The sequence below is a fragment of the Varroa destructor genome, unplaced genomic scaffold (assembly GCF_002443255.2).
Source record: "Varroa destructor unplaced genomic scaffold, Vdes_3.0 BEIS01000002.1, whole genome shotgun sequence".
Classification (NCBI taxonomy): Eukaryota; Metazoa; Arthropoda; class Arachnida; order Mesostigmata; family Varroidae; genus Varroa; species Varroa destructor.
The window spans coordinates 46,797,504-46,940,466 of record NW_019211455.1 but is presented as its reverse complement, the minus strand read 5'-3'; the positions used below and the strand labels follow the sequence as shown (position 1 = coordinate 46,940,466).

The 142,963-nt window shown below is 43.5% G+C and overlaps 2 protein-coding genes and 2 long non-coding RNA genes across 7 annotated transcripts in view; 2 read left to right on the top strand and 2 right to left on the bottom strand.

Annotated features, from left to right (window-relative positions):
- The window catches only part of LOC147757898 (uncharacterized), a 5,829-nt gene extending 4,544 nt beyond the window's left edge, over window positions 1–1,285 (top strand). The window contains exon 4 of the long non-coding RNA XR_015321538.1: window positions 225–1,285. This is a non-coding gene — a long non-coding RNA (uncharacterized LOC147757898). The remainder of the gene's footprint in view (window positions 1–224) is intronic.
- A 20,398-nt stretch (window positions 1,286–21,683) lies between these two features.
- On the top strand, window positions 21,684–63,491 carry LOC111244389 (sphingomyelin phosphodiesterase-like). Of its 4 annotated transcripts, none has more exons than XM_022791441.2 (10): window positions 21,684–21,826; window positions 52,418–52,797; window positions 58,113–58,294; window positions 58,553–58,737; window positions 59,098–59,257; window positions 59,450–59,684; window positions 59,938–60,128; window positions 60,426–60,703; window positions 62,372–62,748; window positions 63,175–63,491. In XM_022791441.2, exons 2-10 carry the CDS (start codon window positions 52,724–52,726, stop codon window positions 63,335–63,337), a joined length of 1,845 nt encoding a protein of 614 aa, XP_022647176.1. In that variant the 5' UTR covers window positions 21,684–21,826; window positions 52,418–52,723; the 3' UTR covers window positions 63,338–63,491. The 4 variants fall into 4 exon arrangements, with proteins under 4 accessions (XP_022647176.1, XP_022647175.1, XP_022647173.1 ...); XM_022791440.2 differs by lacking the exon at window positions 21,684–21,826 and adding an exon at window positions 21,913–22,317; XM_022791438.2 differs by lacking the exon at window positions 21,684–21,826 and adding an exon at window positions 42,878–43,288.
- On the bottom strand, window positions 35,703–48,418 carry LOC111244391 (uncharacterized). Its single transcript, XR_015321537.1, has 3 exons — window positions 48,242–48,418; window positions 45,798–45,955; window positions 35,703–40,962 (listed from the first exon to the last, which is right to left on the bottom strand). It is a non-coding gene; the product is annotated as an uncharacterized LOC111244391 (long non-coding RNA).
- Window positions 63,492–70,416: 6,925 nt separating the features above from the next.
- On the bottom strand, window positions 70,417–73,559 carry LOC111244581 (uncharacterized). Its single transcript, XM_022791826.2, has 2 exons — window positions 72,950–73,559; window positions 70,417–72,384 (listed from the first exon to the last, which is right to left on the bottom strand). Exons 1-2 carry the CDS (start codon window positions 73,230–73,232, stop codon window positions 72,083–72,085), a joined length of 585 nt encoding a protein of 194 aa, XP_022647561.1. The 5' UTR covers window positions 73,233–73,559; the 3' UTR covers window positions 70,417–72,082.
- Between the last annotated feature and the right edge of the window lie 69,404 nt (window positions 73,560–142,963).

Below are 142,963 nucleotides of genomic sequence, written 5' to 3'. Positions count from 1 at the left end.
ATTCGTGCAGTGGAGCGTATTTTATTTGGTAACCAAGAGCCATCGAGAAAGCTATACTTCAGGCTGCAGATCTCGAGATCTACATTAACATTAAGGATCTCTTACTGCGTTCCCATGGTAACTATCGAATTTAGCAAGTATGCTGCTACACTGATTAAAATCTCAGTTAGAGGTATTTTTATAAGTTCTATATCTGTTTGAATAACTGTCATGACGTTTTACAGGTTTGTTGGAGAAAGTCCAGATATGTCCGACAAAACGTACCTAGGAATTTAGGCAAACTCCTGACACGAAATGCTATAGGAAGAAGTGGTCCGAAGACCTATTCTTGTAAAGAAAATAGCTTGAAATGCTTATGAAAGATATCTCCGAAGTGTCTGGGCCATACTGTACGCAGAAATTTCACGTTTAAAAAGCCTCTGCCCGATCTAGCCGCATTGTCTGGCTAATGGTTCAATGCTTTCTAGCATAAACTCAGAGTGGGACGAGTGCTCTTCTTGTCCGCCGTCGTGTTGAATAACATCGAAGAGACAAATTCCCACAAACCGTCAGCCAACGCGCAGGCCCGACGCTTGAGGTTTGAAAGCAAGACCACGTCGAACAGCCCGCCAACAAAACTAGCAGAAAAGGGCTCGCTCGATTTCCCAAACTTTGGCCGATTACAACCCTAAGAAAACAGTTGTCTGTGAGCATCGTTTTGCTGGGGCTACGACAGTTATAGTCTCGTGTTGGCGTTATTAGCAGCAGTACCATTATCTAATTACGCATGCTCGTTTCATTCAAAGTGCTCATTCATATAAATATATATTTGGCTTCGGCTGTGAGGATCGCGAGCGCAGGATCGATATAGTGGAGCGATGTAAAGTGCTTTTCATGTTCGATAGACCGACCCACCGACCGACCGACCGACCGACCGGCCGGCCGGCCGCCCGCCCCCCCATGTGACTGTTGGCGTAATGCCTTTATGTATTAGCTTGAGCTTGTCTGCGTAAAGTCGAGTTTGGTGTCGCATAGTCTTCTATACGAGAGGTACTGGACGAATTTTACTCTCGAGGAACATGTTTCACCACGCGAGTTGGATAATGTCGACTAATAGGAATACTACGCAAGGGCTAGAGAAGGGAACGAAAATTGTTGTAGGTTTATAGACGATCATACAAGCAGGTCGTTTGGGAAAAATGCTTCTAGTGTGGCTTCGCTGTGATGATGTTAATTATATGCAAATGAATGAAGGTACTCTGATTTTGGCTGGTTAATAAAGCGTGTAGTAGTGCGTTTGCTGTAATAGCTGTTTATATGGCATTCGTTTTTCTTGTCTTGTTATAATGATCGCCTTTTCTGTAACTATATCTGCTTTTATGGAAGAAAACCCCCCCCCCCCCTAGGAACTTCATTTTTAATTGACCTCACGCACTCATAAATCTTATATTTTAGGCTAAGTGCTATTTTTTTACGGTCGCTCAAGTTTTTTTGTTATAGCAGCTTCAATATTTGACGTTACTAAGTGGGCGTGCTCTCACGATTACAAGTCACATCGATCGGCGGTACATTGAATCGGCTTATCATTTTTGCTTATGACATATTCTAATGAGGCCCTAAGAATCTTATGGTCTACCATGATGAACCTGGGTGAACGATGAGAGGCATTCCCTAGAACGGGATCAACCTTCGCCTTTTTAACAGCAAGTGATTGAGACCAATGCTGTAGGCCAACCTAATCAATAGATATCAGTTCCCTTTCGACCCGAAACTATTTAGTATCAGCGATGGCCGTTTGGGGAGCAAATATGAAAATAACAACTAACATTTGTGTCGGATCCCTGCGCTGCTGACGATCTACATTACTGATAAGCTTTCTTTCTGCTTTGCGGTTCAGCCCGTGGGGTAGACAGGTAACAGGGGCGCACATCTTGTTAGGCTTGATACGATTAGAGGGTTATCGGCTGATTTTCTATATAAATCGATTAGCTGGTTGCTACTGTATTGCTTAATGTGCGTCATCGCTACGGATAGCCGTTGTGCTATTATGTGCATATAGCCAAAGCTAGCTATCTGAAAAGCGGTGAGAACTGTAGCTAGCAGAAGGCAAGCATCGTTACAATCTGTTTAGCAGACGAAATCCGTCCATTCGGTGAATGCTCGGAGCGTTCAATAGGAAAACAACATAACTGTAGTTAGTTAGAAGGGTGCTATTTTACTACTGAAACTAAGTAGAAATGGTAAATGTATATATAAAAGCCAAAAATTTGATTCTCTCATATGCGTATGTTGGGACATCGTCTGATGGAAGCGTCTATTCAGACTGACAGGAGGCATAATGGATTCACTTTCTTGTCGCTCGCGATAGGGGGCCGGCAACTATGAATGAGTTTTATATGTTTAAATGTTTAATGAGTTTAATGAGATTATCGAGAGTAAAAAAAACAGATGTATATCATCATAATTAAAACAAACAAAGTATTATTGTCCGTTTTATTTGCACTGTACAATTGTAAGCTCGCTCCCGATAGGTTGTCGTTGCTAATGCAACCAATTTAAAAATGGAAAACAAAAAAACATCGAGAAAAATAGCTTATTTTAGCACGGAAAGTTTCACTACGTAATTGTTAGAGCAACTGTTATAGCAATCGTTCTCATTTGTCAGTGTATGTCAGGATACTCAGCGAGTTTACGCTACGATAACAAAACTAGATAAATAATACGTAAACGTGTGCTGGAGCTTTATAACGATACTGCAAGCGCTAGCAGGAAACAGAGAATTAGCACTTTGGTCATGGTCTAATTTTATTTTATTAGCTACATCCAAGCCAACATGACATTTCACAGAGTTCCTTAGATAGCCTTAGCAAATCGCAGAAGCCTACCGAGACAACGTCCGTTTCCCTTAGGGAGACATCCAATGAACGAGTCGCTCGTGAGAACGAAACAACCCGCACGTCCTCAAGCCTCGCCGATTCACTTTCGTCGGCCGCCACACGTTTCAAAGTCCACTAAGATTCCGCTTTTCACCATGTATATTGTCAAGCCCCCCGCAGACATCCTGAAGACCGAACCTTTACGGAGAACAAGTCAGAGCTACAGGGACGTACCAGCAGCCATCCTCAAGCAATGCGCATCCTCAAAATGCAAATCTCATCAGTGCTCAAAACAACCGATTCATGATTTACCACGGTCGCTGCAGCCAAGGGCTCAAATGAAGTTGAGTCGATCTGAATGATGCCCGCGCGATTCTTGGTACGGACCACGCGACCAGTCTAAATAAGTTGAATTTGAAACGCGGCACGGGCTCTGGTTGTCACTCAAAAAGCGTCGGAAGACATTATGAAATGAAAAGGCACCAGCAACCAGCTGAAGGAAGGCAAAATTAAAGGCTACCATACCGTATCTGTGTCCGTCTGTGAAGATACCTAATTCGAAGCACCGCTATTATTGTAGCATCGCTACGGCATAACAGCACAGCTAATATGACAGGCAATGCCCACAGGGTGTCCGCGTGCAGAGACGCAGCACACATCATTATTGAACCGGTATTAGAAGCAATGCTTTCACGCAGTCCTGCACAGGGCACGCGCAGGTCCAGAGCGGATGAAAGTCGAAAGGTTACTACCTCCCAGTCACCCCCTTAGATGCTCTGACACTTCTGGCCTCTCTGTGCGTTGCTCACCATTATCATTCATAGTATAATATATGCCACGTGGTTCACGCCCGAAACTGTTTGACTTTGTTTGATGAGCTGGATCAGCAGCCCATTGAATGCCACCAGCAACAGCAAAAACGGCAGCAGTGGCAACATCTGACCTGTACTAGATTACGGGCCACGAAGCCATTGAAAACGGGAAAGGTAACTTCAAATCAATATAGAATGATAAGATCTAGCCAGGACGAGACGAGTGACCGCACAGTTCGAGGACTGACGGTTCTTCTTCACTGCACTGCTGGTACGGACATGATTTTTGACTGATCACTTTGGATGACGAATTCAATGAATCTGTTGGAGTTCATTGTAGCTGCGAAGGCTGATAAAACTGGCACCACCAGCGAAAGCCGCTTGTCCTCTGTACTCATCACTGGTTGTAAACGCGAAGGATGAGCCGCTAGTGCAGGACCAGCGGCGTGTCTCACTGTGAAGCCACCCGGAAAGTGCTTGTGGTTCGTCAATAATAAGCTGGCAGTTCGACTACGAGCAAGCGCATCGAGGTCTTGTCAACTAGCCTTCGGTCGGTCTGTTTCTTGACTTCGGAACGATTTGGAGTGCGGAAAATCTGACTGATGTGTAGAGCAAAATTTCCCATAGACCTAGTCCTATCAAAAGCTATACGGCCTTTTTATATGTTTCTTCTGGTGCGTCTTTCCTTTGACAATCTAGTTGAATTCGAAGGGGTTTGACAGCCCCTCGATTTTTGTGGCGTGGCCTGGCCGCATAATCATCTGTCCTTTCCCTCTTTATCAGCTCAAGACATCTGTCAGAACCTTGTATCGTACAAACAACTTTGATATGATAAACCTTTATTAACTGCCTCTTCAATTTCAGAAAACATTTTCGAAACGTAACGTTTGATCGCATAAAGAATGTGCCTTAAATCAGCTTCGCTGCATCATTCGTGTCCGCTTTCCTGTTTTGTCCTAAATTAAAGATCTTCGAAAGTGAGACGGAACGATCTTCCAACACGTTTATGGTAACGTAATTTCTTTAACTTGTTGTCCCGCGGGCTCAAACCGCTTATGCCTGGCTCTGTTTAACGGGTCAAAATTATACGCGCGCACCTCCGAATCCATTGTAGAAATGTACAAAAAAGGATCGTAAGATGTCCGGAAGCTATGAGCCGCACTAGCTGCATAGTATACGATTCGAAGTGCTTGTATAGCAGGCGCTTTACCTGCTATATAAACACTTCGATATATATCTGACCCGTGTATTTCCTATTACCTGAATATCTCTATTTGATCAACATCAGAATTGCGAAACGCCTGGCCCGTGTGGCAAAAAAATCTTCATATGGTCAGTTGATTTTTTACAAAATGACCTTTTTTAAAAAACAAATCACCAAAAAGCTATCAGTGCATTTTCAGCGCATGCAACTGCAATTTTCACGATATTGAGCGACACAGCTTTTGACAATGCGGGTCCGACACGGACCGCAACCTAACAGAGCTGGGATGTAATCAACCTTCTGTCATTGCATGCTCCACCCGTATCCATGCATCTACATACATTTACTGCGATTTACGGTCCACCGGATTCGGTGGAACCAAGCTATCTCGCCTAGTCAACGAGTTGGTCACAATGGCGAAAATGAATGATACCGTATCAAGCCATGGATGACAAGCTTTGCTCATCCACCAGTAGAAACACATATCTTAAACATAGTCGTTGCTTGTAGTATTTGAGGTGCTGGCTGTGCAGGGTGCCTGCTGAGCGTCTTTGCTAACAGCAAACTTTGAACACTGGCGAGAGGCAGCGACAGGTCGCGACATCGCGAACAGAATATCAATCACTTACAATGCTATATATACTAATTCACTGATGAAGCAGTCATTATTTCGGTGATAGAGCGAGGCGTTCGCAACCTCGTCAGTTCGAGTGAGTAACAGAGGCAATAGATCTAAGAAAAGTAGAAGGCCTTTTATCGAATGAGACTCGGATAGCCCAATACTAAAGCATGAACCAAGTTTAGCAGCATGACGATCATGAATTTCTCTACCCTTAAACCTACCTCATTTCTAACCCCTGATATTCCTCTCCTGCTTTCCTTCCGCAAATTTCGGGGGTGGATGTATGCGTCAACAAGTACAGCACATCATTCACGTCGGAAAACTCTTTGTAGGATCATCGTCTTCTACGTCGCTTCGCCCGAACCCCACAAACCTGTGTCCTTTCTCGTCATCCTCAGCTACTAGGGGAAGGGGAGATCCGTAGTGTCTTAGATTTCGCTGGTGGAACCCCACGTGACACACGCTTGATACTCCCAACTTGTCGTAGAACTGCTGCTGCGTCTGTAACTGTCAATTTTAGCGGTAGGCATATTAGCAAGTTCAGTCGTTTAGGTCTGTCGCATGCTACGTCAAGATAAATGAACTCGCTCGCGGCAAAAACAAGGGGGTACAGGTGCAAGATCGCTTACTCCTGCGTCATTGGCGGTTCTGACAACTAGCCCCGACCTTACTATCTTCAACCTATTCGCGAAGCCACGTTGCTTCTACACTACATCGCACTTGGATTCATCCATCGTTATAACGCAAAAATAGCGAGAAGCTTGTACGCGAAGTCCTCCTCTACGCCCCTACGCAATGGAGGGGAGGGTCAAACTTGGGCGTGCGGAACTGGCACGAGTTGCTCATATTGATAATGGTCCAGGATTTGGACACCATTAATTTGGAGAAGTTTGAAGGTTCCCGCGTTACTTTTGCAAAAAAGAAAGAGCGAGCGACAGATAGAACCATGTTTGTGCTGCGCACCACGGGCAGTGTGGGACGCCCAGTCACAATGGAATACCGTGGGGGAGGATTCGTTTCCCCTTTTTCACTCTCCCTTTACTTGCGACTAAGGGATTCAGAAGGGTTTCTAAAGCGTTTTATTTTTGCTCAGCCTTTAAGGTGCGCTATAAGCAGTAGCTGCCACTCTGCTGAGAGTGAAATTGCTCGAGAGCCGACGAGAGGCTGGGTGGGGGCGTTCGTAGAGATGCCTAAAGGTGTTTTTCAAAATAGCGAGCGGGACCGAGCTGTGTCGGTTGTTGTCGTTTTCGCTTGAATTCTTCTGTCTGCAAACTTCAAGCGCTTCGGGATGGTGGGATTATCGTGTCATTCTGTCGTGATAAGACTCTATCTCAGTTGCGTATCGGTGTGGTATACGGGCAAAGTAGGCCATTTAGTTGAAAAATCCTTCTATTGCCAGTTTCGGCGTTCTCAACGTAATTTTGCTCAGAGTCTTAAAGGCCTTCAGGATGGTTTAGATCTCTCTCTCTCTCTCTCTCTCTCTCTATATATATATATATATATATATATATATATATATAAATGGTGCAGCGTAGCTCCTCAATCAGCTAGCATTACGTATGCACACTAGATTGTGCTTCTCCATAATGCAAGCTCATGGACAATGTTTTGCAGGATGGGCAAAAGGGGCCGTGCATGTCTCATCGGTGGATTTATTTGGGGTTATAAATTACCCTTCATGGGCTTCTTATCGGGATTACTATTAATAATTGTCATTATGAAAAATCATTATATGTAAAGGTCTGCCTTGTTTCGGGCAGATGACGGGTATTAGATGAAGTATTCATCAACGAATAGGTGTAGAAGTTGTGTATCAACTAAACGAAAATTGTAACTATATGCATTTGTTTTATACATGCACTTAGAGTGTTGATGGAACTACAGCGTTATTCGAACAATCGTTCTCAATGGGAGTTCTAATTGCCCAGTTAGTAACCCTGCCTTAGTTAGCCTTGTTCTTTGCCCATCTAAGCGAAGACTTCCGCCTGATCCTTGTCACGACTTCATTTGCATATCTACTGAAGCTACCCTGTAAATAGCAGTTATGCGTCTCCTACTGTTATTGTTGTTATCATTGTGACTGCTATCTTAAAAATGTTATCATTTTCTACAGAAATTCAACGTAGGTATTTGGGGAAAAAAATTGTCCTCGCAGCTGTCCTGCTTGTATCCGCTGGTGCCCGAGGGCACTTCACATTTCACATAGCGCTACCGCCCTTTCACTAAATTCTGCATTCTTTCTGCCCCCTTTAGCCTCGAGCAATGATATTATACCAGTATAGCAGTATAATAATCAATAGCGAGAATCAACAAGCCTGCTGAAAATCCGCCACAAATAGTGTGGTTTTGAGTATCTATAGATGTACTCTCATTACCAACGAAGTGTGGCTCGGTGCTAGGTTTATGTGCATGAGATACAGTTGTGGCACAAACGTGCAGCTTAAAGAACGCGGGTCGCGTACCACCTAGAGGCGCTTCACTGATACCCTCATTGTTGTGCTCACACGAAGCTTAATGAGGGCCAATTTGGTGGAATAATACTTTCTTTCATTGAAGAGAACCTATAAAGCATCGCGTGGAACATTTGCTATTGCAGATCGTTCTCTTAGGTGAAATATGCGCAGGTCTCGCCGCTGACCTGACGCCGTCTGCTATGTTGTCTGCTAGTATGAGAGGGCATTTACTGGTGCTGTATTATAGTATCAAATAGCATATAGCGGCAGAAAGTTGATAAGGAGAACGATTTGTAGGAAAGCAAAGCTTAGGCAATGTGCAATAATTAAGTGAGATCTGATATAGCTTGGAAACGTGCGCCACTGAGAGCATACATACTTGTATCTCCAATACGGAAAAAGGTATTAATCAATCTACTTTTAAATGAACTAGTTAGTAGATGTTCAACGAAGCCATTTGTGTCAATGGATCAACATGTGTTTGCCGGTGCTTCAAATATAGCTGAAACTATATTCTAGCCGAAACATTCTGCTTTACCCTTTCCGTGTTTATCGTTCTTTTGTAAATAACTACTTTAGTTAATTCAATTATGTCAAATAAGGGTTTAAACAGTTAGCTTATATATATATTCTGTATTCTTGCAAAGCAAAAGTCAATGCTCTAGCTCAGGTCGCAGAGCGCAATGATCCATGTTTATGAAAACTTACAACAATTATTTCGTGGAACCAAAGAAGCAACGGCTCATTAGAGATGAAAAAAAAAACTTAGAATTCGTGAAACCTGTTTGCGTTTTTATTAAACATAACAAGAATAGCAGGTGCTAACCTCAAAATACAGGTTAGCAAATTAGAAAAAAATGCAATAGAACATATACTCTGATGACAGTTATTACGGTCCCTAATTACAACCGTCACGCTGACGTAAGCATAAAGGTATTTTGATGCTAGACGAAATTGGGCCGTGATTCTTCACGTATATTACGTGGCAAGCTAAAATTTCTCTGATGCCTTGCTATAAAATCGTCACGAGCAATTTGCATAGATTCAAATGTAGATGTGTGTAATGAACACATATGTACCTGTGTGTAATTTACACATATGTACATGCGTATAATGTACGTATATCCTTGTATAAATGCACAGGTAGATTAACCTATATCTTTCATCGAAAAAATGTAAAAGCAACGCAAATGCAGTTTTTCCAACAAACCTCTCAGCCGCCTTCGGTGTGAAAGGCAACTACTATCAGTCTTTTCGTTCCTCATTCGCTTGCACACCTGCACACTCAATAGGAGGCTGGAAGGGGTGAACAAAAGTGAAACCTGCCTATTTTATTTCTCATCTCAATGTCGGTCCGCGTCACACAGTCGTCACGACACCACATTCTAGCACCAACATTTTGCCCCTTTTAGAAAGAAAGCTCGATCTCTCACACAGTTGCACTCATCCGGCGCGGTACACTCCGTTCAACATCAATTGCCCCACGGCCCTAATCAGCTATAGTGGTGTTGCCTTGGACTCCTTTGCCTCGACTAACCCCCACACATCCAGCGGATACATATGCATGTGCAGAACTCTTTGTGCTCTGTGTGCCAACCGTGTTACCTATTTAGCTGAAAAGTAGAACGGAGTAAAGATTGGACGTAGGTACATGCCCAAGCTCGCCTGGTAGATGTTCCCTCTGAGTGGGGTGACAGAGAATAGACCCAGAACCATACTCAGCAACACCGAAATGCAATGGCACCGCTGTAGGGCAGAAAGTAGTCAGTTAGGCAGACAGGCATGCATGCAGTGCAGTGGAGAAGTGGGCCCGTAACGTTCACTCAAAAAACTAGTTACACGGCTTTTAACTAATGAATTATTAAGCAGGTGGTTGGCTAGACGAATGTAGGGAACAGCTAGTCAATAGCTGGGAAAAGGAGGGTCGGCTTGTAGGGCAGGGCCGAAAACCGAAGGGCACCCACGCTGTTTTACAAGGAGACGTCGCCAGACGCAGGGGGCGTACAGCAAAAGCATAGATTCGCTTCTCTACGCATCTTGTTACAGCTGCTGTTGCTGCTGCCGCTGCTCGATTCGAAATAAGGAAGCATGTAGAGGGGGGATCAGAATCTAGGGGCACTTTGAGATGATACTTACCCAACTGATGCGATGAAGTGTCGTAGACGAAGGCCAGGACCCCGTGGGAGTCCATAGGCGAATGACATGTGTGAACGAGTCGCATAGAACTATATGTAGTTGTTGGAAACTGTAAACTTTTGCCAGAGGGCCGTGACTATGGGGGGAAAATAAAGCAATGGGACGTTTGAGCATTGACGAGATATTTAAGCAGAGAAAAGGCTGCGGGAGTAATATATGTAGGGAGATTGAGGCAAAAAACGACACCAGTGAGTGCGCGATTTCCCATCTACAGCCACACAGCGTGTCAATTCAGCTGAATAGAAAGTGAGCTACTATATTAATTAAATCACTAATTTTCCTTATTGACCAACAGGCATAACACTTTTACTTTCGGAGACTTTTTGAGCATCAGTGGTAACCGCTGTAGATAGTAGGTAACATTGACAATTCCATCACCGAAACAATGATTCGCGTAGAAACAGACATACATTAGCGTATGCGATGGAAGAAATAAAATTGGTTATGACTGAATATTAAAATACATTTAACGAATAAAAGAAAGAAAGAGCCTGGAACACCTCTAAGTACAAATATAAGATATACATCTTTTCCTTTTACTCGATTGGATCTGTATCTTGCTCGATTGCTTTATAACTTTATATCAGCGTAAGCACAATTGCTAAAAAAACGTCTATTTACTATTACGAAATTAGAAAAAAGTGAATACGTTTCTGAATGATATACGCGGAAAAAGCAAGCGTTATTAATAACTCTGCTACCATACCATGGTCGGTCGGTCGGTCGGGCGGTCGGTCGGTCGGGCGGTCGGGCGGTCGGTCGGTCGGTCGACTGCTGACCATGATCACTTGAGCTATTCGGATTTTAAAATAATTCGGCTATTATAAATACTCTATTTGGATGGAACCATTCTCTGGATCTACTAAATTTGATTATTAGGAAGTGTTTTCTCAACAACTGCATTAAAGCGATTCCAGTCGCCGACCATAGACCAGCAAATAGTGCCTAGTTCGTTCTCGGAAGGCATTCTAGGGATCGACCTCGACCGTGATCCTATTTGTAAGCTTACTGCAACTAGAAAAATCGTTCATAGACATACAGTTTTCACATATCTTCGAATATCGTCGAGGCGAGACAAGTCAACTCGACCCGACCAACAAAATGTCGATGATCCCTACTCTGGGACCAATGCAACTTAGGAACCAGTCAACCGGCGGGAGTCGGCTTCGGCTCGGCAAACTAAAATGGTGATTCAGGTATTTGCCATCTTGATTTCGTACAACATCTATAGTATTACCGCTGCTCCCGCCGCCATCGCCAGTTTCCGACACAAACTTCCGCTCTGATGAATTTCAACGGAAGCACGAAGCGTGGATTTCAATCTCGAATAAGTAGCAGCGCCCCATTGCTATCAAAGCGCAAGTCAGATTCGCATCATTCTCAATAACAACCGACGGTGCGCTGGTTCGGGGCGGGTGGCCATCTCCCGCTGATTAGCGGAGACGCCCCCCGTGCGGGACAGAACGTAGCGTCAGGTTGTGTTATACGCATCGAGATGTCGCCACTTTACCATCAAATAATAGAGCCTAGCCGTTAAATCTCAACTAGCTGTAAATGAAATGTTTGTGTTTAAATGACAGTGACAATTACAGTCATAGTAGTATGTTAGTGTTTCAACTTATTATATTATAGTATAATGTCATTATATTTCGGTTAATAGTCGGCGCCACAGGCCCAATACTAGAACTAACCGTTTGTTGTGCACTGACTCATTTATGCCATTGGAGACCTTAGTTAGCTAATGGCCCGCAGCTCCGTTGCTAATTCTGTAGCGTCATTATCCGAAACAATTTAGTTAATTGTAAGAAGAAAAATCACACCTTTAACAGCCGCTCATTGTGATACACAAATGACCACTGTACTTCTGGGTATTCGTTGGCCATCATAAACATTTGAGTCTTCTTTGAGCCAGTTTCAACGAACTGGTTTCCTGCCTACTTCTGAAACGTATGAAGCTATAATGGCTAGCAGATGCCTTTTAAACTTTTGGCATTTGCATGTCTTTCTAGTCGTGCGTCGCCTTACAAGCCTATTGAAAATTCGTCGAACCAGTAAGATCTCCCTTGCTTATTTCGCATAGCATTTTACTAAGCATTTCAACTACCATTCACTTTTGAGTCATTCTAATTTACACGGGAAAACAGGAATGTCTGGGAGACAAAGTTTCGACTCCAGCTTTATCCACTTGCTATCTTCTGATCGAGAAAGACTCGTAAAGTTAAGCTTATTTGGCCACTGTTTAACTGGGAAATCCCGAATTGTATATGGCGACACACTCACTCCGGGATAGGCAAACGGTATTTTGAGGAGTCGAGGCTATGCAGGGCCTGGGAGGTATCTAAGCTAGCATTAATGACCTCTATCTACTGCCAAGTCCATAGCTCTATGCGGCTTTCTACTAACTAGGGCATCTCTAGCTGTGGTGATAGGACGTCCCCCTAGCCAGCGTATTGGACATAAGCATGCGTTGAGTGGGGTTTTCAACAAGATGCCGGACCGACTAAGAGACTAGTGTGAGTGAACCGGTCTCAATAGCTTTGTAGAAACTTGACGACTTGCAACTCTTAATGATTTGAAAGACCGACTCGAAAGTCAAGTCAACCCCACCTCGCCCTGTTCCGTCCCATCTTACGTACAGTGTTTACTAGGGCTGAAGCCTGCCGCCAATTATTGGAAAATCCCCTTAACATGACAACATGGCCAAACTGTTAAGCCTGATGCTCTCGTATACGTCAAGGAATCGCGTAGCGGGGATGGGGGCATGTGAACGCTTGCCTTGTCCGACGGCGATCTTCTAGTGGGTGATATCGGTAAGGATTTTGCCTCGTATCCGATTTGATCTTGGCTTATTACTGGGGAGCAGAAAATCGAGTGGATTTCAGGGACACTTTCGTATAGTGAATTGTTGCTAAGGTTTGTTGAAGTCGAGTGGCCGAATGCCGTATTATTTGTAGTCTGAGGAAGGCTGGTATGTTCGGGAATAAAAATCTGTTTTTGTAAACCTGCAGATAAGAACACTGATTGGATCTTAACTTTGGCTCACGCTGTTTAGGCGTTGGGTATTTTTGCAGTTTATATTAGTGTATCAGTTGGATTGTAGCACAGCCACGTGAGGTAGCTCTGCAGTTAATTCATTGTTCTTGATACTACGCTTGGACAATGATTACCAGAAAATGAATTTTTCTAATTTTTTGTTACGAATTTTCGCCGAAAAGTATTTAAACGGCCATTTATTTTTTGAGTGAGTTTTGACGAAACTAAAAAATCTGTTTTTACAATAGATAACTAAACTCTACTTTCCCTCGTGAATATCTGGGAACAACGCCTATTCAAGCCAAGTAGGCTAATCTGAGTATAGTTTCTTCGATCCCTACCACAGATACATTGAACACTATATACTCCGAATGCATTAGATTTCCCAGAAGTATTTAAATGAGATACGAGCTGTTAAATGAACAGGTCAATCCAGCCTTTGTGTCCTCAACATGTGGAATGAGCCTAGGACACCCATTCTATTTCTACTTCGTGCCCAGTTTCGGCGTTCCTACGACCGCCTTTCGCTAAGCATATATTCGAGCTCTTCATCCATTATGTGAACCCTTTGAGATACAGAGTTGGACGAGCGACCACGCGGCGATAATCCAATTTATTTAGTCATTGTCTATTTATTCATTAATAGTTCTACCACAATTTGAGCAAGTAGTTTTTTCCCCCCCCCCCCCCCTCGGCTACCTATTCTTGGCCTCCGTTTCAGGGAAGCAATAGCCCCTACTAGTCAAATGGCGACTTGAAACGGATAACAGGCTTGCCAGGTCCTTTTCTCATCTTGATGAACATTTCATTCGGTCTGCCAGCACTTCGTCTAGGAGATATATGGACCTACCTATATGAATCTGTGCCTCTAATCACTACGACCGATGCACTTCATTGCTCTATGCTTAACACATTCTGCATATAAATACATCTACGGGAAGCGTTAGGTCGCACGTAAACAACTTGATTCATCTGATATTCAACAGACTAGTGTTTATCGTACCGATAGTAATTTAACAGAACATCCTTAAACGGCATGCGCTGATTTAGGCAAGTCTAAAGGAGCCTTTAAAAGGGGGTCTTTAAAATTGGTAGCACAATTACCAGAATCTATTGGTTTGCCAAGATCGCGTTGTATCAGACGGAGACGTACCGTTTATCGAGACACGTGTGTAGGAAAAACTCGGGGTGAATAAGAAGCAACCCGATTGTATCGCGCTACATCGCTCAAACTTGATTCGAATGAAATCTCTAGGTCCGATTCCGATTGGATCCTGACACCGAGTAAAGCCTATTGGTTCCCTTCAGACGCGGCACCGAACAGTAACAGACGCTAACGAGAGGAGATTCATCAATCTTTTGAACAATCTTAGACGAAGACTACCGTCAGGACAGACACACAGTCCGGGAAACAAGCGGCAGCACCTTTGTTGTCCATCCGGGGCATTTTTGAATGAGAGGCAAATCTCATATGCTCTCCCTGCCGGGCTATCTCTCTTCCTCCACGACGCTTATATGATACATGGACATACAACGACGTCGATGAGGTCTATCATAGTTGGTATTAGGGTCACGTGCTAACCATCGTTAGACGCACGCTCTCGAAATGATTCCTTAAAGTCGTTTCGAATCATACACGATAAAGCTGACATATGACTTTAATATACACACGCATGAACACGTACAAACATACAGTATTCCCCCGACGGTCGACATACGCTGTGTTTGATGGGACACCATTTCCACTGCGTAATCTATTAAAATAGTCGGTGAGGATTGACACAGGGAAGCTACAGTTAACTGGCCATCTCCGTAGACGACTTCTTCCGTGATGGAGTTCATTAGCAGAGGACGAGTGGTTTTGGGCGCTTCAGCATAGAGTGAAAAACCTGACAGACATCGTGAGTGAAAGCTCTTAGTCCTGTTCAGCCGCCTTGTTGGTACTGGCCTTCGGACATAATGGCAGCGGGGATCACGTAATTTAAGCATGTTTTAGAACTTCACAAATGATCTATCCATTGCCGCCATGTGGACCCACGCTTATGGCTATGCAGCGAGCAAGTCTATCGTAAAGCAGAGTGCCTGGAAGGACTCGAACACGCGTTTGCCACTCAAACTATTTTAAAGTGGTTTACGCAATGAATCGCGCGCGCCAGCCATACTTCGAACATCTACACGATTTCGAGGATTACCATTAACCTCATTATTAACAATACAATAGCCATTTAAAGGGCTGGCTGAAGTGCGGAGAAATGGTTGGCTATGACACAACAATACCTCGTCATAAACAAATGATGCGATCGTGAAGATAAGACTGCAGCGGTTACGGTGTGACACGAATATACAATATTACACGAACACGTTAAATAAAGCCCAGGTGCATTATCGCCGTTGTAAAAACAACGAACAACTTATGGTTATCTTGGATCTGTGTGCATGTGTTTATCAAAAAAAAAGGCTGTTAGTAACTATGAGAACGGGACAGGCGTTGCTATAACAATCGATAGGTAGAGCTAGTTTTTAGATTCGGGTAATACAGTTAACGGAAGGAAAAAATACTTTAACGGTCAGGGTTTCTTCTCACGTTGACGAGAATATTGTTATTACTGTATAATGATAACTATCATCATTAGTATATAGCAATTGATGACAGTAAGTGAAGAATAAAGTTATCAGCCAAAACTACAATTGTACCAGTTCTACCGTCCTGATGATAAGGCCAAGAGAGTCCATATATAGCAAGGCTAAATTCTAGTCGTCACTTTCCAAGAAAAAAATTGCTATAGTAACCAAGATGTATCTAGTATTTGCCTGTACGAAGCATAGTTAGGCTCGATCATAAGTTTTGAAACTTATCACCGAGCGTAACTTTGATCAAATAATACTTAGACAGCACTGTACATCTTTTCTAACTCGGTTTAACTTTGTTATACACAATATTAAAGCCGACCAATCACAATATTCCTTAATTTGTCCTAAACTTGTTAGGCACGTCCGACATGAAAAAGGAAAAGGTGTCATTTTAAGGCCAGCGAAATCAAGTAAAAAGGTTTCGCTGTCAAAACGACCTTCGGGAAGAAGCCTATAACTTACAAATAAGATGAAGTGTTATGCGACTCTTGATAAGAAGTGAGTGTGAGTCCGTCTGAATGTGTTGACTAAAGATGTTTTTGGTACCCAGAACCTATACGTTACGAATAAGCTCTGTGTTAAAAATTCGCTTAAATCATTATTTGGTGTTTTGGAAAGTTGTTTTGAGAAATATAGGAATACATTATATCCAGTTTACAAAGCTATAATTATTAAACCAGGCTAATTAAACAAAATTGCTGTTGGACGTGGATTAATATTAAGGTCTAGTACGGTTATCAATGATTTCGTTCTTAAAAAGCTTCAAGGCTGGTATATAAATACATTTCCCTTGGCAAATAAATTCTTTTAGGTGACCTGTGGATGAAGGGCACGATAACTGAGAGCGTTCGAATTGTCTACCGGTTGGCAATATAAGATTATACAATAGAAAAGTAGGACTTCAACTTCCCTACTCTAAAAGCTTGAATCGATGTAATTATGATTGCTTCTGCACACTAAAGAAATTTGCTTAAGAAAATAAAAAAACAGTGAATTTAGTCATAATGACGCAATATTCGAAATAAGCAATACTGAAGGATTCCTAGGGCGCTGCCGCTAGAATGCAAAGAACGGCGGGAGAGCCCATTTAAACAGATCTTTAGTGTCACCCGTTTCGCGGCATCGGAATGACCTTCATGGAAGGTAATCTGAAAAAGAAAGAGGCATTCGAAACAGGGAGACTGATAATTAAAAGGAATCAAATGGCTTCTAACAATATGGTACGGTAAACGCGAATATGTAACCTTCTTTTGTGTACCCTTCGCCTAGAGGTTCCAACGTAACGCGGGGTTCACGCATGGACTCTTGGAGGAATTACTTCCAGACTGTGCTTGCGCGCATTAGACCAGACCTCTTCAACAAAAAAATTAAAAAGTTCCTTTAACTTGGAGTCGTACAACTTTGCCCGGAGCAGAGTTACATTAATTTAAGTTGATTGGATAAATAAGTTGTATAATAAGTCGGATAATAAGCTGTATATATATATATATATATATATATATACAACTTAACCTGAAAAAATATCGAGTGGCATTAACTTTTCCTATCATGCTCAAAAAGACATTAACAGTATGCGGCATCAGGGTGCTAACCGATCGGCCATGTTTTTCTCACCTCTAGATACTTCCATATTTTTCACTCCGCGGTCTATGAGAATGGTACGTTCTTAAAGCAATCCCCCTTGCTTGCTTTTAGCGTGCGATATACACACAGCGAAAGTATCGCTAAAATCCCATCTAGCAGTTTTCAATTCGTTCGCTTCTGACGACAACGTTGCCTAGATCCGCAAATCCTCTTAATTAAACCGTGATACTTTCTTGCCTAGTTACTCAGAGACTCAGACTCTCACCTAATCCAGACGCCCGATCACTAACTACTGTCTTTTTTTCACAGCCATTGTTGCCTGCTCAATGCTTGACTAACTCATGAGTCGTCGACTGTTAAGTGAGTAAAAGGTAACTCTACCACTGGACTCCACTGGCCGCGGCCGTTTCATACCCGAAACAGATTCTCCAGGGGACAAGCATCTCTTCGTAATCACATGCTCCAACCCTGTCAATCCATAGAGAATTCACTGGTTAGATAACTTTCTCTCCCTGTTTCTTGATCTCGTTTGCAGGCTAATTTCCCTGCCTATAACGAAAGAATACTTCCTACATTTTTAAGCCACAAAAATTTCCAATTTTCTCAGTCATACCCAAGGGGCTCGATCCCTTGATCCTTCCGGGCCGGGGACTTACCCCTTTTCTTGGTATGCGAAGCGCATAGGTTAGATTCTGCTGGCACACGAGCCGCAGTTACATGAGAAATGGCCATGTGTGGTCGTTTTAGAGACTGCAGGGCCGAAAGACTTGTGGGAAAACCTTCCTTTGAAACACATTTATTTTGAACGCTACCAATGTAATGGCATTTGATTTGTAAACTAATTCATCGTCGCCGGTAGTTAGACTTCCTTTGAAGTTTTCTATAGTCTCGCCTAGTTTTCCCTGTACTTAACCGGCGCGTAGTGCTTGAATCGCTCCAAGGTACGAACTGGAGCCTTCTTTTGGATCGGTTTCGAATTAGCCGTGTTAATTGTTTTCTTGCGCGCCCTGACAGGAGGTCCCTTGCTTTCGCCACTGACTCAGGTAACATGCGGATCTCGGTTATACGTGCCAGCTGGATCCTTTTATAAACATACGTATTTGATACTGGCTCGCAGCTCCAAAGCTATCCTAACCTTCGGGGCTGCTGTCAAGAGAACGTAAGACGAAGCTTGAGACCGAGTTATTGAGCGGGTAGTGAGTCATGAGGCCATTACATTCTAACGGGGATTGTGGCTGATAGTTATTGCTTGAACCGCAGTCATCGTTATGGCGCCGTTGGTGTAGTTGTTGTAACAACTCGAGCGAGTTGTTGATTGAATCTTAGATTGATCACGACCTAGGATTCAATTTTGTTATTGTTGAAACCCGCCTATGGACATTCCATTTTTCTCAGCAACAGAGGCCATCGCCCTCGAGGCTTTTACGATCACGCACAGGTCACGAGAAAGCTGTATATTCGAGGACCCATATGGACAGATAAGTTGGATAAAAATAGGCATTTTGATGGTGGAAGTTTGATAGTATATGTCAGATGGGAAAAGCCAATAACTTTGTTATCGGTTGAGGGTAGGCCGTTATTTCAGGTTGAACTAGACAACAGGTTGAAGCATGTAATGTCATATGTTGTTTATCGGCTTACGTGCTAAAAAAGCCCTTAACTACCTCTCCAAAAGCGGTCCAACTTATTTTCACACGAGTCATTTTGCCACTGGAATAAGTATTAAGAAACAAGTTTCAACAAGACAAAGACATTTGTTCCTTTTAAAGAAATCTAATGTGTATAGCTCACAAACGTAAAATAATTAATAAACATATTTGAATGTTTACATCTAACGGGCATCGCTGCCATTCATGCGGCAAATGCTACGGGTCCAGCTCTCGCAATTAACCGCAGTGATCAGAGACGTTAACGCATATAAATTTGCGTCAGGAAGCTGTCGATCAAGACGATTGATAAGTCTGTGACTAATACGAAGGTAACCAGCCACACGTGCAAAAATACAACTCCCCGGAACCACTGTAATAGAAAATAGCTAGCCAAAATAACTAATATCTAAGTTGTTTTCGGAAGCGCACGTGCCTGCCGCCAGCAAAAACGCACAATGGTATTTAGATGTCACAAAGCAAACTGAACATGTATAGAAAATATGAATCGAAAATAGGAACGCTCAATAGTATTGATAGATTCATTTAACCAGCGTCGGGTTAGCCATTTCTGACTCGTTTCCAAACCTGGGGGACCAGTGCAGAACATCTTGTGGCGCTTCAGTCGATAGAGTTCAGCATACGACCGCAGTGCCACAGCCGACTTGGCCGATTGCTCTATCATTTTGCGTGGTTTTGATACAAACGAACCCGTAAATGCCAGGTACTGTTCCGTCCTATTTGGTCCTGTCAATGCGGCCTTAACTAATACGTTTTCAAATTCAACCGACAGTAAGTTGTAGCCGGAATCTTTTCTCTTTTTCCGCCTATTGGCTGACAGACCATCGCATCGGTGGCCAGGTAATTGTCCCAGCGATCATGAAAATAAAATACCAAGATCGCTTTGCTGTTGTTGTGCTGATGTGTAATGAACGATAACAAACTCAGTGGAAGGATCCACTGAAACGAGTACGTATCCTATATAGTGCTTTTTAGATATACCTCACCGTACGGCGGGGCTGTGCGAAAATGAGGTTTCGCATCAGCCTAATACTCGGCTGCGTTGCAGATGACTAAAAACAATATAGAAGCTCCAGTGGTGATGTCTGACGAATGATCGATTGAGTATTAGAAGAAAAAAGCAGCCACATATCGTTTCCGCTTACATAGTTGCACTCCTCTGTCATTGGATACGTTTCGCATGTATGGACAACCCTCTACCTCCATAGTCGAACGCGATGTCCCTAAAGTCAAAAGCCTTGGTGCTTAATAATGAAATGTCCTACTTCGTGCCGAGATAAAACAAAGAATTGATTTTGTTAGTTGATGCTCCCAGCTTAAAGAATGGCTGAGTAGCCCCACCTGTGTCCATCACCGAATTCATTCATGGTTAAATTTTTCCTTCAGTGCGTAAGAGGAAACGAGTCCAACAGTTTACAGGTATCTAATAGCAATCATGACAAAATAATGCTATCCTCTTTCGATCTTCGCCATTTTTGTAGTTGCTTGAAGCATTATTTGCGCGATACATAAAATTTAAATTAACCACACAGATATGAAATTTGTACTTATTTTTTCAACTTTAGATCGTTTACCCCGCACATTTTCATACGTGTTGGGACACTGTTAGAAAATTTCCGTGGGCGGCACTTTCTAAAGTGCTCTACTCCGTCCAAAACTCCTAGCAGCTTATGCCGGTGCTTCAGCCTATATTTAAATGACAACAGCTTCAACCCTGTGAACCTTGTGAGCGCTAACACGTCAGTCAACAGATGCTCGATGAGGTTTTTTGACTTCACTATTTAAAACGTTAGAAATACGCAGTTCTTGGTAGTTGTGAATCGTAATGAGTGTAATTTATGTTACTGCTGGACTTGTTTTGATAATGACATTTGTTTATAGTTAGAAATGGCTGCCGGAGTCATCAGAGAAGACCAACTAACGGGACTGCATTAATCGTCTGACTGATTGATAACTGAATTATTTGTTCACGTTCATGCCAACCTCACTCAGATTCGGATGATCCTCAGATGTTTTTTATAGCGTCAGTGTACTGGCCTTTTCACTACATCCTCTAGTATAGACTGGCATTTTTTTTTTACAATACTTGATGAAACGATCGTCTATATTTAGCGACCATTGGTCGCTTGGTAGGAACGGACGTTACAAAAGTGTACAAGAACTTCTGTGTCTGACGGTTGCTTTCTTAAAATTAAACATTACGAAGTGTTTAATTACGATTTACTACAATTACCCACATCACAGTCATAATTAAGTACATGCCTATTAGAGGACATAACCGAAAAACAAAATGTTAATTTATTTTCTACGCACATGTTTACTCATAACCTAAATGATGCAGCCATAGTAATGTCCTCTATATTTTGGCTCAGAGCAATAGATCTGCCAAGGACATATTCACGTTCAAATTTTCCCGCGCTCCACAGATGTTCGGCGACCTTGTGCCATTCGCATAGATAGTGTGTGCCCTCTGGGCTTCAAATCCTTGCCCGCTGTTGCCCTCTCACGTGCTGAGAGGAAAGGCTCTCCCATCCAGGGGCGAGGGCTTTACTGCTCTGTCCCGGCCGTCTGCGGTCTTTGCCAACTGCTACGGTAGTTGCTACGTGACGCGAACTTGGACCGGTTTCGCCAGGCCCGGAAAGGAGCGGGATCGGGGGCAAAGGAAAAACTCATAGAGTTGTATCCGTATCCGGGGGCCATTATGGCGTCCTCTCTTTCGCCTGCGCCTCTGTTTACTATACACGCTTTCTCGACATGGAGTCGCCCAGGGTAGGTTTTACACTGATGGACAACTTTTTTTTCTGTCCTTTTCTCTCTAGACGTAAGTAGCTGTAAGCAATTTCTAAACGAATTCGTTCAGGTGAAGGATCTGAGAGGCTACTTACCGACTGTCTTTGGCAAGTGGCTTCAAGATGTGAGCTAATTTTAGAGTTAAGAAAGGTCCCGCAGTGCAAACTATCAGCACGGTTTGTACACAGAACATTGAAGAACCTTTTCAACTATAATAGCTGTTCTCAGCTTGGAAATGTTAGAGCCTTAGTGTGGTAATGTCTACGGAGCGATCAACCTGCGCGCTATAAGCCGAACGTAACGAAAATGATCAATAAATCTGTTATTGCCTGTAGAAGAGTATATGTTTCTACGGGATTGTGCATGATATCTTGTGTACGTGGCCATATATGCTGATGGAATACGACTTAGAGTCAATCCGGACTTCATTTTAAGGCTTTATACTATATATATGCAGACGTCAAACCATGGTAAGTAGTAACGGCATATTTCGCAGCCAGCAGATCCACTTATATATTTTATGTATCGAGTCATTGAGAAGATACCATTAAATGGTTTTACGGATTGACCTAAACATCCATCGTATTGCCCAACATGCTAGTAACCGTTCTGAGGAGAACTATTTCTCGAAGTATCAATAAATCTTTCCCCACGATTGTGCTATGCAAAACCTCGTGTTCTCTCAACAAACACCGATGTTTTGCTTCTGTTATATTTGATGTCCTGGTTTTCACTTTCGACAAATGGCGAACTCAGCAACACTTCACCTCTAACGGTTCGCTCGCAGCATTTCTGTACACTGGATTTCTTCATCCTGTGCACTCACTATGAATTCATTTGGAAAATTTCAATTTGTAGGTGTAAGCCGCATCTTGGTCCTAGTAAACCTCTGAGCGGTTTGAGCTTATCTCTGTATGCGGGTAGCTTAGTCTATATATATATATAACGGACGTAATCCTATATCGTTGATAGACGAGATATTACATTAACAAGACATTAAGTGGTAGGGGACGGTAATAGAAGCCCACAAAGGAATGGCATGACGCTCTTACTCGTCTCCTCGACAAATTTAATGGAAGAACCAACAGCGGTTCGAACTGCACGAACGGCGCCTACCGATTGCCAGTAACCCAACACTTCGCGAGTAAACCGCAGTTACCTAGTAGGCGCGTCGCAGGTTCAATCGATAGAAGACAGCCTGCAAAAGGGCTTGCGTCAGGGATGACGTTCGAGTCTAAGCAATGGGGCATAGTCAGTGGTGCCATGCGAAACAGTGCAATGAAACATCAGGTGCTGCTCTGGACTGCCCAAGAAGCGCTCACGATAGAGTTAGATAAAACGAGATGAAAGCCTGTGCTCTCAGCTCAGTGGAGTCAGCTTGCCTTAATGGACGCGATGACCAGATGCTTCACTTGTCGGCTGTAATCCTTAACTTCCGTAGCGAAAATTCGACCTCACCGTCTCAACTGTTCCCTAGCTTGAGGACCCAGGGGCTGCAACCGCTTGAAGTGTTTGGTAACGGATGCAAGTGCGACTTGCTTACCCAGAATTGCGCAATGGAGCGGTTGTACTCTTTGGGTGCTGGCGAGGATAGTCTTGAGCTCCAGACAGGTTCTGTACCAAAAATCCTGTGTGTGCATCCCAGAGCGGAGGGAAGCGCCTGGACACTCATAGAATTGCGACAGGAGGTTTCTCGAGGGCTATTGATGCAGGCTGTTTTGAGGATGATTGTGATAGCGACCTGCGGGCCTATACCTGCGTTCGGCCGACGATAATGTAACCGTAATTATGAATCGCTAATTGTCGACTAGGGAAGCTTCCACGAACGGTTCCTAAATGCAAGGAACGAGAGTGATGAGCTTTGGCACGCGGACTCGCCAAATTGTTTCCATCGGTTGCTGGAGTCTGCGTGTACAGGGGTCCATGTACGGCTTTACTGGACTTACTTGCCAAGCGACCAAATAGGGTCACCAAATGACAACTGGCCGTCTGGTGGCTTCCTTCTGTCATCCGTTTCGCTCGTTTCCAACAAAATTTGCAGAATTTGTAAATGTGTGCGGTTCTTGGAAAAGACAACGTTGATTTGATAGCGGTTGGGAGTTGGCGGACAGCGGTCGAGAGATTGGGTCAAATGATCGTTTTTAGGGAAACAACTGGCATTAATACGTTTGAAACGAGCGATGATTTTGCATAGTTAACCCATATGCGATGTGTGGTTTAGGTTGGGGAGTGATTGCCGAAAAGCTGCACGCTTTCCACTAAAGGCAGCGAAGGCGGAACATTAAAATCACTTCCTAGAATGCATTGAAGGAGGGAATCTTGCCAACTTCTTACAGGCACCTAGACAAGAAACCTTTTGAATCTCGGGCCCTTCTTTGTTTGGCAGAGACGCCATGCTCTGTTAAATGGTGAACGTGTGGATATTTTTTATTCGATAATGACGCAACACAAAATACCTGACAACAGATGAAAAGTTTCGAGATGCTCTAATGTTAGCCGTCATTCAAAGATTTTGGAGAAAAGCTAAGCACCCGAAGGTGCAGGTTAGTCCTTTACGTGGCGACTCTTTACGCCTCGAGGTATTTAAATATCAGCTCAAATTGTAATTAAGGTAGAGTCTTACATATACAATGTACGCCTGTTTGAAAATACTAACTCTAGATATTCACACCCTGCAGGTCATCTGCCTACAACACCATATTAGTTAAATCTTAATGTCACGTTGCCCAGGTTTACTCACCGTATTACCCTAGTAGACTGTTGGACTGAATCTAACAAATTAGCTTTTCTACTCAGAACGTGGAAAAAATCGTCTTTGGTTCTAGTTAAATTGAACAAAATCCTAGTCATCCATCGCTGATTAAAACCTAGCTTTCATTTCGCCCGCTTAATGCCATTACTAGTCACTCACTAGATCAATTTCCACGTGTCGGTCTCGCAGCCTCTTCTATAGGGAAAATCTTCTCAAAAACTTAGCCATCTTCTTTACGTCTATCAGATCCCTAATCCATAGAGAACAAGTGAAGCAGATCTTTTCATCGGCTTCAACAGTTGAGCGGTGGAGTTCTAAAGATACCAGCGAACTGATCCTTTTTATCGAGCGTTGCTTGTAAGACGATTATCGCCAGCACCGCTTTTTCTACCCTTGAAGGGTTTGGTGGACCGATTCACCTACCGGTAACTTTCCTGCGATATACAAACTTGCCAGTTCAATCCACTACCGTAGCCGTCACGCACGCCAGTCCAGGGGACCTCGCGAAGTCTATCAGGCTTGCCTCTGGCGACTATGCAGTTGGCGCCACTTAAACAAATAAAATTATTTCTCCCGCGTGGACACGCCATCAATAGTCGTCGTCGTCCTCCACTTTGAGACTATTCATCAAGACAAAAGTGGCGTGCATTCTATGCCCCATACATCGGGGGCGACCCCCTCGAAAAGTGGACTAAGAAAGTGACGAAGTGGAGAGTCAAGCTAAGGATATGAGCGATACAAGTCTGACTGGCGGAAAGGATTGAAGGCCGCGCGACTTAAGCCGACCCACGCCCTCGTGTGCGAGCAATATAAGGTGGCACTCCGCAGCGCGCAGAAGCGTTGAATGAAGTAACTCGAAGATGCTTGCTGACTTGACTGACTGACTGACTGACTGACTGACTTAGATGGATGGACGCTGGCGAAAGCTTGAATATGGAGCTACGACACATCCGCGACCCTCGGGGAGGAAAGCTTTAGCCGAAACGACAAACATCAAAATCGGGAGAATGTAGGGGGTTTGCTTTGTCGGATAGCCAGCCAGTTAGTTCCCCTAATAGTTAGAATAGATGAGGGGTCGGAGGAGAGGGCATCATTCGGACCACTAGTCGCCAGTTAACCAGTTGCAAGTGGCCGGTGGACGTTCGATGGTCTAAAGAAAATCTGAGGCACGGGACTATCCATGGTGCTGTGGACTGTGAAAACTAGAAAGACGAAGAGGAAATGCTAATGACGATAACCGGATGCGCACATAATATTGTTCGTATGTATGAAGACGTGTGTGTGTATATATTGCAGATACGTACCCCATAGGGACTGATGAATACCAAGTTAAGTGCACCAGCTACCTAAGGCGTCGAAAGCTTAAGGAAGAAGTTGAACTTTTCAATTAATTATCACTCTTCAATACTGTTCCGCCTTTAAGATCAGTGGGCAGCATGAAGGCATATCAGCATTGGTTTAATCGAGAGCGAAGCGCGTTAACTATTGGAACCGAAGGGAATAAGATTTCATAAACCAATGCCCAGTAGTGAAAGGGTTAGCTGAGTGATTGAGTGGAGCAACAAGTGAATTAAACCAACACTGGCTAACTACTTTCATTCAAACGCTAAGCGGCTTGCTATCTCGACCGGCAATACAGGGACGAACAATGCCAAATGGTTAGACTGGGAGCTTCTCCGTTGTTAGGGACGCTAGAGAAGGAAAATATGATGAGGGATTAAAAGAGCCGAAGGCCTGACGAGCAAAAGGAACGAGTGCTTTAACTGTTAACGAGCTGTTACCGGGTGCAGGGTACGGGCTGCGTCGAAAATGCATATAAATCAAAACATATGTGTATTTAAAAAAGAAAATGCCATAATCGTTATAGAGCGTCTTCGGCTGTTTCCCAGACAGGGCCGCTAATTCTACAAAAATGTAGCCGAATAATGTAAACTACACATAAATAATTTCACGATTTATACACGTAGCTGGTGTTGAGGAAATCCTATATAAGTTAGAGAATGAAGTAAACGTTTTCGTATGATTTCAGCATGATATGGATTTGAAAATACTGTCAACGCTGTATAAATAAGTGGGACTACCGAAATCGAAAGTCGCAGTCAGCGTTACCTTATACATATACTTCACGCTGAGTCGGATCACATCTATTGTTATTAGCGAGTTACGAGTTAGTAGCAATAGAAGCTGATCTGGCGATAATAACTGAATCTAATCTCAACGCCTAGCTTTTGGGTGTCTTTTTTCCGACAAACAAACGAGAACATAACACGGGTACTATTCTATAATTAGATTAATTTTGGCTATTTCATGAACGAGAAAGCGCTGGTTGGTTCATAGAATTAATCGAAACGTCTCAAGCCAAAAATTATAATTACCTATATTTGATCAGTAACCAACCTCTCAGGGAAAAGCTTTCGCTACGAGAACTCCTATAGGCGACCACAAACTAACGTATCAAAGGATGCGGGCTCTCTAAGCATGCGCTTGCAAATAGCTTACGAAATTCCTTTAGATAACCTCGTCAATTATGGGGCCTATTCATTGCCGAAAAAAAAAAGATTAGCATATATTCACACCGTTATGAGGACGAAAAACTTACATCACCGCCATGATATAGGTTACACTCTCTGGTGATGATTTATCAAGCACTCGGCGACATCTAATCTAGAAGAAGACGCCGCCGAGGCCTTCCACACCTTCATTGTACAATCAACATCGCCACATTTGCCAGTTCTCACGTGCAATGGGTTATTGTAGGTACGGTGTTTCTACAGAACTGTTTTTGCGACCACACTGAGTATGTGTCCATTCACTGCCTCTAAGCTCCCTTTGGCTCCTGTCTTTATACTATGGCGACTCTTCGTGAACACCGATAAGGGAGGTTCTTCGACGGTCGTTCATGAAGTTGATGGAAGACGTCCTCAGCCCGCCTCTAGCAGAGTTCAATTCCTGCTACGGGGTTTTCTGCTTGTCCTTTCTTTGCGGCTGCTCCGCTTGCTTTATCGCCGCCACAGCCGCAACGATTCCAACGGGTGGAGGGCTATGTGGCGTTTCGTTCGTCGAGTAGCTGGTTGGACGTACGAGTTCCTGTAGATTCCTAGTCCTGTGGATTCATCAGTCCCCGAGACTCGCCATGTCCGTGATCGATTACAGTGCCACTTCCTCCTCCCTTCCCCCCTTTCTCCCCGAGGAACAACTAGGATTACTTGAGGCCGTGGCTGACACGGTGCTTTTGGCGTACGGGCCATGGCGATAGTGGCGGTAAAGTTTGTCCAACAAGTTGCGCATACACGCATAAGTATGGACGGGGGATTGCTGCTTTCTCAGAGAGTCCCTGGACTGTTCGACTGTGACGAGTGAAACGATCGTGCTGACCTCGAAGGGAAGTCGGCCGGAGAAGAACGTCACCGGAAAGCGGAGAAGAAGTTAACGATGGAATAATATGGAACCCGGGGGGTGTTGGCAATCGAGGGAGATTTAATTGCATATGAATATCTTAAACTTTCAACTGCGTTGAACCCCTGCGCCTCACTGCCAGGCGTGGCTGCGAGAAGGGCATGTATTAATTGTTGAATAGTGATCTGTGCGGTGTAGCGGTCGGGTGAAAATGTATAGTTTTTATATTGGTCACCGATGAATCTCAACAGGCCATCGAGTATCACCGAGGCCAACACACAAAAGACCCGCTGTTCTTATATTGTCGTCTTTTTTTTATTCGATGAAGTGAGTCACTTCTGAATACGTTACAATCTTGATAACAATAATATATAAGCGTAGCAAATATTACAGAAGCATGTCGTGGTAAGAAGAACGAAGTACTCAAACGACGAAATGCATGGACTGGGAGCCACGTGGTAAAGCCTTTTTAAATTCGTTGAACTCAATATGGCAGCAGTGCCGACACGAGCGCAAAAAAATGTTCAAGATGTGTATTGTGTATAGTAATTTTTCTATAGACGAAATGTCCTGGTCATCGAGTGGTGACAGGTAGAACCAATCAGACGAGCATATCTGAAGAATTAACGAATGCACTTCACATATGCGTTCAGAATCGAACTAGTTCATGATCCTTGAAGAAGTATTGGATGAACACTATACGGACAAGGGTGCTTAAGTGAAACTGCAGATGTGAGAATCAAGGACTGATCATATATGTTAAGTTATTCTTTCCGGTAATGGTTGCGCTAAAATAAACAGTAGATTGTTCTATACAGATTCAGTAAACGCACGAAAAATAAGCATTATATTTTCTATGAACATTAAGCATTTACTTTTTATTAAAATGTTGGACTCATGGGATATAAAAATGGACTCATAAAGGGTTCGTCTGCGACCACCCTTCATGAGTCCTCTTCAAAGGAAATAATGGCATTAGCTTTTAGAGTTTGCTTCTTACCTTGCGGTGCTCAGTATCTCTCAGTTAATTGTCTTACATCAGCTGTTCATATTTCTCTTTAGTCATTTCCCACGTCGTAACCAACAAATATAAGAATGATGTACTCTTCTACAAAACGTATGTACTATGAGCATGCACTAAGTTGTCCGTACGCGGCTTTTTGAACTTCCCGTTGTCCGACAAATAGTCTGACAATACCGTAGCTCTGAGACAACGGGATATTGCGGGTAAGTCAGAATCAGTAGTCGCCTTGCTGCCATGCGACGAATTGGCTTCCGCAACCTGCCTTTTTCCTCGCTTCCGCGGATTATTAATATACACCGCCCATAGGATCAACCCAAAAACACCGTTGAATGCAAGAGAACCCGTATTTATATAAACCTATAACTACTCCCACGTCGAAGATAGCTCTGCCTTCATCGTGGTAATAAATAGGGTCTCGGGTGTATCAAAGATGATCAGTAAAAGCAACCAGCCTCTGAAAACGGTCCTACAAGAAGTAAGGGGCTCGATAAATAGAAACGGGAGGACAATTTTGCCTCTCCATGTCACGCACCCAGCATTTCAAGCACGCCGAACATAGCCACCGGCGATAGAGGGAACGATTCGACCACCAACGCCTATTACCATGAGACTATCGTGCTGACTAGTGTTCAGGGTGCGCAGGGTACGTACGCTACGTTACTTGCATTCTGTCAAGTGGCATTAGAAACCAAACTCCAAAGCATGTCCGGAACGCTTGATGATAAACAATTGGTCCCATATAGAGGGAAATGTAGGTGGGAGCTCAAATACACTCGCCCAATGGATGGATGTGTGCTAGCTTGGTCTAGAAGCTGGTTTGGTCTAAGGATTCGCTCCATGTGAGCGATGGTAAGCGTTAGCGAGTGTAACGGAGAGCAGCCAGCCAAGATTGATATTAGCAATTTCTTGTTCTACGACTCCGCGGCGTTTTCAGCGACTGAGCCAACCCCTAATAAAAAAAATAAAAAAACTACGAAGAATGAACGATCTAAGGTGGATGCTGATTACTGTTTCCGTACGCTGCAGTCAACGGTAGGGGAACCAAGCACGGTTAGCGAACAGGAACAGACATGCGAAAGCGGAAAGAAGAATCACATGCTTTGTTTTGTGAAAAAGAAACATAAATAATGTAGCTTGTGTCTAGGATCTTGTGGAAAAGTCTGAGCATTGACGGGGTTGTGGGAGGTTTACGGAAGGCTAGTTTACTTTTGTACACAACGATGCGCTGGTTTATTCATGTAGTTTGGAAGAGCTACAGGTATTTGAAGGTTATTAGTGTATTAGGTAGTAAGAGCAAAGCATACTCAACCAAGGGAAATGCCGTAAAGTTCTAAATCTCCAATGGAGCGATATCTATGCACGAGCCAATTGGCGTCTCGGCCGTAACCGCAACCTTTCTCCCATTCGATTTTGTTATTTATTCACGTTTTTTACTCAGTGTCCTAGTATCGTCCTACTGGAGTTTTACTCGATACAAATTTAGCTACTCAGCATAACTCGTGATGTTGCAAAGGCGCGAAGTTGAGATTTTCAGCCTGGAAAACCCAACAGCAGCAGCAGCAGCAGCGTAGTGAAATACATTCAAAAATTACTACATTTCGCTATGTCTCTCCTCAGGTTGCCAATCGACATCCCCCACGATTGACAGTAACTCTATTTTAATCAATAAACCAATTATAGCTTGCAGATACCTTGTAGATTATATATGATAGACTGTAACCATAGTGAAATATCAACACGGACGACTGGCGAGCGACACAAAACATTGCCGATAATTGATCGAATCTCACACGAATCATCGCAGATCTGCTAAAGTAAAATCGCTTTGAGCTTCGGCCATATGATATTTATAACAAAACAATTTATATTCATTCTAAGCCGGCGCTATTTGATACCTAGCTTTTTTTTTACATTACTGGCTCTTCTGATGGCTGTTTTCTCTCGTAGCCATTCACATGAGACGTGAGGAGCTATCCCAGATCACCGACTGTTTTCCTAGTCTCTATGTCCCGTTTTCCTGTTGTCGCTGTTTGGCCGAATTCAGAAGCTGAGCCACTCGCGAGGTAGCAGCTCCAAACTGACTGACTATGCTAATTCGATCTGAGGGAAGTCTTTAATTAGTACGATTCATCTTGCTCAGGACAAGAGTCTCCACGGTAACAGGGGTAATGTGGCACAGGACGGCCTGCTCGATAGCAGTACCGCAGCCGCAAGTATTCGCCTTTAGGATCTAAGAGTGTCTATGAAAGTTAGGTAGCTGGATTCCCCGCAGGGGTTGTGAGAGGGGCCCTTGAGTGAGTTCCGAGTTGAAGACTACGCAAAGCCAACCCTCACCGCTTGTGATAAGACAGGGGGCGCTTATTTCCGTTTTTTGGAATACTCTCCCATCAAGCGAAAACCTCCGATTTTGCATTGCGTTCGCAAATCGCTTACTGTAGATTTAGCTCTGTGTTATGTTTCGTTGTTGAGCTATGCACTTCGGGACCCTATTCGGCTACATAGGCAGACTGGCTGTCTCTCCGGTCATTCGAAAGACGGTTCGCATCTACCTTGACAGGTACAACATAACATGAGTGTTTAGACGTCGAGATCCGTGAACTCTGCGATCAGACTCGTTTTTTTTTAGCTGCCGCTCATGTCCGAGGGCTTCTTCTCTATCACTCGTACGCGTAACCCAAGTAATTTATTATGTTATGTCGATATATAGCTGAGTATACATACACGTATAGGTACGTAAACATGACAAGCGAAATCGTGGTATGGGTAAAGCCGTTTCAAGATGTCGGTCTTACAAGCTGTTTACCTTTAAATTAAAATTCTTTAAGTATTCGATACCTATGATATAATTCAATTAAACTCACCTCTGCCGAAGATGCTAAATGTCCGTACTACTGAATGATATTAGCTTTTGCAAAATAGACCTCTATTATTGCACACGTAATGTATATGTGTGTGATACATCAACGTCACGCTGTCGGAGGAGCCGTCTAAGTATATTGAAGGTCGATGAGATTCTCGAGGTAGTGATGACGTAATAAAATTTTGTTCTTGTGCAACCATTCGAAATTACTACTAAATAATTAAAGCTTATTATTACATTTCTTTAATGATAAAAAAAATATCTATTTCATATATTTATTTCATGCTTAATCTTCGGTATCGCACAGCATTTTTTCGCTTTATGAGGTGGGCTTCTCTTTATGCAGTTTTGCCCACGCCGCTCGACGTTAATGAGCTGGTACGCTCTGCATACAAGGTGGATATAGTCACACGTACAATTAGTGCTATTGAGAGCTCCTAAAGTCGGAGATAATTGCGGTTTTACCCTTAATGATCCGTTAGCAGAGGTTAGTGTATTCTAGTGGACTATCATTTTTCACCCACTGCATTACCGCAACAACATTCAATTCTTTGAAAGCCAACATCTCTATGTCAAAATCAGCTAGCTGCTCATCGTTGAGACCAGTGGAAGTTTCTTGCTATTGGACACTCAGCAAAAGTCAAGAATGGCCTGACCCAACATGAACGTTTTAAGGGCGTCGAGTAGCATAAGTGTCCCAGATTGGCACAGACTTAGCCTTCATTTTAACTGTCCAGCACCTTTTACAACTTCAGTCGATCTTTCCCATGTTTTAGAGTCGCAGCCCAGGGGTCATCCAACCCGTTCAAAAAGTCCAATCTCTCCGACCGTAGCCTTCGATACTGCGATTCGAAGTCTGAAAGCGGATGTTGCTGAACTGAGACCGCGCGAAACGCCTTTTCTCCTGCATCCCATACAAAGCGGAGCCCCTGCTTGGCGCAAAAGCGAAGAATACCTCCCCCGTGAAACCCCCGTTACGAGTTCTGTGCTGAGTGTCCAACCGACTGTCATTGATTAGTTCTGATTCTATATATGTCTTTCTCACCGTCGGTTTATGTTTGAACGGGTGTAGTATATGCTTCTACAACTCGCAAACTCCGATGACCCCAACGTTTCTGTCCCTTACTTAGTTTGATCGGTCGTCGAGCATCGGCCCAGCGCTCGCCTTCACTGGACGTATAACTCCATATAATATCTTGGGATTAAAGCTAATTGAAGCAACCTGTGTCCATCTGAGTTACGACTGTTCAAAAAATAGCCAGTCGAGAAAAGAGTGGGCTGCTCGCTACAGTCAGCTTAGAACGGGTACCGGAGTGGCAGGAGTTCTTACATCTGTGCTTCGCATTCTCTATATTGTTCGTCGGCATCCCGTCTTGTCCTAACTTTGTATTCAAGCCGGGATCCGGATGCAGTCGAGGGCGCGGGCTTACCAATCTCTGGACTTCGCTCGATTACCTCGTCCATCCTGACACGGCAATCTCACTAGCAGCCGACTTAGCCTAGGGTGTAAAATGTATTAGTGAGACCTATGTTTGCATATTTAGCTTGTGCGTCCTTCTCTTAAATTTCACAGGATGTTTGCCTCGTTGTGGTGAGACGCTAATTCTCATGAGCTTATTTTGTGCTTAGGCTTAAAAGGTTTCAAGCCTGATACTAAAAACCATTCACTAGCCGTATAGAAAAAAAAGATTTAAGCGGACCGTTTTCAACTAAACTACTAAATGCATTCGCGAAATACCCGTTTGCTTAATTTTCTCGTTAATAATGCTTACTTGTTTAAGGAGTACCTCGTAGGATCCTCGTTCTCCTTTCGTAATTTTCAAATGCATAGTTAGGGTTGGCTTTGTGTTGTTTTTCACTGCCCTATAGTATATGAATAGAGTCCCGATAAAGCAAAAAGCGTCTGCTGCGTTGGCGGCCAAAATAGCGGTTCTCGTGTTGTTGTCAATAGAAAGCAAGTGGTTAACCCGGTAATTTTATGAAATCATACAACGTGTTTTCGCGCTCAATTACCTTAGCTAGATACGATTATATTGCAGATATCAGTTCGTCTACATGTGGCTATGGCCTCTCTCTCTAATTGTAGTACAGCACATTTACTTAACTTTATATCACCACTGGCTGTCTGCTAAATGATAAGGATATCTCACAAATATAATACCCGTCACGCTGGTCATGCAGCCGAAGTATTCTGTTCAATACCTAAACACCATGGCTGCTTCCCATAACTATTACTTACTACGGTCATTCGTGCGAGATGTTTTTCGCGTACGATCGCACACTTACCGACGATTATTGCGGTACCCCGTTTCTCAACGAGAAGCTATAACTGCTTGCCAGTAATATGAAGTGGTTGGTGAGAGCATTGATGCTCAAGGCTAGTAGAAGTTGTCATCACAGACATTTATTGTATACACTGCATTGCATGTAACAGGCCAGTTTAAGTACTGGTCAGGTCTTGAGATCCGGAGCAGGGGATGTTTATGTCTAGGAGATACGTACCTAGATAGCCATTCCTTCCATTCAATGATGTCAAGGGCGCGACCGCCAGGGACTGTTGTCATGGAAGAAGCCAGTTCTGCCTGCATCGTCTGTCGGTGAGTGTGACACCGATAAGTTTCCCATCCGCTCTTCATCTTCGACTTTACAGCCCCCCTAGCCTTATTGTAGTTATACACCCTTCAGTGACGCTGCGGCTGCTCTTTAACGCCAGTGGCTAACTCACCTCTGACCTCATAGAAACACAAGTCACAAGTTATCCATGGATCGAGCCATTCTCCGAGCGATGCCCGAGCTCGCCGTTGTCGACGGAGGAAGTCTCTCATACACTGACTGAACTCTTACTGCTCCCCAGTCAGCACCTCCACCGTCAAGAAACCTTCGTCCTTTCTTTCGCTTTCCTCGGTACAGCTCATCGACAGCTAGTCCAATTTGTCCAAACTTGTGAATAAATATATATATATATATATATATATATATATATACTATATATATATATATATATATATATATAGTATTATTGAGTGTCCAGGCGATATAAGCCAATGAATGGTTCTCGTCACGAGAAGAACTGCAAGTATCATAGGCGAAGGCGGTCAGACTGCAATAAAATTTTTCTGTTTCCCTAGGTTGTTCGTTTTCGTGTTACATGATGCTGAGTACATGAGTACTGCCGAGTTTCAGAACGAGTGGACACAGTATATCCTTATATGTTCCGAACCGGTAGTGGATTGCTACTATTCATTGTCCTGTTAGGTAGCGGGAGCACTAAGGCCTGGGGGAACGGGTGAAATCGAGGGAAACTAGGGTAACGATGCCTTGCAGCAGTCTTATACATCGTTCGCCTGGCACCTCTTTGCTATTTGTCGGAGTCTGCACCGTAGCCTGGCACCAGAGATCCAGAGAGCAAATGTGAAGAGCGGATATGGCTCTGCCATGTATGAAGCGCGCTGTTGGAGTTGTAAATGTAATGGCAAAAGAGCCCCTTGTCGAGGAGACGGCAGAGCGATTTTTAGGGAGTGGGGTGCGATGCGACTTCAATTGACTGGCTGACTAACTCCACTCGGGGTTCTCACACTAAATCATAGTGCGGACATTGATTTTGTTCGAGTCGATGACGATATTAAAGTCCTATTATGTAGTTTAGGCGGGACCAAGGGACCCTGAAGTAGACACGCAGTGGACTTCCCTTGTATCTAGACATACTGTAAACATCGAGAGTGTAGATGAATTGAAAGTGATCACGAACACTAGATATTGTATAAACGACTTCGTATTATATCATAGCTTATAGCGGAGACGAAAGAGCCGATATCACAAGATATTCTAGGAAATCACCGGCTGAAGGTTTTATTTGTACGTTGTTATACTGTTCCTTTGAATAACCGTATATAAGGCGTTACACCTAAACTTGCCGGCTACTTTTTACATCCCCATTCACACCGATACAGCCGCACAAATGAGCCCGTATCTTCTTGTATAATTGTATTCAGAGGTTACTGTTCAACTGGTTCATTAAGTGGATACCTACTGAGAGCAACTCGGTAGGTTACCTTAAGGCCGATCTACGTGCGCACACACGACCTCATATGCAAAGTATATCTTAACGTAACTGGTCTGAGTACTCTTTGAAAATATAAATGCAACATCACTGACTTTTTCTTGTTTGTCTTGAATAGTTTGATTTTTTTGCTCGACGCTTAAATCTATGCTAATTACTTATCGGCTCACTAACTTTGGACGTTGCCGTATGTTAACTTCTGAGGTATTTAGGCACGTGAGATACTTGATACATTCTGATTTCCTTTCCTTCTATATCACTTTGTGGCTGCTAGATACAACCAGTGCGTTCCCAACCTAAATACATATGGCTTAATATTATCTCTTTGTTTTTCTGTCCTTTATCCTGTGGTCCTCTCTCAGCGTTTGAGGGCTTCAATATCACGAAATATGGCGGGAATCTGGCTGTTGTCAGTTCGTTGAGTTCTCATTTAGTCACTTGTTGCTTTATTTCTTTCCCTGTTCTTCTTTCCTGATCTCCTTAGTTCATATAAATAATCCCTCCTCTCCGAAGTGGTCGGATGTATCGCTGCACATTCCAATATCTAAACATCGATCAGCATTCGTCGGCGCCGGAGTCCGAAACCCGCTCGTCTTCCCGGTCCAGCCCACGTAGTTTTGAAATGACAACTCTCGATGGCCCGGCGGCAACTCCATCAGCTGATTCCCACAGTTGGATCACACCGTACGACTTTACACCGCTAGCGGGTTTTGACGGTCGATGAAGGAACGCGCGCCGTGCCGAATTCCACTGGGTATTGTACTTGCCTTGCTCTCATGTCCGGTGGCCAGTTCCATCACAGCCTACGAAGTAGACGCTGGCTTAAAGACAGCTAGCAGCGATATTGGCGTCGTGGTGTTCATCGTTTGACTATGAGAGCGCCGCAGTGGAAATAGAACATTTTAAAAGGCTGGCCGTTCGTGACAGTGCCAGTTGCGCCATCACGCTATCATGAGTCTGGAGACGAAGCGTGCTGCCTACGGCCAAAAGTGCATTCACACACTTGCGCATCAAATACAAACACACGACCATACCATGTACAGTTCATCGTATACATGAACGATTATGCAATATAGGCCCTCATTTTGCAGTTGAGTAGTATTGCTAGTACACTTAGTTGAGGCAAACTCGTTCGAGTGATGCAGCTCACGAGCGACGCTGATAAAAAGAAGGGAGAGGGAAAATCGAAAGACATATATATATATATAGGGATATGAGGGGTGAGGAACAGCATTGAATAAAGTATAAAAGGGAGTTGCGATTGGCGGTAAAGAAGTCAGAGCAGACAATGCGGATGGCAGTCAGAGTTCGGGGGTGCAATGGGACAACGAGAGAAGTCAATGTACTGCTGTTGCCAGCTGACGTGTTGCAGTGTTGTCGGGGGAAGAGGGGAATTTGGCCTTGGATCCGGGGGTTGTTTTTTTGCAACGCCAGATCTCGCCAATCGTCGCGATACGGTCGCGAATCATCATAACAAACGAGAAGAACAAATCGAGCCGTGCAATGCTGACCTATCTTGGCGTTTGGTGCTCCCTAGAGGATGAAGTTCCGGTGTGATTTCACATGTGAGGTAGTCCGTGTCGCCACTGGGATGCAGTTGATGGGAGATTACAAGCCGTACGAGTATAAAGTAACCCGCGAGAACCAACCAAGAAGGGGGCCAACATGAGACACGAACTATGGACGAGCTTCACATGAGCCTCGTCGGCGCATCATGAGCACTTCATTCCTTCACTTCACACAGACAAACAGGGTGGTGTGAAATGCCGCGTCCGACTCTAGTCGTTCTAGTAAGTTTACTCATCCTCGTGATTACTGCTAAGGACGAACGGACGCATGCAGTGGGAAAGACAAGCCTAGTCCGCTATGCCTCTTCCTCGCTCTTCCAAGGCCTGCGGTCATAGTAATGGCTACCTACGCAGTGGCTTCGGATAGTATTCAGCGAGATGATCTGCGATGGACCTAAAGACAAGACGAGACTCCCTGAAAGGAACGTGACGCGCCTTGAGTTTGATGTAATGCGGGATTTCAATCCTGATCCTTCGTTGGCAGCCATTGAAAGACGGAAAAGTGGTCCTGGAGCAGCCACACGATGCCGGCGTATATAAGTCCCTTATGACGAATCGAAACGGAACCAAAAAAGTGTTTCGCCTTTGAAATCTAGTCTGATGCAAGATGCTCCGTTCTGGGTTAGATGTACTCGAAACGAATCGTTTGATCACTCACTTTTATCTCAGTTGAAACTCGTTCCGCAGATAGTCCATGAAGAAATACGAACGCTTAGGCGGTACTCAGCTCTTTCGAAGTTGGATTGCCCACTGGAGTTCATCGTGTCGAGAAGGAAGGAGATGATGCTACCAGGGAGATTTAGTAGATTTTAAGACTACTGGCGTGAAAGAGAGATAACTTTCTTCTGCGTGGGAGAGCCGCAGCTCAAAGACAACTAGTCCCCAGGGGTATTACTGTAAACCACTTTTCTTGTTTAACACATCGGAATCTGTATAAGCAAGGAATACAAGAAGTTACAGTAAGAGTATTCGCATATCGCTTTTCCTCTTAACCTTCCTCTTAGCCAAGCAACTTTGCTCCTCGTGTGATCTCCGGGCACTGTCCAAAAGTTTTCAGCTTAACTTGTCCTAGTCCACCTAAGAACCGAACTCAACCTATTCGAACTTGACCTAACATGTCCTAATCAATAAACGTTTATTTCTTCGAAACCACCCGTCAGAAATCATCTTTATACTGGTCAATCTGATGACCAACTAGAAATTCCCAAGTAGTAGTAATGAGGCACGCAGCATTGTTGTTGTTATTGATATTGACTACCAGTGGCCACTGCCCAGCTATCACCAAGTGATCGAAGAGTTTGCAAACTTACTACTAGGAAGTTCCTTCTTGCCTTGCGTAGTGTGTTGCGTTGCCTCTGGCCAACTTTCCTTATCGACCTTAGCAGCATCAACCGCCTCTGACCATTCACATGTTTTGATCAGACTCGTGGTGACCTACGTGCTATCCGAATCTTGTGTTGTGTGCCTGACCCGACAGCTATACCTGAATCGTTTTGTCTTTGTCCCTACGATGTGTCAGTAACCTGTGAACCAACTGCTAACCCAGCGGCCGGTCTAGATCCGGTCGGTAGACCAACTGGTCCGGTGATGATGCAATCTATCATCAAATGTGAGGGCTTGTTGACTGTTCATAGTAGTGCACAGAAGGTAGGGAAGGGGGGTCAGTTCGTGCTCATGCTCACACATTTCGGGTACTTCCTTTTGTGAGCTCCAAGCCACCGGCCGCTTCTTTTCGTAAGTTATAAACGACAAGACTAGCAAATGGGTCTTGTCTTTAATCGATTAGCAAAGGAGATATTATGGTATGGAACACGTTTCCTGATTAGGTTCTAGACTGCAGATATTGGGATACTATACTGCGATCCGTCCGCGTTGTATCGCTTACTTATAATTAATGTAATCGCTGGTTATGTCGTGTGAAAGTGTGGTCATCATAAAAAGCAAAAGTCACATAAATATAAGCTTTCTGTCCTGAAAGAAAACGCAAACAACAATTCTCAGAGAGTTGAGAGTTCAACACGCGCGTGTCCTATCTCAAAGTAAACGAGCCCTCAGCATTAGCGTGCGTGCGACTGAATGCTGAAGTGTGAAGTTGGTTTACAACGCCTCAATAAAAGCAGCAATTGCTGAGAGTTGTATAGGACGAGTATAGGACGAGGTGGATTGCAGGGATTTAAGGGTTCCTGGACACTCTTTCGTATTTTGATTTTTGGCACTGAATGCGTGGCAGGGATCATACTAAAGTAATAAGGACACTGATGGAGTAGGGATCAACAGCGGTTTCTCACCCTGAACACAGTAACCGCATTCGGAATCGATTAATGTTTCTCTCTTTGTGTCCCGCTCTAATCGAATCTGCGTGATAGCTTCGCCCATGGGCGTCTGCACAAGACTTTTGACTCGTCCTTCATTTTTAGATTGTCGTGGTTGCCGATGTCAATTGTCGATATCCTTACGGCAGGCCCCGAACGTCGGCGGCCTCATATAGGTACCTCAAAAGTATCGGCCATTTCTGTCGTCGTAGTTACCACCACCGTAGACAACCAGTTACGAATCAAGGGACAACCCGCGTCCACCTTCGAACTCTATTGCTTTCAACTGAATCTATATCAGATACAAGGTTTTCGAGGGCGACAGGACAGGCCGTCGTAGCATTCTGTATTAGTGCTGGTTGCTCCTCTTGTTCACATGCTGTTCTCACGTTGTTTTTGATTGCTCAGAGAAAGAGCAGGAGTAACGCTCTCTCTCTCATTCAGAGCGAGGAACTTGTATTCCAAACGTCACCTGGGTCTATGATCACGTCAGATTTGGAGGCAAAATGCTACTGCTACGAGCCATCGTGCTCGAAATGCAGGGCTTTCTCAGAATAAGCTTTTACCACCTTAAAAACCCGAATTGGCCTTAACCTCAATACTGTCCAGGGTCATGCGGCCCGGCAGCCTTTCGTGGCCGTCTAAGTAGGTTAGTTGCGCTTTCTTGTTCTGGCGCGTACGAGAAGATATGAGTACTAGTCAATTTTCTTTCCCAGTCCGTCGTTCTTTTTTCTCTTATGGTTCTCCTACGTTTCGTGTTGTATTTCTCCGTCCTTCTCTCGGCGTGGGGCGTGTGGGCCAGCTCATGGCGGGCACTTCACGCAAGACCGAGGCGGTTCTCGAAAGGCTCCTGTCGAAGCAGACGCGGGGTTTGACATAGCTAAAGGCACAAATTGGCTGACAGGAGCTCATGGTAATAGAGTAGACATGTGGAAATAGACAGAACCAGTGCCGATTGTCCGTCGTCAGCTCTACTTAGGAGGGCGTGTGGGGTGCCGCAGGGGTGCCAGCACACCGTGTGAACCGCTGGGAAATTAGACAGAGTATCGATTGAAGGCCCACACTCACTTTTAATGATATAGAGCTGCCATGCTTGTAATCGCCACGTTGAGGCAAAATGCCTTGTTTAGCAGAGAGCAAGGGCTGAAAAAGACAGTAGTTTAATGAATATTTGAATATGTTACATTAAGAGTAATGCATCGAATAGACATTTCACTGCGGCAAACACGGATAACTACTTTCTATTACTGTTGTTATAATAAGCGGTAGAACGAGTTCAACAGCGGCAATATTTCGCCCATTCTGACCTACAGGAAATCAATCCCTGACGGATTAATGCACTTCAATGAGGTAGAAACTAATGGCTCGTTGATTCGTTTATTGGACATAGTTCAATGACTGAATCCTGTTCTAAGGATTCCTTAATGTATGGCTCGTTTCATACTGTTTACATTAATACTCGCTGCGTCATTGTGATGAAAACCTTTGCATATAGAACACGCATAGTAACAGCTTCTAAAGACACTTATCATGTGTTCATTTTTCACGGATCTGTTATTTACCGTGCAGAAAGGTGTTAATAATAAGTTATGACAAGCTAAGTTACTTTACGCTAAGTAAATTTGGCAAAAAACAAGAGGTGAATCAATGGAGCGTAGGAAAAAGCACTGCACTTAATTCAAACCCCATGGTTTGGCTGACAGTAAAGTCCGAAGAACGCCAAAGTCGGAAGTCATGGAGCACTCAAAACTGAGCGTCGGCTACAACGATATCCAGAGCTTAATGTGCAGAAAGAAACAGGATCAATCTCTTGACTAGATAGAAGCTCGACCCGAATAAGGCACCATTTTTTTATAGATGAAAATCGTTTTCAGTTAGATTCAACTTCTAGAAAAAATAATAATAGCTTTTTGAATGAAGTAATTATAGGGTTGAATGTCATTAAAGATATATCCCTATAATACTATAACGGGAACCCAGCTCAAACTATAATCGATTTTTTAACACACAATTTCTGTTTAAATAGTGTTCAGCAAAAGTTAGAAAAAAAGATATTGAAAAAATCATACTATAAAAAACAATCGAACATTTTTTAATTCGATATATCTGTCACTAAGAAACGGTTGGCGTAGTAGAGCATATGTTGCTATCTCATTATTATTGTATGAGTCGTCCCAGATAGATATTCGTATCATATCAATGACTAAGAATCGCCAGTATCCTATACATTTGATTTACTGGCTGCCTGCCAATTCTCGTAAGGGGGCGATACCTTATCGACTATCCTAAAAACCCAACTTTTCTTTTTGCAATACACGTTAAAAAGTTCTACCGGTTTCTTTCCTCAAACCGTTTGCGTGGCAGAAGAACGTCTCACCTACTATCCAATGATAACCAAATAAGTCTTCTAGTTTTTCACTGAACTAATTTGATTGTTGGCCCTAGTACCATCAGAGTTTTAGACTCTGGACGCTCCGAGCGGATCGATCTTCACCTAGTCGCCTGGTCAAAGCATTCTGATGAGCTTACCTTTGTTGAAAGCTTGCTCTTTAAGATAACAATAGATTGGCGAAGAAATACGTCGAAGGACCCACGCTAAGGACCCCTATTTTTAGTGGTTCGATAGGCTTATTGCTACATGGGCATCACACGCGTTCTACGACCATCAAAAACGTCCCGAAAAAACGAAGTCAAAGGGGCCCCCTCCAAATGCCCTACCGTATCCAAACCGAAAGCATACAGAGACGACGAATCACTAGATCGAGTAAGCCCTTGAAAATTTTCGCTACCCTTCCCACAGCATACACTTAGCCTCGCTGTGGTTATCATGGCGCGCGCTGATTCGCGAGAAGCGCTGATCGCTGTCCCGTTTTGTGGGCTGATATTGGGCTGCGAGATCTTCTATTAGATCTCTCTGATTCTGCAAGAGCTGATGGCTTAAGATCCGAAGATTGGCGATCATCTTCAGGTATCCGCTAGAGAAGACAGGCGTTTTAGGCTGGCTTCAGTGCTCGCAGTGCCCTTTACTTCGTAAACTTCATCGGTGCGAAGCTCATTTGGAACGGGTGCTCGAAACAGTAAACGACAATCTGAGCGCACGCTTCGAGGTAGAACAAAAGAACGGTTATCCAACAAAGACAACAGTCGAACTCACCTAAGAGTGCAGTTTCTTGTGGTGCATCGTGGTAAAGTGAGACCGATTCGTTTGATTTATTCGCTGGATTTTTTTAATGCATGGTTTCAATGAGCTTCAAGGTGGCCACAGACGCGGCTCTGAAGACTCCAGCGCATTGAGCTGCGGATGAATGGGTGGCTGCATTGACGTCGCATTTGTCGGTGACGTTGGATAACATTATGGAGAGTAATAGTTGATTGTTGAATGTGGCAAGGTGTTCACAAAAACAGCGGAAATAATTTTGTTTCGTCAGATCAGAGTGCCGGCGTATTGAAGGTTCATCACAACATTTGTGTAAGTTACTTGAAGTACAAGGTAGGCGGACAATGGAGACGAAGTGGTCGGAACTTGGTGTTATTGAGTCTCCTTAGCGATCAATAGATACTATATTTTGTTAATGTTTTTATTTGATGGTACGTATCAGATAACATTGTGGACCGTTTGCGCTGATTTCTTTACAAGTAATGCTCTCTGATACTTGGTTAGTGCATGCAGATTGTATAGCAAAAGATATACTCTAATCATAGATTTGTACTTTTATTGACTTTCAAAAGGGTTTCCGATTTTCCGGCTGTATTGTTGAACGTGACGAAATATCCGATATAGATGGCCATGACGCCGCCTAAAATGTTTCTTCAGCAATGTCTAATATAATATATATGCTCAATTGCTATAAATTGCTTACTTATACTAAGTAACTTTGGATGTACGATGAAGTATCTATGATTCTTGTACCGAGTTGTGTTGTAAAAAAGAGCACCAACCTTTTTACATTATATGATAAGCGAGTACATGCGTTCAGCAATTAACGGTTAGGACACGCCGTTCCGAAGTCTCTATATTTTCTATTATTTAGTAGTCGCTCTAGCTTTTAACATGGTTGGTATGCCAGCCGATCCTCTCATGCTACAACCAACTGTTGCGCCTTGTTGTTCAATGGCCGAATCATTGAAGCGGACCCTTATTCTGTTTCGAATTATTTCATTTAACACACAGCATAATTATTCATTTGAATTTACACACACTATTTTTTTCCAAAGACTCAGAGTAATATACTTCACATACGCGTTTAAAGTCCTTAAAATCAATCCAACAAGGCATTTCTGCCTGTGACGTAAGGGCACATATTTAACCTGACGTCACGGACACACGGTGCTTTTTGGGCCCACTCTCACGGCCGTTTTTGTGGGACTGGCATCTGTGCAGTCTTGTCTCAAAGTGAAACATCGGACGCCAAGCGTCATTTGGACGCGGTCGGCCTGTTTTATCATACGCACGTCACTGGTGTTTGGCTTAGCTGAGCTACGCGCAATCTGCGACTAAGCGGGACGTGTTGCCGCTATTGCTAACGTGTCTTGCAACGGAATCACCGCGTATCTCTGACGCCTTGCAAAGATTCCGTAGGGCGAGTTCCTTGAGTCCAGTTACGTCTACACCTGACGTGTGGATTATATACATGCAGTATTAAATAAACTCAGTGGGAACCTCATAGAAGCTACAGATTTTTTATTTGATTTTCTTTTTGATACCTTAATACCTTGCCACCAGAGTGAACAATGCATAAATCACAAGTGGTACTCAGCTACCCTTACAAATTTGCATTGCAAACGTACTTGCCGGTCCGTCAATAGAAACTTCAATGCACACTCTATTTTTTATGAGAAGTAGTTCACTCCAACTTTTTGTCGATATTTACAAGCTACATTGCGACCCAACTGGGTCAGCAAAAAACGAACTAGTACCGACTACAAAAATAACTACTAGTCAGATTCCAAGACCCCGCTACAGTCTCGAAAACTCAGATTATCACGTGAGGTCACACCCACTTCACGCTTTATTCACTTACTAAGCCAGCAATCGAAATACAACAGCGTTTAGGCGGTCTCAGCCCTTCGCCCGGTAAACGCACTAACTTTTATTTCTGGACAAGGCGCTAGACAATGTGGCCAATCGTCATACTCTTTCGCGCAACAGATACTGGTGCCCGACGTTTCCGCTGCGTGACGATGGCATATGTCACCGTTTCCGCAGCTGTTATAGGCGATATGATATTTTATATAGCCGCCATCAGTTCACAATCTGTAGACCAGATGCTAAGCGTAAGGCAAGGCAGGCGTCAAGTCTCGCCATTGGCGAGAGCTCAGGACGGCCTCGGAATCACCATCGACCTCGCCGTGGTGTTACTCTTGAAAGTAACCAGAATCAGCTCAGATACTAAGCGTCAATCGATTGTTCTGTTAGGCGACAAAGATTTAAGGTGATCCCGAATTAGAAATGCTTGTAAGATGGTGTAGGCCCACGAGGTGGCACACCGTTCGTTTCGTGCTGAGACGAGCCAGCCGTTTGACGTAATCATTAAGTAAGGCGGTACGATTGAAACGTTTATTAAATAGCCGAAATGATATAGCGCAACGTCCAGCGATTGGCTACCATTGGGAAAACAGGTTGCTCCGCGTGGGTGAGCTGTTCCGCGCGTGCCTGTACGATGTGCTCCTTTTCTCTCTGTTAGGATCCTAGGCCATTGCGTTCGTAACGGCAGGCGTTTAAGATATGTATCTCACTAGTAGCTGCTTTTTTAACTTGTAGATGTCGATGTTTGTCATTGCTTTGTACAGAGTTGTGTTTATCTTTCGTACTGGACGTCTAGCGTCAGGCAAGTTTGACTGCTGTTTGTACGCGAACAGTAGCTAGATAAAATTACGACGGTGTGACCTGCCGCTGTTACAAGGACGAACAATGCACAGAGCATCGTATTCGAATCTTCTTCTGTATTATTGTACGTTTACGTAAAGAACAAGCGTACCGTGTTTCGTCAGCACGTGCGAAAGCATCGAGGGTCTGCCTTGGCTGTTACAAAGCGACGCCGGGCGTTTTGTAGTAGCGCCACCTAGAGACGGGTTGGGTTGCATTTCACGGAACGTGATGCTATCTGATTTATACGAGTGGGCATATGGGAGTCCCCTGGAACAACAAGGAGAAATTAAAAAGTTGGTTGGCCGATATCCATCATTTAACGTATACATAGCTTGATTATACTCAAGCCGCTGGAAAAAAAGAAAATATAAACCTAAAAACAGAGTCAATCTCAAACAAATTAGAGCTGTCTTCTTCTTATTATTATGATTCATAATTCTATAATAAGATCAAGTAATGATGAAGCCAGATGATAATAAAAAAACAGTATGTAGCAAACGAATTTCATTAGGGTTGAAAGGGGCTGGTCATATTCTACAAATCTCAACTCTCGGTGAAAAATATAAAAATGCCAAAAAAAAACACTCAAAATATCTAATAACGAAAAAAAAAATCTCTCTAATAACAGACATAATCATCCCTAATTTTGACCTCCTTTTCAACAATATTCGTATGCATCCCCGGCAGCGCAGCTTCCATAATTACATCTCGTCATCGTCCCATAGCAAATTCGTGGAAACGAAAGTTAAGGAAGGTTTATAGGGAATAAATGAACAATTCCTATTATCAATACAAACGCTCCAAACGAGCCAATAAGCACGTACGATCCTGTTTGTTATATGTTGTATAGGAAAGTTGAGACTCGATTTACGAGTTTCTGAAACCGGTACAAAGTACTCGGCCGTTTATGAGTTCAGTTTATATATAGAATGTAATCAAATAAGCATTGAAAGTACCAACAAGATATGCTAGCCCGATAGATCCAGTGGGTGCGATGCCTGTAACTGCACGTGTGTATATTCTGTATAGAATCATGGCGGAAAATCTACCGGCGAACGCCATATGATTGTCTGAGCGGTCACCGTTACGTTCGTCGTACGGCATGATCTTGTCCCTAATAGGGTCGCGCTACAGCAATAATGGCGCTGTTTGGCGCGGTACGTATGCGACGCCCTGATGATCAGTTAAGGTAAGGCATGTACGTGCACATGCCGGCTCGGTCACCAGAGTCATGCATAGTGACTGACATTATTAACTAATGCTCTGTGTGTGTACTATAGGTAATTTGAAATGATCTTGTGAGTTACGTTTAATCGGATAGGTAAACTTTTTCAATTGAGAACACTACTTTTAGTAATGTGAAACAAATAACGTGTAGAGAGACAGTTTATAAGCTAAATATAGCTAGTTGGTAAAATATATATGTATTTATGGAACCTATGTTACACATTATTGGTGGTGGTGGTGGTGGTATTACAGTTATTATTGGTTAAGGCGGCTATATATAAGGCAATATTCGAACATCTTTGGTAAAGACAATTTGGGATTTTCAATAGTTTCATTACTAAGTCTGCCTGAATGCGATAATTCCTTAATTGCAAAAATTTCAGTTTAAACAATGTGACAAGGTATTTTTTTCTTTGGCCTAAATAATGGAACCGAGAAAACCACCGACAAAACAAAGCCGATACCTTTTCCTTCTCAAGCGAATGACAGTACCGACTATTTAGGTGCATTATTATCTCTTCTGGCACAGTCTTACCGGAAGCTTCTCTATTTACCCACCTTACATTAACCAACTACAGACTCAGTTGAAAGTTGAGCACTTGCCGCTATCATAACTCTAATCACGTGCGATGTACAGTAGAACCACGGTAATATATATATATATATATATTTTTTTAGTTATTATTATTAACCGCTAATTATATTATTATATATATATATATATTTTTATAATAATATAATTAGCGGTTATAGGCATATTACAGAGATATAATATGGATTAGATTGGACTAATCTGACGTGGCTACCATTTACGCCAGCTATTTCTTGTATTTGTTCCTATAGAATTTAACTGTAGCCGCTAGATATAATTATTGAATTTGAATAATACGTTAAGACGAAATCCTATTCGAGGCAGGCCATGATTGAACCGACCGTTGACGTATGTTAAACGCCGAAAAGATTTTTGTGGTAGAAAACTACCGACCGCCACTACGGCTGTTACGAGTAAACACCTCACCGTACGAAGTTAGAAACTTCGTCGGATACTGGCACCGCCTGATACTTAGTTTCAGTCCCAGTTTACAATCGATGCTGCCGTCTACCCAGATTATAATACTATGAATCGTTCTCATATATAATTATGTAATTCATTGAAGTCTCGACCAGATATGCATATTAAACAACCGTGACATTTAATAACAAAACAAATAGCATAAACCCCAAGTAAGTCTGGTCCGGTTAATAGTTGAGAAGCACTCCCTGTAGTGATATCAAATACCCAGATATTGGAAGCGGCTATGCTTCAATTTCTATATTTAGTCGTACCGTTTCAACAACACCATGAGCATGTCTTGCCAACTTGAACATACTAAAGGCCCGTGGGCCACTCGCGGCCCGCCAGAGAAAACCTATAGTGCAAACAAAAATCCTTCTTTCCTGTGACACGATTGCGTGACGGAAGGGAACATGCTCGCCGGCAACAGCAATCGAAAGGTTGGCCTCCCTCCTTTTTCCTCTGCTTACATCTATGTAAGATCGTATTCTGTTCTTTACGCTTATGGCGGCAGTCAGAACTTTGTTATCTCGTGGTGCAGACAAAGAACAAAAAGGTCGTTAATTCTCGTGTGCTAAAAATGCATTTGTCTGACGGTGCCTATCGATTAACTCATCGTAACACGCGTTTAATCGAGGAACCCTCTGTAGAACGACACAGTGACTGTCTTGGAAAAATGGGTGTTGTAACTTCTATGAAAAATGATGTTGTGACACACGCACTTCGAATTAACCACGTGTTAGCACAACTTATCGTCTGCTAGTTACCCGCTAAAGTACGAGGCATTTCAGTAGCCTATGGGCTGAGCTTCGTCGGGCAACAAATTGTAAACTTACATTTTATGTAAGTTAAACAAGTTTGTGCTCGGGATAACAAATCATCGATCTACAATAGTACAGCGACAAAAGCAAGTATTTAAATTTTCCTTCTTCAATACAACCCTGTCAACGTGAGATGAGTCAAGTTGAATATTGTACTATCTATCTATTTGTGTATTTTCGGTATACCGTCTAATTCGCGATCGAGATTGAAATCTACCCAACTGGAATCTATCAGGTTCTATCGAATTAAGCGTCCAGTAACTGTCGTTGGCAATTTCGATTATTTACTTAAATCGTGTGTCTACGTACAATTTCGAAAATCACTGAGTGCGCTTAAGCTCAAGTGCCGTCGCGAAATGCACCTGTAGCAAAGCTTCAGTCCATATTACAGCATCGTTGTTACGTTATATTATTCATCCTATAAGCCAGTCATTTGGGTGCGTTTGTCACGCGTCCTTAAATTCGTAATTGGATGATGTACTTTTTTCCGTAAAACCGCTGTCAGGCGAGACCATGTATTGATATCGCTGTTAGCCCGCGCAAACCAGCAAACTGTTCTGAAGCCCAACAAACAATACCGGCAAATTGTGAACTCGCGGAACAAACTTCATTTTAAACTTCAAAGAACGTTATATTATTAGTATTTAATGAATCAGAGATGGGACTGATCAACAACCGATCTATATTGCCGAGGCGCTACCTCAGCATAGCTTGTGGCGCATCGCTGTGAAAAATTGATTAGTTAAAATGTAAAAGCGCATAGAAGCGTAGGCGTTCCACGTTACTTAAATCACCCATATTTTAGAACGATAAGCCAAGCAGCAACTGCGGATACCCGTATATTTCGAATGTTTGTCCTAACAGAGAGAACTTTACTAGGAAGGATATAATCGGTATTTCACGAAGCGCCACGTATGTTATAAACGTAAAGATTGTAAAATGGCGAAGATAATGCATTTCGTACAGAGGTGTCTGTTATTAATCTAGCCTCATTCACGCTAAGTACTTATTACGGAATCTTCGAACTTTTACCTTATCAACACGTTACCGATTATTGGAAGACTAATGGCTTATGATAAGGAGCTTGTATATGTGTTTATAGAGGTGGAACGGCATTTGTAGTGCTAAATATTAATCGGATTTGAATAAGTAATGAAATAAGGGTTACAGTTGTTCGGCAGTTGTCTTTTCAATATTTGATGATAAGGACCTAGTTTTTTAGCGGTTCGATTGTATGCCTCCATTGTATGTTAACGCCATTCTTGTAATGCGCCCCACGGACTTCCGTAAACGTAACTTCATTTGAGCTTCGTAGTCGACATCGAGGTTTTCAGAGAGCGAATTGGATTTATCGTATGGCTCTACGGCATTTGTCTTATTCTGATTCGTGTGTTCAATTGTAAAGCGTAGAATTAGGGCACCTGTGACAGATTAGAATCAACTTTGACAGCTGAGTACGGTTAGGACTGTTTTATGCTGATTATTACTACAAGCAAAAGCCTTAATTGTTATCTGGGGAAAATACTATTTCGATTACATACAGGAAGTATTTCCCTGGTCAGAATTTGAATCAGGAAAATTCTGGCCACAACACCGCTCTGATTAGTGCGGGTGGGTGGCCATTACAGGTTAGAACAATCCACTTGACAATCAGGCCAGTGACCTGCAGCTTTGCAGTAGACGTTGAAAGTTTAAAAAAAAAAAAAAAAAAAAAGGCTTACGAAGATAGGAGAGAGTTGATATTGGATAACAGGCTTGTGTGTCACAAGCAAGGAATAAAAGCAAATCTTGTATCTTATTTTATTTATGCAGTTTAAAGTAGAGTGGTCGATAAGGTGGGATTCAGCTGCTATATGTATTGCTGTGCTGTGCCCTATGCATACTTGAAGCACAATTTTCTTTGAAAAAATATAATTTGGCTTTTTTTCTATGACATAAAATACTGTAATACAGGGGGTCTGTTTCGCTTTGTACGAGCCATTTTTTTCTGGGGTTCAGCGCATAAGAAGATATCTAGCTACCAACTACAGCTGAGGTGCCTAATGTCGTCTGATGACTGCCAAGTTGTTGGCAACTTTCGAGTGTTGCTAACGAGTTTCTCTTGCTCTAATCTCGTTCAACGAATTAACCTTTTGTCTGGCGATTTGTGTGTAAACACAAGCAAATTATTGTCATGTTAACATTGACGATGACACTGGCGGACTTTTGTGGGGCCTTATGGCGGATTGGAGCTGACGGACAGGCTTTGACAAAGATGATGTTCTGCAACGTTCATGATGTTTGCACAATCATCACCTCAAACTGCCTTCGCCTAGTTCTTGACGTCCAGGCTTCGACGACCGACCCAACTGCTTGAAGGCACTAATAAAGATGGAGATAAGCCCGCTTGTGCCTCGCATAGCACCAATCACACATGGGACTGGCGCCAACAAATCATAACAATAATAGGAACCATTCTGAAGGACGATAACGTCCTGACAAGTTCGAAATGACCACAGGATTTACACAATATGTAATCAATTGTCATGTCTAGTTCTAAGCACCCGTATTAAACAGAGCGACGGTGTTTGCATGAAACGGTATCGGCCAGGCAAAATGAACTCTCTTGTAGAGGATTCAGCTTCGCTATCATCACCAATGTCATGATAGAGTACACGGGGGAGGGGGTCTGCATAGTACCAATCGGCATTATCCATCTTGATCGTCCATCAGGATGTCGGCCACAGCCGACCTCTTTAGCAACTATGTGTGTCTTGGTAAGTGTGACCAGTCTGGGTTCAAGGAGTTCTCAGGTTCAAGGAGACACGTGTACCTGTTGGCTTTGAAAAAAGAGTACCGAACCATGTCAATCAATGCCAGCACTTACCGCTTGTTGACTGCGGTGTGCAGATGCTACTAGAACAAACGTAGACTTAGTTTCTGAATGATGTAAGTTAACATGCTTCTTTTCATTTGCTTTCAATATACTTTTCAAAGATAAATTGTAGACGACAGTTATCGCATAACATGTATAATATAAGGCGCCATTGAACTATGGCAAAAACATCTTAAGACACGCTCCTAACAGAAAAGTTCTGCGTAACGTCGATTGTCAAGTATAACTTTTATTTCTTTCTAAGAAGTGGTTTGAAAAGCGTCTCAGTAACAACCGCAGTATACAGCGTTCACAGAGGCTAAAAGCAAAATAAACTCCAGCTGTTGCTTTCTAGTTGCTTCTGACTATAGATTATGAGTAGGTACACGTCATTCCTGTTTTTTTTTTTTTTATGAATCCGTATTTATGGGTAGTTTCATATGTGCGAGCACGAGCGTGTCGGAACATTAGTGGAATCAATATATTCGACGTGGTGAATTTCTATAGTGAGCTACATTATATATATATATATATCGCTTGTCAATTTGAGAACATTTCTTTTTAAACCGCACAGTATACCTGCATATTTTATATATTTATGACATATAAGATAGATTTGTCAAGACTTCTGTTTCATTCTGCGTATGCATGTTTGGCTGGTCTATTTGTTAGCTTCATTGTTCGCTCTCATCCATGATATTTGTATTCTAACTTTCCGTTTCGTATCCTTAATTTTGTATTGATGTCAACGAAATGTTCGTTCTCTGTTGAAGGCATACCACGATCGCTGCAAGCCCTGCTGCCATCAAGAGGGTAAATTATTGAGACATACGAGGTGTATGGCCTGTAGCATACTCTATTAGAAGAAACTTTTATAGTCAATCCTTTGGCCGTGCACAGCATTAAAAACGAACAACCGGCCACGTTAATCCCACTCTCATTGTCCCCCCTCCTGGCCAGTGTACGAACGGCTGTCGTACTGGCTCCTGCTATCCTTTAGTTCCATTGTTCTCCTGTGTGCACCACGACGGAAACACGACGAAACGACATCGGGCCTAAGCAATTAGCTCTCGTTAGCGATGTGGCAGTCAATCGCTAATGCCGTCCTCATGCTAGCGGCGCTCACAGCGGCCGCTCAGGCTGGGTCCTACAGGTAAGTAAGCAACTATTTGCTCTTGCGCTTTTGATAACTTTTCGATCTAGCCACAGAACAATAGAATTATAATAAAAGTATTACTTACGTATCTTAAATGCTCTGACTTACGATTATTGAGATAAAAAGGTAACTGAAACGTGTTACAAGCAGAAGTCTTGAATGTCTTATGTGATCGATTTTAAAATAGGATTTTTACAATGTGCCCACCTTAATAGTTTTCGCAAAAGTTAATGTAGAACTTACTCATGAATTGTCTCTGTCAAAAAAGAAAATTGTTTTATAATGCTTTATTAGATCGAAATACAGAATACATGTAGAGATCGAAAAAACTGTATGATGATACCTAAAATGCAGTGTTTTCCGGTAACGCTGAACACTGCTGAGATACTGAATAGAGTTTTGCTGTGGAGAGGTCCGCAGCCATTGTTGAGATGTTACGTAATGTCGTTCGCCCGTGAGTCCGTTCATGCTGCCTACGGTGTTTTGCAGGTGAATAGGCTTCTGCGGCCTATTGTTGCCTAAAGGAATTCTATGCACGGCCCCAGCGGGATGAACAGAACGAGTCCTTTAAGAACCGTGATACATTAAATGCTAAACTCAAAATCTCTGCGCGATTCATTATTAACTAAAAGATTACCCTAGTGCACTGAATAACTTTTTGTACTCCATAAGAGTGTGTATTGTGAGTAATAATGTAAGCAATTTAAACACAGATTTTTATTAGAATGCTGAGTAGTGATCAGCCCTACGATCAGATACCGAGAAAGCTGACCACTAATTGTCGACCTTGCGATCGCCCAAAGCCGCTGAGATAACGGCGATAAGTAGCTTACCGTTGTTTATCGTTATAAGCCATTTGTAATAGCATAATCTGTGTTATATCGTGCTTGTACAAGATAAAGATACCAAACGAGTACTTCAAAAAAGTTACAGCTTGTATTGAAGCTTACAGTAAAACTGTCTATAGTTTTAAGTTATTAACTTAGCGCGCGTTATTAGTATGCGTATTAAACTTTCAATGTCACTGCAATTAATATTAGTGGCAATTTTAATAATAAAAAACTATGAGAAGTCCAGTTCTGCCTCAAAGTCCTTGATTGCCGCACCTCTATTTCCCAGCCACATAGTACTCGTTATAGGACCACACGCCGAGCGTAAATTAACATAAGCAGATGTAAAGGCAAACCCCTCGTCCACCCCGTTTCAGCCGAGCCGATAAGTCATGAAAATGAATAGGGTTATCCCAGATGGCGGCGACTAACTTAATAATCCATGCTATTTAATTCGTAAACGTAAATGTAAAAAGGGTCCTGTGAACTTCCTACTAAAAAGCTTTACTCAGTATTACGTGGTCAGAGTGACAAAGGCTGTCTACCTACAGGCACGCAGAGGGAATAATCCCCTTTTGTAGTCATTCTAAACGTACACTCTTCACAGGGGCTCATTTATAAGATTGCACATACAAGTTACTTGTTTAACATTATTCTAGACTGTATATGTATATATATGTAAATTTTCAACCGAGCCTATGAGCAGCCGATCGAAAAGGCGACACAATAAGGACTGTGCACTGAGTTAACTCGCTAAATTTAACAGTGTTGGAAATTAGCTAGTAGCTCGTCAGTGAAGACGCCTGCCTTTTTGTGTAGTTAGTTTCGTCAGTTCATCCATTAATTATAGCTCTTTTTTGCTTTGGTCCGTATAGCAGAGGGTGTTAGAAAATCATATTTTCTACATGGTGCTGCAATGAGTACGAAAATTATTTTAAAAATGACGTTTAAGCACAATCGATTAAATTTGTAAAGGTTTCGAGGGTGATGCTAGACGTTTATGTTCCTTCCATGGACAGTTAATGCATGCATATTATAGACATGTGTATATATATATATGTATATATATATATAGACGTGACGTGTACATGCGTACACCTTTAACGAATGACATGAAGCTTGAAACTGCAAACCATCGTGTGCTATGACATTTAACAACAATTCTATGCAATGGCTCCGTATGCGTATCGCCATTGTAGGTACGTTTGAATTAGCCCGCCACCAATAGCAAGCCACTAGCTGAGACGAAAGCTAAGGTTGACGTATAATCATGCTATCGTGTTTGTACATATGTGGAATTATAATAATCATTTCCTAATAAGTTCTAAAGCTACTGTATTTTTCTGATACCATACAGCATGCTTTTACGGTTGCCACTAATTTATGGGATGATCTTTCGTTTTCTTTGGTTCAATAATATATAAGCTTCTTCATTACCACAGATCGTGTAGTATGGATATAGACATATGCAGTGCTTTCCCTTCGGCGGGCTCGCAGTCATTCTGCGTTGCTACGGCTGCCAGCGACATCCAACGGCAAACACGGTCCATTAGAATACCATCTTCTTTGATGTTTATTGTTTAGACGGCTGTCAAGTCAGTAAGATCGGCAGGAAGAGGCAGAGGGCTCTGCTATATATATTCAAGGAGAGCAAACGCTGGTTACATCCATGTCGTTCTCGCCTCTACGACATCTCTCGCATTTATCTAGCCTAATCTAATACATTTTTCGATAGTTACTATTCTTTATAATTTGATGTAAAATTAATGTAATTTACTAATGAACGTTGCTCTCTGGGGGACGGATGCCGAACTCTCCATTTCAAGGGGCATTAATAGATTTCTTGAGGCCTTTCGAGCTGATGGAAGCTTGTCTCGGAGTAGCAATCACTTCTTATGAACTGATGATTACGGAACGGCTATGATTACTGTATACTCAGTTAAATTGATTTGTGAGCTTAAAAAAGTGCCTCGGACTAATATCCCGCTTTATGGTCGAAGTTTGAAAGATTTTCGTTTAGCAATCAACCAGAAATATATCAGATCAGAGCGCGTTTTTTTTACAGATATGATCGATGCAGCTATCAAGAGTTTGAGGTCCCGTCATAGCAATCGATTAGGCACTTGTCTTGAGTAGTTTTGTTAGATTAATGTTTAGATAACTGGTCAAGAAAAAGGTCCTAATAAAGCTTGTTGGGAGGAGGTAGAAGGTCCAAGGCCCAAGAACGGAACCGAGGTTCTCTTTATCGTCAGTAACACTTGTTTAGCATAGAAGGTCAAACATTTTTCACTTCAGCAAAACCAAATTGATTTGTATTCAGTGCGACCAATTACCAGCACAGCAAGCAAATACAAGGGTAAGTTGAGATGATAAGTGTGACAGAGCAAACGTATAGTACAAACGTATAAGTCAACTATTACGTAATCACGCTTTTTTCATATATGTGAACTCAATGTGCCAAGGGCCCAAATGTCTCACGTTCCTAATTGGCACTGTGCAACGCGCAAATATTCAAAATGATTGTATGGTCACCCAATATAAGTTAGTTTAACTTACATATGACGAGTGTATGCGCCTTTTGATCTGAGGGTTTTTGAGGGTATTCGTAGCAGGCGCGTCCAGCCTATCTGGATCGAATTAAGTTCGATTTCAATCGGAATAAATAGAAACCAAAGAGAAAAAACATTATCCGGATGTTTTCAATATCTGCCTACCAGTCCACGGACATATTCCTTTCAGTAATAAACTTATGCACAGGATAGATAACAATGAATAATGGTTTAAGCTATAATTTTTCACCAGGTTCCTAACTGCATTAAGATACACTCAGTAGTTTAGCACATAAAGATTCAATAGATTTTTTTAATTGATTGTTTAAACATATGAGATTAACAGTTAAAAGGCCTAAATTCACTTTTTTTTTCTCTTCGTACCGACAAATTTCGCACTTCGTTCTCGTTTAAAACAAAAACAATTTCTGCGGATGTTTGCCATAACCGGCAAGTGGTAAAAGAGGGAAGCTAATCCACTGGTGACCACTATGTAGTGCTGCTACCGTAAAGTTGCACTTTCGTTCTTTTCGTTAGAAACGTGTTGTCGGGAAACGTCACCTCTCCATCCAGCCTCATCTTCACCAGGTCCATTGCTCTATCAATGTCCTGTCGATTTGCGTTTGCTCGCCGTATTTGGGCGACGTCTGAGGATCGCAAGTAGTGAAAAATCCTCAATGCCACCCACGAATAGTTACACATATGCATAGCTCAAACTAATCATCAGCTAGAACAGCTATCGTTGTTGTGAGTAAGGGTCAACAAGAGGCAAATACGATGTTGTCTATTGTTGTACTGCTGCGGTTTATTATACAGATTGTCCTGCAACGGCTATGAGCACTGAATCGTAAATATGTGGCTATATATATATATATATATGTGCGCTTTTGTATATAAAAGATACCGCACAACTCGACAAGAGCTTTTCTTAAAAAAATAATACCGTGGTCTACTAAACTTATTTACAAACATCTAGAAAAGACATACAGCACATGTGAGAGAATATTCGTATTAGGAATATAGCACAAATGCAAAAGACATTCCTATCAAGACAAACCCTAATAACGGAACATTTTTATGCAGATACAATATTGTTTTTTATTGTGTAACAGATTGCCTGATTGTTGGGGGAAGTATTAAGATGACTAGTGCTTAGAAATGATTCAATCGAACAATGATAGACAAGTATTAAGGCTGTTAGTATTATACGTACATTTAACGGGGAGGAATGGTCAAAGGAAGCAGCTATCTTAGTTTTTCAAATGAACAGAGGCTATGAGTGTTAAATGTTTGTTAGATTCCTACTTAATACGAGTAACATGAAAGCCATCATTCCGTTTGGCTGTCCTGTAATGGGAAGTAAATGTGCGTTAAGCTAACAGCTGAAACAATAGCTCGATACGCTTAGAGCGTGAAAGGTAGTGCCGTTTAGAACGCATTTTACAAAATAGATATTCAGGCTCAAGGGGTGGTACACTTTGCATAACATCGTAACCCATGATAGAACAAAAGTACGTAAGCGAATACGAAAAATAGGGAAAAGTACTTAATAGAAAACGGAAAGAAGGCCCGAACAAATTTTCTTCCTTCATGTGCCTGTGAAGTTCGTGCCGTAGGAAGGCTTCTTCAGTGTACTAATTCATAGAACAAATATGCTCATTGTATTTGGACGATAGATATTCCATATTAGTAGCTTAGTTATTTTTATAGTTCTTCGATTTATATATATTCTAAGTAGGCCACCAACATTTCGAATGGATATTGAAATGTTGTACCGTCACCTTTATCGCATTACGGATATAACGGCCGCCCGAAAACAAAAACGTCGGTTGTTTGGTCGGTGGGATCAAACATTTTATTATTATTACTAAATATTCATTAACTTACAGGTATGTGAAGTTCTTTTCGGTATTGATATTCTTTTTTTACGCAGGCGTTTTGTAGACTACATGATCCATGGCAACGACACGGAAGGTTTCTGTGAGCAGTGTGAACCGGTCTTAGAAATGTTAAAAAATGATCCGAAAGGCACGCTCGAGAGTGCAGTTGATGCTTGTAAAGAGACGCGTTATTACACACCTCGGATATGTGACGAGGAATACAGAATGTATAGCGGTAAATAAATATCAATTTAAACGCCGTTACTTACGCCGAATGATTGTTATTATGGTCGCTATTAGTCCTGTCGAGAACTAGATTTCATTATTTTTATGTTTATTTGAGTTGAGGATAGAAATAGGCGCTCATAGCCATAGATACTCGACACGCGCCCGTTATCTTCGAGTCCCGTAGTTATTCGGTTGGAGAAATTTCAGTCTGCTACATAATTTTTTCCATTTAAAAATGATCATTTTTACCGCCAATCACTTGCAGGTGTGATAATCAAAATTGCGCAACAGTTGGAGCCACCTCTGAAGGACGTATGTAAGTTCCTGTCAGGCGGTGCGTGTGGTACCCCGGAGAGCGAGCGCTTCAACTGGAGAATATCGCTGCAGGCAGTTGAGGACGACGCCCAGTTATCTGATAAACACTTCCATCACCACGAATCCGAGTGGGGTGTGAGTAACTTTGAAGAATAGTGCAGATCACGAGAAAAAGCGTCTTACGTTACAGAGTTAATTCTCGGCCTCGTCTAATTTTTCTTTCGTATAATTGAATAACCATTAACTAAACATGCTCGCTCTGTGGTCAATCGGCATTCTGGGCTACCTGTAACGACGCACTGGACCGAACTCGAATTCATCGGGCGTCATGACTTTTCCAGATTGAATAAACATTATCAGAAAGAAATTTCTGCTTAAAGCACAACCAGCCAGTTCTATATCTATAGCATAATTGCGCTCATATAAAAGTATGGGAAAAGTGGATTATTAAGCTCGAAAAATAAACACATTTGTTGTGACTTCAACTTTCTGCAGCAAACTCATCTCTCGATGCTCCACGTGACCGATACACACTTCGATGAGGACTACGACGTTGGCGCAGATGCACTATGCAACGAGCCCATCTGCTGTACGAAGTACCAGAACCAAACCACTGATATAAACAGATTTGCTCCGCCTTGGGGACATCCTGGAGGTTAGTATCTATAGAAAACCCTGAAAAAGGATGACGAAGTGCAACCGACTATGAACCCCTTATTGCCATACAGTTTTTAGGCGTGTCTATTAACATTATTGTTATTATAAATAGGCTGCTGCTGCTGCTGCGCCATTCTTCAAAATTCCACTGGATTCAATGACATATTATTGTTAATTGATGACAAATTAGGTGGGACGTGTGATATTCCGATTCGTACCGTTGAAAACATGTTCCAAGATATCGACCGAAGCCGCCATGTAACCTTTGCTATTTGGACCGGTGATATCAGTGCCCACGTCTACCTAGGCATGACGAAAGAGCGCGCCGTGAAAAACATTCAGGAAACGACAGCCATTATCAAGCGATACCTGCGTAAAGTCAGGGTTTTTCCTGCCATCGGAAATCATGACGCTTTCCCTGATAGGTCGGTACCGAATATCTGTACGACCTAAGCCAGTACAAATTTACGTAGGCAAACAGCAAAAAAAGGTTGTTTAAATTTGACTTCTATGTACTTGCTGCAAGCAAGCAAGCTTTCGGCAAAGTGCAGAAGGACAAATGTAAACATTGCATTTATAGGATCTAATGTTTAGTAGTCAAAGACCGCAGTAGCATATCATACTGATATCACATCGCTATACATTTATTAACTGTATATACTGTACGTGTCGATTTAGGTTGTTTCCGCAGCCCGGCGTCGACGCTGGCGAGTTTTCAGTGAAGCCTGTCTACGAAGAAATGTGGAATCTCTGGTACGATTGGCTGCCCGCTGATCAGGAGAATGTGTTTAAATACGGCGGTTACTATACAGCCAAAGTCCGTCCCCAGCTGCGCATCATTTCGCTCAACACTAACTTTTGTTACACGAGTAAGTAACAGACTCGTCCTTCAATTCGTTCATATCAGCCTAGCATCTGCCTTTTTCGTAACAAGCTTTTAAACACTTGGCATCGCTTGAAATGCTCCTTTTTTCAAAGAAAGCAAAAACTACTCATCGACGCCAACTTCTGAGCTAATATGAGCTTCAGGAGCGTTACGTTTATGCTTTGTTAAGTGCCTAACAAAACATAAACATAAGTAAGCGGCCTAGTATAGGTTTAATTACAATCTAGAAGTGGCTCCTCGTGTCCAACTTTTTGCCGCATGTCATCCATTTACGTGGCAGGTAATTGGTGGCTGGTTCTTGGTGCCAACGATCCCGCGCGTCAACTTCAATGGCTAATAGCTACCCTGGACGAGGCCAGATACAACCGCGAACGCGTCTTCATTATCGGTCATATCCCCCCTGGCTCAAGCACATGTAACCAATACTGGGAAGACGCATATTTTGACATCGTTACAAAATTCCGAAGGACGATCACCGGCCAGTTCTTTGCACATATGCATACGGACGAGGTCATTCTCGACTACCATGATGCTCAGGACTCTACAAAAGCTACCTCGGTCTGTACTCACGTCACACCTTACCATTGTTAAATAGAATTAAGCACATTGACAGTTTGGCAGACTGTGTATGCCAGGAGTCCGATCGGTCCGGACGATCTTTGATTTTTATAATGTTATGGTATGTATAAATGCGATAGTTTCAACTGCTGCCGCGCTGTACACGCTACTTAAATAAAGCATTAGCTTGTGCGGTTAGACAGTTGCGCGACTGTAAAAAATAATGTTTCAACTAAGCGCGTGAAAAAAATGTAAATATAACTAAAAAATATTTGTCTTTAGTAAGCCTAATAATAAGCTTACATGTCAAGGCCCATATCCTATAATCTTTCTTTATAGGAGCCGTATGCTTGCCACTCATATTTAATTTTTATGCTATGTATTGTCCCTTTGAGAAAGTCGGTGTTCGTAAAACGTAGGCCACTGATCGGCCTCGCTAACACGTGGAAGCCATTAAAATTATATGGAGTTTATTCCCACGGGATACGAAAATTGAAACTACAACACAGTATTGAAACTTTTGCTCTTGACCATAACTGTAGAATTTCGATACGGTCTTGCACTGTCAGTAGTTGGTCAGATAGTCTACTATCAGGCCATTGTGCTACTTGTTCGGTTTTAAATATGAGGGGAAATCGATGTCTGTTACCAACTACCGTTTACTTCAGCATGTGTAGGAACTATGGTTGCACTACTCCGTGAACTTATCTGATAATCGTATTGAATTAGAGCTTTTAGTTTCTGGAAGCCTTTGATGGGTTGCATTGTATTGACGAGCTTACATGGAGTAGTTCCGACATCGTTTAATGAAGTTCAAGTAGACTATAATTTAACTACTCGGATATAAGTTTAATCACGCATGCTTCCATCTGACTAAACTGAAATTATCAAAATAGGATTCTAACCAAGGGTTCTTCACCTGTAATTTGTTTACAATTATTATTATTATCTTATCATCATTCAATTATATTTTTGCCAGGTATATATACAAGTTGAATATAGAATAATATACTTTAAACAAGTAAAGTTATTACCATAAATAACAAATTTTCTTTACAACTTCGAGTTATGTAATAAGCAAATATATAGTATATAGCCAGATTCTAATAGATGTCCCAGAGCCCAAACTTTTTTTCGTCGAGAACTTTTTCAAACTTTCAGAGATCGGTGTTTCGATTGTAAAATTTGATGTAGAACTTTTTCTTATTTATTTATTATTAATATTTCTTTACTTAAGTTCCTTGAATCACAGTGTTCTGTGTATTTATTTAGGGCAAATAAGCGTTTCGTCGATTTTCAGTGAATGGCAACAACAAGCTGACTTTGTTAAGCTTAATCGTTATTTGTTGACTTCGGACACCACATGAGTTTAATACTGTGAAGTTCGTATATCCGATTCAATCAAGCTGAAAGCAGAGCATTCACGGCACCTTGCTTACAAATGTGATCAACCAGCTGAGCGTGTCTTCAGAGATATGAAATTTTCGAGTCACTAAACTTCGAAGTGTTTAATAGGTTAGGTTTAGAATTGAGTTCGACTGAAATTAATCCATAAAAACTATCGTACGCGAAACTTTCATTCTTATTGTTTAATGGTTCATCTGCGTGCTTTATAAGGGACGTTTGGCATCCTCCCCATCTTTATGCTATTTTTCACGTGATTTTTAGGTCCTCTATGTAACGCCGGCTGTTACAACGTCGTGGAGCGGTATGCCTGAGTACCGTATTTTCCAAACGGAGATGGGTGAAGTCGTTGATGTCGAAACTTATTTTCTCAACCTAACAACGGCCAATGCCGGTTACTTCAAGATTCGTGAATCGGTTCATGACAAAGTACGCAATGATTTTGCCAGCATGAGCCCCTTCAGGCGACGCGCCATGGAGAAGGTTCTTTACGGGGATCCCCATTGGGAATTGGGCTATTCCGCTCGTAAGTCGTATGGCCTGAGGAAATTCGATGCTGAAAGCTGGGCCAAACTCATACAACAGTTCGATAAAGACGATAACCTCTTGCAGGCATTCTACAAACATCATTTGCAATTTAGGTATGGACCCCTAAAGGCTGAATATGCTACAAAAACCTCAATTGATTATAGCAATTTGCGTTTTTGTGAATCCAATATAGAATAGAATTTTCTCAAAAAGAGACTAGACGTTTCAAGTTAAAATACAGACACGGAAAAACGTACCAAGTTAGCAACGTTTTTTTTTTGAATAAAGCTTATTTTCTTATTTCTTAGCAGCTGTCCAGTTCAGTTGACCTCGAGTTTTAACTCCTAATAATATTAAACTTTTCGCCCTCGTGCCTCTTTCATCTCTTCCCTCAGTGGCTATCCATTTCATATCAGCCCTCAAAGCCATCCGTGTACATTTTTCCACTGAAGTATCGGTGAGCTTTGCCTGTAGTCCTAACTGTATTTGCCCATTGAACCTACAAAAATATGATTGTTTCTACCTTTTCTCAATTACAGGGAAAGCGTTGTCCGACAGGAACGACCCTGTGACGCTGCTTGCAAAAATAAACTCGTTAGGTACATGACCTCTCAGAGGACACTGCGGCAGAGGCTCAAAGCGGCACAGGAGAATCCTGAAGCGAAGGAGGGGGATTTGAGCCTCGACTCAGAGGAACGGTAACTCTCCGTCCGAACGGACGCCAGGAATATATTAGCGTAAAATACCACCCATGAATGACTATTACTAAAGCTCATGGCCTAAACATCAGAGTAAAGCGATTAACCAGCCTCGTGCTAATTATTATAAATAAATTCACTATTATGTACACTATTGATTTGATAATGTGTTTTCAGTCCTAGACAATGATAGAAGTAACGAAATTGAAGCATAATACGGGATCGTGCGTAAGAAAACGAATTTCTCGCTGCAACCAGCCGGTAAAGTAGCTCAATTTGGTTTCCGGAAGCGGTCTTCAAATGTTTGTTTTTTAGAAGTTCAATTTGTCATGTATTCTGCGATAACAGAATTTTTGACTTCTCTAGATCTTACTTTGATGTATGGAACTGCATATAAAATTCTGCTGTCTATAACGCAGCTCGATATAAAATTAAACTACTATAATCCGAATACTGTTTCTTGTGGCAGATAACACGATTTGCATATATTGCCATAATAATAAGCGTCACCGAAATCGTCGATGGGTAATTTTATAAATGAATGCGCAAGATTGCAGAGGTAATTATGTGTCTTATGAGTTTCGAACTGAGGACCGGGTCTCCGATGTTACTTCAGCGGTACCCCGGTAGTCGCCACTTATAACCAGAATTGCTTATTGTTGACACTCAAGAAGCTCCACTATATAGACTTCTTCATTCTGCGAAATGTCATGTACTCATTCAATGACTGCTTGAATAGCTTTGTGCAAAGAAGCGAAAAAAAACTCACCCCATCTTTGTTTGCTGGCCGGCCAAATCGCTGTCTGTATCCATTGTTGGTGCTAAAAAAATAAGTTTGCAAACAAGTTACCGGGTTTCATCTTCGAACGAGAAATTGTCAATTCCTTCGATTCTTTGAGAGGATTACCAAGTGAACTATCATTCAAAGCAAGTTGCTGTCACATCCAAGATGCGCGACCTACCTCTTCACTTCCTTTGTTTGATTATAACTACCCTCACAGAAATAAAGAACGAAAACTACCGAAAGCGTCGAACGACTGACGAAGCGAACTATGACTACCTTAATTGTGTCATCGCAATTATTTCCGGCCAGTGATTAGTTCATCTGGCCAGTCTGCTCCAATTTTTTGTCTTATTTCCTATCATCCCGTTTGTTATATCTTTTCGCGATTGGCCCGAACGGGTCGCCCACGGCTGCCTTCTTTCCACGCGGTCCATTCTCCAGCTTCGTAACGAGGGAGACCTGTCACAAACGCCTGCATTCCCTTCAAGTCGCAAATACGAAAGCAACACTTGTTTCATATAGGGGGCGAGAGCAGAGTAGCAGAACTGCTGAAGAAGTACGAAGGTAACCTTTGTTTCAGCGGACAAACACTCAAAATCACTCACTATGCTCTCGACCAATAAACAGCAACATCCTAGATAGCTCTTAGAAAAAAAGCCGAGAGCGAGACATGCCTGACGACTATTGTGGGAGAGTGACGTTTAAGAACAGGCTGTCTATTTAGGCGGCCGGCAGAGTCCGTGTCCTTTCATACCTCATCGTGAAAAAGGAAGCAGCTCTTCTGTTTCTCACAACTTGTCAATGCCCTGAGACTCGCCACTTCTCTGGATGTGTTCAGCTTTGCTTGCAAAGGGAAGTTCGTTCACTTGTGGACACGACCCTGCGCATTCGCTGGGCGCCCAGCAATGCATAGAATTACTGTCAGTCCTCCTCATCCTTTTCCCTTGACCTAGAGCAGCTGCGCAGAACAAGCGAGCGATGCAAGGGTTGAAACTGGTGAAAGGGGTAGGGGCAAGAAACAAAGGCCCCCATTTCTTCAATGCTCCTCTTGGCCTCATTTTATTGTGGAATAGAAATTAATGAAGCCCTAGAGTGGCCGACGTAAACGACAACGCCAAATAAATGGACACGCGGGCTACGCTTTGCTAAAAGCATCGTTAAGTGCGAATGCATTTCAAAAGGAACCCGGAGGGTGAAACGTTTCATGGAATGAAAGGCCTCTAGTGTCGCACGAATGGTGCGTTCTGAGTACACTGGACTTTGCTATTGATATAATGGATTGCTTTTTTTAAAAGGAAAAAAAAAGAGAAGTCGACAGGCAGATGGATAAATACGAATGCTGAAATAAGAAAGCTACCAGCCTTGAAGCGGCAATCCCTGCTTCGCTGATAGAAGTTTACGGGCAGTATATGCACAACTGAAAGTGAGCTCCACATAGATGTGGCAATTGATTTGGTTGTCTCTATAATATTTTATAATATTTGAGAGTTAACAAGTTGAACGTAGCTAGGTACTTCCGCAATGGCTGCTTCTCGCACTGGGATACCGGTAGACTTGGCATACATAGGCAATGATATATTGTGGCTACAATAGGCATCGAGGCATCTATGAGAGAGAACAACTACTACAGTAACGATAGCAATGGCTATAACATTCATATATACGTGTATTTTCCTTTAGGGAAAACCTAGATTCTTATCTAATAGGCTGAACGTAGGGTCTTTTGTTCTTGCCAGCTTCGACTTTCCTCCTTGGATTCTTCCCTACGCAATGAGAAAGGATATGCTCCTACAATATATTATGCTATACTGCGTAGTCTCACACCCGTGGGCCTTCAAAGATGCTTCTTAACTTCCTCGCGGTTCGTGGCTATCGAGCCGCCTCGAGTCCTCCCACAGGATCAGCTGTAGCTGCATACTTTCACCAACATCATCAACAACGCCAGCTTTACCTAACCCAAGAGCAGCGCGAGTGTGCTATTGCGAGCCATAGCAATCGCTATACCTTTTATCCGCTCGCCTGCTGCCTGGCTAGATGCCGATGTCATTACATAAATAGCAAGCATTGGTTCTCCGTGTTCTGTCTTGTCGTTTCCTGTCTCTACACATATTTCACTCGCAGTCTTTGCTTCGATAGTGTTTTGCCGCATCCCCAGTAGCATTTATGCTGTACCTCATCCGCATTTGGGGAAGGTGCAGTCGCGTGCTCATCAGAAGAGCGGGATACGCAGCAAACGAAGGGTCCTTTAGGACGAGTCCGTTCCGATGTCGAGTGGCCGTATTGCTCTGCATCGCGCCAGTGCGTCGCATCTTGTGTAGTGACGGTGTCTACTCTTCGTAAGTTAGACAGAACATTCAACTAAGAAGGAACAGTCAGCAGTCGATAGCCACTAGTGGGGAAAGGAGGTGCTCGAGGAACGCAAGAAGCCGAGCCGAAAGTCGTCGCTGCGCACTGAAGTGGAATCGTCATAAGTCAGCTGAGGGTAGGGGCGGGCAATAGGCCTAAGAGGAAGAAAAAAGGAAGACGATGTTCCACCTTCCAAATGGTACGCACCACACGGCTGCGCGAACTGATACCAGCTTGTGCTGGTGCATTGTCAAACGGGTACAAGGCGGTCGAGGCACCGCTAAAGTGATGGGCCACGCTGGATGTTAGGGGTCAGCAGAGCTCGGATGAGATGCGCCGCATTGCCTGCATTGAAGAAACTGAAAGCTGCGTAGCTGTCGATTCTCGGTGTCCGATGCTTGATGCCATTTCGTATTCGGGCCAGGCGATCCTCAGCAGCCAGTAACGAGGAGTAGCCTGACTCCGTTCTAAGCGAGAGGTAAGTTACGGTAATGGGGTTACACCCTCTTCGACAACGCTTTACTGTATTTACTGTACTCACCGGCAAAGTGCTGCCAACTCAAACCCTCAATGGATACAAGGCGCGCGATTTTGCATGCAATATACTGAGATTGCGCACCGAGTTTCTTTGGGTCGAGCAGCGTCATATATATCTATATATAATATTTAACACTACTCTTTTATTTTTACTAAATTTTACTCTTCTGCTACCTTGATATGAGAGATATAAAATGAATACACTTAAAGCTGTCAAGAGATTTTTACCCCGCCCTGAATATGTAAACGGAACTGTACAGCAGAGTTCATAAGGCTAGTTTTCTACTTAGTCAGATCTATGCTGTACTGAGATATCTTAAAAATTATTTTCAATCTATGCTTAAGTAAATTAGAACAAAGAAAAATAAAAGGGTGTTTCGCTCACTATAGTCTCTTTTGTGTTCTGAATATAAGTTCCTATGTCCCTTCCTTCGTAGATTTCAGCTTTGTGCAAACCCAGCCCGCGGCTAAGGACAGAAGCACTCGGGCATCTCTGCATTTCGATAACCGAACGCGCCTCATACATCCATTTCTCCGTGACACTAATGGGACTAATATAGTAGTGATTTCGCGTGTATCATGCGGTTAACAACCTGCTTGCTGCATATGTTGAACTTAGCTTTCGTAAGGGGCTGACGAAAAACAGCGGTATTGCTCTTCAATGTACCTCTGGGGGGTACTGACGTGCTGCTGACGACATCGAATCAACTAGCACGTTTGCGTAGTAGAGTCTATATTGGAGACTATAGACGTTCATAGAGGCTTGGGGTTCTTATTCTCTTGGCCCTATATCGTTTCGCCGCTGATCTCTTTACCAGATAAAGAATTTCCATGTGCCTTTCATAGCAAGGCCCTCTTCGAAGCGACAGTAATTTCCTTGCCTACCCTGTTTTTTTGTTATACGTTCGATCTGTTTCAGTTCTGCTTGTCGGGACAACTGCTAGCAAAGATGATACCGAACTGATAACCTCTTGCTCCAGTCTTTCTTTACCAGTGAACTTTCCTTCACTTTCTCTTTATTAGATTCCCTTTTATGCATGTTCGAGTCGTACCCAAATCTCTACCAGCTCCTTCCACTAAAGCGACCGAGCTTTGTCGCGCTTTTAACTTGTCAAAGAGACAAGTCGACGCCGTAGTTGACAGCCGTGCAACAACCGCTCCAAGCGATATGCATACTGCGGGAGTTTCGTAGTGTCTGCGATATACGAACCAAGACAATCCCGGCTGTTTCATAGAGCTTCGCTAGAGTCTCTAGTTAGAAACTACCACCGTAGCAGCGAACGCGGCGCATTCTTCACTAATCGAATTGCCCATATCTCTCACCAGATAGTACTGGGGTTCGGCAAACTCCGAGAGTTTTTTGCATCGACGACATTGTAATGTGCTCTCTCTGTATTCTGGGTCGGCGACCTATCTCGCCAAAGCCCAGAAGCCCCGCTCTCAAATAGTCTTCAGGGCGAAAGACGGCCGGTCCCCTTGCACTTAGTGGCTTCTGGCCCTAGGCCTTTGCAGTCTCGACGCAACGCGGAACCCAAAGTCGGGCTTGATGCCGAGCTTCACCATCTACGGCTATATGACTGATACGGAGCAAGGAGCAGCGCACGTACGCGCTATATGTATTACGAAATATGATCTAATTAGTGACATCAGCCGCCCGCCTAGCGGATGAAACCAAAGATGAGAGACAGGTCGACCCGCGATATCGTCGGCATGTGGTGGCGTACTTGCAATTAAATTTCAGCAGCAACGAATACCGCTAAGGGAACAAGGAGAAGGCGCATAAGAGAAGTGAGTTCCGGAACCTCTCAGAAAGCTTCTCGGACTATATCGTCGCTAACACGGCGTCCCGCAGTATTTCGATACTTATAAAATACAAATGGTTCATTGAGACACAGCGTGGCCCACGGGCAAACCTAAAGCTGATAGGAAACTGGTCCTTTGAAGACAATAAAGAAACTCGGCGAACGATTACGGAAGCTGATCAGCTGAGAAAGGGAGGGAGTAAAAACGAATAAGGCTTCACTGATTAGACCATAGGTTACTTAGGTAGGTAGACCATAGGTAATTATCATTGGCTAGAAAAATGCTCCATGCATCTTCGTTCGTTGAAACGTGATGGCTGGTAGAGTAATAACTATTTCTGGGTTTCGTCAGAAGGCAGCGAGGATGGAACAAATTTCAATGGTGACAAAAAACAGTCACGAAAATTTGCTCAGTGTTATATTATGATGTCGGCTTGCGTGTGGACATTACAATAGTCTAGTTACTTTCCAAGAAGTTTTCGTGGTAGGGTAGTAGTAACGCATTCGTCTATATGTAAGTTTAGGACACGTAAGGTACCCTCGATTCAACGCCGGGCCTGCTGTACAGTATAATTCGTTTCGCACTGAAAACGGCCAGCCGTGTGAACCTGTGCTCAATTAAAACAATAGCGCCAAACGTAAAGAAACCCGAAATAAAAATTTACTCCTCCTTTTAAAAAATTTTTTTCGAGTGTGACAAATCTCTAAGCCACATCCTCTGGCCTAATAAATCTAAAAATCAATTTTTACTATATAAACATTAAATAAACGTTTTATAGTAAAGAAGTTACCTATCTTTTTCGTACTTGTGTGAAACTAGTCAGTTCCACACTTCTTCTGTATCTATCTAGATGGCAGTGTAATAATAAACGGTCAATTTGATCAATAATGGTGGGGATTATTTTGTTATAAGGAAGATTTTGCATACGGTTATAGCAGTAATCGCAAAACCCGCACATTTCCAAAAACTGTACAGTTTTTTTTTTAAATATTTGAAAGATTAAAAAAGGTAAAGAAAAAAACATACATTTTTTTAAAAAGTTTGAAAAATCATCATATTAAACGTGAAGAAAAGCTAATATTTATTATCAGTGTATCTATGCTAAGCAATTGGAGTAAGGCAACGAGAGCTCAATATAACGTGAGAACATTATATCGAGCTCTCGTTCACTAAGGTCGAACCTTTTAAATACGAATTTCCAATTTCGTTCTCGGATAATCGATGATGAATGTAAAAAACTAAACCCTCATGGTAGGTCTTGGATACTTTAAATTACGATAACTATGAACCTCGTCTAGGATCGGGGGTGACATTTGTTGTTGAAGAACACCATAATGAATTTAGGGAGGAGAAGCAAATAAAATTAAGGTATTTTTTTAAAATGACAGACGTGTTTTCATTTAAAAAGATCACTTACAAAATATAGTGTATAATTAGACTATCGTTAAAAGGGGCTGGAGCCTTATTAGTACGCTCGCATCGTTATCTCTAATGTAGTCGCTGAATCGATAAAATCTAGGGAATAACAATATTATAGTATAAAATTAAATACTATTATTTAGTCACGAAATGGCTAAAGTGACCAGTTTAGATATGAATGAGTACGATAAGCATTTTCACTGATTATACATATTTTTATTGTATTTTACGCTTTTATAAATTATATACTTTTAAATAAAATGACTTTGGTACAAATCGTTCCTGTATCCCGCTCTCCCACCCTTTGTTTCTTCTCTATGTACATTTTTTACAGCTCGTAGCAAAAAATTTCGGCAACGTTAGTCGATTTCCTTCTTCTGTCGGGCTAATTTCATCTCGTTAATTAGTTCCGTTATTTATCTAGGGATGAGTTGTTGCTTATGTAAAAGACATTAATTGGCATTTTATTTTGTTTTAATTATATTTTTCCTTGTTATTTCGTGCCATGTTTAGCTTCTAGCTATTGATCATGATGCGTCGTTCTGTAAATGCTATAGATCTACCTTCTGAACTATTTTTGTCAAGGTAGATTCTCTTCGTACTATTATAACTTTGGGTAGACACATTCATCTAGCTTTGCCTGAGGTCGATGAGCGGTAATCATCCTTGCTGAAAAAGGCGCCTTTCCAATGTCCATATATTGTTATATATATATATATATATATATATATGTATATATAGATATATGTATATCCCTATATAAAAGTTTGATACAAACACAACCATTGTTCTTATAGGTAAGAAGGTTGTACCGAAATTGTTCCGTGTTCGACACTAGAAAAGGTAAGTATCAGTCGACTGTTTGTAAATGGCGAATGTCAAGCTCAAGCGATTCAAGACCACGACGTTAAAAACATGGCAGGTCGTTGCTCTAGATAAGCGTCACGTGACAAATTACGGTAGCATTCGTTATTATTGTTATTCGTTCTCGTTCTCGTATAAAATCAACATGAATATTTAAAACTGGCCTTTTAAATTAACCTGTGGCTATGTAGAAAAAGAGATCTGTCTGTAGTCTTCGGTTAAATTAAGCGATATCTTCCATCTTTCGCTTGAGCTGACTATTAACACTATTCCTAAATAATTCGATTTTTGAGTCGTTGTGGAATCTGTCGACTTTGCTCACGTTTATCCTTAGGTTTTCTTTCTTTCGATTTCCGGCACGCTTCGCTTTTTCCAGATCAGGGCTTGCCTTATATATCCTCTTCATGTCCCCTTCCAGCTGATGAGTGAAGTTTCGTTGAACGTCGTTTTTGTATCAACTCTGCGTCGAAGTTCCGGGCCGCGATACGTGGCCTTGTCTCAATATAGCTTTTCTCTTCGTTCTTAGCGTTCGCTGTACATGGATATGTACAAATCCGACATGCGACTCTGTGCACAAAGAACACACGACAAAACTCTGTCCATCTGTTTGTGGTGCTTGCAGCGTGTCCTAGATCCACATGTCTCTTTTGCGCTAAATCCTTACTGTCCATTTGCCAAAGCTCAGGCTATCACAGATCCTTGACTGGTGCGTCCTCCGACCTAAAAACCAGGTGTGCTGACGTCAATAAGTTCTTACTGTTTGCATCTGAGTAGCAGGCAGAGGTATGTCCAATACCCTAAACAAACAGCAGGTGGGGATGTAATTTTCAATTTACACGTCACGCTCGTTTGGCCTGATTCGTTTTTACTCTGTTATTGTTGTCGTTGTTCTGGTTGACGTAGCATATCATCCTAGATGCACTGCACTGAAAATTGCGCGCAGGCACACGTGGTTCACGGCCAAAAAACTGATCGGCATCTGTGGAGGATCGGTCTCTATGGGTAGACCCAATAGAGTCCACTGAGCAGATGGAGATAAGGTATGACAGAGGCACGTATAAAGGATCGGAGGACCTGAACAAGGCTCACGGTGTCGGAAACTAGTCGACAGGGTTTCATGTTGCTTTTGAGCTGGCTCTGTTTACGGTGACGTTCGAAAGTGTCACTAATGGCGCGAAGTTCTGCTCCAATTTGAGTAAATTTCTCTTTCTGTTCGACGCATCGAAGGTGGATGCAGTCCGACAATGGAACCAGGTCGGGCATGAAGCAAGTAACTGGATGTGAACAGCACGATGAGCCTGGAGGATTAGAAGGAAAACAATTGAAATAGATTGTGTTAGTTGGATTAACAGGCCCTAGCTGCTTGCCGAAATGTGTAAGAAGGCATTATGGTTTTAACATATTATGAGACTGCTGCGAAAACTAGTTGTGCATATGGACCAAATGCTAATTTTAATTGGTCGAAGAGTGCGATCGCAAAATCACACAATTTTAGCGGTGCCGTGGAAACATCATCTGTGAGACAAGTGGCAAAGTTGAGGCAACAATAAATTTCTACAGTAAGATCTATGTGAGGAAAATAAATCTGGGGTATTTTCAAATGTTTGAAAAAAATATAGGCGGCAAAAAAAGTATGCAGTATTTTAAATTAAGCATAAAGAATAGCGATCTTCTGTTTTTTTGGTAGAAAATGTATAGAGCACAGTAGAAGTAAACTACACAACTTGGGGTGCTATGCTTCGAAGCGTGCAATTTATCGAGAAAAAAATCTGAACGAACATGGTTTAGCTTTTTACCAAACACAAATGTCTTTGCATGATAAAATAGTACGCTAAAAAATCTTATTATAATATGCATACGTACCAGTGCTACAATGCTCCAGTTCTGACACAGTTCCGGAGATAGAATGGTTTTCTTTGCCGTGGCACATCTCCGTGCTAGCGGTAGACACTTCTAGGCTCACAAACATCCTTTGCGCACTAGAACAGCTACAAACGTTTTTTGTTCTTATGTTAGATCGTTTTAGTCCTCGGTTATAGTCGCCGGCGTAACGTTTCCGTAGTTGTAGTTCCACTAATGGCTCTAGCTGTAGTAGTGATCGTCGAGGCCGTTGTCGAAGTTGTTGGGTAAGCACAAGTTCACACATCCTTTGTCGATCGTTTTCTTACTAAAGCCCGCACGTGCGTGCGCCTTTTATAGCGACGGGGAATTGTGTCTTCGTATGGGAAAGGAGGAAGCCGACCTGGGAGAGGGTATAAGGAGGGATTCCAGTACCAGGGTAGTCGGTCAGAGCTCCGCTCGCCGTTGGAGGCTGTGGGGGGTTGTCTCTGACTCCGGTTATCGGAGCGCCTATTGGCTGCTCTCGCCCTTAGCTCTTCGTCTTTCGCTGGGTCGCCGGCAGTCTCAGACATTGCCTCAGTCTCAGCTGTATTAAACCCGCGCGTTCCACCTCGCGTTAACTGCTACCGATGCCAGTCTACCCAATCTGCCGCATGGATTAGCGGCAGAAAAGTGCCCAACGAACAGCGGCGCTCGGAAGCAATGACAGCAATCCCAATAAGTGGCACCCGCTTCGAGTTTCCAAGGTAACGACCCAGATGGCGCTGCATGCCTTGTACCACTTAATAGATTCGTGCAGTGATAGGCAAAAGTGCTCCGGCGAGTATACACTGCACCAGCCGATCCAACCTCTATAGCTGGCACCGTCGATCCATACAACAGTTTGTAGTGCCCGCCTAGCGCTCGAGACTCACCTCTGTCGAGTCCACCCAGTTGGGTGGACTCACAGAGCTCACTATCATGCTACTGTTAGTAGCTTTAAGCTGCCAGCTGCTTCGAGTAGTGAGCATAGCTCGAACGGCTTGGTCGGCTCGTGGCCGGCCGCTTGATAGCAAACATTTTCATCCATAGCGACGTGCTGCTATGGTCCCGTGGCTACTCCTGTTGTTATGGCCTCCGGGAGACTTGCGTGAAGCGTGTGTTGTTTCTCTCGGCCTCTCGTTCTCCGGCATCCTCTCGCGCGGTACGAGGTCTCAAAGTATGCGCGTACTAGGTAGCCTCCGGTTCCACGGCAAAGGCACATAGAAAAAAGGGGAGATTCTCGCTGGTTTTAGCATTCTCTTTCTCCTTGTCTTCGTCAGGTAGAGCTGAATGTGGGATAAAGGAAGACAAAAAGAGAGAGGGAAGACGGAATCCGAACGAAATGGAAGCGAAGAGCAGTTTGGTAGGAATAGAGCGGTGAGAGTGACTGTTGAGTCGAGGACTGGGTGTCTATTCAGAGCTATGTCGAGGGTTGGCCCGAAAAAATCGGGGGGTGTTTTAGGGGTTGAACGAGCGGTAAGTTCTGCTTTTTGTGGAGGAGACCCCACATAGCGGTTAAGACGAGAGAAGGACTGGTTTTTGGGTGAGGTTAGTCCGACTGTGGTGGCAGCATAGTATCGCTAGAGGGCGCTCGAGAAAGCCACCAGTAGCCGATCCTAAAGTAAAAAAGGGGCGACGATGGGACGGCAAAGCAATAGGGAGCAATGGATACATACAGAGTCAGTACAGATATCTTTTATGAGAAAGAAGAGGTAAGCATCTATAGGGATATAGGGTATCGAACAGCAAAATGTTGATAGTGTAGAGATGGTTAATAGGCTTACGCGGTCAAAAAATGTGTCATCCGATCGTTTCAGGCTATGACTAACCGCAAGAAGGAGACTTATCAGTTTCACTGACAATTGATACTTCTCGATTATTGTTTACAAATATCCACACCATCTGTGCACGAAATAATTAGTCCTTCTCTAAGAAAAGCGTCAGTACATTTTTTTTGATTTACTACAATTCCTCTGGCGTAATCTGCTCCTTTTTCTTATTTCAGATTTATCATCGTATTGCTCAGTGTTCTCAATAACGAAGGATAAAGAAATTCGATTAAAAAATTAGATGTATTTGAGTAGAACATTCGATTTTTTCTGTGTTCTGAAAAATATATAAATTATTGCACTGTTAGTTCGACAAGACACCCCTTTAAACTGAAGTGCATGATCGATAATTCCAAATACAACAAAACGAGATACATAGCCGAATCTAACACTATAGGACAGCAAATATTATTTGTTAATACAGGCAATAAATCTGTACAATCAAAGAAACAAAATCAATTTAAAGCCTTAATTGCGTCACGCACTGACACACAATGACGACCCTCAAAATGCGAACATTCCTGTCTATGATGCTGGTCAGTCATGAATAGGGTACAAGTGCCGCACAGGCCAGTAGATACATACACATCCATACTCAAGTTCAAGCTGTGAAAGGTGGGACTATCCCCAATATTCCCTCCCTACTTCATCCCTTTGAGGCCTACCATTGGATGGTCGGGACTGAAACTAGGCCTTTCTCAGCACTTCCAACAAAACTGTGGCGTTCTTTAATCGTGTATATTAATTAGTCTTACCAAATTCTGTCCCTCTGCCAAAATATCCACTTTGTGCTCTTTACGAAGCCGCTGACCTATTGTGATCAAAGGACACGGGAGAGTGTACACGCTAGCACAACTACATTGCGAAGAGCAGAAACAGTCGTACTGCCATTAAGTGGACAGCTATATTAGAGTTAACTGGTACACGCTATACGGGGTATGGATAGTATAATTGCTACACTGTAACACGGTGAAAAAAGACATGTCACTGTGTACGTATGTACATAGGCAAAACCGGTATAACCAAGTTATTTACTAAGATAACGTGTTGCACGTGCACTGATGATATGAAATTTGTGAGTGTTCCGAAGGGATTTGGGACAGGAAGTGTGGAATACATTAGAAGAAAAGAGACTGACTTTTGTAATTAGTGACGGAACACTCATTGGCGTCTGGACATCTCTTGGGATGGGCTGATATCAAGATTGGCCGCTCTACGCGAGCATTGATTGTATAAATTCCTAGTCGTTCCAGAGTATCTTTCTATAGACTATAAACAGCACTGTCCATCTTAACTAGGCCGAGTGTAGAACTCGCGTCGAATGGTCGGGCCGAGGAAACTATCAGTTATTTTTCAATTCCTCTCTCTTAAGGTCCACTCCAAATCAGTTCTTTCTTCAATCAAGTCTTCTTTTATCTAACAGTAGTAAAGGCTGGTAGAAGCTACTGGTTAGGGCCATCTTCAGTTCAAAGGTAACTTAATCCTATTAAATCAAATATTAATGTTTTAGGGTTAATAGTTTGTGACAATTATAGATTTACTAATCGTTTCATGGAAATTGAGTTTAGAAAAATAATCAATTAATCCCACTTGAACTAAATCTCTGTTGATATTAGGTCTATGGTATCGATTTACTGGTCACCTGGGATAGCTCAGAGACCTGTGGTCGGTACAAGATGCACGAGCCACACCCGCAATGAGTTCATTATTGAACTATTGAGAATTGATAACCATGCTCAAGGCGTGCCATAAGTTTAGGTTGGGCTCTTCGCTCGCTCGTACATTGTTAGCGTGCTAGAGAATCGGTAACAGCATAAACCGACGGACGGCGATGACCGTCCGCAACCGGCTTTACTTCATTTGAAGCGACCTGCGTCTGGTTAACAATGTACACAACATAATATCTATAGTAGTTAGGTGCACAAGACTGCAAGCTGCAACGAGATAATAGCTATGTAAAAACCCTACGTCGTCCTGTGAAGAGCTCCGCGTGCACCCTAAGAGAGATAGGATAGGAAAGTTATTAGACCAACACTCGACTCGAGGTCTTATCTGACTTGGGTCTGTAATGATGGTAGTATGGAAATTAGTAAGATCCATTGAAGAAGACGACTTCTCAAGTCCAGCAGAACCATGATAGCTGATGCAGATTGGCGTATTCGATATATTCGACCACAGGTACGGAAATTATAGGTGTGTGCTGTAAACTTTACGTGTATGTATTTGTGTGTACAGGCCTTATTAGTTTATAAAATGCGCGTCGATAAGGAGGGTGTTATGAGTTAAATTATTGGTGATTTCGCGAAAATTTCAGAGAGAAGATTCAAACTTCGTTCTCGAGGACTAGTGGGTAGATAATGGCCAAGTAACGAGCCCAGCCATCGTTACTGAAATGACCAACAATTTGTTTGTCTGCCCCCGGTTCATTCGCCTCCAACCTCCTAGGGGGTGTACTTGCTACGATAAATCATTAGAGGGAGTGGAAGCTGCTATGAATTGGTTGGCAACATTATTTGGCTGGCTCAAGTGTTTTCCCAAAAATTGCCTCGCTCCATCAGCTACGTTATAGTTCTACGAAATGGCCACTCGTCGTTTTGGTAGAGGCCTTTTTGAATCTCTAGTGCAATAACATAAATAAAAACAGGTCCTGCTGCGAGGAAGATCTGCTAGCAATATTTCGCGGCAGTTTTCAAGGTGATTTTTAGGATGAAGGACAATACAACCTAGGGTAGTTACTGTCAAACCTCGTCGTAATCTGCTACGCGAACCCGCTCAGTGGTTCTGTATTATCTAGAACAGGTTGATAGGTTATTCAGTTTGGTAGAACAGATTTTGATATGAGTGAGGCCGTGCATAGTTTTTCTGAAACACGGAAACGTATTTTTTATTTAAAAATTTAGGTAGCAAAAGTTAACACCATTGCTATTTAGTACTCCAGCAGATATAAAGTAAAAACGATACTGTTTGATTGATCCAGAGGAGAGTCAATGGTTCGTCCTCAATTACAGATAGCCCTTTAGTCGACGAATTTGACGAGTCTACAAAAAACTAATGTGTGTATATGGACAATATTGTTCTCTCATGATTGTTTCGGTCCTACAGAGAGTTCGCGTAGTTGCGTTAGACCTACTACAACTAAGACCCTACTTGTTTCGAAATATTAGTAGACAGTTTTTTTCGAGAGAACAGGACTACCTATTGGCGTGGCTGAGGAAGACACAAGCGACAGATTTTACGCCCTGATCAACTAGCGCGTGTTTATCGCAATGTTTAATCGCTGGTAGTGTTTGACTAGAATTTGTTTCCTTCTGTAGGGCATGCATTCGCATCGAAACGTGTGACCCAGCCCAATTCGGAGGACCAAAGTGTATCGCTGAAGAAGGTTCTGAGCAATGCCCGAATCAGAGAAAACCCTTGAGAGGAGACACTTAGTTTCATAGTTTGTTTGTCTCTTGCTACTACCCCAGCTTATGCCCAATCCCTCGTTGTTTCGGATCACGAAAACTACGCGCAACAACTAATACCCACTTGAACTCTCTAAAACCATGCCAGAGTCCATTGAGCTCATGTTAAAAGAGCTGTGAAGAGAATAACAGCGGGAAATTTCAAACCCTAAACACTAACAACAACAACAACAATTAGAAACTTTCAAAAGTTTGAGAGTGCAAACGTAATGGATCTTGGAGCATCGAGTCGAGGAAGCAAATAAGCCAAAGAAGAAACCTCAGGGAAGGGACGACCATAAAAGGAAATACGTGTAACTGTTCGATGACCCATAATGGCCCGTTCAAGTATACGCACACACACTTCAATAGTATCTCCGGCAGGTCAATATGCAGTCTTTCTCGAAATGTAACAGGGTCTAGAACAGGCGGTGCCTAGCAAAAAAAAAAATACTATTCAAATTTACTAGTCTGCTTGTTCTTGGAGAGGTCTGCCGTAGTGCAGGCCCTAAGAGCACCAATTCTCGAGTATAAATGCCCGAACGCAGACTCACAAACTCGAAACAACGAGAAAGAGATCAGGCGATATCAATCGATGTATCGACCGGTGCCCCAGGCCCGATCTTCAACTAAAAGGTAGCCATTCGGTGGGACGGACGATAGTGCAGAATTCAGTTCGAGACATGGAACTGCTAGGAAAGTGGGGCCGTAGACTTGTCAAATATAGGTGTAACCAAGCGAGCTTTTACACGGTCGGCTTAGATATAGATGGAAGTATAAATATAACGGCATGTAACAATGAAGATAGTCGATTGTTTCGAGCATGCGGTCTTGACAGGGGCTCGATATGCGGTAAATGGTTTGTTTTTATTCTATTTTTCTTTGCGAAACACAGACGGTCAGTAGAAAGCTTTGAAGGTCAGCTGTCGCCGTACGAAAGGACGGTGGTCTTCAAATGCCGATGCTGACAAGCAACCGCTTATAGTCCACAGTACGATGTATTGAATAATACAATGCTACTCTTCTGAATAGATTGTCTACGCCGGGATTAAGTACAAGGGTCAAATACGGTAGCAAAGACTTCGTGAATAGCTCAAAATCAATAGCAAATGCCATAACGAATTAGCCTATCTACGAATACAGGAACGATAACAAGACAACTCGGCTTACACGGGTGACTTTGGTGGGAACAAAATCATTGTTTGGAAGGTAAACTTAGGATTCTTAGAGATGCTAGATCGACCTAATGAATACATCTGAGGCAAACTATTTTCAATGTTGACAAATAGCAATGATTGATTAATACCTAGCAATTGAAATGGTGGGCGCAGCGAACTTTCGTGGAACTAGCCCTGGGAACCGGCAACAATAATGGTGATCGATGGTGTTTTTTTCCATGACAATACCATTCAATGTTTATTCAGTTACTAATTCTAATTGTGTGGTAGTAACTTTAACGGTGAGGTAGTTTCATTTGTCGAGGCGAATTCGTTAATCCCGTAGATGTACCAGCACAAATCAAAGTTATATCCTTTAGCGTTACGTGCACAGCTCAAAGCCAGATACAAACTTAGGGTACGAATTTTGCGGACGACTGGAAAAGAAATTCCCTTAGCGAGTATACTCAATATTGCAGAGGAATACGGTTTATTGATCGTTGGTGTTCACGGATAACCCGCAAATAAGTTATTCAGTGCCAATCGTAGCCAACACCGTAAACAGGCCATTCTAGCGTACTACTAATTTTCATCGTAAGCGCCTCGAATAGGTCCTGGAAGTTTTAAAATCTCTGTCTCTGATATAGCACGAGCTCTCTCACCCATTTATCGCTCATCTAAAACATCAGTCTTTCTGTGCACGATATCCTTGGGTATATACGAAGTCTCGTTATAGCCTAGACATTGAGTCAGTTCACCTAGTTAAGCCTCATTGAGGTCTTCTACCTTTCTAACTCGAACGAAAGCACAAAAGTCTCTTGCTAGCGATTGACCAACCTTTAAAACACAACCGAAACATTTGTGTTTTAACATACAATAGAAGCAGCGACAAAAACAACGACGATCATAACACAAAGCCTGGATAGCTATGGCGGTCCGAAACAGGAACAAAGCTATACCTGACCGGATCATTCTGTCGTAAAACTTGATACTTTAATGTCGCCTTTATGAGCAGGCTCTCTCTCTCTCTCTCTCTCTTGGTTTTCGCACGCGCATTTTCAATGTCGACAGGCTTCAGCGGTATCTGTGTAACGGTATTCTAATAGCTGTTAACGCCATCTATGCGTACAGGAGTCATACCCCGACGTATCATCAGTCCATGAGCCAGAGACGGAATTACATGAACGCGTGTCCGCCGATAGCTTGCCTCTGTCTCTGCCGTTGCCGTTGTCTATGTCGTGGCTGTCGTCAAAGAGTGCGCCATTCGGGGACGAAACGCAAAATATAATCATCAGTTTTTCAGATCTGTTTTCTGCCCGATGTCTGCTGGTCCCGCTACTGCCATTATTGCCCTAGTCATGTTTGTTATTAGTGGTCGTCGTGACGACGTTTGCTTTCGCCAAAATCGTTGCCCACCAAACGCGCACCGCTGTTATCAACATCAGTAGAAAAATCATCAACATTATATTATCGCCACTAGCCTTTAGTACTTATCCACCTCTATAGCTCTCCATTTTCCGTACTCCTCAGCTACTTCCCCCGCAGTGTTTTCGCTGTTGCTACCAGGTTGCCCCGTAGACTTACGAATAAATAACTGAATAGATCTACATGTCTTTGTGTGTAGCGTTTGGTAACGCGACAGTCCGTTTCGGCAATTGCCAACGACGCAATCAGGAAGAGCCCCTCTATCGACAGCCGCCCTGATACTCTTTCTTGAACGTCGGACGTTATCGGATATTAAATACTTTTTTGTTATGTTCCCGATTGCCTGACAGATGCGTGGTCTGTTTGTCTACTCGTTACGTCGGAGATCTTTGTGGGTTGATACTAGGCGTCGGCGATAGAACAACTCATCGCGTTTACTTCCCGTTTAACCCATATCTCTGTTTTTGGTGCGCGATCTACGTGATGCACAACACCAACATGGTGATTCGATGCATCGCCACCATAAGACGCAACGATAGTTTCTCCGTCTCTTCGATGCCTTTACAGGGTCGATCACACCAAATTGAACCGGTACCCTGCGAGCTAAACGAATTCATTCTGACGTGTTGTCTATTGGTGTCAACACAGTTTGCAACAGTAAATATACAGAATGCACGAACGCGAAATGGATTCTGCGAGTATCAGCGAGACTGCATGATGCTTTTTCGAATGTGTATTCGCGCGTCAATTTGAATAGTGGTACACACCGTACCATCAAATATACTTCCTGCTGTCTTTAGCTATCGACGAGGATTGCTACGACAGGGTCGGCGTCAACGATGACTGACCGCCTGCAGAGTCGCTCGCGTGGTCGCTAGGTTTCGACGCTCAGCACAAATCGCCCGAAAGCCTGCTCGAGCAGGTCGGCGACCGCACGATCTTGTTCCGTCATTGCCGCCTCTTCAGCTGCTTCTCTTGTAGTTACTGCTACTGATGGTGATTCTGTTGCTGATAGTCACTGGAGTAAACCGAACACTTCGAGCAGGCCATTGCTCATCTGATCAAGCTGCGTTTAGCCTTGTGTTTGATGTTGTGTTGATGACTGTGAAAAGCCTCTTCCCGCTGCCGATTTAGCCGACCTGCTACAACTCGTGGAACATACAATACATACGAATTCGATGCAGGTCTCTTTGCTCAACTGCGTGCATCGGCGGCCGGTACCACTGCCTTCTTCTTAATACATTCGGCCTGCCCCCACTCTCTCTCCATCCGTCTCTTTCCTCCTTTGCTTCTCTCGTTTACCTCTTACTTGGGGCTTTTTTGTTCTGCTCTTCTATTTCTTCGCGAAGCTCCTTTCTGTTTCTATTGCGCTACAGCGGCCGTAGCGGTGAGGCTGATCAGTCGTTAGCGCTCACAACACAGTCGCGTCAAGACCCAACCTACCGAAGCCGTGTGACTTAGCCGGGGTTACACAGGTAGCAGTTCGACAGAATTGTAAAGCGTTCGAGCGAGCATCTGCTTGCTTGAGCCTACCATTTTTTTGTATGTTGTATCTGCGGACTAACGCTATGGCCGCGGGGAGTTAAAGTATGAAGAGAGCGCGAATGCGCCAGCTATTGCCCTCGCTATAGAACGACGGGTGGATGGACGGCACGGGTGATACGGCGCAGTAACTTCTTTTTTCTCCTTTGTTCGCACTAGCACTTGTTGTGTCAGTGCTTTAGCCTGTTCTTCTGATTTGCTTCGCTGACTATTCCGTGGACCAGCATCGGCCTCGGGTACACATAGCGCAGCAGACGGGACAGTTAAGAAACCAATCATTTAAGCTCCCTCTAAAGAGGCAGTAGCCGGAGCTCAACATGCCGCGCCATCACTGTTCTAACAGTGGTTATAGTGGTAACTCTGCGAGAAAACGGCGAGACAAAAGGCACAGGGATGCGAACTCGTAGCAATCGTCGTTTTCGTCGTTCAATGATGATCTCTCTCTCTCTCTCTCTCTCTCTCTCTCTGGTTCGTTTGCCGCTCGCTCTTCACCAGTTTTTCGCTTCTCCTTTCATCTGATTTTTCTCTAAACACACCAAAAGAGCGGCCGTTATTTAGGCCGAACCAAGCCGGCCCAAACAGAATCAACCGAGGTCAACCTCTTCAGGTTTGCTCGGCTTGTCGCCGTCTTCTAAGGGCTAAAGTTGCGAGCGATAGGCGTTATGTGTAACGTTTCGTTACCATCTTCGTCTTCAACTCCGTTCGCTCTGTCTGCCCGTCCCCCTGTTTCGTCAGATCTTTATTCTATTGTCCGTTCTTATCGGGCTCTACGTGGGTGCAGATCGGCTGAGTTTGGGTTACACCTCTACAACAGCTGGGGGACGAAGGAGTGCCAAGGGCGAAAGTAGAAAGCATAGATCCCGGCTTAGCAAGGACCCGCAGACAATAGTCAGTCTGCCATGGCAGAACCAGAGGAGCTCAAAGAGAGCCTTAACAACGATTGGATAGAAGAATTGGCACTGTTGCTTCTGCGGTGTAGCGACTCCACGAGCTAAGAACGGTTGTCGTTGGATTGTTGAGATTCGTCCACTGCGGCCTCAGCCACAATGGGAGCCGGGCGCCAGACTGTTGAAATTGAGCATAATACAACGCTCGAGCGAATGCAGTAGCAACGGTAGCAGATGCCCCTGCAAAAGCACCATCATCATCAATGACAACGGTAGCCGCGAGGACAGTATTGAACAGGATCGGGCACGAGCGATCAGCTGACGATGGGGTGGACGAGCACGGGTGAACATCTGTTCGTCTGAAAGCAGATTTCAGCTTGCCTACTTCAGCCTTTGTGAGGTCGTTTGGCGCCCGTTTTTTCTCGTGGCTACTTCTTGGAGTGTGCTACCGGAGCTGATGGTGAGATCGCTGAAGCAATTTGTGCGATGTCTTGGCCTGTTTGCGAGAAGGTGGATTGTTACACTCGAAGGAGAGGGTGATGAACAAAGAGAGAGATAAAGGAAAACGATATAGAGCCAAAATCGGAGAATCAGAACGAGCTAGCAACAAAGTCTTTTGAAAGTGTCTCAAGACCTCAGGTTCATCTCTAGCAATTGCTATGAACAAAAGCCGCACCTAAATCCAACTTGCAGTTTATGTAAAAGCGAAAAAACTGTAATATATACGTATTTCCTTGTGGTACCATTGGTTCTGAAAGGGTATGGGTATGGCGAACAACGAAGAAAATCAAACTGAGAAGACTACGTAGAAGATCTTATTGGGAAGAGACGTTTACATCGAAGAACCTATTCAGGCGATGAGGGTTAGACGCAACTGAAGCGCAGCTGAAAAAAAGGCTAATCGTAGATGTGGCCTGCTGCCTGCTTGGACAAGGTTGAGTAGGGCTGGTTTTTAGCTATTGATATAAATCAGGAAAGGATGCTGCGTAGACCTGAAGGTCAGACTGCGCGAAACGAAGAGAGACTATGATCGGGATCTGATATCCTAAAGAAACAGAGCGATCAGGAGCAGGCCGTCATGGTGCTGATGCTTATGCTTCTATTGATTATTGCGGTGATTGCGTTTAGAGGACTGGACGAAGAAGTTTGGCGACGTAGTCGCGCATGATGCAGCGTGACTCCGAGGATGACTCCATCTTTGTGCGGCGGTTGTTTGGCGTTGAGTCACGACAGGCAGCTCAGGAGTAGATAGAGAAGCTGGCATAAGGAAGGCGGCAATATGATGGTAGCTGTTACGGCGGTGAAGAGCAGAACCTGTCTGATGTTCGAACTTCTTTTGGTTCTTGAATCGCTTGTTGTTTGCCAGTTCTCTGTTGTTGTTATATGGGTTCTGGGTGAACAAACGCACTAGATAGCTTCCACAGTCTAGTTGAGTGCTGGTGCACGGGTCGGCTGCGCGCGGATGGACTAGTGCGAGCGTCGCCCGCACAAATATAGCCATCTTAAAATGTAAGAGGCAGGTCGCGGGCTGATTTCTTCAAAGGTCGCGTTTGCTCTATCTGTTGCTTGTGTGGACAAGCTGCTGCCAGGCCGACAGCAGTGATAGAGACTCGAGACGGGAAGTGGTGGCTCGTGGGAATCAAGTGCCTGAACCTGCCCTTAGGACCCAAAACAGGTCGGGGACGAGTCAAAGAAGAGGACAAGAGGGACGTGCAGCAAACATCAGCAACTGTAGCTAAAGCTATGGATGCCGATCTAACTCTGCAAGGACTTCTATCTCATTTTCCTCTACTCCAACAAGTCTAAGCAAGCTTATGTTTCTCGCCAATGGGTCTGCGGTCCCAATTCCCGATCGCACCCCGTTTCGACTCAGACACAATCACTTACTGTGACCTTGTCCATCTAGCTTTCGGTCACACGCTTAAAAGCCAGTCAGCGGTCAGCTGGCGCACAGGTGCTTAGAGGTGGCCGAAACAGAGGTTGGTGTGGTTGCGGAGGCAGGACCGCAGATGCGGCCTAGGTTAGCCGCCTGGTAGGGGGTGTCTATCTGCTACCTGTTTATAGCGGTGACGACTCATGGAAAAGACCTCACCAGATCACGCGCACAGACACACATTTACGCCCATCCATGAAGCTGCTTCAATGCCCCAGCAGAAGAACGTTGTCTACTGCATAGTACCACTATGGTTATCACAGCGTTATAGCGCAGCTCACGGTTAGAGATGTCGTTTGGGTGAATAAACACAACCGGGCAAGATCGTGCACGTCGCAACTCCTACATTATAGGCCACAAACAAATTCTGTCGCGTACTGGCGACTGTGAAACTTCTTTCCTATTGAAAACGGGCAGCTAGACCTACAGGTCGATTTACAAGTAGATCGAAGGAGAGGCAAATGATCGGTTGAGTCTCATTGTCGAGTTCCACAGCAATAGGACTGGTTTAATCACTAGGTTTTCATGAGTCGTCATGGGTTCGTTAACCCATCGAAAAGCGAAGAAACCTGTTCAGACCGTCAGAGAAAGCCACCAGGGTTTTGCCTCGTTACCGATAAATATTGCCTAATCATAAGCCTTTTCTTCCCAAATGCTAAAAAGCCGCTAGACTCATTGACTAGGTAAGTAAGTTGACGGAGAAGCAGGGCGAGCTAGCGTTGGGAAAGGCTTGTTTCGCTCATATTGTCTGGGCGAACGCGCGAGATGAATATGCAGGCAACGCCTCAGATTTTTACAAGTACATGCACCATGGTGCACTTTCTAGACACGTCGATATTGTGGTCATTGTTAATTATTTTCTTGAAAGATGAGCAAAAAATAGACATTCGCGTTTACCTCCAAGGTTATTGTGTTTTCTTTCATAGTGGCTCGTGATTCTTATCTAATATTATAGTGGGTACAGTTGAGCGTTTGTCTATGTGTATACAAATGACAGACATAAATGTATAAAAAATCACACGTTGTAACCTATCCTCTATGAACATAATAGCATTTATTAATGTTTGCGGTAACTTTTATTTGTCATGTATTTATTCGCATTTTGGTTCTAAAGGAAAGTCCAAAAGAAGGTATCTTAAGAAAAAAATTGTGATTGAGTCATCGTGGCGTAGATATGAAGCTCATCCTAAAAATTTGAACGAAGATTCGACGTCTTCAAGCAAGGTGATAACCCGCCACAAAATGATCGTCCTCCTTGGTTTCCCGAAATCGACATTCGAGAATATCGCCAGTCTCCATACGGCTTTCGAAGAATGCAAAAGTTATGTCGATTGAAAATGTTCGAAAATATTGTGAAAAGCAATGAAAAATTAACTTCTCTGGACTCTCTATTTTGAACTTTTGTTGCAGAAATTGGTTATGATTTTTTTTTAAAGACTTTTGGTATTTTTAAAGGCTTTTAGGCATGTTTGATTTACTTTTCAAAATTTGCTAGAGTCTAGGTACATTAATGTCACTTCACTCACAGTTACTATGAAAAACTCATTCGTTCATATTTAATAGCTGCTGACCAATTTATGCCTTAAGTTAAAGTTAAAGACTAAAGACAGTGCCAGTTATATTCAATAACCGTGTCAATCAAACAAGCCTCTATCAGCACGTAACACATTTCATCCATTCCGCCTGCTTTATTTTAACATGGCTTATAAATAAGCGACATCAATTTTGTTCCAATATAGACGCTTGGCCAGCAACACGTTTCATAGAAATAGAATTTCAGTTGAAGCCATCAAATAATTAAGTAGTATGTTTGCTATGGAACTCTTACCATATGGAATGTACGTGCAGCATTGTAGGCTGTACGTAAGCAAGATAATGCATATCTGCAATACAACTTCTCTTTGCCACCTCAGGTAACACGCATATATTGACCGCGGCCATGGCTATATGTCATATCGACGAACAAACCATTAGGATTTATGGCAACCTGTTGCCACTGTGTGCTACTGGTCCGGTGGTCGCATCCTGTTTTCTCCTATCTGTTGTCCACTCTCCAGGCTGGCTCTCAAGCCCGACATAAGACATTTACCAAAATTGTTGGCGTGTTCATCTATGATACGTTCGTCTGATACTCGTAGCATACAATTAACAAGCCAACAGTGTGTTTCATTATGCGCACGGAAACTACGAGGAGATGTCAATATCGATATTCCCAGTAGAAGTAGTGATGGTAAAATAGGTAGTCTCCAACGTTGTTTAATTAGGAAGGACCAACTGGCCCACCAGTGGTTTTTGCCATCTTAGCAGAAAATACTATCTATATCTAAGGACAGCGCATATATTAACAGCTGGCGGTGCCAACGAAGGGAATCGAGATCTGAGATAATAGTTGTTTTCGGTACTAGCGGTAAAATGAACGAATGACTGGTGACAAAGTATCCAGTCGCTATGCCGAGGTCAGTTGAGGGGGAGACAATTGACTTGGTAAGGATGTGCCGATTGTTGTTTTTTTACCAGGGGCAACACTCCTTTGCCTAAGAGTGCGCGCCAATGCCATTCCAACCAAAAGGGCACGCATGCAATATTCATAAGCATCTTTTGCTCATAGATGTGTGTACATGTACGATGGAGCTCGTTTTTCTTTTGTTCTACATACAGACAGCGCAAGGATAGCAATAACCAGTTCCGTAACAATGTCCACAAATAAAGACAAATACACAGTACCTAGCAATGCAATGGTTAGTACACACTGCACCAAAACAACAATCCGGGGACAACGCCACAATACCCCTATGGGGGGTAAGTGCGGAACAACGTATAGAACGACTAGCAAAAACGCAAATGTGATTTGGTGTCAGGCCATTGCCTTGAGCCAGCATTATGTCGGTAATGGCGGCGTTATACACTATTCCCTGCCATCATCAAAGTAGACAGTCGTCTTACAGTCAATCTACTCGTATATTTCGGCTTAGTCGACATGCCGGGTTAGTCGGTATGAATAATTCTACTAACACAATTCAGCGTCCCACTTTAGCTCACCGATCTGATCACCTTTTAGAAGTGATGGAGATCGGAATCATCACTGCCGTCGTTGTTGGTACACGAAGGACGATCGCTGAAGCAATAATATAGTAATGACGGGCTATTGTTGGAGTTCGTTGAGAGAGATACCGAGAGAAGGAGATGGACGATTTGCGTACACTCACTTAAGCTTGGTAAAGGCACAAAGTTAAGGTGAGCCCACTTTGTCAATTCCATCCTAGTGATGTGAGGTTTTATAGCCCAGTTGTTCGGCTTTGTAGGACTCCGTTTATCCTGTGACGTTATTTGGAGCAGGTAGGCCATAACTGTAGAACCACTTAAGAAGCGGTCAGATCCGATCGGGAAGATGTGGCGAGTTAACAAGTAGACTAGCTGTGAATATAGCGCATATGTCTCTGAAGTTCAGACTCTGAGGCCAGCTGCCCAAAATTGCACATTGTTAACTTTCAGTGGTGAATAGGCTGAGATGAAATACTCTATATATGAGGGGGAAAAGGAAGCTGAAAGTTAGTTCACATTTCGAAAAAAGCTTACTTGTCAGTTTAAGAGTCTTCATTTTAAACTTATTTTAAACTGCAGGAGAGTTAGGGGTAAAAAGAGAAGTAAAAAAATGAGTAAAAACTTGATAACTATCCCTTGGATTTGACTTCTTTACGTTGCTAGTACTACACAACACTAGTTCCGATACAACTATTAAAGCAATTTATGCTTATTAGTTGATCGTCACGGCCGTTTACGTGGTTTTTTCTCACGTATGGGTTATTTATCTTATAAAGTCTGTAGCTAGTAAAGGCTTAACGCTGGAAACAGCGACCCGTTCTACCCTGTAGCGTTTACCAGCAATGGCAGTGATTAGTGGGTATCTGTTTGATCATTCATTTCTTTGGCTTCCTAGCTAAAAATCTAGCTTGCTATCCTAGGTTGTTTTTCTCCGAGTTCGTCCTAAATTATATGCACGCGATAGGGTTCTTTGTTCTCTGTGTGCGTATGCTCTGTGTTCATAGTGGTACCTAGTCAATCCTTAGTACTGGCTAACGCCAGCAGCCGAAGCTAAACACCATCAATTTTCCTTGATCCCACGGATCGGTTAAGTTTGTACGCCAGCTCCTCCTAAGTTCCGACAGCACCCACACGAACTGGCCAGCCGAGTACACGAGGCCCGAAAGCGCACGACATCATGGGCAAACAGGCAGGTTGGACCGATGATGGTGGCGGACTTGACAATGACGGGACGCCTGAAGTTAGCTTGATCGCCGCTTTGAAAATTACATGACCAACTCAGATACGACCACCGATCACAGACTGGGGACAGATCGCTGACTCGTGCTGACCCTGGCAGACAAAGTGGCAGCCGTCAGAGACTACGACTAGTCTAAAACTAGACTCGAAATCCTTACTCATTGACGATAAATTCGAGGAAATTCGGTCCCGCAATTCTTGAACACAGCTTCTGAAGAACCACCAGTGAGCGCGCTCTGCTATCAGATAGTGGGAATCGGACCTCTCCCCCTGCGCCCTGGCCAATCGGTTCATGCAGTGTTACCAGCACGTCCGTATGATACGCGCACGTTTAGCATACAAATGTGTTCATGACTTTGTCGGCTGTGTGTTGACTCCTAGCTATTTCCCGCTGCACAGAGGCCTCGATCAAACCATACAACCGTCCCTATTCTTAGCAAAATGCTTTCATCGTCCAAGTTTGTACACGTCGGATTGCTTCGGCGGTTCACTATGCAACACACTCAATAAAGGCGACTACCTTTGCCCCATACTTAGCCATCCCCCCTCCCCCGTCCTTCTTTTTTGAGCAGCATTTGCTGCATACAACCGTCCGTGCTTTCTCGGCTGCCATCGGTGGATCGTCGACCACCACAAGCGTAGGAGGACGACTAAAGGCGCAACCAGAGAAAAAGACCGAACTACCAACCCTGTCCCGATATCGGGATTGGGTGACCGCAGTATTACGCCTGCTTTCTGCCTACCAGTAACGGCTGGTGTGGCAGTCCCGTGGCAAAGGAAAATCTATGAGATGACCAGGGTCCTATGAGCTCAGTTGGGCGTCTGGGCTCATCCAATCACGCCAGTAAGCAAGTAAGCGCCATCACACACCGTGGACAATATAGGCGCGGAGGCAAGGCAAATATAGGTGGACACAAGGCAAGACAATGCAGCAATATGAGCCAAACTCAGAAGCCGACTGTAACTTAGGAGCAGGCAGTACTAGTGGTAACCGAGTGACCCAGGAGACCCAGAAGAAATCGAAGTAAACGAACGGACACAGAAGAGTGGGGTGTGGGATAGAGCTGGCCCATAAGAAGTTAAGGGAACCAAATGTTGTTCAGGAGAATGCGGCGGCAATGGACGAAGATTTAGAGGATGACTTCATTCAGGATTCAGTGGCTGCATTTAGTTGGTAGACAACATTCAGTAAACGAGCGGAGCGTTGGTTGGCTAAAGCGGGGGTGGTTGCAGGGACGGAAAATGATGGTAGAGGCTCTAGCGGGATCTTCCTCACGCTCAAGATGAGCTCGTCAGACTTCCATTTCATGCATGGCTTTAGCAGTGGACTGTGCCAAGTGTCGGACGAGGTATCGCGCAACCTGCTAGGAGAAATCTGCAGGTGGTTAGATGTGGCCATGCAGAGACGAAATTGCTGAACCAAATAGAACCAAACGCTAGTGTGATGGCACGATCCCTTTCCTCGGTAAGGACCATTAACACTCTTAATGAGATTGTCTCGATGTTTGTCGCTGGTGAATGGAGTACGTAGCAGAGAGAGCCGACACTGGTGCAAAAGTGCTCTGTACGATTAACGTACAAAAGCCAGTCCGTGTAACGCCTCCATTACTTATGCTGGCGCTCGCGCGGCCGATTGCAAGAGGGATAAAATGCATAGGAAGCTAAATGTCGAATAGACCTCTCTTCTGTTCTCGATAGGAAAATACGTATGAGGGTCTACATAACTATTCCTTCAGATTCAGATCGCAGCCGTTTACATGAAAGGCCGGTGGACCTTTGCAAGGAGTATGCCTGCAATTGAATAGGACGAAGCCACTTAATGCTATCGAAGTATACGAAATTAGCAACGTGCATTAGTTATCGCCACAACGTTTGCTGAATAAGTCTAATATACTACAAGGACAATGTATTTGACATTTTATAAGGCGACAATAACAATTATACTGCAGCAGATCAAATTGGGGCATATTCCATCCTATATCACTGAGTAGATATTTAGTGAAGTGGTATTAAGTACACACAAGTAAACCTTTTGTTAATGTTGAATTTTAGTACAGCCTGGGAAATGACTAAGTGTAATGGAGAAACAAGCTTAGACATTCGCTAATTTTACATGAGCGTGTAAAAGAAATTTAACTATGCACAGGCACACTGTGTCCTGTTAACTATCTGTTGTCACCATTCCATTTGTCATACTACTTGTTAAGTCCAATCCAGCTGTGAGCCATAGACTCGAATCTCTTTGTTGAGGTGACATTAACTTGTACACCTTTTGAAATTCCTATCAAAGCGACTTTCGTCAGGGAGCCATAATCCGCTCCTTTGAAGACATGAAAACAAGAAGATTCCCTTCAGCACAGCAACTTCAGGGCAAGCAAGCACATAATGATTCTCGGGCACACCCATATGTCAAAACGTTCAGGCCGTGGACGATGGCGGGCGAACTTTTGAAACATATTTAAATTAAGTCTTCACTGACTAGCACAATGTCACATGACCATAGCTAGACCTTGTTCAATATTGTTATAACAGTGAACAATTCGGTGTTTCTCTGAATTTCCCTTTTTCGAGTAAATCTGGGTTAGCTGACTCAAGCGCCAGCCTAAACCGGTTCGTGTCGACCGGCGGCATCCTAAACGACGCATCCATCTTTGTGGGGTGTCGTCTTCCCCTGGGGGGCCTTCGCACGCTGGGTCGAATCAACTACCAAAACAAGTCCACGACGAACTTGCCTAGTAATTGCCAATTCGATCAACGAATGATTTGAAACGTCTAGCCCTGACCAAATAACCACGATGATAACATTTCGAATTCTTCCTCGCCCTGTGTCGTATTTCTCGCTCGATATGTGCATGAGTATTCTTTGCTCTCTACTGTCTGCCATATTTACCCGCCTGTCGCTGCCGCATCGGCGGCTGAATATTAATCAGTTCACTTAACGAAACTACGTGTGTAAACCTAAGCTCCAAGCTAACCTACTCGGTCAGACTTAACCTGACTAACCTTACCCGTACCATCGCACTCGCTCGCTTGTCAACGGGAATTCAATGCTAGGCTAGACAGGTTAAGTTAGGTTAAGGTTGAGATTGGAAGGACAACCAAGTCGAGGACAGCACAATCCTTTTTGCGTAACACTGTAGATGCAAGAGGAAACCGTGTGCACCGCGAATCGGACAGGTGCGCTGGTTCAGGATCTCTCTAAGCTATGGACAGGAGCTCTGTGGGCCCTGGGGCAGCTTTTGTCGTCTGTACGATGTGAAGCAACTAGCATATATGGCCTAGGGAAGGTTTCTAGGTTAAGCCAGAGGGCTGCCAGATTACCAGGCCGCTAACACGCTAATGAGCCTATATGCAAATATATTGCAAACAGCCCTTTGAGGGCTGGGTAGTTAGGTGGACAGTTCGAGTGTGTTCGAATCTGTGCGCCTCTTTTCGGATCGAGGGTCAACCAAGCATTGATCAGCTTCGTCGGTAAGTTTCACCATCGCTCTCCGCGACTCATGCGCCTTGCAAACTCCCAAACCCCCAGGCAGTGGTTAAACACAGTCGTCGTTCGACGAGGAAATGTGGGCCAGAGGGAGCAATATGGGGATAAGCAATGGAATTTTGAACTGAGGTAAGCACAGGGGTCGTATTCGGTACTGTGAGTCGGGCTATTTTGGGGCGAGCCACGGACGAACCACTGAGCGACAGGAATTATGCAAATGGTGATATGAGCGAGATGAACTGGGTTGTGGTTCCGGGATACCCGTAGAAATGCCAGCGGTGGACGCGCAATTCGAGAAAACAGGGGATGTCCGTCGGGTGACGGTCCGGTTGAGGAATGTGACCAGTCGGCAAGAAAGAAGTTCGACGACTGAAGTGCTGATTCTATGGAAGGAACGAGTCTAAATGCTAAGAAGGTTAAGAAACCCCTGTTGACTAGGAGAACACATGGAACCGTTTTGTGTTAGTGTCCTAATTGATGCGAAGTACAAACGCATTAGAGAAGGAGGTCCAAGTACAGGGGTCCGGAACTCTGTTGAACTGAACATAGAGAGTTAGGAGTTTCTAAAGACAAGTATAGGCGAAATATAATGGAAGATGCGACGGTTTTCTTCTGTGTTTAGCGGGTAGGGATGTTTTATTGATTGAGAGAGCACTTACCGTACTTCAGCAAGGGAGAAGGACAGAAAAATGCGCAGGAAGAGCGGCTCTCGTGACACTCTACTGGTCCTGGTCATAGCACCGTTTCGGCGGAATAACCCCACTTGTCTTAGTATATGCTCTCCAAACCTCCCACAACACAATACAGTGTGTTGCCGGCGGGCACAGATAGCGCCGATAGATTTATGCCGTTATAAACTGCTTCTGACGTTACTGCAATCTAGTGCAACAACTGCCGCTTGCTCATTAGTTCCAGCTTGACCATGCTTGCTTTAAACACACAGAGATATAAAAATAGATCGTACAGATATACATGTATACACAAACGAAAACCACGAGCGCTAATTTATGGGTTTGGCAAACGGTTCACAGCAGCTGGGGGGCGGGGGGTAAATTAGGGTAGAGCAATAGGAAGTGTTGGAATGGGGTGAAAGTCGTCCATTAAGTCGCTGCTAGTACACAACTCGTTGTCATATTACAACGGCTGGCGCAAGCTAATGGTCGTGCTGCTTAAAGAAATGACCAGGGGGCGGCAGTACCGTGGCAGCCTCAAGCCACTGCCAGAGTAGTGGCAACCTACATTAAAAATTCAGATTTACGCTTAATTAACATGATTGGACTTGTCGAGGAATCTCTCAGTGCGCTTGGTACAAGATACTTCATCCTCATAGATTTCCTTTCTATTCGTTCTGCTTTCCTGTCTCTCTCTAAGCTGTCGGTGTCAGATTAATGGGAATTATGTGAATGATGACCTGATCTTAGAACGGTTGGGCGATCGGGGCTATCCATGTCGTGCTTGTCTTTTTAGTGGCCCTCTCGTCTTAACTCGTTTTACAATTTGACAGTAATACGACAGGCTGAACGGGCTGGGAGTGCTCAGTCCTGCATAAGGCCTCCGGAAGACATTTTTTTCTCTCGTGTCATCATGTCTAGCATATAATTACATTAGAGGGCTCTCGGTATCTGTGACCACTGCTTTCGCAATTAGCTCCATGTAATAGCGTGAAGCAGATGAGAAAACTTGCCTTTGTAAGCCATATTGATTATCAAGGAAAAGTCTAAGTTTAAAACAAATTAGAGATAAAATGACCAGACCCTGCTAAAGCATGATATAATAATTGACAGTCATATGGCAATGAAATATTTGAAACTGTGACAATGGTAGAATATAGAAAAATGCCATTTGGTTAGGAAAGATATCAATAAGGAGCAATCTAATTGTCTTAAAGGGAGAAACCACTGAACGAATAAGTAGGAAAATGACATTTTTTGATGCGTTCAGTAGCTGGCATTTTATTGTCTTGCCTGGTGGATAAAACAGATGACGACCATACACCATTTAGTTATTATAGTATTCACTGCTCACATCTGTTTATCTCTTTACTTTAATTAAATTAAATATACCTATTATATAGCGTCTTAAGAACACTTTCGAACTGGAATGTTGCCAACGGTGTATGTCTTCCAATCTAGTGATGGGAGCTCAATCTAGCTCGAGTTATCAATGGCTTTTGTTGAGTGTCGTTACCACCTCGTTGTCTAATGCAATTCCGCGATTCCAGGAACTCTAACGCCTCAAACGGCATCAACAACGTTGCAGGAAACAGCAATGTTAAGTTTCCGCGGCGAGGCGAGCTCTCCGCGTTTCTTTCGGGAACCGAACGAAGCAGAGGTGCTAACGCTGATAAAGTTCACTATAGCTCAAAAATAGAATCCCTTTATGTTAGCCTCTAAAGGTGACCACATCAATCGTTAGATTTTTCGCACTTTAATGTACGCAAAAGATACTTTTATCGTACCTACATGATAATGATGATAAGGACTATGATACGTGGTTATCGTAATGAGAGCATTGTCGCTCTTCTCTCTCTTTCTCATGGCTCAGCAGAGCGCTTCTGCTTGCGGTAGCCATTTCGTTGATGGGTTTCTTCCGATTGACGATTCCGGTAGGCACTAACAGACAATGAAATCCCACACACGTGGGACACCCGAATCTTCGTGGGTCGTCGTCGTAAGAGATGATATTAGGTGATGCGTTTGGCTATTACTGGCGCGTCTTTCAATGCTTTGAAGCTGGTGCGCGTTATCTTTAGAAATCTTCATCGGCGCAGGACCCACTGTTCGTTTCTTGAGTGGACACAACCAAACGCCTCCACTTTCTCTAGTGTCCCGTCATTTCCCGTTTCTGTAGTCCTAGAGGAGCTTGAAGGACTTGGCGGGGCAATCCAAAATGTGGGGTTGAGGTACAAGAAAAGACAATGCTGTTGAGTTCACGTTTGCTAAGAGGGGTTCCGCCCTGGTGACGAGCCTTCAACGAGTTTCCTGCTGGGAAACTGACAGACAACCCGAACGACATCAACAGTGTAATAACAGCAATAGAACGATTCTAGGAACCTCTCAACCGATCCAAAACCCGAAGAATAAATTCGCACAGCCGCGGTAAAGCTCACAAAGTCCCACAGCCCTTTGCGAGAAGAGAGCCGGCAAAGTGGTCCGTCTTTTTGTACTTTTACGCGACGCCCTTTTTCGCACACACGCGACCAGTAGCTGCCCATCTGGTACACTTTCGATGTGTAATGTGCTAGCGTATTGGAATCATACACGTTCCTTGGCCACCACTCGCAATCGTGGGCTGTCAAGAGTTGTTCCACATCCAGTATGGTCGACGACAGAAGCCGTGGGCTCAAGCGTCAAAAATCTGCGCAAACGTCTCTTCGGAAAAGTTATCTGCGTTGCACATACGGTATTTTTTTGTTCGGCTCATCGAAGTCATTATTACTAACGGATCCAGTTAATTACAGCAGAAATAACACGAAAGCAGGCGTCGTTTTGGAGACTATCGAGAAATAGATAAAGATGAGAAATGGTGTGATTATCTTTTGCGGTCCGTTTCAGTTCAGGCCACCGCGACCATAACCAGCCCAGGTTTTCCTATATCATATTGACTTGCTGCCGTTTGTAGTTAGTAGAGGGCTCAAGATGCTGCTAGCTAGCTAGCTAGCTATGCACCAGATGCATCTATTGTATTTAAATGAACTTCAGCTAAACGGGGCGGAAGAAACGATGTGCTTAAACCAAACCAAGACTTTCTTTTGTCATAATTTGAAGGACTGAATACTGGTTAGGTCGATAGGAACTTAAAAAAAAAGCAAAGTTAGTGAGTTAGATAATCGGCCATTAAGTAGAGACTCGATACTTAGCCTCTTATCAAAATTGAACGTTGAGCCAACCGGTCTTAATACTCTTCGATAACTTTTACTATTTATACGTTTTTTCGTGTGCTTAAATGAAAACTTTACGAGTTTCTTAAAGGAAAGAAGACCAGATGCACCATCCAAAACTTAAGTTGCTAGTGGATTGCAGCCTCAACAAGAACTACAAACTTCAATTTCTTTTTGTACTGAATTACCTGTCAGGGTTCTAGAAAATATGGCAGAATCGATGAAGTCGACTGGGAGTAAACAGTTTAACTTTTTCAAGTTATACCTTTTCATTATGGCACCGCAAACGCTCTTTCTAAATAATTCTTTACATCTAGACGAACGCCCGAAGTCAGCTTCGGTCAGCATCTCGATGTTTTCGCCTCAAGTGGAAGTACAACGACGTAGGCACCAAGCCCATAAACCGCCTTTAACGCTTCTTTAACAGTTATATGTACGCAAGATATTAATAATCATATCGGCCGCACATAGCCTAAATTCTGTTTATAGGGTTCTTGTTTCGCTCACAGCCGGACAATAGATAGAACAACGAGACAACTAAACCAATCCTTTCATTCCGTGCCGTTGCACCGTGAAGACTACGGCAATAACGATAGTACCCGGATTTCGCCTTGTTCCAAGCTCTCATCAGATTTCCGCAATGCGTCAAATATCCTTATAACGAGGATTTTCGCCGGCCATCGACATTCCTGAAGACATTGTTAACAACCGTGCGTTAGACTCGATATCGCTTGTAGATATAGACGTATGGAAAGACTGAACTAATCGATGTAAACCCTATCATGTTCACACGAGGGTATGCCGCTGTTGCAACGAACGATGTTACCCAATGTGTCTAAAACTGATTGGCGAATCTCCTCATTGAGGAAACTGAATCACGTTGATATACAAGGGTAAATGGGAGAAGAACAAAACGAGCTTAAACAAGCCTTTAGTCGTTTCCCTATCGCAAAAGTAACGAGTCGTCCGTAACGGAAGCTAATCCTGGCTGCTGCAAACTGTGCTCACGAGCGTTCCTGAAGTCAATGGCTGTGAAATTATTGGATCCTTTAATCCCGTGGGGCTGAAGAGCGAAGGAAACGCGCCGGCCCTGATCTTTTGTTCTGTCGTTACGCCGGTCGTCTTGCAGCAGCAGTAGCTACAGCCGATAGCTAAATAAGTGCTGCTATAAACGAATAAAAGCTCCATACTTCAATCTATAGTCTGCTGGAGACATTCGCAGTGGGCACAGGACACACTCAGCTATCACATACAACTGAACCTAGCGATTATAACCCGTAAGGCCACTCGACTGCATTGGTTATTTGAATTGATGTACCTAAGACAGGGTGATTTCGGGCCAGGTCGCTAGTTGGTTAGAACTCATACTTATTACAGCTAAGAAGTTCTTCGCCAAACCATTACAGACTGGTAGAATCGCCAAGCATCCTAACTACATCAGGTTCCTATGACACAAATACCATATAACCGTATAACGTTCGTACTACACTCTGGTAACATTTCACCATAAAAAGTGATTCTATATAGCCACCAACTGTATAACTGATAGCGCATAACCCAGCGGCCAAAAAATACGGCAAAATCGATTTTGCCCACTTTGCCTGTTCAAAACTCAACCAGCAGCAGCAATACTAGCAGGTTTCGTCGATCCAGCTCAACCCACGTAATTCACATTAGTGGTATGGTATTGGGTGAGCGAGTGCTATTGTCCCCTGGTTGAATCTGTAATCGCAACTTAATCATTCCCTATCACCCTTTGACTGTACGCAAAGCCTCTGAACGCCCCTAGTGCCATAATGATGTCATCCGACAATAACCGTACAGGGCGACGCAAAAATCTTCGTGGAGTTTATAAAAAACCTCTTGTATTAAATTTCTTATGTGTTGAATGGATCCAATCGCTTAAAGCAATGCTTAACTCCGGTACCGGACGTGATATTCTAAATATTTACATTTATTTTTCTCAAACTGTCAAGACGCTTTCTTCAAACTGTCAAAAGGCTTTTGCCTCATCCCGTGTACATTGAGACGCCACATAAAGCTGTTCTGTTCGGTCGTTTGAGCGACCAGGTTTAATGCGCGCGTTCAAGATCCGGAACCGTCGCCAACACCGTGAAGCTCGGGGGTGTGATGTGTGACGGGAAGCAAAACATAGGAAATGGGGATGAAGGAGAGTTACGAGCCAACGTATGATTTAGCAGAACGCCAAAAGCGGAATCGGCCGAATATCTTATGAACGTCAACTGTTCTTGCTGTTATTCGATTAAAGGTGCAAGTCACGACGGGTTGTAGGTTTTGACACATGCATAAGAACAAGGAACAACTACTAGGGCTAAACCAGGACTATGAAGTACGCGGACCAGTGAGATTGGGTATCATACATTGTGGTCGACTAACTCACTGGTTTATTGATAGCTACAGCAGATGTTGAACGGCTTGATTCTCGGTAGCGATCGCCAGGCTAACGTTTCACGATTGTCGAAAGCGACTTCGGCCGCGACTCAGCTTCTCCCTCACAACGAACGATGAAAGCTCTGACGCACGGAGATTTCCGCCAAAAATTCGGGTACGCTTGACTGCTCCTACTGCCTCCTAACGCAAACTGGAGATTTTGCTGTTTATTTTGGTTCGGTTCAACCCGAGTGGCATTTACAGCCACCGACAAGGCCTTGGCGACTGATACCAAATCGGCCATCAGTAGGTAGATGATTGACTTACGCTGGTGAAATTAATTTGTGAATAGAGAAGATAGGCAAAGGCCTAGAAAAATTATGCATGCTTTACCACTTACTCAGCGCAGCTAGTAGAGAAAGTCCGAAGCCACGAAAAATGATCTGAATGTTCTCCGCTTCCATCTGTTACATAATGGGGCCAATTTGGTGAACTGTACAGGAGTAAACCTGGCAAACGATAGAAAGGAATATCCCGTAAACATGTGATGAAGGTGAAACTGTAATAAATAAGAAAGTATGACAGGCTTCACAAGAGTGATTTATATGTATTTTTATTGATATATATATATACATATATAGAAATATGATTAATAACATCAAAGATCGATTTAGATGATGATGCTAACATTGAGGTCAAGTCAAAGAGCTATTACAGGCTCAAGGCATCTGACGTCAGGTCACTTCGACGCTATCGAGAAATTTAGTGTCGTATAATAATAATAATAATAAATCGCCACCGAAGCGGGACGCCGCTCCATAGAACCAGTATGATTAACATGCGACATTAAAATTATATATAATCTTGGTTTTGACCGTAAAACCCATAGGCTGGATGAGCAGTCGTGCGGTTGGCGTGAGGATAGACGCGAAGGTGACTTCAACGGGTTATCTGCTTAATCACCCTTTGTAATCCCTTTTCGTTCTAAGTTTTGGACAGGATTGTCGTATGGATAGCTCACAAAATGTACGTCGATCCCTTCAGGTCGTTTCGATGGTATTTAGGAACAAGAAGCCTCGCAATCTTCAATGGGCCTGGTGACGAAGCGGAGCGAAGGCAATAACATGTTAGCGTGCCTACCAAGGTGTGTAATTGTCTCCTCTGGGGATCATGATCTTTTGTCTTACGTTTCATAGTAATTTATTTCCAAAGAGAACTTCGTAATCTATTTATGATAAAGTGACTATTATTGACTCGGCCGTGGAGATTTACGCATTTCTAAAATGGTAGAAATAAATTCATTACGTAATACAGCTTCTGCCGTCTCGTTGCCAAGGGACCTTATTTATAAGTGTAATACTATTGTAGTTCTTGAATAAATACATATATCGCTTGGAAGTACAGCGCCCTTATTTAAAAACGAGGATAGACCGTATTTACATATTATATATTTACGTATTTAGGCTATAAGATGTGGTGTTTTCAGAAGATTTGTTGTTATCAGGCCCATATATCCACTTCGTGAGGATCTTAGATGTTTAATAAGCCAATCATAGTAAATATGCTATGCCAATGGATCCCACCAAGTTCGAAACGATCGTGATCGCCTTGGTAGCCGAGGCATCAAAAGTGCTTGTGAAGCTTCTGCTTGAGGAGAGCCCCAACTATAAAAATGATTACAATTAGCTTTAAGCCATGTTGTAATATATGACTACTGTGAAATAAAGGTCACCTTTGGATACTAATAAAAGTCTACTTGTAGTGTAAAGTTCAATGCGATGACTAAAGGGATTTAGAATTCACTTTTGGTTACATCTGGTTAAATTTGGTGCACACATTTTGGAGTTATCGCTTACGCCAGGACTCAATACGGATATTACGTCAGGTGTTCATAGATTTTATCGTCGGTAAGCAATCTGACTAAGGCTCGTATTGTCGAGGTGTTCCTACAATTCACAGGCTGCTGATGCCGCCTTAATCTTCATGACGACAGATGACACAAGGTCCCCTAGGCCGCCTGTTTATTAATAGCACATGAAAAATTGCTTTCTTTTCTCTAAATCTACCCGCCATTACAAGCGTTATGCTTCGACTATACAGAACGAAGCCACTTAGTTCGATGCAACGCTTGGCCGACTTTTTTCACCGTCTGTACTTTTACCGCAATAACCCTCCGAGCTTCACTACATACAACTATTAAACCACTTTTAAAATGAGGCTGTAGGAACTCAAAGGAAGTAATATCGATCGGTGTCGGCTCGACGGTTTCACAACTTTACAATTTTGCCTTTATCTCATATGAATAACAAACATGGCATGGGCAAATTGGTGACCACGGCCGAAAAGCATTAGTGCTAAATACTGCGCCGGCCCACCAAACAGCGGCGGAGCTTAGCAGACTACACAGCGATATCCTTGCTGATGTTGTTACTCACGGACCGTCTCAGGCTGGCCAGCTGCTATAGGTACGCGCGTCTTGCTATTACCACCAAAACTGTTAAGCTAAAACGCACCGCCGATATTGATTGAACGATTGCTTCTAAGAGCGGATGTACACAGTTAAAATAGACATTCAGTTTACGCTAAGTCACTGATTTGCCATCTATGTTGACTGCGTATGCAGAAGCAATCATGCACTGGGGGGTTTTATGGGGCGTCCAAATGACTGAACGAGACAGATTCAACCTGTAGATTGATTAGGACGTGCCAGGGTTTGGACGCGGGCTAATATTAACGCTGTTTAGCATACCTTCACAGGGTTACCAACTGCGTATACGAGATGGGGCAAAAGGTTTCTGGCTGTCTGTGAGTACTAATTTCATTAATTAATCAATTTACGTATTTTTATCCTATATATTGCAGTATTTAGCAGGTACCTCGTGTATGAACAATGTGAGATTATTGCTATCGAATCAAAAGTCGACAAAGTACATATGACCTCCTTGCACCACCTTATTCAATTATTATTAACTGTATATCTGTACAACATATATACCTAAAACATAGTGCTTGTAGATGCATATATATATGTATATATATACTTATTAAGAGAATTTCGTCTCGCCCTGTATATTTGCGCGTCAATATGTACCTAAGTCACATGAAAAGAGGTCTTGCCTCGTATTGCCCTCTGCACGAAAGCGCTAGCCCTCCTTCTTGCCCAATGAGTATAAAACTGCATATCGATTATTCGATGAAGTGGTTGTAGTTCACCTGGCTGACGGGTCCCTCCTACATTAAAGCTCAAATAGAAATACCAACGGACATATCTTCAACGCCCCAAGGAAATCTTAAATCTCACAAATTCCGCCCTAGTGCTCATAAAACTTAAAGTAACCTATCTTCAGCAAACAATCTACATTTATTCGCAAAAAATGTTCCGGAGACAAATTTTCTCTCTAAGAAATCGTATCTTCTTGCTGAAAGCATTCTGTTAGTTAGAAATATGTTACAATTGTGTTCTTGTCAACAAGTTACACAGCCTCTTGAACTTCACGTACATGCTTAATCAAGCTTGTCGACGTGCCGTCTTTCTGACATTGGCACACCAGGCGCCCGCCAATCCCCGACCGTGAGAAACCCACCCCAATGTACACAGACCCGGAAAGTACTGGCTCAACGGAGCCAATCCAACGAAGAGGATCTTCTACGGTCTAAAAGCTACCTAGCCGCCGTTGTTTGTGGCCAGCACAATAGTTACTTGCCACTAGTAGCCTGTACGAGCGGTGGACCGACCGGAAATAGTCAGTGCCGTTCGACTGTCTTATCCAGCAGAGCAAAGCCGAGCAGGCCCAATCGAGAAGGAAGCCTTTTGTTTATATCGTAAATTATCCCGGGTGGCAGCGACGGTCGTTGCGTCGCAGTTTCCTCGAGGCGCCTCACCTCGCCAAGGGTCCTTTTGGTTCCTGCTTTCACTCGTCTTATCCTTACAATCCTTTCGCCGCTTCCTGCCAATACGCCTACTTGATTGACCCCGACGCATCACACAGAGTCCCAGCCCACCGCACACGCATGTATAACAGCAAAAGGGGATATGTACTTTTCCTTTGAGGTTGTTTCGGCTGACCGTCGGTCAGTCCCTTACAATATGCCGGTCGAGTGACTATAGTACTGGGGATCTCTCTTTGTGATAGTGAGCGTCCATGTAAATGTGTCAGCTGCTTGTAAAGTTCGTACCGATAGACCGGAGCTCTCGCTTGGCGGAGCAATGTTCGCACACGATACCAGCGAGGCAGTACAGGCACAGAAGTCAGGGACGACGAGGACGACACTGTACGGGTTACAGTGTCAGGGTAGTGGTCAGCTTGTCGAAAACGCTGTCCACCTTCGATTGCGACCTTTGCTTCAACACTTATGTTCAAGCTAGGATGGACAAGATACAAGCGTACGAGGAGGGGATGAAGGGGGGAGTACAGGGACAGCGGACAAAGAACAACCCAGCTCGGAGATACAGCGACGAAGTGAAGCATACATGACAGGACAGACGAGCAACGGGCCTGCTTCGTTGAGCACTGTAGAGCTAGTCGTCGTAGCGGGGAAGCGTAGGAACTGTATGGGCTTGAATGTAGGGGTGGAGCAGCAAGAAAGGATGCATTGACGTCGCATGAACTACTCACTGTTAGAGGTAGTGAGAATAAGGCTCAGCACGGTCACTAACAGACGCTCATACACCAGAACGCACATCTGAACTTGTGGCAGCCGAAAAAGTTAGAGACCTCCACAGTACCGGCGCACGTGACTAAATCACAGAGATATGTGCACTAGATAATGTGTGGCATAGCAATGCGTGTTGTGTGCGCCTTCTTATTAGAGGCAGCAGTTTCCTATCAAGAGATGGGCGAGCTGCGTTGTCTCCTTGGACGACCGCGATTTGAGCTTCTGTCTTACTTGAGTAGGGTAGATGGAGTTGTACGATTGTAACTGGCTGTATTTATACTTCAAGGAGAAGCGACTGGGTCGACTAGTAGTAACCTCTCTTCGTAGAGATACACACCGCAGGGGTTTTCGCAATGCCATATCGAAATATCTAGAGGGCGCATATTCTATGCGTGTTGTAGTGGCCAATGATGCGCCACGTGATGGAATTATGACTTTGGACTTACGGTTTGTCAATGCTACCTACCTACACGCGTGCTGATGACGGTGTTAGCGCAACTTTCTGAATAGTAGCTATAACTTGTACTGGTAAACGCTTTAAATCTCTTCGCGGCGTTGGTAGGATTTAAAGATATAGGCAGCCTGTTGACGTTATCCACATTGTGGCAGCATAAATAATAGATAGACTTTATTGTCCAGGGTTGAGCATAGCTGGGTCGCGGCTTTGATGCGGGGCTCAATTTATTGTCAGTGTCCAACATAAACCTAAATTCGTTTACAACGGAGTACATCATCGTGGTCATTGATCACACTTGAATCGTTCTATTAATTGTGTTCATCATTAAACGAGAAACTATCAGCTAAAACTACTTAGCGAGAACATTTGCATAGATGATGATACATACAGACATTAAAGCTAAACAACATAAACAAGCGAATCCAATAAACAATGGAGGTGGCGCTCATATAAGCAATGACAGCAAGAACCATTCTCCTTTTAACCGCATGTTGCCCCCTCCAATTCGCCAACTCGATTACGTTTTCTAGCCCATAAGCCGCCCTCAGCCTATGAATCGTGTATTAGTGGTCATTACAAATACAAACCGCATAGTTACTCCTTTCTCCACCAGGGCGTCGGCCAGCCGCAGTCGCGTGTTCTCAGCAACTAACAGCCTGTAAGCAACTCTCAACGTCATGACCGTCAACAACAACAATCAGCAACCAACAAGCGCAGAAATAGCCGTGCAGGTAAACAAGAGTTTAAAGCCCGCCAAATTTAAAACCAATCACACACCAACTAGCGATCATGTCTTTTCCCAAGACCAATTGAGTATACAACTTCGGTAGGTTGATCCTATCGCTATTGTTAAATCTGTGGAGGGAATCTAACGGTGCCATCGACGTCCGAAGCAAGCAGCTTCAAGAGAGAAAGTACGCGGTGCTCCGAACGGCCCTAAAAGCATCCCCTAACATTAAGCTGCTGTGAGTGTAGAACAAATACTGCGGCTCTAGCAAAAGCCCCGGTAATACGCGAGTCAACTGCGATGGCGCCTTCTACCCATCTCAAGGCTCCCTCTCTAATTTAGAATCGTTTAGGGTCGTTCCGAGTACACTCGCCTACAGGACATGCCACTACGTCATCCCGCTACTGCGTTTCCGTACCATATATACATAGGCAGTCATATATATCTATAGCTTCAGACTTTCGCAGACATATAGTCACATGGAAGGAGTGAAAGTCCAATAGGGAGAGCGACCTAGGTTCTGATCTTGGTCCTGCTTAGGCGCGTTCCGCTGTGGACACTTTCCCAAAATCGTAAAGTCCCATTCGAAACGGGTAATTGCCACTTACAGCCCTTACAACCGAGACACCTTCGTCTATTACCCCTGGTTTTCGATCAGCGAATAAACCGATAGGGCTCTCAGAGTTTGACTCTGGATTGTCGGGAAAACACACTCAGCGAATGTGCATGGGAACAGGGCTGCAGCGCAGGCCAAATGAGAGCCTTAAGTACAAGAAGAACTAAAAAGGCTGAACCAGTATGATTGCGTCCATCGCCCCAAGGGTTCATTTCGTTTTTCAATCTATTCTCATCTAGAATCAATCCCCCTAACTGGCGCAGTTTCTTCCGCAACAAAAAATCATGCTCAGATTTCTAGAAGTGTCGACAATTAGCCAGAAGTCTATCCGAGTCCATTAAATCTACCGCCAGCAGTATACGTTAAGCATCATCGATTAAACGACGTGCTCAAACTCAACCCTGTAATGTAAAGGAGACCACCCCGCGATTGATTTGATTCAGCTCGTCTTGCTCCGATGATCGTACATTCTGTCCGCAGAGGATCAATAGCCGATTCGCTGCCGAGTACCGAAATACGATGCACTAAGTGCTCCGGATACAGTGATAAACACACGTCAGATACATAGACATACATAATAAGCACATTGCTAAAAACATCGACATAAAATATATCTTCACATCGAGCGAGATTCGGTCGTTAGTTGGAAACGACTGGCTGGAATCGTGGTCCTGTGGGATGGCTACGTGATGCGTGGCATGAACTGACACGCACCGACATGATTCGGTACGAAATGCTCAGCCAGAAAAAGCTTCACAAATCGCTTTCTGGCAAGCAAACAAATGATTCGTTTGCGCAGTGATTGACACCCTGAATAACATGTTGTATTGGATACGGATCGCGGATTTAACGAACAAGGCGGAAAGAGGGTCAACAAGCCTGAGCAAAGAAGGGTCTCCAGGGGGTGAAAATTAATGTTAGATGCTAAAGACCATGTTGTATGTACCTTTGACGTTACTGAGGCCGTGCTTAGGCACTGGAACGGACGGTATTTGACTGGCGTGAGAACTTGCGGCCACTGAATCAACTCAGGCCGAAAGCTACTCCATAGAATTGTTGTATAGCACGGCTTCCAACAAGAGTCGGAATTCGAGTCTTCGTTTTGCGTGACGTATGTAGGACCATGTGGATCTAAAACGATCTATTGGCCACCTATATGTTCTATATGCACTCCATGTGTTTCTGTATGCAGATGTCCTCGCTGAAACTAAGAACGTAAACTAAATAGCAATGCAGCACGTTATGAGCCAAAATGCCGACCCATGAAGTAAACGTACTCAGTTTCATTGAATAGGCGATTTCTTACAGGAAGCTTTTGGCTGACAAATGAGCCATAATAGACAGGAACCTTTTAGTAATTGTGGCTCTTCGAAAGGCATCATGTCTATGGAGAAAATTACGCTCGGTTTGTTGTCCTATCAACCACTGTCACTCTGCAGGTGGCTTTGTCAAAAAGAATATTGTTGAGAAATAAGGCCCTCGAGTATGATCGTTTCAAGCAGCTTCCTTTGCTAATTTTGTTCACGATAAAAGATTAAGAAGTACATAAAATTTCAATTAACTGTTACATTTTCACATGAACGGTTGAGCATAAAGTGAGACAAGTTCATACAAATGATATATATCTAATGAATAGGTGATGCTCCTATTTGGTTTATTGAATTAACGTTCTATTCTATCACTTGTCCATGCTGCGTCTCATCCCAAGTTTACAGCGCAGTCATAATAACGGATAATATGATCCATTTTAAAAAACAGGATTGCGCAAAAACCTCACCGGATGTTTTAAGAATTTGAAGGACTTCACCCGTTGTTTATTATCAGTACCCTACTCTCAAAAGGACAAGGCTACAGCGCGTAATGAACCGGTCCCTTCAACTCTAAACTGCTGGCGGCAGGAAATAGGTACTATCCTTTAATGACCAACAGTGTACGAACGCTTTTAGCACGGCTGGGAGGCCGGCCATAACTTCAAGCCGCCACGTCACCGACACCCCCGAACGTGTTCCTGTGCCTAAGGCGTCGGTAAAGCCTCTTGTAGCATCGTTGAAGTATGCCAACGAGAAAAAAACGAAAAAAACGAGAATCGGTTTGTACAGCTGATCTAAAATGCGCGTATGAAATGTGCATATTGGAAAATGGAGCAGACCAAAGGTGGACGCCAAGTGCGCAGTGAACAGGGCCGCGTCGTAATAATAATAGCAGCAATGACGTTTTTTACGTAAATCCTGTATGCAGGTAAACCCGTAACAAGATACCAGCGCAGCAACGGTATCACAACAGCAAAGCTTTTTTTATACGGATACTGGTTTAGGTATGTACAATGTATGTTTGGACCGGTTGTACAAATACATATGTACACATTCACTTTTTCTTTGATCCCTACTGGAAAATGTATTGCCAGTATTATTTCCCTATATTACTAATGTCTTTAATAGATGTAAAATATATACCTATAAAGCATGCTTCGTGTTGTAAATGGCCTTACATTTTAGACTCTAGCCAAATTCGACATTGGTTGCGATTGATTATACCTTAATATTAAAAGGGTTATGTATTATTGCTAGTTTACCATCGATTTCAATAATTATATATATAATTTGAAATAAACGATGATGTGGATGTGTAATAGACCCTTTGCGTTTACTTTTGAAAATGTCTGCCTTTTTTGGCCACTTTCCAGTACCGAAATGATGTCGAGTAGTCAAATAATACCTGCTGAATTTTAATGGCAATAAATTTGAACAGAGGAAATTGTCTGAAGAGTAACATTTTCGAAAAATTCGTAGTAATACGATATCAGCGATTGGTTCTTGCGTCGCAAATAGAGACAACCAAGAACAAGGAGCTTGTCGTATATATATATATATATATATTTATGATATATTCGGGAGCTACGTTACAATTACTATGCGATTCACAATTTTGCTCGTGAAGCGTGCGTTCAAGTATCTTAAAAATAGTTTTTTTCAAAGCACCTAGGCGTAAATTCACAATCTAAACACGTTATTTTAGGATTTTCATTTTCAATAATGGTTCTTATGTGAATTTTAAGGTATGGCCAGCCGACCTGCTACACCTATCAGATACTAAGCAGAATTTCCGATTTTTAAGATTCGCAGCCGCCTCTAAGCGTGCTAATTCCAAGCCACCATGATATTTGCCTCGCATTTATCTCATGAACGTATCGCGTTCTACTTTGCGCATCCTTCACTGAATGCTACCTAACCTTCACCAGCGTAGTTACGGCCATGGCTCACTCAAGTCTCCTCTTTGCAGTTCCTTATTTGCATCAAGCGCCCGGTGCAAAGTAGCGCTAAACTCACGCCGGTGCCCCGAAAGAAATATAAGCCCATTACCCATTCACAAGTGCATTCGCAGCCAATTGACCCAGTTAAAGAAAAACCTTTTGCAAAGAGCAGTGCGCTCCTTCCCTCAAGAAATGCCCCCACCATCATTACGATTTTATATATACAATTGTAACCTGGGGCCCTTTTATCGTCTGCTCTTGTCGCACTAGCTCACTATTTCCTACTTACGTCCTGTTTGAGGATCTGTAAGGGCTATTTATTTTTTTTCGGCCTTTTCCTGCCAGGCAGCTCGATATATAGCCAAGTGTTTGGGGGGTTCTATAATGCGTGGATTCATCGAATGTGTAAGTATACACAAACCAACATTTCTCACTGAGTGTCCCGTAAGTCGCACAGTGTCTGCAGGCAATATCGATCGGCAGACTTTTTTTTCGAATAAAAACCTGCCGGTAATGACACTCAATGGAAAACGCCTTAAAGGAGTAGAGGATGGGGGCTTGTGCTGCTTCGGTTTCAAGCTGGCGCAATCGTGCTGACCAAGGCACGAGGAAAACCGGGAAAGTACGTATTTGCAATGCTATATTATGGCCACTCGCAGGATGTCGAGTGGGTCAGGGTGACTGCGCAGAGCCACCGATGATGCTTAATGCCCCACTAGCAATAGTAGAAAGTCGGAAGTGTCAGTATTCACAAAGTGATTTGCTATAAGTGTTGATGACGCAAATGAAGTGGGAGGAAACTGATACGCATGAAAAAGACGGTCAGAGCGCTCAGAAGAATAAACCTTGAAGATTTTGAGATTCACTAGTTGTCACGGGTGGTATGATAGCAGTTTGTCTTAGAAACGACCGTTGGACTAGGTTGGTCAGCGGAAACGTGGCTTTGAGGCTTTTCAAGTTACGAGATTTACATAAATCCGAAATAATGTATAAATCTGGGTTATGACACGCAACAAAAACTTCCCTACTTTACCATGGGTCTCAAATGACCCGTAACCCAATTTCCCCTACTAGCTGTAAAAACGTAAATTTAACAATTACGCTTGACACCTGACTTGGGCGCACGATGTTCTTGTTGTGTTTTTACAATTAATAAGGTACAGTTTATTTTTAAGTATTTAATGGATTATTCAAGTGGTCTAGCGGTACGGAGGGTCGTCTTTTTCACATAAGTTGTTACAACGCACTATCCTTTTAAGCAAAGCATCAGTCATACTTAAAGATATATAATTTTACCGATATGTTGCATTTGGCAAATGAGCGCGGCTGAAATACCAGGTCAGTAGCAAAACAGGAACGCTAGCAGACAATGCCGGTTATTGTTTACAATCCCAGAAATAGGTGTCGTCTTTGCTGTCGTCACTGCAGTTAGCATCAGGTATTTGTTTTACGTAAATTACAGTTGTACTACATAGGAATGCACGATTACTTCATATCATACAGCCAAGGCACGCCTTCGGCCAGACTGCCTATTCAGCGGTAGGCAGAATTTATTTGCTTCAATATTTATTCGCATTGCCCCCTCCCGTTCGGGCCGCGACCGAATCAATAGCTGCGCCAATAATAACTCTAATCAGACATAACGATGGATCGAACCCCATTTGTCACCGTGTAGCTCCCTATAGACGGTCGTAGGGAGCTATCGGGTAGTAATAATAGAAGGTGCACATTAGCGGCGACTGCATTCGCTTCATTCGTTCAAAATTGCTTCACTATCATCCTTCCTTCCCGACTACTCCCCGCCGTCAAATAATCGACGCGGCCAAGTTAGCTCCTTTAGTCAAATGTGATCAGGCCTGATCAATGATTGTCCACCCGCAGCCGAACTCCCAGGGACTTTTATGTTAACCATTGTAGACCCCTGTTACTTAATCAGCTGCTATTGCAACTATCACTTTAGTCAAGTCTATTGGGTGCCACCATTCCACTGGACAAATCCCTCGAGTACTTACCTCTCTAAACCTAGTCGGTGTGCAAAGAAACCTGTGCCTATTCTCTGCCACAGGATGTGCCTCTGCTACGAGCAATACGAAAATCCACCTTTTTTCTCTGATTAACGATCAGCAATGTTGGTACGCTAGAGAGAGAGTAGGTATTCTGTCTCTTTTAGGTAAATGCAGGGAATGAACAGTGCTATATCCGTCGTAGCTATTGAACCATGTCGTTCTAGACTGATTCGTGAGAATTCCAAGGTTCGCAGATCAAGTTTATGGCACGACCTAAAACACGCTCGACGAACAGGACCTAAATTAGAAAAAGGCATACCATTATTATACGCTACAGGACTAACTCAAGTAGCGCTGACGGAAGCGTCCGCTAGAATCAACATGGCAGCAGCAGCAGCAGCAGCTTAAAAAATAGCATACGGTAGTTACGATCGATATGGTCCTGGTCAAGTAAGTTGTTCTATTCGAGGCTTGACGCTGTACCGACCGTTATTATTGCTTACTGTTGTTGCTGTTTTTTTTTGTTATCGTTCTTGCTGTTGTTGCTATTGTCGTTCATGCTGTGCGGTCAATTGTTGACCGAAATATTTATGGACCACATTTGTCGCTTTTCGCTGCCTCATTTCAGAGAGTAGGTCCGTTGGCCTATCTGATCAGTTTGCTACTGGTCAGTTAATGGGCCTTCTGTAAGTCATATACTGTAGCTGATTTGTTACGATTAGCTGTACGCTGAATGAAGGTGTTTTAGTATAGAGCAATGGATTGGGTACTATGCATTAGGTTAATCGAAGGCTGCGTCAATAAGTGATGTATTAGGAAGGCCTCATGAAAAAAGGGTATGACCATGCTGTCGGACCGCCAAAAGAAAGCAATGCTCTAACCGAGAAAAACGAATTCGGTAAGTTAAGAACGTCGTATTCCGTTAAACCGATTCCGCTCTATTAGTAAAGTATGCTATCCGCAATGGCGGATTTCAACTTTCTCAGCTTACCTCTTAACTTGAATTTGTAGTCAGCCATTCAACTTTAACTATTTAGTGTTATTATTATTTAGGCCTGTTATTTATGATCTACTCCTTACAAGCTGGCTTCGAAGCTTAATTGAGTAGTTTCAGATGCCCTGCTCTTAGTCATTTGAAATCAACTGACATCTGATTTTAACAAGGCAACAACATTTCCAATACAAATACACTTATAACAGCGAAGAGCCTTTACGCCTTTTGCGAAAAGACCTTTGCGCTAAATACTGAAAAAAAGGTCGACGTACCTTCGATAAAAGGAGCACCTAACTTTGAAAAACATATAGTTATGCTTTAGGAAGGGTCCTCCATTGATCATCCAAGACTCTGATGGATAGACTCAATTCTGTACCATCTGCGATCTGATGAAGTAAAATATACTGCTGTCGTTAGCAACCTCTTATTCAGCCAGGCAGAAGTTCCGATGATAATTACGCTTGTTAGACTTATGCCCCATAAATTCGTCTGAAAAGTAGTGTCGAAACTTCATATGATTTTGAAGATTTCCTCTTTGGAATTATAGAGCCGGCTACCTGTGACGACTACTCCATGTGGTAACTAGAGCCGCCTTTGACACCGTGTCATGCCCATCTACTGCCTCTGCAGTTTGTTGCGACTCTGGAACACAATTTACAGTTTACCCCAATAAACAATTTGGAGTCGTTACGGACGCGATAGGCGTCTCTTACAGTTCGTTAACGTACGTTTGGTCTCGATGCCGATAGTACCTTTGTGTGCCTGGCCGATCATGCTGCCGCCCCGCAAAATCAAAAGGGCATCGCAGTTCTATATATTTCACATGTAATGATCTCACCTCCATTAGCTCAGTTTTCTACAAGTAATAACGAGTATTCAACAGGTACCACTTCATTTTTCTTAAAAGCGATCCCGCCATTTAGCGCCATTTAGTACATAGTGGAACATAGATGTTTGACATTATGCCATTAAGGACAAAAGACTCGAATTAAAAACATAAAAGCAACTAGTACGTAAACATGTTTCCTTAGCAAATATTCATGCCGTGTTTAATGTATTGAGTACATTGTGCCACGTTCAGTTCAACGTATTATAATCGTCAGTTGGCTGATATGCTCTGGGAGGAGGACATTGCATATTTCCGAACCTTCTATGTTTAAACGAAAGGCAGAAAGAAAGGCAGTCATACAAGGAAAAACCAGGTACATCGTCATAATGCAACGGGAAAACGTGTTTTCCTAACACTAATAATACTCTTACTAACGATACGGTTTGCCTATCGTTCTCAAAACAAGTCCACGATCCTACGAGTGTATCCCAGCTCATACGATTTATAAATTACAGAAAATACAATGAAATACGTTAGTTCAGCGAGCTCAATGCGATATTCCTTATAGATTCTTCTATATAATTTGTGCAGGCTCACAAAAAAGGTTTATTGGTCAACAGCTGGCCCCTTATCGTCATGAAAGTTAAGAAACATTGATTATTTAACAATTTTATTATATTTTATACGATATGTGGAATGCTACTTGAGTCGCTGTTTACGTTTAAAAGGCCTATAAAGCTACCTCAGTGCCCTATTTGAATAAATATAAAAATCTTTCTCTACGTGACTATTAACGGGAAGGGTTGTTAGCGTAAGGAACAATGACTAAAATAGGTACAAGTCATAAAATGAACCCGTCCCAGAATTTACTCAGACCTAACGTCGCTGTCGGCTTCTTAAACACAGTAAAACATTGAATAAACAAGGTACCTTGACTCAATTTAGCTTATCAAACTACTGAAAAGAAAAAAGCTGTAGCAATTTGTCAGTGAAAAGACCTCTTTAGTACGTCCTACATCTTAGACTCTGTTCTTTTAAATTACACTTTTCAAGATCATATAGCATAGCCAACGATTCCAAACCAAGGGCATAAGTCAGCAAATGGGTCTACAAAAGTATCGCATCTACGGATGTCTCTGTAGTTTGCAGATGTCGAAACGGTTACAGCAGGCCGTGGGAAACCAAAAGAATAACTTTATAAAAGAAAATGAATCCTTTTCAAAGATTAACAGCTCTAGTATAAACTGAGAAACAGAATCTCTTTCCAACCTGCGTAATATATTCAAATTTGCTTCTGATACTTTACCTCTAAGTCAATTACAAGGACGGTGAAGCTGAGAGGCTATAATTTAGCTTTAACAAAAAATATTTCTGATAATTGACAACGTATGCATATCAGCAATATACCTTAGGAAGATCAATTATGAGCCTTGTTGCCTCTATACTCCTAAGTCGGAAATTTCCAGGTGCGCTAAACCCATTCATTCGACAATATTACACTATTTTTAGCCAATTTTTGACTTAAACTACCCATAGCTATCTCGAGAATCTGTCAAGCTCTATATCTCGCAAATGCTATGACTACGTACACAAAAGAGAACGATGCGTCTTCGAACTCTTAACGGCAGAGGTTTCGACAACAAGGGCTAAAAGTGACCGAGCGGCCCATTCATCGGCCCCGGTCGCCAGTGATGACTATGGCGACAATTCATCATCATCCTTTCTGCTATCATCCTCTTCCCTTAGAACCACCAGTCTTGACCGACAGATCCGAATAAGGACTGAAAGCCGAAGGTTGCTATAGAGTAGTGCTGGCCCCTCGAGCCCCACTCGAGTCTCTCCCAGAGTGATCAAGATGGTCGACACTTCGAAGCTGCATTCAGCAGACAAGGTACCCTATCAATCCCTTTAGGGGTGACCTTTCGCTCTTGCGCACCCCAGAGTGCGCACAAGATGGACGCAAGCGTCACCTCGTCGCAGGCATAGTACAGTGACAACTGCAGCAATGGGCGCAAATGTCCTGCCAACTTGCTTGCCTCTACAGTTGATGTCGTTAAGACCGGAAGAAGGCGCGCCCCCATAAACTTCAAAACGCCCCCAGAGATAGGGAATGAAGCGCGAAGAGATTGGTTGACTGGCGTTGCACGGATAAGCGCGCTAGAGGGAAACTATGCATACTCATGAGTGAGTATGGTGTGAATTGTGTACATGCATTGGACGGGAATCATAGTTAAGATCGATTCTGGCCGGAGAAAACCACTCGGTGAAGAACCGTAGGCTAGTCCTTGTTTCGGGCGAGATACGGGAGCAAATTTAAGATCAATAACACTGTTCCGACAAGAAAGGACTAGCAGACGATGATAAGCGGGGCGGAAATTTTGAAATGTGTAGAGACTTTGTGGAGCGTTACTTTACTGAATCGTGCACCAGGCGCGACCTTAAGCTACAAAATAAATTAATAAGCTGCTTTACAATACATGTCACGGGGACCGCAAAGCTACCAAAAGGAAAGACCATGGCAGACAGCCCCGGAGCTGAGACGCTGGTTGCCCGTTTCGCCGTTGAAGGCGATTGCCATCAGTGGCGCCAATGTCGTTCCACTCCGTGCGACTTTCAAAATTCGCGGCGTACTAGACCTATGGGAGCAGAATTTATGTTGTGAGCTCCGATTCACGGCTGCTGATATTAGGTAGTGCCCCAAATGTTACGGAATAGAGAGTGAAAAGAGAGAAATAGTGGTCCTATTAAAAAAAGTATGAGGATTGCTAGAGACCATCAGTGAGAAAGCACCAACGGATTACTCTGTTTTTAGACCTGGCCTAATATCTATATAAAAAAAAATATATCCGTATGCGCATTCATGGTTCAATTAAACAAATATTTTATTTTCTGTGAAGTGTACAATAGCAGAGCATCCAAACATTTCAGCTTACGTCCGCTTATATTATCTTATGAGACAGATTTGTATTGAAACTGCTCAGTTTTTTTAAAAAACGTAATTTGTACTCAAACAATTTTTGTCTTTTCAAATCTCTATATTGACTACGCCATTTTTAAGTCACCAAATACAGAGATGAATAAATGGAAAGAAAATTTATTAGTTAATAAGTAAAATAAATGATTTGAGTTTTTACGTCAACTATTTTCGTTAAGCATCATTTCAGGCGGATATTCATATATGATAACGAAACTCCTGCTTAAGCCAATAAAGTATCTTCTTCCATGTGCAATCGGTATGGCTGGTTTCTAACAAACGAGAATAGAGAAAGTGATCCGTCAGAGTTACTACTAATGCCGAAATATCGGATATATCTGTTTTCCAGTAACTGAGATGTAGTAAGATTGATAGTGAAATCATATAAACTCGACGTCGCTTGATGATTATAGAAGCCAACGCAAGCTGCATAGATCCGCCTAGATCCCGGTGATGATTTCGTGCCAGCGATCTTCCCGACTTAGTCCCTTCCCGCCCACTTAAATAGATACATTGCACAATAGCCTTCTTAATCTTTGAGCTCAAGCAAGTGCTTTAAGCTATTGCCTGCTTTGACGCTACCTTTGTCTCCAGAGTCGTTATTGTTATTTGCTTGTTGTGTAACCGATTGGCGGGAGTGGGAGCCCTTTTCGTTTGTATTTACGCAGATGCCTCTTGCTCCACGAGCAACTCGTGAGCCGTTCGCGTTCGACTCGGCCTCGTGTGGCGAAACCTCGTAGAACAACAAGGTCCGAACATGAGATATTAAGCAGAGGACCAGGAGCAAACAGAAGTAAAGAAGCGATTGGAGCACCCAAACCACGGGGGGGGGGAACGATAGAAAACGAATGGTTCTCTCTTGTAGGCCGACTTCGTCAAGCTTGTTTCTCCCCACATTCGAGCACTTCGTCTTCGTCCCATCTGTCTACCACGACGGCTTCACCGGATCTTTCGCCCCCTGCTAAGCCTTGATACAGACGCCTCTGAGGGGTCAACAACAACAACATCATTAAGTGTATTCGCGAAATAAACCTTGCGTTCCTTATAAAGTAAGGAAAAGCGACATAGTGCACGGACTGAATTGGTGGAACCACTGGGCTTCAATAGTTGCTTGGTAGGCCGCCCACATGTTTCACTCGTTTAGCAGTAGCTGAAACAGTTTTCGCAGTTTGAAGACAATTTTAATCTCGGGCGTCTTCGTGTCTCGGGCGACACTTGGCGATGGCACGGGTTCATGTGTCGTTGTCGTTGTTGAAGTCAGTGAAATCACAATCTGCGTTCTCCCAGACGCTCTGCCCTCTGGATAGACCATCAGCGGCGGCGAACCAACAGGATCCCTTTGGCTCTCTCGACTCTCATCGACACGAAGGCCTGTAGTAAGTTCCTTAATCCACAGATGATTGCCGAATTTCGGAGATTGGCGACATAAACTCTTGGGAGTAGGAACTCGGTCATGGCGAGAACTCAAGGGGGTAATGAAGCGCATTTTTCTCTTTGTCGTGAAACGAGACGAACAGCGAAATTGTTTATTTCAACTTGCTTACCTGTTTGCTATTGCTCGGAAAGATTAGCGAAGGAGTTGAGTGATGTGAGGGGCGGGCAGCCATGGAGGTACTTAATAATGAAAAAGGCTCAATTCGGCAGAGTTAGAAGGTAGCTGCGATAAGTGCATCATGTGCAATTCTTATAATCAGAAGAAACAGATATTCTGGAACACGTGAGAAAACATAGTCTATGCCAAAAACAATGAAAGCAAACATCTGGCGACGCCAAGCTAGCGACAGAAGGTATTAGATTGATAGAGTTTTTGATAGACCCGAGAACCAATAGAATATAAATTTGCTGCTCGGATGTCGCCTTTTTAACCACGGCGCAGCTCCGACTCCGAATATCATATAATCCTACCTGTCATATCAGCATATTTCATGGTCTGACAGAGTGTAACCTTTTCCTTTTTTCAATACCAAAACACTATAAACATACAGTCTTATTCAAATAAATAAATCGAAACCATTTTATGCGCGGTACTTCCGGTGAGTGCTCAGACGCATGGCTTTTTGCGACAGAAATCAAAAAGTTACCAGGCCCAGTTTCGAATCCAGAAAACAGTTAACTTAATAGGCAAACGCGTTAGCATCGTAGGAGTACAGTTTTACTTAAACTTACACTCGTTGAACCCGCTGTTTGTGGCTATTTACTTTTACAGAGCAGACCTCATCATAACCGTTAGTCCAATCTAGGACTGCTCATAAGAAGCCCTGCCAATTCTTTTCTTGCCTTCAGAACGAACTTCTTGAGTCTAGCAAGAGGTACCTTCGCTACCGTCTCATTATTGCCCTTTGACAGCGAATTGGAATAGACGTGCAAATAGCTACAACAATGTCAGAACATATTTACATGTGTCTGTGTTGAAATAGCTAAGTGCTAACAAGTTAAGAGACACTAATAATACTTAGAGTTCTCAAGGCATCTATTCAACATGCTTATAATATGCCTACAAGCTAGACGTCGCGGGCAGCATAAGCAAATACTGCTAACAAACTATGGGATATAGGGTCTGGCCTATTTAACTCTCTTTTTATTTGTACCCCTCTTTTCAGCGCTTTGCCAGTTATTCGTTACTGCTGTCCTTATCGATACTAAGGAAAAATACGAAAAGGAAGTAGAAACGCAAATCGAGCCCTGGATGTGAAACCAGCCAATGAGCCACGAACGACTACCAGTTCGCGGGCTATCGTCCTGTTATTGCTGTTGAGGAAATGCGCCCCGCAGGGTTGGCAGAGATCATTGAAAGGGTTTCAAACAGGGCGCACAGACGGGGGGTGTTGGGGAGCTGAAGTACTATGGGACAGCTCGAAGATGCTTCGCCTAAACTATCGCTCTCATGCTGCTTGCTGCTGCTGGTTGAAACCAATTCAGCAATTCGACGACCCTGCTCATTACTTTCCATGCTGTTAGCCTACAAGTTACTTAACTTTCTTCACAGCCAATACCATACCCTTTGAATAACGTTTGTTGAAGAGTAGAGTTTGTGGACAGTATGCGATTTGCTGTTAACGAGTAAGCTCAATAATATCAGTAGAAAGCACCACATTGCCTGCTTGTCTGTTATTTGTCGTATGTTGTTGTTATTGGCACGATCATTGTTGCGTTTGCTATGGTGGCCCTCGGCTCACACTGTGAGAGGTATGGACGAGAATGTGTGAACGCCGAACGAAACGCTCGAGAAAAAAGTAAAATCGAAAGCTGTTGCATGAGTAAAATTTATGGCCAGCAACAGCTGAATGACACGGAAGGGCGGTATGCGCGACGCTCAGGGATTTCGTTGTGAACGGCACAATTTAGAATAATTTCGGCCGCAATTTTCAGTGCTAATGAGTCACTGGCAGTGTGGGACGCACACTGGTTTCGTTAGGCTAAAACGAGTAAACAAATGGACGAGGAACAAGATGGATGCTTCGTGCAAGGGCCGCGAGTAACATAACTCTCAAGGTCTTCAGACTTTTCGTCCGACACGAGCTCAGTTTGTCCGTATGTGTAGATTGCATACGAGCAAATATGTAGGTGTACACGTATATAGAGAAGGTGGACATCTTTATCGTCTTTGAGAGGCAATAAACGTCCAATTGACACGTGCCATGAAAAAGGCTAGGGAGACATTTATGAGATAACCGTTAGTTATAAAAGCAGCACTTGTCAACCCTTTTAACGGTAACTAAAAACGGTTTGCACGGCAGATCCGCACATTGTGGGTTAATAATCGTTGTCGCAATGAAAATGTTCCACGAATCATTCTAGTCTATTGCCGAACGTTTCAACAGTAGCAAAAACTCGAGCAGATCGAGATACTTTTAAACATGCAAGCAATTATTTAAAGGAACGGCTATGTAGAAATTCGTTACTTAGCTTATTGATGCTTTTGCCTACACTGTATGGTTGGTTCATTGTTTTTTTACAATACGCTCATTAATCTCAAATCATGCATCATTACTGATTGCTACAGAACCGAACAGCAGCGCAGAGCTGCTTATAACTATTTACAGTTTACAACCATTATTAATACTACAAACTGGTGATAAAAAAAATAAAAAAAGAAAAATCCGTATTTTGCTCTCTATACCTTCTAGATGGACATTGTCTAGAAGCCGATCAGGACACTTAGCCTAAAGCTCGGCTAACCCAAAGAGCTGACAAAAATAGATTATCTTTTTTGATTAGCGAGAAAAGCAGCATAACTCAAGATGCGATTCGTCGACTTCTTAGGTTTGATGTTCAGTAGCCACCGGGCAGCACCAACTGCGGAGGCCGAAGTTTTTATTGCCGAAAGAGTTCACTTGATTCGGAACAGGATCGGTCCCTTTCGTCGCCGTAGTAGTCATCGTCATCACAGATATTGCATACTACAACGAAAGAAGAGAGATCATTAAGGCACATTTTTGCACTATTAGGCGCCCGTCCTGCACAAGCAAGCCTGTCGCCGTCGGTAGAGCTGGGCCTTGTGACACTTAGAGTCGCCTACTCCTATATAATAGATTGGACAGCAACTGAACAGTGTGTGGCTCAAGAAAGCCATTCGAGGCTTGGAGCCGAAACACCGAAAACGCAGGCCTATCCAGGATCCTACTGGGCCTACTAGAAGCCTACAGTAGCAAAACGCCGCCGGCTAAATGGACATTAGCAGAAGTTATTCGAATTAGGCTAGATGAATGTTGCCACCATGTTAATGCTCACTTAACCCAGTCAAATGGCTGTTATTATTATTATGCCATTGTGTAACGAGCAATGCTACGTGGATCATCAAGTAGTGTCCAAAAAAGCATACGCGTAACTAGTTCATTGTATAGCCGAAAAGACTAGCACTTCGTCCGGCTCGTTGGTGGGGAGAGTGTCCCTGAATAAAGGGGTTAGAAATACAATTGTTCGACTACATTTCCCTACAGTTGTTCATTCCTAGGCGCCGCAGTTAATGTGGGTGTTCAACTTAACACGCAGCGCCCCCACAGCCCTGCATATTGAAGGGGTTCTGTCCGCGATGACTGGTGGCGCGAGATTTGAATGGGTTGAGGCTCCTTAGAGGGGGGTTAGATGCCGGTCTTTTGTCTCTGGTCCTATCGTAATAGTAACAGTCCGCTTGCCTCTTTTGTATTGCCTGTCTCTTTCGGTTGTTTCTCGGTTTCCGCCAACTGTTCAAGCGGTGCCGCCGCTGCAATTGCCATTGGCGACCAGGTAAAAAAACGAAGAATGAGCTCTGTGCCCTGTGCTGTACACCCCACGCGCGAGTTCGTGGCGTATCTCGGTGGTGTTAGACGTCATCACCCGGTAGAGTAGCAGCCTCGTAGAAGAATAATGGAATAATGCTGAACGGGATATGATGACGCCGTTGATTTATGACAACCGATCGACCAATCGACCAAGCAAACGTGTCTCTAACTAGCAAAACAGTAGTAAGAAATGCCGAACAAAAATAGAACGGGTTTTTAGGGGGTTAATATGAATTTAGGACATAGGCTCAAATAGACTCAAAATGGCCGACACATAGCGAACCAGATCGCTGTGTGTTCAGATATTTCGCATCGCTATAATTTTGTATGGGCGCTTCAACGGTATGATGAGATCATGCCAACGAGCGGGACGCCGTCACTGCGCTGAAGGATCTACGGAATGAAACGTTAGCGAATAGCAGCAACGCCAGTAAGGGCAGCAAAAACAACTTGTTTAGCTACTGTAATGAATGAACGTAGAAAGAGACTGCTATATTCATAGATATATACATAGAACTGCATGGTCGCCTCAAAGACAGCCTATCATAACTGCTGCGACAGCTTGGCTGATCGTAGACGGCGAACGGAATTGGGGAAGGCCAACGTCATCGAGCTCCGATTGGCGAGCTCGACATGATGGACCCGGAGGAATCGTACATGGTTTAGAAGACCTCATAGAAACTCGTGTGACCCGACCCGTTAGAGGTGGTGTTATCATCAATGAGTTGTTTCGGTTCGTCGGACAGAGTCGCGGACGAGCTCGCTTGCCGAGCAAAGGCACTGATCTATCTATGATTTGTATCTGTTCTCGTCGCTGGCCTTGCTCAGAGTTGCTTTCGTAGTCGATTCATTATTCGTGGGTGTTGTTGTTTTCTCTCTACATATGCGTTATCGTTGCGTCAGTAACTGCTGCCGTAGTAACTAATGTGCCATAGCAGAGCTATGGCTACAAGTTTGTGTGTTTGTAAAAGAAGAGGCCTGCAGCATCAATAATAAGAGCAAAAGGTGTAGTAGATGTCCATTAAGGGCAGGCAACGCGACGATAACTGATGGAATTGTGCGCGAAATGATTTCAAGCGAGAAACAATGACCCGACATGGTACTTTCATCGTATGGAGTCTTCGGAGGAGCGCTGAGAATAAATGGATATAGGAAGATTATACTCCTTGAAAGGATTTCGGTGGAAACTGTACTCAGGTGAGAGGGCGTTGAAGGTTGATCTCTGTTCGTCTTATGGTGGCCGTATTTGGCTAAGAAGGGCGCTAGAAGTGAATCATTATTATTTTTATAGACGATGGCCGTGTACAAATAATGAGACATATCGCCAGTGTAAATGGTGGTGCTATAAAACGTGTATTAGAAGGATATGATTTAGATTCGTTTTCTCTGATTCGTGGTACTATTATTTGCTAGTGATGATTTCAAGGTGCTTTTTGCTTACGGTGATATTTTAGAAATCTGCTATTTCAGATAGAATGAGGTTTGATAATATTTCGGATATAAATTGTTCTTACGTTAATGTTAAATTGATGAAACATCGGTCCTGATCATACATTACGTGTTCAATCTGAAATCACTAAGTACATTTAAATTAGCATCTAAAGAGTTCCTTTGACCCTGAGTCACAGCCAGGTACTTGTTCAAACAACAGCTCTTCCAATAAATTGTTTTTGTCATTGATGAATGGAGCTGATGCAAAACCGTGAGCGACTTCTTTTGAAGTGCTCGCAACCGCGAACCATGCGGCACTATGGGTCGGAAACTCATGCGCCAGCAGGATTCTAGATCCAATGAGCCATAACCGACCACAAGAGACAGGCCATATAATAGTAGGCCAATTGGCCAAGACGATAGATAAACAAGAGTAAGCGACAAGGATCCTATTTGGCTCCACTTCACTCGATGGGTATATCTCCGTTAACAGTTATCTGTCCGTATGAGAGGACAACCTGCCTCGGGCCATGTTGGACTTTTTCGTTAAGGAAAAAAAGCAAAGGAAAAGAAAAAAAATCACTCATCGCTGAAGACATCGGTAGCAATTGCGAGAGATTTCTGCCGATTGAGGAACAGTTGGTAATAACATCTCCCAAAAGAGTCTCCGACGGTGGGTACTCGTGAGTTCCTTGGGCGAGTACTTAGGGGAACACGCTATGGACAAACAGCAAAAAAGTGTGCAAATAGACAAATGCTGTTGGACATTCTTGGAACAGTTTATGAGGTGGACGATTATGTGCGAGGTGCGTGATCATTCGTGCAAAGAAGACTTGCCATTCACGGAAGATATTCATGCTTTGGTATTAAAGGTCAAGTATTTTTTTTAACGCCGCTAAAAACGTAATTAATTAGCTTTGTGCGAATGTTTACATAGTGTGCTATACAAGAACGCAGCTGGGTCAAATATTACGTAGATCATCTTCAATATTTGAATATGTCGTTGACAAAAACAAGGATTAGTCACGAAGATTTATTTATAACATTCCTCTCATCAAAGATGTCGGGTAGCAGCATCCTGTATATGTTTAAAGAATTAGCGGTTGCATTGAAACGATGGACGCGGTTTATAATGCGACCGTTGCACAAAACTGTAGAAGATATATTGAAGAAAATCATATCGTTTTAGCAAGGAAACTAAACAGATTACTCAGTGAATCATCATTTATGGTGGATAACTTTATTTAATCCTTCACTCCAAAAGGATAACGGCAAGCGTTAGAGTCTTCTATCTTCTAGAGGAAAAGCATGTCTTTGTAGTATCTGTCCCGTACAGCTCTACAAGCGATATGTACTTTTGAAGTATACAACTATTGCGGAGGAAGTCCATAAAATTGAATGGGATCAATTGCTCTCTCCCTGCCGATCCCTAATAAATTAGCTATACGTACACAACAAATGCAACGAATCTATGTGAACTAGCATGTAATCAATAAAGAACAACGCAGCGACCGTGCGTCCATCTATCGGGTCCAAGATGTTTTATGATTCTAGCGATAACTAGCGACCCGACAAAGCACTCGACATTCATCAAGGAATACACGAGATCTCTCATATTATAAAGAAAGGAGTACGATAAAGAAATGAATAGGTTCTAAGGCGCAGCTTCTACCGCGACAAAACAATCGTCTTCCGACTGGTCTGTGACCCCGCCAGGGATGTCATTGAATAAAACGCCGGAGTAAATCCCACGTTTTCGCAATGCGGGTAGGTTAGTGGCGACACCTGGGGCCACCGGTTACGTTGGACGTCTGTTTGCGACATATGACGCAATGTTTTACAAACATAGTTATCACTTCATACAATTTACTCTTTTTGGTACAATACGAAAGATGTATCCACCTTCGCCCGCTCTCGAACCCAAGCCAACAAAATAACTTTCTCTAGTAATTTAGTAGAAGCAAACATTTCACCGCTGCACTATTAGATGCACTTGTATAGCTCGCATAGTGGGAAAATCATTTCGAGGATAACCATACCATAATTCCATGGACAAATACCGCATCGGCTGTCGGCACTACCCGGCCGCTACTCAGCTTTATCGCAGACTCGTACATCCTGCTATAGCCCTCGGGTCGATGTATCATCGGTCACCGATCGCCAGACGGATTGGCCGTATTGTAAGGCAAGGTAAAATGTTTCTGTATTTGGCTATCTGTCCTTTTACATGCTCAGTTCATGTTGTGCTACCCCTGCACCCCACCCCCCGCTTCCCATACCCCGTTACTACATCTCAATACGATACGATTCCTTCGCTTTGCATCGCAATACGAATGTCACTGCTAACAAATTGCACCGGATATCGCTCGCATACGATGCGCGCATTGCATCAGTAACCCAAACAAAAAAATTCTCTGTACTGTGCGTGTCTTCGGCATCTGGAAAAACAAGGCAATAAGACCAGCACGTGCTGGGTTGTGGCCCCGTACGATAACCTCGGTGTCTACGACAGGATGCAGGCGGCAACAACAACAACATCATAATCTGTAACACCACCAACAACAAATACATGACAAGCAAAAGTCAAGGAAGAAGTGGGAAAAAACTAGCGGATCGTTCCGTCTTGTTCGTTTTTTCTGTTCATTGTCCCCCCCCATTGTTACATTAGACCGGTCAGTAACGTGAGAACCGATTATGCATAACATAGAAGGCATATACATCTACAGGCACGATACACTTCCTTTGTACGGACAAAGCCAGATATATACTCCGAATAGACTCCAGTAGGCTCTTATACCAGCTCGCCCTCATGACACCCCCCAATACGATCCCTGTAATGGAAGTTCTAGATGTATCGGATTGGCAAGGGCACTCTTTCGACAGACACGGCCAAGCTAATAATGAGCGATTGAAGACTCCCACATGCTACTGGCAACATCAAGGCTTCTTCTAGCTTATTGTACAGTAGAAATATGTACATCAGAAGCTTGCGCAAATATCAATGAGACCAGCGTAACACTGAACAACGACACCTCTTTGTAGCGTCAGAGAAGTTCAACAGCCGCACATCAACTTGTTGTCGGTACATACCTCTTCCGAGAATAGAGCGCCTTCTCTCTATCCTTAGATGTATATATATACATGGTCAAAAAGACTCACACGTGTGACATTACGCTCTCATTACATATAAATGCTCTGGTAGCAGCCTTGTGCTCGTGCATGGACTGCGGGACGGCGCGATCAGATAAAAACTCTATCGCACCCAATCCCCTTGTCGATGTTTCGTAAGCTTTTGACTCTTGATGTTTGTAACATTCCAATATCAATACGGATAATTTTTTTTCAAAACCCGATTAATCATAGTGTAAATTGCCCGACAAGTAGAAGACTACGGTATAGAAGTTGAGCGAACTCGCTCCTGCTAAAAACAAACACAGCGTCAAATCAGATCATACTTACGTACACTACCCACATATACTCGTAGCACGATATAGGATCTGAGCGGGCTGTCTAATAGGGACTATTTAGGGAGAATTTGTAGCGGAATTAGCGACTGCTTACATGGCGTATGCATGCATATTTACTACATAAAACAGGGGATCTCTCATTCTCGTGGATGAATTATATAGGACGAAAGACGGGCAATAACAGAGCAACACCACTGAGTTACACGGGCAATGATCTCTGAGAACTTGAATACCGAAATATGAGATGGCATGTTCAAAAAGAGGTGTTCGGGGGGTGTACTTCAAAATGTGAAAGGAGCAATTATGTATGTGAGAAAATTTTGACACAGTCATGGTCGAGCTCTGAGGGGCGACGGGTGAGGAAGGGCGACTTTTCGGCGATAGGTTTGCTTCGTCTGAGCCTATCATGGAACATCTATAAGCCTTGAATTGTGAAAGGAGGCATCATCATGATATCCTTGTATTAGTTTACTTTTACTTGGATAGCTGAATTCATCTATCGAATGATTAATATCTATTAATTCTACATACGCTACTGCTATGATATACGTAAAACTCCATGTTTATGGCATTATGACGAAGTCCTAATAATTGAAAAATCTTCGAGAACTTTAACCACTTTTGGCATATATAAACTGCATGTATTTACATGCAGCAAGGATGCACGATCTCGAGAATAGAATGTCGAAGTTTTTGGCTCCCATAATATAAACGTACTCGATAGACTCTTCGCCTAAGTATGCACGGGTGTGTATTTATCTCTGCTCCTTAATCAACCCCTATTACAGCAAACCACTTCTAACTGGCAAGTTACCTTTTCAAGCTCCACCAAGTTACCCTGTGTGTATCTTCCGTTTTGAGCGAAATGTTTTTCTAATAACATTGTTAGTCAAGGGCTTGCCGCATCGAGATTTGTTGTTAGAAGCCAGTTCTGCATGACTAAATACAGCAGCAGCAAGTGGTGATGGCGGTAGCGGAATTCGCGTTGCAACCCGTTAATATAACCCGCTATCTACACGCTTTTATCTATTTGCATTTGCTGTTCCCCTCACAGCCGCTAAGAGGGCGCACGCCGAAGATTAGCATCGTTGCCTTGTTTGGTTCCCACAGGCAAAGAAAAGGTATAGCTGCTCTAAAACCTTGAAAAGGCTCAGTGGCAAAACAACTAACTCAAGAAGGCCTGTTCAACAGGGGAGGACCGCGCGGAGGAACAACTTCAACCGCACGGCGGTCATCTGCCTCGTGTCGTGTTTATCATGAATCCTTTTCTTTATGGACAGTCCCGTACATAGCGACTATTGGTCGTTCGAAATATTTGTCCCATTCCTTACTTAGCCCATGCACTTCAAATACTCGTTTCCTGGGAAGGGTGCCACTGCAAGGAGGAATCTCTGTATGGGCGAACCAAAACGCCCCTGATCGTAGAGGCAGTCTAACCGCTGAACAACGGCGAACAGGCGCCTTGCATCGTGCTGTCTGGCCGAACGCCAAATATGGCTTCTTCACATCGATTCTAGATCGGACGAAGAGATAAGCGATAGCAGACGAAATGGGGAGAACGAAAGAGGGACATAGAGGTAGTGGATGAACGAGTGAGAGGGATTTCTCTAATCAGAAGATCCACATCGTCAAACCGTCCATTGTGCCTTTCCTGACATAGAGGCCTGGTGGCTATTGTCCCTGACGACAGTTTCTCGTCGCCGATTTTCCCCATCGTAGCACTGTGGCAGCGATTACGCCAGCGCTCTCCTTTATAATCCAACATAAATAAGCTTAGCGAGGCTAAATACTCGGGAGCGAGATCTAGCCAGGCTTGAAGAGAGCTCGCTCAAAGACACTTACTGAACTCTCACGGATGATATCCATGTATGTAGATGTCTCTTAGGCATAAACTGAAAGGCGAAGGAAGGCCACATAAGCAAAATGAGATCTCCTTGAAACGGATTGCGGTAACGAAAAGTACTATTGCTGTTTTGGGTATAAGTCCCATGGTGGAGTACCCTAAAGCTCTGTAGGAGCTCTTTACGTGTGAGTCCTGCAAAGGCTAAGTGAGACCATTCCGCTAACGAAGTCGCTAGTCACAGGCAAACGTAGAAAAGAAAGCAGATTGTAAAGGCAACTAGACCAGTGGTAAGTGAGCGGTGTATAGCCCTTTTCAGCTACGGCGACTGGTGTCGCCAGCCTTGACTGGAATGACGATAGCAAGTGCCAAGCATCAACACTATACGCACACACGAACGGAAGGTGAAGCTGATGGTCGCTGCTCTGCAGATAACGAAGTCGAAAGCATAAGGAGTAGAACTTCGTGCCGTGTACTGCTATTATTAACGAGTTAATCTGAAGATATGTACCAAACTGCGACAGCGCAGTAACTGAAACGCCAGCGAATGAGCGACCAGCGACCCCCCCCCCCCCCCCAAAGACCCACTTTGCTTCAGGTTACTACAGCGTATTTTAGCTTTAATGTATGGCATTCAGCTGGTTGCCCTTTTAAAATCGGTAGCTGCAGGAATCAGAGGTAGAACGCGCTCGACGAAATGTAGTTTACGATTTAAAGGATTCTCGCCGGGGTGACTTTGTGTTTGGAGGGGGAATTTGAAGGGAAAATGGAGATAGCATATTTTCGTCGAGTTAGCGAGAACAGATACGTCGGTGACTTTGATAGACTTAGCACAAGATCCGGGATGATTTGGGAACCAGTTGCGCTTGAGGATTTGTATGCAACTTAGTCTGTGGGCACTATTCTAAAAAGCGGATAACAATAATGTCGCGACCTTGGTAACATGTGGGGTAACGGATACAATGAAGAAGGCCCATTTTTTCGGATAGTAGGTTAAGCGGAGCTATTTTGACTCGTTGTTGCCGGCTTTAATAGATCAATTTGTGTATCACTTCTAATGGTGACATTGTTAGTAGATCCTTAGAGAACTATTAGCCTCAAATTTATTTCAACTTATTTAGCCAATTAGCACTCCATCCAATTTAGAAGCAGTTAGGATATGCAACGTAACGAACTTCACACGCGACGTTCTCTCGAGTGGTCGATATTCATCACAGTGGTAACTTTGATACGTTTGTAACGAAATATTCTAAACGAAACGTTAATGAAGAATCAGAAGGGGTTGACTCACTTGAGCTCGAATCGCAAGCTTCATCTATTAACATACAGACCTTATCCATTTTAGATGGTATGAATAAACCAAAAAAACATACACTTTCGATAATGGTATGGCAATAGATGTTTCTAACTAAAAAAATTAACTATTTCTGATTCCAGCTCTACGTCACTTACACTACCAGTACCTTCGCTACGAAGTAAATTAATTAGATTTTGCACGAATAATAACTATCGGTACCCTTTACGCGCAACAGCGACGGTTTCACACTTCATTTCAGACGCGTGGAGCATGCCCTCACTCGCCAGCTGCTCCATCACCTTTTCTTGTTTGCCAATCTCTGGGCGTCGTTCGTCCACGATAGAATCTCCCTTATTTCCGATTACAGAGTCATCTGCTCTGACTCAGCCCGTTAATGCCGAAGCCGAACGCGCACTTCGCCCACGCCACAGAACGTGCCACAAACAGCGTAGCGTCCCGCTTTCCCTTTCTTGAACAATAATGAGAATCAAACGAAGAACACAGCATGAAGAATCAGCTCCATAGACAATGGCAGAAGCAACCGCATAACTTAGCTTTACTTCAGTATAGAAACGAATGACACTGACAGAAACAAAAGAGTCTATTTAAGGAAAACAATTATCTTCTAGCCGGCTTCTTGGTCCACCAGCTGATTAATATCATCCTTTGCGGACCCCACTTTAGTGTGCGAATACATTTGCAGGACTTACTGTTGCTATTGTAGTCATTGGGCTTACTGTTTGAGCCTTCACTAGATTAGGCCGGCCATGCCGTTGACCAAACGTAGATTGCTGTAAGAAGGTGATTTTTCATTGTTGCTCTGAGTTAGACGGAGAAGCCACTCCTTGTCGAGAGTCTAGCTATTCGAAGCATGATTTGTGCAATGTTTTACCTCGTTCACTGATGGTTTTGATCGATGGGAAAGGTTATATTCTTACGATTCAAAGCGCTGCCATTACCCTATGAATTATCCATACTGCGCCCATCTGTCCTGCGCATTTCTAGGTTATCTCTCAAATATGATGTTGAGAGTGTCTTTGAAAGTTAAAGCACAAAGCGTTACGAATCCAGTCTGTACCGAAGGAAATCGATCATTGGTCGCAGTGTGAGCCGTTCAACACGTCGGGGGGCCCAAGCAATCTTGCTTTGTAGCTACTGTTCAATTTAATTCGACGTTATCGTCGAACTGAACAGTCATATTACTACACAAAATAGTCAAACGAACAAGAGCAACAACCCCACGAACCCGTCCATGTTTGCCAATACCATCGATTAGTTTGTGATGGCTGCAAACCTTCTAGGAGAGAACTATGCGAGATATACTAGTACAGACGAAGTTTGCAAATCTTTATAGCAGATTCCGCAGACAGATCAGAAATGCCCGTATGTGCTCAACACGTATCATCATCACGGTTTTCGCTGCTTCCTTGTCGGCCTTTCACTAGGTACAAGTTATTTCGGCCCGTTCGTCTCCACCCGGTACCACGAATACACGCGTTCGATTTAAACAAAATCCGAAACTATCAAGCCAAATGCGCAGGTTCGATATAGAACAGCATGCAAGCACCTAGTGATTTGAATTCGGCCACAACAGAAACAAGGAAGGGGTGACTAGTGGGCTAAGTATATACCGACTGAGCCCGTCAGGGGGAATTTTGGTTCAAAACGAATCCCATGCTCTGTTTCGCTTAGCGGACAAGCAGGAGCATGGAGAATTAAAGCTATGCCCCCGAGTCCAGTAAGCTTGAGCGAACGATTGAGTCACACGCTGTCCCTTCACTAGCGGCAAACCAGCAAGTAAGGTTCGTAACCGCTTTCGGGCTAGAGATTCGTACAAGGAGCACACAAGCCAGCAAGAGTATGAGAGGGAGAAAATAGCGAGCGGGGAATGAAGACCAAGAAGATCTTGAACACCTCGAAATCGTTGGCACTGCCCATCCCAGCGCAGGCTGTTCGCTCAACTCGTTCATTTCAGTTTGCTTCGTCTCCCACTTTCCTCGTTCTGTTAAGTTAAATTTGCATTGACAGACTTTCATATCTCCTGTCTCATTCGTCCAACCAGCCCAACCATTCGGACCACGCGCCGCCTGTCTTGCTTCAACCCCCATCACTTCTTCCGTGCTTGGTCCTCAATCCTTTCTCGGTCTTCGGATCAAAGCACATCTCTATACTCTGCTGGCTTTGCCGTTAGCGGCAGTTGAGGTTCATCCTGTCTCGAATATATGCGATCACAATCCGCGCCTTGCTGCTTTACTTTGATGCCAACTTACCAGTACTTCTATAGGTGACTCGAAGGAGCGAAGGGGAACCTGCACCCCTCACGGCAGCTAATATGCGTAAGGAAACAAGGGGCAAAGGGTTAAGAGCGATGGAAGCATACGGGAAAGGCGTTGTCGTGTTTAGGGAGGCTAGTAGAAAACGGGGGTCGGCCGGTTGAATGTTCGCGCGTGTGGCCTCCGACGATGAAGGACTGACTGGAAAGGGCTGATTTTAGGGAAAGAAGAACCGGCCGACCAACCCAGCTAAAGGGTTGGACAGGTAGGGAAGGAAGAAGAGGGAAAACTCGATGAATTTTAAACAGCCACCTTCTTTCTACCAGCAAAGAGCCAATTCGTGGACATGCAGAACATTTTTAAGGGTTGAGAAGCGAGCTTATTCTCGCATCGTAGGCCCGTTGTCTTTATTCCCGCTGTGAATGCACGTCCTCTGACTGAACACCGGAGGGCGTTGTCTCTTCGATTGAGTCAAGAAGCATATCCATCTAGCGATTCCCCTATGTTGATATTGATGATGATGATGGCTACGAACAAAATTATGATGTAGATAGCGTTAGTAATGGTTGCAGGCGTGGAGATCGTGGTTTATAATTGAGGTGAAGGCAGTAGCGCTGCTGATCGTTACCCGAATAGCTCTGATTTGACGAAAACTGTGAAATTTGCCCCCTGAATCCTTTCTTTTTTCCCGTGCTTCCAACCAAACATCGCTTTACAAGCTTCACAGGCTCTTCGTTTTCTGCTTCATCGAACGAAGGAGATGCGAGGAGAGCTATTCACAAGAAGTGGTGGCTACAGATTTATGTAGAAAAAAAACACGAGGATGCCGGCGGCCGATGGCCACAAGACTTTACGAAGGCCAAAGACCCTCAAAGTGCACAGAACAAATAAAGTAAAGAAACAAGCTAAAGGAAAGATGTAGAGGATTTAGTCGGCGGAGATGTTGGACCGTTCCAGGGGTGTTTTTCTGCCAACAAAGAACGGTACAAGATCGAGATCCCCAATTCACGAGACCGATGGTGTGTGTTATTGTAGAGGGTAAAGTAACAGAGCAGACGAGAGCCGGCGCGATAGAAATCGACGAAGAGGGAATTCGCCAGTTGGTAGTAGCGGGAACAACGATGGCTACAGAACCCGTCTCCGCCAGAGCAGCAGTAGCAGACAATTCAGCAGCAGCGAACTTAGTGAATTTGACAAATTGGGGAAATCTAATAGTGTTGTGGAGGTTTGTCGGCTTGTAGAGAAAGTGAAGTCGAGCGAGAACTACCCCCAGAATTCATCTTCCACCATGGCCACGCTCTCGGTAGGCCGGGGGATGACGGCGGCGATGGTGAGGTTTGTTCGTTGTGCTAACTCCGAAGGCCCTCGCGGTCTGACGGTACAAACGCGAAGCTGCCAATTTTTCCACAGCTGTATTAGGTGATCCCGACAAATAGCAAAATATGCCTGCCGGCTTTATTGGTTTCTCTTCCTGTTTCATGTATTGACATGCGCACATACAATGTATGCGTTTGGTATAGTGGGAAACTATACTGGAAATCGTATTTAAAATTTGACCACAGAGAAAGGGGCTTAGCACATACCTCGTTCGAGATCGTCTAGTGGTGATCATTCGCGAAAATTTTCCTCGTGTTTCTAATTCTAACACTGCAGGGATCCCTAGTGATAACATCGATATATCCATGACTACTTATTTTGCTTAGTTCCTCCCTCATTCTAAAAGGTCATGCCATTACGAATATAAATGGCTGGCAACGAAATAGAAGAAAATGAAGTTCCACTAAAATCCTGGTCTTCTCATCGATAATGGCCAATTAAGTGCCTAGCCACCGAGTTATGGACTGTGCCATCCGCTAGCAACAGTAATAGCAGTATCAGTCAGGCACTACACTCTTTCCGGAATTGACCGTACAAACTTTCGGTCATAATAAACCGCAATTCTCTATAGCTCACCCGATTTGACATAGGCGAAAAAGCAGAAATTCATATATGGCAGCCTCAGATTTCTGCTCACACGCCCCCTGACGGTTGACGCCCGCAGCCGAACACGGCCATTGACAGTAGACACTAGGTAATGGTTAAACTCGTTGCTTTCTCTTTTTTCGCCCTCTTTCTGCTCTACAATCACGAGTTTGTCAACCGCCACAAGCTTAATTTAGTAGCACTTTTTATTTTTATGTATTTATCCCACATTAATAACCGCTGATTGGTGCCCGACGTTCAAGAATCGCCTGCGGCGATGTGGCCACCATTTCTTCGGCGGACATCAAGGACAAGAAGAAATCAGCAGCTGACGAAGTGCCTCATCGTCCGCTATTTAGCGTTCAGTACGGTCAATACCTATTTGGTTCGCCCGTGCATGTGTGTACATAAGCACGTCTGTGTTTTTGACTGCCTGTGTGCGAAAATGTGGTCCCCATTAGAAGTGTCTGTTCAGTGGCCGCTGATAGCCGTTTGAATTCGGAATACGCTGCCAGCTAGTAATTTCTGTAGGGAAGTAGTTGACGACTGCATGAGTGACTGGCGATGCTCTGCCGCACCAGTGATAGCTGCAGTCTGAGCAGGCACACGGGATTAACTAAGCGCTGGACCGATGGGGGTCAGTTTCTGTTTGTGTATTTGTGTGTGTGTGTGTGTCCTTGTGCTCACGAATCTCTTAGATGGCCTGTCAGCAAAGACCGTGCGACGCGCGGCCGGTATTAAATTTAGTTATAGGCCCGTGAGTCGACTCGCTGGCTTCTTTGACTTGCTGGACATTGCTCGGCTCGGTGGTCAGCTTTGCCGCTTAAATAAAAACAGAGTTCGATTTTCTTCCTTCCCGACCACAAGACATATTTGAGGACTAGTGCAAGTAAAAGTAGGCGAAAATTAGGCAATTTTGAAATAAGAAGGATCAACTACGGAGCCTTGGCACCCACACTCTCGCGTGTCTGATGTGTGTGTCTAGCTGGCTTACGCTGAAGAAGCAGAGACCTCACCGAGAAACAAATCAGTAGGAGGAGCAAATTCGGCGCGTGTATGTGAGAGCAACGAAAAAATGAAGCTCAAGTTGGTGACATCGTTGACAGTCAACGAGGCTTAGGAAGTTCAACTCGGTATGCGGGAGAATACATCTGATCAATATAGGAAAAGTGAATGGAAAGGGCCGTCGACCTAAACGGACTCAGAGGTCAGCCGCCTGACCACCGAGTGATTCGCGCGGTCAGGGCTGTGGCGTTAGCGGTTAAAGCGTATAGCTTGACGATAAGTCCCTTGGGTGTAAAAGAAACTTTTATGATTTCGGAAAATATTGCATCTGCGGTCTGGCGAAGTGACGGACGGCACCATGTGCCGACCATAGATTCAACGCGTAAATCGTTTTCAGCTCATTTTTATTGGCGTCGATTGATTAGATTATGTGCGACCAACCAATGAAAAGGTGGGTGACGACGACAACGTCAAATAGGTATACAGACGATGACCTGTGCCGGTCGAACGAGTGCAGTAAACGTTGGATGCGTGCCTGTTGCAAGCCGTAAATCTGGTTAGTACCATTCTGCAAAGATCGTGCCATTGACCGGTTTTGACTTCTTTCCTATGATTTAGATTGACATTGAACGCATCATACACTGTTGCGTATTCGCTTTGGGCTAACTCACAACGTCAGCCGATGTGTAGTATAGGCATGCGGGGAGGTAGACGGTATATATGTTTGTGTGACTTTGATTCTTTTTGACAAAAAATTTATACGGCAAAATAATATATCCACCAGTCTGGTCGCAACTTCGATTATCCATACAACAGTTATAACTAACCCGCTGGGTCGATCGGTCAGGTTCTTCGTAAGGCTATTCCCATCAGAACACTTCAACCATGCGGGAGAACGAACATCGTATAACATTCAGCGGTATCAAGTGTTGCTAATTGTCGACAAGCGTTTACCACCGTCAGCTTATAAACTTTGATACAGTACCCGACAGAGGACCAAACAACATTTTGTCCGACCAAGCAAGCATTTTGCGACCCTGCAAGATAGCCAATATCTCCTAGAGATGCTAAAGTAAGGGAAAAAGGCCTTTTTTCGAATCACTCCACTATCAGTGGCTAGTCTTGCCAACTGGACCCTGTCAACAGTCGTGTGCGCTTTGAAATACGACCTTCTATGCTCCGTTTTCCCGACATCAACCATCCAACTCCTGTATAGAATCTAGTATTTCAGAAGCACAGACCTATTCTTACGACGGGCACTCACTGCTGCTGTTTGAGACACCAGTTATTCTTGATGTTCTTTCCTGTGTTTTATTGTTGTCAGTAGTTGTTGCCTGAGCGGTGTCGTCTACTTTTGAGAACGATGCGGGGGTCCATAATGGTGGTGCAGTATTGAAGTGAGCTCAACTGCGATAGGGCAGGGTGGCTGGCAAAGGAAGTATAGTCCCAGACACTGCATGGTCACAATCGAGGGTATAATGTCATCGAGGCAATTCGTTTTTCTTTATTGGAAGATCCATGCGCAAATGCGACGGAACGTGTCGTCCATGGGCTCGTGGACAATATGGCCCACGTTCAACATATTGTATGCCTTTTTCGTACAGATGTGTTTTACTCTATTTTCGGCGATATCGACAGGCCAAACATGTGCGAGTACCCTCACAGCGGCCCGAAGCGTTCTTTTACGCAGCCATCTATCGTGAATGCGGGAGAGCGTCCGATGGCAGGACCCGCAAGCTACTCAACAAACAGTTGTACAATGATGCATCGTTGCTATTTCCGTTTAGGCTATATGGAGCAGTCGCTGTATGTTCACTCTTGCAACTTTCGCCTCATGGATACTTTTTTAGGAGCAAAATAGCGGACAGTCTTTACCAACGTTGGCTGAAGACGGCAATAGGACGTGTTGTCTTTTCATTCAAGCGCTTAACGGTAATCTAGGAAGATGTGCTGGGCGAACGGATGCCATACCCGTGTCCGCCGAAATTCTCTGCATGAATCAGTACAACTATAACATTGAGAACTAAAGAAGCAGACCCAATCCACATATGGAGGAATGCTTCTAGGAACCTATGGATCGACCATATCGAAAAAAGGTGGGCCTCATAAGCAGTCGTAAAACAATAGAGCGATTGCGCCGTTTGCTAGAAAGACAGTTAATCTTCAACAGGACGTGCGACCTAGACCCTTTGCTCGATTGGCTATGTAGGCAAAAATATTGCGTAAATTTGTAAGCTATATAATATACCCCAATTTTATAACATGGATGAGTTGATATATTGGCAGTGGAACATATTTCGCATATAACATTGCTATGCTTACACATTTATTGCTTACTTTCCTTCAATTCAAACGATGTGCCGGGCGGTGCTTTGACGAAGACCCTATATCGAATAATTACTGTTATCAGATAATCGGTAGCCCAGTCTGCCGTTAAAGTGTACACTATCAAATTTGTCCAGCTACGATGTACGTCGAGTTCTACGCTTATGCCATGTCTGATCGCTATACGTGACCTTTCATCGTCACGCTTTATAGCGGACCGTCTTGAAAACCTCAAATAAAGGGGATGGAGAAAAGAAACATACTTTTTGTAGTTCTGTAGCATATGGTAGGACGCGAGAACCTACTAAAAAATATCGAGCTAAGGTAACCTTTTAGGCCTGGCTGGTTTAATTCAAATCCAGCACAGATATAGCTCACCGTCGGTTTTCGACAAGACCCACTTTTTTCGGTATTTAGTCATAGTTACAACGATTATTTAAGATGCTTGCAAGGTAATCACTCCCTTAGGAAACTTCATTTACACCTCAGCATTGCTCGCAAACGAAGTGTGTAAATGCGATATAAAAGCGAATTTTTTTGGTAAACTAGATTTACCTTGACAGTTTACCGCTCATTATTAAATGAGTGATAGCCTATTTGAACCTGATAATAATCAATAGGCAATTGATATGCAACACAGGCAATATAGAATAAACAGGCTCGAAACAATAGCGAGATAGGTTCAGAGTACATTGCCTCTATTACGCGCAAAGCGGGGCTACCACTTGATATGCGCCATATCAGTCGGGGAACTACAGTAGAGGCAATTTTCGCAAATTTGCGAACCCGTTCCCATAACACATCTACAAAGCCTAAACGAATTAGCTTAAATAATCGGACATTATACGTTCGATCTTTAAGGTTACAGGAGGCAAATTTACGATTTCTTTGCTTTGCTGATCGAATGTCCTCCACTTTGTGCTTTGCCTATGGCTCAGCAAAAAATGGTCAAAACCTTTAGACGGATGCGGGTATCGCCTCGTCGACACCCTCAAGATATACATAGACATCAACGAGGGCTTCGACAAGGCATAATCTCTCTTTAGTCAAAAAAAAGGGCGCCTTAGGAAGTCTCGACTGCGGAAGAATAGCGTAACAGGAGAGAACGGGAAACAGCTGTGTTTACCTATTAAAACACTCTCATTGTGCCTCCCCCATGGTACTAACGCTGCGATTTTAGAGTTTACAGTGAAGTAGGGGCCACGAGGCAGCGTCTGTCGAAGCGTTTAAGGAGCACTCACCCTAGGAACACACCAAAAAGGCGATGAGTTACCTCATCGCAGCCTTGCCTGCTCTTCAAATGACAACGAAGCATCACAAGGTGCGCGCACTATCTTCTAGATTTAGTCCAGTGCGGCTGTACCGTTGGCTTCTGTGCAGCTCGCGAAATCTAGAATCAAATACTGCCTTGGCGTCCAGTACAAGTAGAGTCTACGCCGAATCTAAAACAAAGTGGAGTCAAACGATCATCAAGCCTCCGTCGTCATGCCAACGAGCACAGTGCGCCTTCGTTACAGCGAATTGCTATAGAGGCGTTGGCGATAAGGGGCCCTCAAGATGAACTACCGACACGACGTCGGAGCTTCTCAGTCTGCTCAATCATTGTTAGCTGCAATAGGGTCGTCGGCGGGTATGGCAAGAAAAAAAGTCAAATAGAGAGAGATAGAGATGAACTGATGAATGTCCCGTGTCTTGGGCGCATTTCTCTGGTTCAGGAAATGGCGGGCAATGAAGAGTAAGCCAGCGGCAAAGGCCTAGCAACCAGCCCAGTCAAGGCATCTGCTCGGAACCGTTATAATACACCAGACCAACGACAATACGAACAATATTGGGGGCTTGGAATCGAGACGACGGATTGCTGTACCCACGCCCCCTCCGTATTAGTATTTAAATATGGACATGAACGCACATGTACATGCAAAAAATCGAAAATTCGTGCCGCGCCTATCGCGGGGTATGTAGCACCAGGGCCAGAAGCAATATGCATGATGACAGTATCTTCGACGAGCATAGAACACAATCGAGACCTAACAACGAGACGATAAATTCTCTCGAAGAAGGGGCCGCCGCACAAGGGACAGGATGACTCGTGTCTCGTTCACCAACTGGTAAACAGATCAATCTTGAACTGTACCCCTTTCTTTGACTTGTAGTTTTTGTTATCAAGGACGCCTTGATGTGGGACACGTTTATAAACGACATTAAAGGCTTTATACAGAGAACGGATGAAAAGAGGCGAAGATTCTAGATTGACGAAACGCAATCTGCTCCATAGGTTCTTAAAAAGCTCCCAACCTAAGAAATTCAGGAAGGGTTGAGTCATTATTCTTTGCAATTATTTAAACCGAACCGTACAGAGCTTTGGGCGTTTCGGCCACTACGTAAAAGGGACTCTATTGCAATACAATGACATAATTGATACATTTTTTTGTCCTCTAGCGCGGGCGTTCTACCGAAACATTTATTGCATATAGTCAACGGTATGAATTTCCAACCTATTTTGGATTCACTGTCGAAATACAAGATCGCTCATTCAGCTACAACCTTTAAAGTTAAAGCAAAAGCCTGAGCTCCATAATCGTCCTAGTGCAAAGTTATTCAAATCTTTTACTTTCTCTCCTGGTTTACCTCACACTACCAACTAAACGGGCGGGTAGACTGTTACCCCAATGGTATCACCGACACGTTTTCAAACCTCCAAGGATCTTCCAACACCTAGGCCGTGACTATTTTAGCTGCAGATCACGTGGCACATGCTGTCGCTAGGAGCGGTCCTTATTTCGTCATCTCGGAACACACGTTTTCGAAGCACTTCTGCAAACTGAGTGGACGTTTGCTGAATCGCACCGACAAGCGTCTTGGTAGGCTCAGCTATTTTTGCCATGTCGACCTCAGAACAGGTGATAGCCATCAAGCATCAAAGAATTTTTATTTTCTGGGTCAGAATCGTTATCGAAATACTATCGGTATAACGTGAACAGACTGTCCGTTTATTCTCATAAGTATAAACTATCCCTGTTTGATGAGCGTCGTTCAACCTCGATCTCTTCTTCTGTCGGACCTATATTACAACTTTGCCTGAGGTTCCACTACCCCGTGGCCCTCGGGAACATCGTAAGAGTGTTTCATATTCAGCTCGAGTTTTCTCGTTTATATCGTTCGCGCCACATAGAATTCTATCGATAATTGAGCTTCCTTTGTTATCCGGCTGCGTGTTGTAGCAATTTGAGACACCTTTGGTATAGGAACCTCAGTGAACTAAACAACAGACATGAGCCCATTTTGTGGACTGATAAGCACACCTCCCCTAGCCATATGAAGCTCCGTTCAAATGATGACTATTTCTGTTCTGTCTATAATAGAAGTATAGTAAGCTAGCAGGTATTGAGCAGAGCACTCGGGGGGACACTTGATTTGAATGGTGGATCGGTAATTAGTCAGCGACCTGTCTTACCGTGTACATCTAAAGTTGACTTTGACGCGTAGCTTACATAACAGTGGTCGTTTCTACACGTCTCTTGACTCCTGAGTTGATCAGCCTATGTATAATGACACGACGATGAACTAGTTAAAATTGACTCGAGCTCATCACCGGAACTTGGCTTACCACACCCGTATAAAATTAACATAACTGTCTTATCTTGTCAGTCAACGATACTCGTAAATATAAAATACCCATCTCTTTTTACAAGTGCTTATAGAGACGTACCCGAGAGGGTCATCGAGCCTGCGTCAGTTACGGTACATGTCGTTGAAAGCTGAGCGTTACCATTCATGACTACTGGTACGGAAGCGTTCACACGAACGTTGTTAAACCTGTTGTTATTATTATTATTATTATTATGACCTCTATGAGCACATTTAGTATAATCCTCACAATTGCCCGCAACTAGCCAAATAGCAAATGATGTTTGTTCTGTCGAATGCACACTTATATATATATATATATATATATACATATGTGTGCACTTGGAGTTTATTTATTTCTTACGGGATTGGTGTACGTGGTGAACATGTAGAATGCACCCTGTTATTCTGATACCGTGTCGCTCGTAAGCTGGTGCACCAGCTTGATCTGTGTCGGTTACAACAGGCGTCTCCCCAACGCTCCATTGTATAGAACACCCGACGTTTAAGATCAGCCCCCATTTCCTCTCATTGTAGGCGTTATCAGACAGCCTATATGCGTTTTGTGTCATAGCCGTACGAGGCCGGTGTCCATGGATGATATAGTAATCACCGGATGACTAAATACAAATGTGACGCATAACTACCCTTCAAATTGGTAATATTGGCGTGGTCGCGATGACGGAGCACTGGAGCTCTCGGCCATCGGACATGAAAGAAAAGACGCAAATGTTACCATTCAGGCTCAAATCGAGCTCACCTTGTTAGTTCATATAGCGAACCTTATTTTCATGTGTTTTTGTTATCAGTTGGACCTGACATGTGAACACTTTAAACAACCACATACATGACTGTTCCTTAAAGATCATAGAGTGCTTCCTGATAGGGGATACCGCAATTAAGTATGCCAGTCCCGCCACACTGGCTTGCTTTCGTCACTCATGACGAGTGTGCATCCCTTCACAATAGCAGTATTAGCAGCGGTTCATTGTGCATTCGTTGTAACGCGAAAAGAAATCGCCCTACGAAAGAAATAGGTGTATTTATGGATCCATGTCACGGCTGATTTACATGAATCAATTGTGATAGTAGAAGCGTACCATTGCATGAATACGTGTCCTTATCGATGGTTGACTGAACATCAGACGGTGTACTTCAATTGTTATATGCTTGACTGTATAGCCAAGAATAGAGATGTGCCAGCGTTTTTGCTCTCTGTGTGGAGTTATTCGGTGACCGGTTTTATTCACGCACGTATCAGTGCATTGTTAATCAATATCTTCAGAGATATGTTGCTAGATCAACTGTCCCTGTATTTCTTTTAATCGCTGCGTTGGACCTTTGCCTACGGAACGAACATGTCGGTCGGACGTCACTGATTCATTAGCCCAATGAACCTTACCATAGTAGCAACTTGAATCAAATCTAGATTTAATGCCCTAGATCGTTCTGAAGACTAAAGAAATCATTTATGGAACAGCATTAACTGAGCTTTTATAATAGCTGAGTTTCCTCGTCCTTCTATGATCTGACTGCCCACCTCGCCAGCAAACAAGGACTTCCTTTTACCTGGTCAGCATATACACTACGATAGTTTGACACGAGATAGTTTCGGAGTGACTTCTTCACCCCCAAAATTGACGAACACCGTCAGACTCCCGGCTTCCGCCAGAAATAGCTAATAAGAAACAGCCGTAACAGCCCATCGTCTAATAATACATCAGCTAGTTGCCTGTATTTTTTAATCCTCCTGTCGTCTCTAAACATGTTCATATTAGGCATCTTAGCATGAAACCCATCGGCCTGGACATCGAAGAGATAAAGTGGATATTTATGGCCTGGTCGATGTTGCCCGTTACTGCCTACCGCTACTGTTCCCGTAGAACGCCTAACAGTTCTACTGAGGACGGTGTTCTATATACGTCACCTGTCGAGCACCGTTAAGGACGACCTGTCTCTTCTTTCTGCTCCACGACGACCAATCCAGCACCGTAGTCGTCATCGGGGTCGCCAGTTGCGAAAGACTCAGCCGAAAGAGACACTACTCACATCAACAGCCGCGTTACCAGCTTCAGCCGCCGTTAGTCAGACGACCGTCAAAAAATCGCCCCTGCCTTTTGTATACGACGCGAACACTTATCGCCGTCTCGGCATGATCAGCCATTGGTCCATATAGATCTTCTGCGATTCTGCACGCCGTTTCAGTTCTCGTTTGTCTCTTCGGCGTTCTATTCGCGCGCGTCACCTGAGCTTCTGCTACCAGCACAACCACAATCATCATCGTCATCAGCAGCAACAACAACAACATCAGGTGCAGCATCGAGACAAAGAGCTGAAAATCGAATAGGGTCTGATAGCAAGGGTGACCTGTATACATACGGTAATATCGTTCACCCGTCGTTACACTTGACTGGTCGTTCGTCTCCAGTTAGGTACCGTGTCCCCGACGAGCGGCCCGGAGCCAGCCTAAATCGACTACGACCGAGACACTAAGAACAACTTCGAAAGACTCCGAAAAACAACCGTCTATATCAGTAGTGGCTGGTGGCGACTAGCTACGATGCGTGGACGAAGATTGGCTTACTCATTTTTAGACCCGATGGAGACTGTGCAGATCTACGAGCAGAAATTACGAGGCAGTAGCCAGAAGTGGTCGGCGTACAGAACAGACTAAAAAACCGAGATGGAAAGTATAACTGAGAACGAATTGCAGAGGAAGGCAACGCTTTCGAGAAGCGACGAGCACTACCGGCGACACGGCAGTC

What these genes read in the sequence shown, in the direction of transcription:
- LOC111244389 (XM_022791441.2), top strand. Translation starts at nt 52,724, where the DNA reads ATGTGGCAGTCAATCGCTAATGCCGTCCTCATGCTAGCGGCGCTCACA. An exon ending in GCCTTGGGGACATCCTGGAG is followed by an intron (nt 59,258 to 59,449) that starts GTTAGTATCTAT and finishes ATGACAAATTAG; the next exon opens with GTGGGACGTGTGATATTCCG. An exon ending in AAACATCATTTGCAATTTAG is followed by an intron (nt 62,749 to 63,174) that starts GTATGGACCCCT and finishes TCTCAATTACAG; the next exon opens with GGAAAGCGTTGTCCGACAGG.
- LOC111244581 (XM_022791826.2), bottom strand. Translation starts at nt 73,232, where the DNA reads ATGTGTGAACTTGTGCTTACCCAACAACTTCGACAACGGCCTCGACGA. An exon ending in ACTGGAGCATTGTAGCACTG is followed by an intron (nt 72,385 to 72,949) that starts GTACGTATGCAT and finishes CTAATCCTCCAG; the next exon opens with GCTCATCGTGCTGTTCACAT.